This window comes from Bos taurus, chromosome 3, assembly GCF_002263795.3.
Source record: "Bos taurus isolate L1 Dominette 01449 registration number 42190680 breed Hereford chromosome 3, ARS-UCD2.0, whole genome shotgun sequence".
NCBI lineage: Eukaryota > Metazoa > Chordata > Mammalia > Artiodactyla > Bovidae > Bos > Bos taurus.
This window is the reverse complement of record NC_037330.1, coordinates 68,962,448-69,083,230: the sequence shown is the minus strand read 5'-3', so window position 1 is coordinate 69,083,230 and position 120,783 is coordinate 68,962,448. Positions and strand designations below refer to the sequence as shown.

The 120,783-nt window shown below is 37.4% G+C and overlaps 2 protein-coding genes and 3 non-coding genes across 5 annotated transcripts; all 5 read left to right on the top strand.

The window, feature by feature from the left end:
* Positions 1-18,301: 18,301 nt before the first annotated feature.
* Positions 18,302-18,380, top strand: LOC112446105 (small nucleolar RNA SNORD45). Its single transcript, XR_003034177.1, has one exon. It is a non-coding gene; the product is annotated as a small nucleolar RNA SNORD45 (small nucleolar RNA).
* Positions 18,381-18,550: 170 nt separating this feature from the next.
* RABGGTB (Rab geranylgeranyltransferase subunit beta) lies at positions 18,551-25,386 on the top strand (the record flags this gene model as incomplete). Its single annotated transcript, NM_001015646.1, is given in 8 exon segments — positions 18,551-18,659; positions 19,292-19,489; positions 20,641-20,746; positions 21,566-21,618; positions 21,697-21,807; positions 22,479-22,604; positions 24,378-24,527; positions 25,092-25,386. Coding segments are annotated over 8 exon segments (994 nt in total), but the record flags the coding sequence as incomplete, so codon positions are not given.
* LOC112446106 (small nucleolar RNA SNORD45) lies at positions 18,931-19,013 on the top strand. The gene has a single exon (XR_003034178.1). It is a non-coding gene; the product is annotated as a small nucleolar RNA SNORD45 (small nucleolar RNA).
* LOC112446107 (small nucleolar RNA SNORD45) lies at positions 19,621-19,692 on the top strand. The gene has a single exon (XR_003034179.1). It is a non-coding gene; the product is annotated as a small nucleolar RNA SNORD45 (small nucleolar RNA).
* A 2,346-nt stretch (positions 25,387-27,732) lies between the features above and the next one.
* Positions 27,733-120,512, top strand: MSH4 (mutS homolog 4). Its single transcript, NM_001206255.3, has 20 exons — positions 27,733-27,970; positions 38,906-39,088; positions 47,708-47,868; positions 49,126-49,236; positions 51,814-51,929; positions 52,855-53,028; positions 58,728-58,900; positions 63,224-63,291; positions 73,612-73,686; positions 78,777-78,841; positions 79,909-80,078; positions 88,028-88,164; positions 89,151-89,254; positions 90,485-90,609; positions 93,480-93,680; positions 99,326-99,444; positions 100,970-101,098; positions 109,992-110,166; positions 117,220-117,308; positions 120,321-120,512. The coding sequence occupies exons 1-20, from the start codon at positions 27,733-27,735 to the stop codon at positions 120,510-120,512; spliced, it is 2,805 nt and encodes a 934-aa protein (NP_001193184.1).
* The last annotated feature ends 271 nt before the right edge of the window (positions 120,513-120,783 follow it).

The following is a 120,783-nucleotide window of genomic DNA, read 5'->3' as shown; positions in this document are numbered from 1 at the left end:
CCTCACTAAATTATAAAGATCTAATATTTTACCCAAAAAGTTTAAATGGCTTTTTCATGCTTAACTGTGAAACTGTTTTTTAATGGCACAGCTCAAGATTGGTAACAGATTGGGTCTCTAAATAAGTTGGATATTGATGATGGAATTCCAGTTGAGCTATTTCAAATCCTGAAAGATGATGCTGTGAAAGTGCTGCACTCAATATGCCAACAAATTTGGAAAACTCAGCAGTGGCCAGAGGACTGGAAAAGGTCAGTTTTCATTCCAATCCCAAAGAAAGGCAATGCCAAAGAATGCTCAAACTACCGCACAATTGCACTCATCTCACATGCTAGTAAAGGGATGCTTAAAATTCTCCAAGCCAGGCTTCAGCAATACGTGAACTGTGAACTTCCAGATGTTCAAGCTGGTTTCAAAAAAGGCAGAGGAATCAGAGACCAAATTTCCAACATCCTCTGGATCATGGAAAAAGCAAGAAAGTTCCAGAAAAACATCTAATTCTGCTTTATTGACTATGCCAAAGCCTGTGACTGTGTGGATCACAATAACCTGTGGAAAATTCTGAAAGAGATGGGAATACCAGACCACCTGACCTGCCTCTTGAGAAACCTATATGCAGGTCAGGAAGCACCAGTTCGAACTGGACATGGAACAACAGACTGGTTCCAAATAGGAAAAGGAATACGTCAAGGCTGTATATTGTCACCCTGCTTATTTAACTTATATGCAGAGTACATCATGAGACATGCTGGGCTGGCTGAAGCACAAGCTGGAAACAAGATTGCAGGGAGAAAGATCAATCACCTCAGATACGCAGATGACACCACCCTTATGGCAGAAAGTAAAGAAGAACTAAAGAGCCTCTTGATGAAAGTAAAGAGGAGAGTGAAAAAATTGGCTTAAAGTTCAACATTCAGAAAACGAAGATCATGGCATCTGGTCCCATCACTTCATGGCAAATAGATGGGGAAACAGTGGCTGACTTTATCTTTGGGCTCCAAAATCCACTGCAGATGGTGATTGCAGCCAGGAAATTAAAAGACGCTTGTTCCTTGGAAGGAAACGTTATGACCAACCTAGACAGCATATTAAAAAGCAGAGACATTACTTTGTCCACAAAGGTCCATCTAGTCAAGGCTATGGTTTTTCCAGTGGTCATGTATGGATGTGAGAGTTGGGCTATAAAAAAGCTGAGTGCCGAAGAATTGATGCTTTTGAACTGTGGTGTTGGAGAAGACTCTTGAGAGTCCCTTGGACTGCAAGGAGATCCAACCAGTCCATCCTAAAGCAGATCAGTCCTGGGCGTTCATTGGAAGGACTGATGCTGAAGCTGAAACTCCAATACTTTGGCCACCTGATGTGAAGAGCTGACTCATTTGAAAAGACCCTGATACTGGGAAAGATTGAGGGCAGGAGGAGAAGGGGATGACAGAGGATGAGATGGTTGGATGGCATCACCCACTCAATGAACATGGGTTTGGTTGGACTCCAGGAGTTGGTGATGGACAGGGAGGCCTGGCGTGCTGCGGTTCATGGGGTCACAAAGTGTTGTACATGACTGAGCAAGTGAACTGAACTGAACACTGAAATTACAAGTTACGTGTAATATGTATGTTCCAAATATAAATTTGCATTTACCTAAGTTAAAAAACTCACCTACATAAACCTTCTAGACATCTAATTATATTCTAAAGCCATATAATAATAAAGTACCTTTGATAATAAGTATTAAGTAATTATATAATTATCAATTAAGAGACTTTAGTCACAAGTAACCAGAATGAACTTAAGCTACTTAAGCAAAATACGGACAAATGTAAGCATATTGAAGTGCCTCATGTATCTGAAGGCTGGAATGGAGTCAGTTTTAGGAAGGGACTAAAACCAAAATAGTCTTTAGGAACCCATGAAATAGTACTTTTCTGTCTCTCAGTTCTACCTTCTCTACCATGTTGCATTCTTTCTTGATCTATAGACTAGTTTCCTCTACTTTTTTGATCTCAAGATAGAATAAAATCTAGCACTTTATATATTAGATTTCCCACCACTTAGAAAAGTTGACTGGCTAGGGCCATTACAGCCTGGAGTATAGGTCAGATTACAAGAATGATTTTTGATTGCCTACATCTGTGACTTGATGGTTCCTGGAAAAGACAATTTTATAAAACATCTGGTATATTTTTTTAAGATCTGGTATTTTTATGACAAGTTTAATGAATGTTTAAGGAATCTACCAGAGTAATCAATTTGCATATAGGAAGAAGAGATTGTTCCAAGACCCCTCTGGATTAAAAAAAACACAACTGTTTATATGGCTTCTAGAATGAAATCCATTGATTTGAATATATCCCTGTAATCAAATAATAAAAAGTTCTTTGGGGATTAAAGGTTGAACCCTATAGGCAACAGTGGTTTTTTTTTTTTTTTTTTAAGGTTTCATGTAACTAATGAATGAGAAAACTAAAAAGATGTTAAATTGTATAAGGGAGAACTTAAGAACAGACATTTCTACAGTTAGAAATGCTTAAAAGAATTTGCTAATATGTGTAAAACTGGTTAATAACCTGTAGGGTGAAAAATAAAGAGAGGGTCATTTTTTCTTTACAGGAGAAACCAGTTGTAGTTCATGGTTCATTTCCATAACTCTCCATTTTCTACAATTTAACTTTTAACTTTACAGAGTTGTAAAAGAGTTAAACCAGGCAATAGAAAATCACAGATATATACCTGTTCAGAAAATACCCAGAGGATCCATGAGATAATACCTTGATGTTGTTCAATCACTCAGTCCTGTCCAACTCCTTGCAATCCCATGGACTGCAGCATGCCAGACTTCCCTGTCCTTCACTATCTCCCAAAGTTTCTTCAGACTCATGTCCATTGAGTCTATGATGTCATCCAACCATCTCATCCTCTGTTGACTCTGTCTCCTGCCTTCAATCTTTCCCTGCATCAGGGGAAAGAGTTGGCTCCAATGAGTTGGCTCTTCCCATCAAGTGGCCAAAGTATTGGAGCTTCAATTTCGGCATCAGTCCTCCCAATGAATACTCAGGGTTGATTTCCTTTAGGATTGACTGGTTTGATCTCTTTACTGTCCAAGGGATTCTCAAGTCTTCTCCAGCACCATAATTCCAAAGCATCAATTCTTCAGTGCTCAGCCTTCTTTATGGCCCACATCTCACATCCATACATGACTACTAGAAAAACTATAACTTTGACTATACAGACCTTTGTCAACAAAGTGGTGTCTTTGTTTTTTAATGCCCTATCTAGATTTGACATAGCTTTCCTTCCAAGGAACAAGCATCTTTTAATTTTGTGGCTGCAGGCACCATCCACGGTGATTTTGGAGCCCCCCAAAATAAAGTCTGTCACTTTTTCCACTTTTTCCCCATCTATTTGCCATGAAGTGATGGGACTGGATGCCATGATCTTTATTTTTTGAATGTTGACTTTTAACCCAACTTTTTCACTCTCCTTCAACTTCATCAAGAGGCTCTTTAGTTCCTCTTTGCTTTCTGCCATTAGGATGGTGTCATCTGCATAGCTGAGGTTATTGATATTTCTCCCTGCAATCTTTTTTTTTTTTATTTCTTATTTCTTTTATTCTGCATTGCATCCAAACAGTATGTTCTACTTTGATCATTACCTCCAGAAAATCCTAATTGCTAAGTAAAGCCTATTCATTAAATATCAATACCATACCTAATGAAAATGGCATTTTATAGAGCTCTTAGATACTATACCCCTGGAAGCATATGCTCTATAGAGATGGCCAATATTCAGAAGCTAGATTTTCTTGTACTTCCCAAGTGATCAGGAATAACCAAAATATTTTAAATGAATGAAAATTATTCATGGTCCAAAAAGCTAGCTTGTGCTTCATCCAGCCTGGCATTTCACATGATGTACTCGGCATATAAGTTAAATAAGCAGGGTGACAATATACAGCCTTGATGTACTCCTTTCCCAATTTTGAACTAGTCTGCTGTTGCTTCTTGACCCACATATAGGTTTCTCAGGAGATAGGTAAAGTAATCTGGTAGTCCCATCTCTAAGAATTTTCCACAGTTTGTTGTGATCCACACAGTCAAAGGCTTTAGCATAGTCAGTGAAGCAGATTTTTTTTGGAATTCCCTTGGTTTTTTTTTTATGATAAAGTGGATGTTGGCAATTTGATCTCTGGGCTGGGAAGTAGGAAATGGAGTAGGAAATTGCAACCCACTCTAGTATTCTTGGAGAATTCCATTAACAGAGGAGCCTGGTGGACTATAGTCCATGGTGTTGCAAAAGAGTCAGACACAACAGAGTTACTGACACAGACAGACAAGGCTTTAGTTATACAATCAATTTGTTTACTTATATCCTGGTAAACAGGAATAAATATTCCTTTTGAATACTGCCATGAAATGTAAGGAGATTTAGTAAATGTTTTTAAATCCTGGGAAACAGTGAGAAACAGATACCATTTTAAAATTCCAGTTTATAAAAGCAGAGTCTACTAAACTGAAGATGAGACAGCCTAAAAATTAAAAAGGGTTTTCTCATATATCCATAAAAATAGAATATAACTGCTGCATGCATAAATAATATTCCAAACAAGTAGCCATGATTAAATTTCTCTCATCAGTCCACTAAGTTCTCTATAAGTGCTCTGTTGGATCTTGGATGAGTAAACTACTTTCAAGAGGCTCTCTGCTTCAAGACAAAAGAGTTCTAGAAATCCTGATTGGATCCACTGGTATGGGGTGAAATCTGTCTAGCTATGACAACTTGAAAATGTGTGCCCGCAAAACTATTCTCTGATGTATATGCTGATAGTTCAAGGTACCTGATTCTTTCCATGACGCTCTGAGACTGTCCCCTCCTGAATGCACTAATTTTGACCTGTAGGACTATAGACAGAGCCTTCAAGCTAGCATCATAATAAAACAGAAACTATCTACAAATAACTGTTGTGATTCAGGCTACTGTAACAATACTGCTGCCAACTAAAGAAATGTCACTTGCCATCCAGTTCTGTTAAGAATGAAGCTATTTTGTAGGCAGCATAGAAACACAGGTATAGAGAATAGACCTGTGGACGCAGTGCGGGAAGGAGTGAAGTTGTGAAGTTGCTCAGTCGTGTCCGACTCTGCGACAGCATGGATTATAGCCGACTATGCTCCTCTGTCCATGGAATTTTCCAGGCAAGAGCACTGGAGTGGGTTGCCATTTCCTTTTCCAGGGGATCTTGCAGACCCAGGGATCAAACCCAGGTCTTCCGCATTGCAGGCAGATGCTTTAACGTCTGGGCCACCAGGGAAGCTGGTATGGTGTGAAATCTGTCTAGCGGAAAGGAGAGGGTGGGACAGATTGAATGAGTAGCATTGACATATATACATTACCATAATGTATAAAATAGATACCTAGTGGGAATTTGCTATATCATGCAGGGAGCTCAACCTGGTGCTCTGTGACAACCTAGCGGGGTGAATGCGGTGGGTGGTTGGAGGGAGGTTCAAGAGGGAGGGGACATATGTATACCTATGGCTGATTCATGTTGATATATGACAGAAACCAACAGAACATTGTAAAGCAATTATCCTCCAATTAAAAATTAATGTTGGTGAAAGTCATGTCCAACTGTGTGACCCCATGGATGGTAGCCTGCCAGGGTCCTCTGTCCATGGAATTTTCCAGGCAAGAATACTGGAGTGGGTTGCCATTTCCTTCTCTGAAAAGAATGTTTAAAAAAGATTTAAAAAAAGAATTAATCTATTAGCCACTGTAGTCACTGACCTTCAACACAACCTGAAAGGCATTAGGACAGAATGAAGCACTCTATGCTTTGGGAAAACTGCCAGAACAGACCTTCAGATAGATAGGTATTTTCAGGAAAAAATTTTTATGATCCTGGCTTCTTGTATCTTCTTGTATTTAGAAAAGCACTAAAGCCATTAACTAAGATATCTGTTCCTCATGACTAGCAGCAATTTTCTATGGAGATGTGTACTTGGTTGCACATACCCCTTTCACCAAAATAACATCTATACTGACCTTCCTCCTTACCTCTTCAGAACAGTTTCTCAGAGTTATTTGAGGCTGTCATCTGGGCTATAGTCCTCAGTAAGATACTGAGTGAATTCAACTCACTCAGCTTTTCAAAAAATTAAAATTCAGCTTTTAAAAATATTAATTTATTTTAATTGGAGGATAATTACTTTACAATATTGTGATGGTTTCTGCCATACACTGACATGAATCAGCCTTGGGTGCACATGTGTTCCCTCATCCTGAATCCCCCTCCTACCTCCATCCCCACCCCATCCCTCTGGGTTGTCCCAGAGCACCGGCTTTGAGTGCCCTGCTTCATGCATCAAGCTTGCACTGGTCATCTATTTTGCATATGGTAATATACATGTTTCAATGATATTCTCTCAAATCATCCCACCCTTGCCTTCTCCTACAGAGTCCAAAAGTCTATTCTTTACATCTGTGTCTCTTTTCCTGTCTTGCATATAGGATCATCATTACCATCTTTCTAAATTCTATAAATTCCATATAATATACTGTATTGGTGTTTTTCTTTCTGACTTACTTCACTCTCTATAATAGGCTCCAGTTTCATCTACCTCATTTGAACTGACTCAAATGCATTCTTTTTAAAGCCTAGTAATATTCCATTGTGTATATGTACCACAATTCCCTTATCCATTCGTCTGCTGATGGACATATAGGTTGCTTCCATGTCCTAGCTATTGTAAACAGTGCTGCAATGAATATTGGGGTACATGAGTCTCTTTCAGTTCTGGTTTCCTTGATGTGTATGCCTACCATACAACCCAGTGGGATTGCTGGGTTGCATGGTCGTTGTATTTCTAGTTTTTTAAGAAATCTCCCCACTGTTCTCCACAGTGGCAGTATCAGTTTGCATTTCCACCAACAGTGTAAGAGGGTTCCCTTTTCTCCACACCATCTCCAACATTTATTGTTTGACTTTTTGATGGTGGCCAATCTGATTAGTGCAACTCACAGCTTTTATGTTGTATGTTTTTTTCTGTTCACACCATGGACCAAGTGGTTTAAACAACAATTTATTTCTCACAGTCCTAGAGGCTAGGAAGTCTAAGATCAAGATTTTTACCTTCTCTGTGTTGCAGACTTCTAACTCCTTGTATCTTCACATGGCAAAATTAGGGTGAGAGAGCTCTCTGGGGTCCCTTTGATAAGTGCCCTAATCCCATTCCTGAAGACTCTATTCTTATGACCTAATTACCTCAAGGCCCCACTTCCTAATACCATTGTACTGGGGATTCAGATTTCAACATATGAATTTGTGTGGGGACAGAAGCATTCAATCAAATACCAAAAACCAAGACTGAGAGCTACAGTTAATTACTATACCCAATAATATAATCAGATATAATCAAATATATATATAATATAATCAGATAGTAAGACAATAATCAGAATAGAAACTAGTGAAAATCTTTACAGTGCTTAACTATTTCATAAGAATCTAACCATTACTTCCCCTGAGGGAAACAAGAGCATTGACAAAGCTCCAGGGCCTTCTCAATTTTGGACATATTTATATTAATATTTTTATTTAATTTTTAATATTAATAATATTTTACCTAGACAACTTTAAGCTATGGAAGGCTGAGTTGATCTGATATACTTACCAAATTTTTCTATAAAGCTCCTTGAGTATGGTGCTGGTAAAATATAAAATATGGAGCATATGAAATAAATTTAATTATTTCAAATATCTTTCTTTTTACAAGGTGAAAGAATAAATTTTTGTTTATTTTCCAGTCTCCCAACCCTTGTCCTCCAGGAAATTTCAAATATACATTGAGATGTAAAATATATCCTGAAAGTTTTTTATTTTTGTAGATTCAAGATTTAACCTTGAGAAGGCAAAATCAAGAGATGTCATAAATGACCTGATTACTTAAGATAGGCTTATAGGTACCTGAGAAAGAACACTTGTGTACCTATTTAGTCAAAGGGGCAATAAATAAAAACAAGTACAGAAAAATATAACATGATTATATGGAACTTTGTTTCTCAAATGAGGAAACTTTGTTTCCTTTTTTAAAAAAAAAATTAAGACATTAAAATTTCAACATATAGAACACAGAAAATGTATTCTGGTAAGACAAAAATCTCTGCTATCTAGGCAGAAGGTAAAGAGGAATATTTTACTTTTGTAAGCAAGTCCCATAGAACTGAGTGAACTTTGCCAAAATTTTAGCACCTTTCAGTGTTTTTCAGACTCAAGTATTACACACCAAGGCAAATAAAATTCACAGTCCTAAAGTTTGTCTTTAACTATGTATTTTCGTATTCGAGAACAAATTCTTACTGTGTGAACATGAATTTTAAAAAATGTTTCTAAGCTAGTGGTTTCTATCAGAATGATTGTTTTTCTCTGAAATCTATCTCACGCAAAGCATTAGAATTAAAATTTTTTTTCTGTTAATCTGGGGACTAATCCATTTATATAAGTGCCTATTTATCTCTATAAACCAATCAGGACAGAGTTCTTTAATCTGAGGAATAATCTGTTGCCGAGGTCCAGCTGATTCAAGGTATTCGAAGGAGAGACGGCTTTGGCGACTATTGATTTATTTATTTATCAAAGATATGAAGAGTAATAGAATGAGGATAGCTCAGTAGGAAAATTCAGTGGAGAAAAGAAGCTGAGTAGCTTGGTTTACGAGGAAAATCAATATAACCCATGACACCAGGTTAGCTCTGACCACGGAGGCTGCAGGCGCCCTCTCGAATAGCGGAAGGTGCCCCACCTTAGACACCTTCTCGAGTGGGTCTTAGAAGCCCAGGCAAATAAATGGTCGCAGAGGATATCCACGCTCCAGATGGAGACTCAGCTGGAAGTTAAGGGGAAGAATGACATGAGGAGACCAAGGGTTGGTGAGCAAGGCCAGTAGCTTTATTTTCAACAGGGGTTTTTATACCCTAAGTTACACACAGAGGATAATAGGGGATGCAAAGTCAGCAGTCTTTGATCCTTATCAAAAACCAGGGTTTCTTTCCTGCAAATTTATAGTATACAAATGGTTTAGGTGATTTACATCATCTTCTGACCAGAAGGCCTATTAACATTTTATGACTCTTGACAAAGACTTATCAACAAAGACTTATTTTCCCTAAGAGTAATTATTTTAAGATTTGGCACCATCTTCCTGGCATTCCTATAGGGCGGATGTATAATGGGTTTACAACAAAGGAAAGAATTTATTACCTTAAGGGTCTAAAGTTACTAACACCAAGGCCACTACTTATTTTTTCTACATACCAACTATTAATTAATACATATTCAAGGATACAATTCAGGGGATGTGGAAATTTGGCAACAAACATTGGCTCATTAATGAAATCTTTTACTAGTTTTATTCTGACAGTTTCTAACTCTCTGAGAGGCTCTAAAGCTATTTGAATATCTTAAGCTTCCCGTGCCTCGAGGCTGGGAGACTGTAAACAATCGTATGCATAGCTGTAGGAGTCCAGGTAAACTTGTCAGGTGAGTTAGAGAGCCATCTGAGGGGTTTGGATTTAAACACTCCTAGTTGCCCAGGAACTTTATTAATTGGAGCTGTAAGTTAACTCTTTGACAGAGAGAGTGAGATGGTGGTGGGGGACAGCCCCCAGTAAAGTCAGAGGTGAGAGCACAAAGCAATAAGGTAGGCAGACTCTGGTTTTTGGGGTGGGTAGATGCTCGAGAATATCCGGGGGGACTCCTGAGCCTCCTTCCTCATGACCTTTGTCACGAGTGGAATGTCTCTCGCCGGGTCCCGGCAATCTGATTTATTAGTTTACACTGTCCAAAAGTGGGAAGGTACTTCATAAATGTTCAGTAAGAAGTCAAAGCCTTCCTCGATTTAATACATATACATTGAGAACTTAAAAGTTTCAGATCTATAATAACTTCAGCCATAGGCAAGTGAACTTACCAGTCCAGATCTCAAAGTTGTTCACCTTTTCAGTGGGCTCTAAATTCTTAGCTGATTAGCTCTGCTTTCACACACAGACAAGAGTGGATAAACAAGATTCTCTATTGTCTCTCATCCATGAGAAAATAGTCTTCTATAGTAAATGAATGGGTCATAAAAACATTGTCTCAATCATTGCTACCAATGAGACTAAATTATGAACTATGCCTGAAACAGAAACAAAAATAAGACATAAAATCAGTAAGGCAGGCAAAACCTACATTAAGGTCCAAAACAGTTAAGGTCTTATTGCCACATGGAGTGGCTGTGAGAGCCATGCAAGTCACTGTGAGAGCCAAGAAAGAAAACTGCCCTGGCTTAAGTAGATATTGAGGTGCCATTCTCAAGCAATGCAGTTTCCTTGGCTCTATATGTTCTGCTTACATGGGTATAAAGGCAAATGTATAATTTTCAAAGTAGTAAAATCATGATGTATATAAATGTAAGATGAACACATGTCAAAATTTTTATTTAATTATTAATAAAGGAGGGAACCAATAATATATTAAAACGAATTTCCAGCAACCAATTTAAACCTTAAAACCTAGATGTCTCAATATTTCTTCTTTTATAATTAAGGACATGAATTTACACTTTTAAATGTTTTCATCTCCAACTTAAAAGGCTTCTCTTAAATTGCTCCAAAATTCTAGTCCTATACACTGCATCTTTCCTATCCAGAATCCTTTTATTATTGGAACTACTTAGTTAAGAAGGCTTGCAATTTTAAAACTTTAGACAAGATTTCATTTGCTTAAACTGAATCCAAAAAGGGGGGAATGAGAAAATCAGGGATGTCATAAAATGTATACAAGGTAATAAAATTTTGCAAGTGTAATATGGAGCATGGAGCATGTAATATTCTGCTTCTACATTTGCTATTTCAGAAATAAATGACTCATAGCCAAGACATAGAAGCAACCTAAATGTTCATTGACAGATGAATGGATCAAGATAATGTGCTATACACACACACACACACACACACACACACACAATGGAATGCTGTGGGCATGCTCAGTCAATCTCATGTTCAATTCTTTGTGATCCCATGGACTGTAGTCCTTCAGGATTCTCTGTCCATGGGATTTTCCAGGCAAGAATACTGGAGTGGGCTGCCATTTCCTACTCCTGAGGATCTTCTCAAGCCAGGGATCCAAACCCTGTCTCCTGTGTCTCCTGCATTGTCAGGCAGATTCTTTACCACTGTGGCACCTGGGAAATCCAATGGAAGAATGAAGTAATGCCACTTTCAGCAACATGGATGGACCGAGATTATTATATTAAGCGAAGTGAGTCAGACAAAGACAATTATATGATATCACTTATATGTGGAATCTAAAAAGATACAAATGAACTTATTTACAAAACAGAAATAGACTCAGACATAGAAAACAAATTATGGTTACTAAAGGGGTAATGAAAGAAGGGGGTGGTGGAGATAAATTAGGAGTTTGGGATTAATGCATACACTACTATAATACAAGGAACTATACTCAATATCTTGTAATAACCTATAATGGAAAACAATCTGAAAAAGGATATAAATATGCATTTATATATATATATACACACATATAAATGTATAACTGAATGACTATGCTGTAGACTGAAAACATTGTAAATAATTTATACTTCAATTTAAAAAATGAACAACTCAGTTACTATGTTTCATTGATTTCAAATGCATATTTTAAAATTTAATGTCTCAGAAATCTGGATAAATTTTGTTACTAGCCATTGACTACTTTTTTTCCCCCTACATTTGATGTCTTGGCAATTGGGATGTTTCTTACAGTCAGTGAAATCTTAGGTAAAATATGATACTGTTGTTTCCTGGAAACGCTATTCCATGACATTATAAACACTAGAAACAGTTTATATATTGAATGCTAACGAAACTATGTCCATAGATGCTCCTGCATCTCCTCTATTTCCTGCTTTGGCAGGAAGATTCTTTACCACTAGTGCATATATATATATATATATATATATATATATATATATATGGACTTCCCAGGTGGCTCAGATGGTAAAGAATCAGCCTAAAATGTGGGAGACCTGGGTTTGATACCTGGGTCGGGAGATTCTCTGGAGAAGGGAATGTCTACCCACTCCAGTATTCTTGCCTGGAGAATTCCATGGACAGAGAAGCCTGGCAGGCTACAGTCCATGGCGTCACAGAGTTGGACACCACACTTTTCTCTGCAGGGGAGATATTTTTACTTCTGAAGAGGTAAAACATACAAAGTCTCAAAAGTATCAGATTATTCAGTGAAAAATGAAAGTGAAAGTCGCTCAGCCATATCTGACTCTTTGCGACCCCATGGACTAAACAGTCTGTGGGAATTCTCCAGGCCAGAATACAGGAGTGGGTAGCCTTTCCCTTCTCCAGGGGATCTCCCCAACCCAGGGGTCCAACCCAGTTGAGTGAAAAGCTTTCAGTTCAATGAAAAGCTTTCCTTAAATCCTGTCTACAGCCACATATTTCTCCTCCAGTAGGCAACTCTTTGGTTTGTGCTTTCCCAAATATATCCACACATTTTTTTCCCCCTTGTTTCCCACACAGATAGTAGCAAATGGTACATTTTGTTTTTGTTTTCACTTAACATACTTTGTATATCTTTCCAGAACAGTGTTTGCAGAGCTTCTGTATCATTTTTAATGGCTGCATAATGAATACACCATAGTTTATTTAACATTTGATAGTTAAAATATTTGCAATTTTCTGCTATTACAATGACTGCTGCTATGAATATTTTTGTGCATAAGTCACTTCACACCCAAGGGAGTATATCTTTAGAATAAATAGCTAGCAATAGAATTGCTGAATGTAATTTCAAGAATTGCTAGAACATATGCTCCCTATATATATTTCCATTTTGCTGATCATTGTACTCCCAAGAGCCTAGAATAGTATTTGGCACATTCTAGGCATCCAATATGTATTTGATGAATGACTTTTTAAGTAGGAATAGAGGCTTACTTTTCATTATTTCAGCAGTTATTGACTCGATCTGAATGTTACTTTTTGGATTTGATGCTTGTGTTATTCTTATATTGAGCATTGCTTTTCCCAAGAGATTTGACCTCCTCCTCTCTCCCTTGGTTTCTCTCACTCTAGAACACTCCTCTCCGATCTAATTTAGAGGCAAAAGAAAGCTGGAGAAATTACATTACTATTGTGATATAAAATTCATATAATATGGCAAGACAAGAAAATTTTAAACATAAAAAAATTCTCTATGCTTTGGGCTCTTCTCTCCTTTCATTGTGTTGCGCCTGTGCATTATGCCTTGACCAAACCTCCCCACCTTAGCAGGAATACCTGCTCAGCCATAAAGAGCAACATTCTCCCAGAATCAACAAGATGACTTCTTAAAAATAACATTCCTTCTTGATCTTGTAAGGGGGTCACATAACGTACCACAATGACGGGTAGACTTGGGTTGAGGAAACTGTCAATAATGTCGTTTGGTGTACAGTCCTTTGTCTCAAAAAAAAACCTTATACAACTGTGTCTAGACTTCTAGCTGAGAAAGAGTTCTCAAAGTTTTCTGATATGCTCTTCCTCGCTTGTAATTTGTCTCGAATAAAAATTTCTATAATTAATTTTTTATCAGCATTATTTAACCAAGGCTTCCCAGGTGGCACTTATGGTTAAAGAACCCACCTGCCAATGCAGAAGATGCAGGTTCCATCCCTGGGTTGGGAAGATCCCCTGGAGGAGGGCATGGCAACTCACTTCAGTATTCTTGCCTGGGAAATCTCATGAGCAGAGGAGCCTGGCAGGTTACAGTCCACTGGGTCTCAAGAGTTGAAGCCATTTGGCAGGTATGCACACTATTTAACAAGGCAGACTTTTTAAAATAAAAAATATTAGGGCTAGAGACAGTCATCACTTAATGAAAAAAGTCTCAACTCACCAAACTAATACGCATTTAGTAAAGTACCCTCAAACTATAAATTGGAATATCAACAAAACTACAGGGAGAAATAATAAACTCTATTATCACAGTAGATTCAACACTCTCTTGGTTATTGATAACCCACATTTGTCATGGTGTCAGGAACCCTTCTCCAAATCATTACCGAATGAAAGAAATTTTAAGGCTGTGGGGGTGCCAGTATACTCTAACGGGTGCCAAAAGTGTGTAAGTATGACAGTCGTGAGAAACAAGAATTGATAACAGCTGTGTGATCACACCTAGCAAACCCAAATTCTGTGGAAAGCTCCTAAAAGGAACCTAGGTGTTTCTTTGTTGAAGGTAAGTACCAAATATTTCAGATACCACTGTCTTCCTAAAGAAGTGGGAGGAATAGGTGAGAGACTCAACTGTAATGGCCAAGGCAAACAGGAGGAGAATGTGAACATTTCCTGAACATTCACCCCAAAACATTTACTGAACACTTAACTACATGATGAAAGTGAAAGAGGAGAGTGAAAAAGTTGGCTTAAAGCTCAACATTCAGAAAACTAAGATCATGGCATCTGGTCCCATCACATCATGGCAAACTGATCGGGAAACAGTGGAAACAGTGGCTGACTTTTTTTTGGGGGGGGGTGGGGCTCCAAAATCACTGTAGATGGTGATTGCAGCATGAAACTAAGAGACGCTTACTCCTTGGAAGGAAAGTTATGACCAACCTAGACAGCATATTAAAAAGCAGGGACATTACTTTGTCCACAAAGGTCCATCTAGTCAAGGCTATGTTTTTCCAGTAGTCATGTATGGATGTGAGAGTTGGACTATAAAGAAAGTTGAGCGCCAAAGAATTGATGTTTTTGAACTGTGGTGTTGGAGAAGACTCTTGAGAGTCCCTTGGACTGCAAGGAGATCCAACCAGTCCATCCTAAAGCAGATCAATCCTGGGCGTTCATTGGAAAGACTGATGTTGAAGCTGAAACTCCAATACTTGGCCACCTGATGTTAAGAGCTGATTCATTTGAAAAGACCCTGATACTGGGAAAGATTGAGGGCAGGAGGAGAAGGGGACGACAGAGGAAGAGATGGTTGGATGGCATTACCAACTCAATGGACATGGGTTTGGGTAGACTCCGGCCATTGGTGATGGACAGGGAGGCCTGGTGTGCTGTGGTTCATGGGGTGGCAAAGAGTCGGACATGACTGAGTGACTGAACTGAACTGAACTGAGCTAACTACATGCAACTCTGTTAATTACTGTCCATTTCATATCTTAAAAGAGTCTCAAGAATAAACGAGTTCATAAAAGTTATTACACTGTTTAAATATTACTAGCTTAGTTGCTTCAGTCCTGTCAGATTGTTTTAGACCCTATGAACTGTATGGGATATCATAATGAGATATGAAGGAAATTAGCTACTTCATTCTCATTGGTAATGATCATGACCTACTTAAAATGTAGGTCATCTCTGTCCATGGGCTTGCTTCAGGCAAGAACACTGGAGTCAGTTGCCATGCCCTTTTCCAAGGGATCTATCTGACATAGGGATCAAACCCAGTCTCTTGTTTCCTACATCAGGCAGGTTCTTTACCACTAGTGCCACCTGGGAAGCCATGTGTGTATATGTGCTAAGCTGAGTCAGACTCTTTGCAAGCCTGTGGACTATAGCCAGAAAGGCTCCTCCCTCCATGGGATTCTCCAGGCAAGAATACTGGAGTGGGTTGCCATTTCCCTCTCTAGGGGATCTTCCAGACCCACTGATCGAACCCAGGTCTCCCACATTACAGGCAGATTGGGAAGGGCCTCAATTCCTGGGAAGTGTTACTTGCTCAGTCCCACTCAACTCTTTGCAACTCCATGGACTGCAGCCGGACAGGATCTTCTATCCATGGGATTCTCCAGGCAAGAATATGGGAGTGAGTTGCCATTCCCTTCTCCAGGGGATCTTCCCAACCCAGGGATGGAACCTGGGTCTCCTGTATTGCAGGTGGATTCTTTAAAGCAGTATTTCCAGTTCCAGTTCAGTCGCTCAGTCAAGTCCAACTCTTTGCGACCCCATGGAGCACGCCAGGCCTCCCTGTCCATTACCAATGGCTGGAGTCTACCCAAACCTATGTCCATTGAGTCAGTGATGCCATCCAACCATCTCATCCTGTCGTCCCCTTCTCCTCCTGCCCTCAATCTCTCCCAGCATCAGGGTCTTTTCAAATGAGTCAGCTCTTTACATCAGGTGGCCAAGTATTGGAGTTTCAGCTTCAACATCAGTTCTTCCAATGAAAACCCAGGACTGATCTGCTTTAGGATGGACTGGTTGGATCTCCTTGCAGTCCAAGGGACTCTCAAGAGTCTTCTCCAACACCACAGTTCAAAAACAACAATTCTTTGGCACTCAGCTTTCTTTATAGTCCAACTCTCATGTCCATTTATGATTACTGGAAAAACCATAGCCTTGACTAGACGGACCTTTGTTGGCAAAGTAATGTCTCTGCTTTTTAATATGCTGTCTAGGTTGGTCCTAACTTTCCTTCCAAGGAGCAAGTGTCTCTTAATTTCATGGCTGCGATCACCATCTGCAGTGATTTTCGAGCCCCCCAAATAAAGTCAGCCACTGTTTCCACTATTTCCTCATCTATTTGCCATTACGTGATGGGACCAGATGCCATGATCTTAGTTTTCTGAATGTTGAGCTTTAAGCCAACTTTTTCACTCTCCTCTTTCACTTTCACCCAGAGGCTTTTCAGTTCTTCTTCAATTTCTGCCATAAGGGTGGTGTCATCTGCATATGTGAGGTTATTGCTATTTCTCCTGGCAATCTTGATTCCAGCTTGTGCTTCCTCCAGCCCACCATTTCTCATGATGTACTCTGCATATAAGTTAAATAAGCACGGTGACAATATACAGCCTTGACATACTCCTTTTCCTATTTGGAACCAGTCTGTTGTTCCATGTCCAGTTCTAACTGTTGTTGCTTCCTGACCTGCATATAGGTTTCTCAAGAGGCAGGTCAGGGTGTCTGGTATTCCCATTTCCTTCAGAATTTTCCAGTTTATTGTGTAGTATTTAGAGAAGCCCTAAATATTCCTTAAAACTGTCTTAAAACTGCGGAGATAAGGAGAGGAGAAAATTGGCGCCAGAGACTTTCGGCGCAGATAGGGAAGACACCTATGAGCAGTCGGTGGGGGTCCTAGGGCAGCCGCGGAACTGCGGCTTCCTTCAGGCAAGAACGGTGGTCAGCTATGCCGGGGCGGAGAGGGGGCCTGAGGAGCGCTTCTGCGCAGGCGCTTACCTCCTAAATCCGCCCACTGACGAGTTAAGTTCTCTTTTTGCTCTCAGTCATGGTGAGTGTGGACGTGTTTTGTATTGCTGTCTAGATGTGTCCATAGGAGAATAGATAGGGTAATATTTAAGCTCTTTCGTCACTAGTGGGTTGTTTTCTTAGTGTTGGAGAATGATTGGGTTAAGACACAGGCCTTGGAAGGTATTTTGAGGGCTCATAGACAATGTGAAGTGTTACTCAGCGTTTTCTGCTGATCTCGCGGGTGCGGTTGCGGCCGGACTTCCTGCTATCGGTCGAGACTCAGGGTTCGACTACCTTCTTTCTTAATCCCCTCGCCCCCCACAAAAGCCGGTTGGTTCTTACCTTCCATGTGGCAGGGTATATATGGCTCGAAATCTTTGGAATTGTTAATGGTATGGTTTCGTTCTAGTAAGTTTTAATGGGATATGAAGGAAATTAACTGCTTCATTCTTATTGGTAATGATCTTGAACTACTTAAAATGTAGCCTCAGTCACAAAGATGTAGCTGAGAAATGTGCCGAATTAGAGCAACAACAGTCATCACCCGGGGGCTTCTTGCAAATGCAGAAACTTAAGACTAAAGCCGGAAAAGAATTGTTAGCCTGGTAAATAAGTGTTGGCGTGCATGAAAGGTGCTTTGCTGCTGCTGCTAAGTCGCTTCAGTCGTGTCCGACTCTGTGCGACCCCATAGACGGCAGCCCACCAGGCTCCCCGTCCCTGGGATTCTCCTAGGCAAGAACACTGGAGTGGGTTGCCATTTCCTTCTCCAGTGCATGAAAGTGAAAAGTGAAAGTGATGTCGCTCAGTCGTGTCCGACTGAGCGACCCCATGGACTGCAGCCTACCAGGCTCCTCCATCCATGGGATTTTCCAGGCAAGAGTACTGGAGTGGGGTGCCATTGCCTTCTCCGAAGGTGCTTTGAAATCGGAGTTTTTAAGATTAATGGAATCTCACTAAAGAACTCAATTGCAAATTATGGGACAGATAGGTTCTGCCACGTGTAAACCGTAAGTTGAAATTTTTGATAGTCTGTTTTACTTAACTGTTCAGCCGAGATGAGGACGGTAGTTTTTTGGGTCGATGATGAGCTGGCATGTATTCTGAATCTAAAGTTGATTATTACTACTTTAGCTCTAGAATTACTCTGAGACCTGAAGAACACCTGAAACTTTATGAAAGCTTTAGTTCTTTTTAGTCAGCTACTTTTAAACTAGAAAGTTTCTATATGGCAAGATGAAATAAGAGTTCGTATGTATATTGAAATGTATGTTCTGGGGTCAAACATTTAAAAGCTAAAAACTTATGAAATCTCTTGTATGTGAAAGGGTACACCGCAGAAAGATGTTATCATTAAGTCAGATGCACCTGACACCCTGTTACTGGAGAAGCATGCTGATTATATTGCATCCTATGGCTCAAAGAAAGATGACTACGTATGTATACTTTTGTGTTGAAAAGTGTTTATTCTGTAAATGTGTCAAATCATTTGGTTAGAATGGTTTGTCTTTCTTAAAAATGGTTTCCAACTCCTGCATACCAGGGACGGATGTCTGTGGTTGAGAAGCCATGGGAGTTAACCTTGATTCTTAGCAGTACTTATGTAGAGGCTTTGGCAGACAGAGTAGATTATCTTCTACCCAGATATGTATGAATTTTGAGACAGCGAATAGATTTCTATTTTTGTAGTTGAGCTAATACTTTCAAGGTCAGTGATGTGTTGGCATGTATTACCTGAGTTTATGGTGATGTGTAATAACACTTAAGCTCTAGAATTACGCTGAGACCTTGAAAAAGTTTTATCTTGAAGAATGTTCCCTGTTTTCATCTCTGGGAACCTTAGGAAAAACAATTAAACAGCTTAATTAGAAGTAAATATTTTCCACTATAGTATAGAAAGAGCTGAATTATTTACCACGTTGGGAAACATCTCTACTAATGAATTCCCATGAATATCTGCAGTTATGGAGTTGTTAGAGCCATATAACAGTATGGGTATTTAGCTTCTGTGTTGAGTATCTTTAAACTGACATCAGTTCAGACTGACCCATTAATTTCTGTGCTTTAGGAATATTGCATGTCTGAATATTTGAGAATGAGTGGCATCTATTGGGGTCTGACCGTAATGGATCTCATGGGACAACTACATCGTATGAATAGAGAAGAAATTCTGACGTTTATTAAGTCTTGTCAACACGAGTGTGGTGGAATAAGTGCTAGTATTGGACATGATCCTCATCTTTTGTATACTCTTAGTGCTGTTCAGGTAAATACTAATGAAAATTCTGCAGTCTTGGTAGTGTATTCTGTTACCTAAGTAAGAGAATTGAAAATAGGGATCAGTATCTATGTAAAAAGCTATCCATATCTTTTCAAATGAGATCTGTTTCAAAGCAAGGTCAATGATGTGATGGCATGTATTAGCTGAATCCAAAGTTGATGGAAATTTTAAAATGGCACTGAGACCTTGGACAGTAAAATGTTTATTTTACGTATATGTAATTATGTAAATGTCTGGAACTCACTAAGTGGAAGATTTTTTTTTTTTTTTTTTGAGCAAGAAAAATTCTTTTGGTGTTAAGGCACTGAAATCTGATTTATTTATTGTACAGCATGACCTACCCTATCCCAATAGATTTATACCCTATCCCGATAGAAAACATGTCTTACTGATGATACAAAACATTTTTTAAAGCAGGTAGTATATTCTAAAGATTTGTCACGTGAAACTTTATTCAGAGAACAGTACTTAGCATAATGAATTATATAAACTGCTCAAAGCCTGTGTACAATATGTGTAGAAGCCTCCTTCATTCAGCTTTTTTTGTATTGGTCAGACTTCCTGCATGGCATTTGCTTTCTTACATGGCCTCGCCATTTCCTCCCTTTAGTTTCATCTTCTCATCTAATTTCTGGAAATGCCAGGCTACCTGTGGTTCCCTGCTTTTACTCTGCCATTTCACAACTTTGCTCTTTACTGTGGAGTTGACTTTTTAAAAATTAAAAAAAAAAAATTTTTTTTTTCGGCCTTGCTCTGGCTTGTGGAATCTTAGTTCCCTGACCAGAGATTGAACTGGGGTCAAGGCAGTGAAAGCACTGAATCTTAACTGCTGAACCACCAGGGATGTCCGCCTGGAGTTAGCTTTGATTTTGATATTTGTAAAGATTCACAAATAAGGGTTTAAAGTCAGTATAAGTTTCATAAATGAGTCTAAGTGTTAACAGTGGTTAAAGACTTGTTGGTAATACCTATAATTTTACTCTGTAATAGAATTGCATATTTGAGAAAAGTTTTCAAGGTGCATAGACAAAAGGACATGCATGCTTGACAACTTAGAAGGTAGTTGAGAAGAACATCATTAGGACAAACTGACCAGTGGCGAGGTATCTACTTACCATGGTTTGTTTCTATTACAGATACTTACTCTCTATGATAGTATTAATGTTATTGACATAAATAAAGTTGTGGAATATGTTCAGAGTCTACAGAAAGAAGATGGTTCTTTTGCTGGAGATATCTGGGGTAATGTCACTTTAATCCTTGGCACCTAGAATACCAATATAAAAATGTTTTGCTTCGGTGTTTATTACAGTAATAAGCTTGGTTGCAGATTTTAAAGTATAATGAGTTGGGGGCTTTGCTAATAGTTTATAAGGAGATTATAAGTTTTTCATTTTTTCAGGTCCCACTAAGCAGCTGGTCTAACTGGAGTTAATGGTCTGCTGGAAGTTCCAGCATGCACTGTGCTAGTTATAGCAGCATACAGGAGTACTGGAACAGAGAGGGCAAATCTAAAAGATAAGGTAGGTGAAACTTTTTTCCCCAGTATTTGGTGGCTTTGTAAAGTTTTTTAAAAACTTAATTAGCAAGGGGAAAATAATTAAAAAAAAAAAAAAAGCTTTACAAAATTACTGAATATTTGAGTGGAGGGAGGGAGTAGTGTTTTACTTGATAAAACTAGATAATCTCTGCTTTAGGGCTGAATACAGTGCAGGCCGGAGAGACCAGCTGCTTCATGGGATGTGAAAATCTACTTATATAATAGGGTAAGTTTATTATCATTCTTAGAAATTAACTAGTTACCTTATCTTTCTGGGCGCTCTGTAAGCAATTAGTTCACTGTACTTTTGAGCCATTTTCTAGTACTTATTTTCCTTAGAAGTAAAGTAAGTGAATATACACTTCAGATGTAGTTTTCCTCCTGGACAGTCGAAGTACATGTTAAGCCTGAACTTTTGAAAATATAACTATGGTAGTTGTACAGAGATTTTTAATTAACTTTATCTAATATGATTAGAAGCCTCTGATAACACATAATGCTTTGGTTTGCTTTATTTTTAGGAGAAATTGATACAAGATTCTCTTTTTGTGCAGTGGCAACTTTGGCACTATTGGTAAGTTTCAAATGTATTGGAAATGATTAACTTTTGATGATTATTCTGGAACTTAATAGGCATGTTTTCTGATTATAGGGGAAGTTGGATGCTATTAATGTGGAAAAGGCAATCGAATTTGTTTTATCATGTATGAACTTTGATGGTGGATTTGGTTGCAGACCAGGTTCTGAATCCCATGCTGGGCAGGTAATTCATTAATCCAAATTAAAATGTAGTATCAGTTTTGAAGGGATAACCAGTATAACTGAAAAATAGCAAGTTAATTTGACTGAATGTAGAAAATAAGAATTGCTTAATTGCTGCGTGAGGAAGGCATTTTTACAGTTGCTGACTTTGAGTCCCCTGTTGGTGAAATCCTTTGGCCCAAATAAACATAAGTAGTTTTGTAATTACCAGAAATATATTTTGATTTTCCATTAGTTTTTATGTGTGGGTGTTAGTCACTCAGTTATGTCCAACTTTTTGCGACCTCATGGACTATAGCCCCCCAGGCTCCTCTGTCCATGGAATTCTCCAGGCAAGAAGACTGGAGTGGGTTGCCATTCTCTTCTCTAATTTTAAGTAAGCAGATAAAAAACATTCTGTATCCCCTATCCTGAACACCTGTTGTAAACTATTGTCAAACAGTTTGCTCTTAGCCATGAAAAAACTGATGGTAGTCTTTCATTGCAGAGTTGGATCCTAGTAGTATGCTTCAGATTTGTTCAAATAACTATGTGATGTTTATGTTTGCGATTTTTACTGTCAGCAAATTTTTAGATAGAAAATGGAGCTTTAATAATTAAAGTAGGTTTTTTTAAATCAGTGTTACTGTTGAAAAACTATTATACACATGTACTTTATGTCTGTAATTTTAGATCTATTGTTGCACAGGATTCTTGGCTATTACTAGTCAGTTGCACCAAGTAAATTCTGATTTACTCGGTTGGTGGCTTTGTGAACGACAGCTTCCATCAGGTGGACTCAATGGAAGGCCAGAGAAGGTATTGTTTTTTAAGATTAATCTTTAAATTTTATAAACTTGAGTGAGGACTGCTTTTTTTTGCCTTTTGTTTTGTAATATTGCTCTTACAAATTGATCGTGAGCTTTTTAATTTTACTATAATACTTTGCAAAATTTAGTTGTATCTTCTAAAAATGCTCTTGGCAAAAGTAAAACAAGAGTTGAAATGCCTATTAATCCTGATGTCCATTTAAAAGACAATCGTGACAAGATTGCCTGGTACTTTTTGATTTTCTTTGACCAATAACTCTGGGCTTTAAAATGTGTTTGTATTCATAGTATAAATTCTTAAAATTTATACTTATTTATAAAATTCTTTCTGAAGGAATCCTTCAGAATTTTATTTATAAAAATCCATCTGAAGGCCTTCTATTTTTCACCTACGTGAAACTTTCTTCTTTAAACTATACCGGGGACTCACAATCGTGCATTATACATATCTGGGAATCAAAGGCCACTATTAATACTTGGATCTTGTACAGAAATCTCCATGCTCACTTACAGATGGGAAAGGATAATGGATTTGCCAAAAGAAAGATTTCTTTTTAAAAACTGGGTTATAACATTTTCATTTAAAATCTTTATTTTTAAAGAAAAACTCAATTCTGTTTAGCTCTCAACATACTCTAAATTGGGTCTGTAAAGACCAGATAGTAAATATTTTTACCTTTGCCCGATGGGCTTGTTGCACCTACACTGCTGCCCTGAAGAACATTGTTGCCACAGACAATAAAAAATGAATGGGTATGGTTGTATTCCATTAATGGACAAGTATGAATTTCATACTGGTTTTCCTTTCAAAATACTGTTTTTAAAAATCATTTACAAATACTAAAAGCTGTTCTTCGGTTTGGGCCCTTGAGCTAAAATATGATAAAGCCTATTGATGCTTTTATTCTGGATCATTGTATTTTTGTGTAATTTTGCTTTCTTGTTACTTCTGAATAAGTTTAAAAACCACAATTGGTACCTAGTTAAGATCCATTGAAAAATCTGGGCAACTTTTCAATAATTAGGAAATGGGTGAGGGTGGGGATAGCACTTACAATCTAGGACAGCTTTTAATGTTCTTGTGGATCACCCTGGGATCTAGTTGAAATTCAGTGTAAGGTGTGGGGTCTTCTGCATTTAAGTTATGATTTGACGAGCAAGGGTGATTTTATTTTTTTAACCCAAGTTGTATACCTTCTTGGACAGCACTTATGGAAAATGCTGCCCATGGCAGTGAAACGTATATTGCCATAGTTCTTAGAAGCCTTACTACCAGTTTCTTGGAAAAGGAACTGATGTAGGCATTCATTTCATATAGAAATTAAGGTGGATAGATGGTTATCAGTGACTACTGAAACTGAAACATTTAGCATGGTTTTCTGTGGAATCAAGAATCTGCCTGCAATGTAGGCAGCACAGGAGATGTGGTTTCAATTCCTGGCTCAGGAAGATCCCCTAGAGAAGGAAATGGCAATCCACTCTAGTATTCTTTGCCTGAAAATTTCCATGGACAGAGGAGCCTGGTGGGCTACAGTTCATGGGGTTGCAAAGAGTCAGACATGACTGAGCATTTCTGTATACTCATATTCTAGTTCTGTGGAATGAAGCATTTGATCTCTTTCCAATGATTATCTTTTAATTCTAAGCAATTTTTGGATTTCAGTGTTTCAAACACTGCATTGTCAATATATCCCTTGATTCCCCTCTCACTCCAGGTATTTAGAAAATACATTTGTGGCAACTTGTGGCTTTTTCCTCCTAGTTACCAGATGTATGCTATTCATGGTGGGTGTTGGCTTCCCTAAAGATAATTGGAAGGCTTCATTGGATTGATAGAGAAAAACTCCGCAGTTTCATCCTAGCATGTCAAGATGAAGAAACAGGAGGATTTGCAGATAGGCCAGGAGATATGGCAAGTATATTTATGACTGTTAACAGTTAAAATTTTCAGTGTAGTTCTGTTTTACTCTTAAGATTCTAAGGGTTCTAAATTTTTAAAACTAGGAATTGGTGGGGAACAAATAGTATTTTTCAAGTGTTGCTTTGAAAGGATGCTTTTAAAATGTCATTTAAAAGTGTACTAAGGTTCTTTTCTGGTGGCTCAGATGGTAAAGAATCTGCCTGCAACGCCTGCAACTGTTCAATCACAGTATTCTTGCTTGGAGAATTCCATGGACAGGAGCCTGGCAGGCTATGGTCCATGGGGGTCTCAGAGATTTGAACATGACTGAGTGACTAACACACACAAAAGAGTGTATAAAAGATCTGAAACACATATACAGTACTTATTCCTAAGACATGACGGTGTGTGCCAAGTCCTCTGTTTAAAAAGTGCAGTTTGAAACCATTATTTCAGAAAATTTTAAGATAATATTTAAATACAGAGTGCAATGGGCTCCAGTATAATCCCTGTTCAAAAGCAGGGTTTTAGAAGTTTTCATTTTGTAATATTCTATAAATTCTTGTTTTTTAATAGGTAGATCCTTTTCATACTCTGTTTGGAATTGCTGGATTGTCACTTTTGGGAGAAGAACAGATTAAACCTGTTAGCCCTGTTTTTTGCATGCCTGAAGAAGTACTTCGGAGAGTGAATGTTCAGCCTGAACTAGTGAGCTAGATTAGATCCCTTGATGGAGAAGTTGGTTAATATAGTTTTTATTGTGTTTTAACATTTCAGTAGTTGAAGTGCTTAACAAACTTAATAACTACCGTGTTAATATTTGTACATGAATTGTGTTAATTTTAATAAATTATATAATTATACATATTGTAAATTAAGATCTTTATTGTATCTTTTCTTCTGGAATGCTGTTGTTACTCTGATTTTTTTTGTTTATCCTTCAGTGTATTTGTTTTCTTGTATGTCTTCATAACAGCAAACTTGAACTCTTTAGCTGATGAAGTCTTGTGTTTTGATTTTCCTGGGTACTCCCTTGATATGTTATATATAACTATAGTTAATGTAGATTGGTCTTTGTCAGTGAGAACGTTACTGATAAAGAGTTCATGAACCACATAGGAATTAAAAGATGAAATAAAAATAAATGGCTGAAATTTGGGAATATTTCATGCTTGTGGTTAATGAGTCGGGTACAGAGTGGGTTAGGTAAATGAAGAGAATTCACTAGGAAGAGGATTGCAATCTGGACTACACTTTACTCACTTTTTAATATTTTATGTCAGAATGTCAAGGGATTGTTGGCATTTTTTTTTCCTGCCCAGTAAGGAAATACAAGCTGATACTTGCCACAGTGTTCTTGTATAACCTGTGTTTTCACAAAGATTAGAGCACACTAATGTTTGTGTTCTTAGTGAAAAAGTATTTTAGTGAGCATTTTTCTTGATGGAAGTTGAGATTTGCTGAAGCAAGTTTGCAATAATAACCCTAAGAGTAAAGAATTTTAAATGTGAATAGTGATGATTTCTCTTAACACATTGAGCAATATCTGCTTCTATATGTTATTGAAATGTCTGGCATTGTTTTTTGACAGTTCACTAAGTTTGGATTGAATTACCAGTGTTTCTGAAAGTTTGGAAACCATTGGATGGAACACAATTTTATTTAAGTGGTATCACTGGAAGTTTTGAGTACTGCAGTCACTGCACGTGGGTGACTGCAGTGGTTTCATATTCTGTATCTGATTTCACAATTGAATGTGAATTCAGTAATGGGACATATAATGGTATCTAGAGTATTTTCTCAATCCCGGTTTCTCTACCATGTTGAATTACTGTGTTTGTATTCAAGAGAATCATGGCATCTGGTTCCATCACATCATGGCAAATAGAGAAACAGTGAGAGACTATTTTTGGGGGCTCCAAAAATCACTGCAGATGGTGACTGCAGCCATGAAATTAAAAGATGCTTACTCCTTGGAAGGAAAGTTATGATCAACCTAGACAGCATATTAAAAAGCAGAGACATTACTTTGCCAACAAAGGTCCGTCTAGCCAAAGCTATGGTTTTTCCAGTAGTCATGTATGGATGTGAGAATTGGATTATAAAGAAAGTTGAGCGCCAAAGAATTGATGTTTTTGAACTGTGATGTTGGAGCAGACTCTTAGAGTCCCTTGGACTGCAAGGAGATCCAACCAGTCCATCCTAAAGGAAATCAGTCCTGAATATTCAATGGAAGGACTGATGCTGAAGCTGAAGCTCCAATATTTTGGCCACTTGATGAGAAGAGCTGACTTATTTGAAAGACCCTGGTGCTGGGAAAGATTGAAGGCAGGAGAAGGGGATGACACAGGATGAGAAGGTTAGATGGCATCACCGACTGAATGGACATGAGTTTGAGTAAACCTAGGAGTTGGTGATGGACAGGGAGACCTGGCATGCGGCAGTCCATGGGGTCGCCAAAAATCGCACACGATTGAGAGTGAACTGAACTTGGAAATATTAGCACATAATGTCCTGTGATAACGGGGAATAAGGTGTAGTGGGAATAATGAGACTCCCAAGTTGTATTTGGAGGAAGAACTTGCAACATACTCTAGTATTGAAACTTCCATGGAGGGAGGACCCTGGCGGGCTACAGTCCATGGGGTCACAAATAGCATGGGGTCAAGACTGAGCACGGACACACAAGTTGGATTGATGATCCTGAATTCCCTTTAGTTGAGGGAGTCTACCTCGCATTATGAAAGTTAGTTGCTCAGTCGTGACCGACTCTTGGCTCCTCTGTCCTTGGGGTTTTCCAGGCAAGAATACTGGAATGGGTTGCCATTCCCTTCTTCAGGGGATCTGGACCCAGGGATTGAACCCAGGTCTCCTTCATTGCAGGAGATTCTTTAGCATTTGAGCCAGAGAAGAGATTAAGCTTGACCTCGCATTAAGCTTGACCAAATTCTGCAGCAATTGACGGGACCGGGACACCTGAGAGTACATTCTCCATTTCTGTCTTTAAATCATTTTAACAAAGGAAGCATTTAATCACCTGTGTGCTCCGTCGCTCACTCCTGCCCAACTTTTTGCGACTCCATGGACTGTGGTCTATCGGGGATAAACGTGGGTGGGCGTGGTAAACGGGCTCTGCGCCTGCGCACTGCGACTCTGCGCGCCGCGCTTTCGTATTTTCCCCGCGAGGCTTTGTTCCACAGCAGAGTTGCTCTGAAAGATGCTGCGGCCTGACATATCACCGACGTTTTCTTCTGTCCCTGCGGCTTCCCCCTGCTCACCAGAGGCTCGGTCCCAGGGTCCCCGCTACAATTTCGGACTCCAGGAGACTCCTCTGAGCCGCCCTTCAGCCCAAGCCGCCTCTGCGTCTTCCCCACCAGGCACGTCTGGAGCGGCGGGTGACCGGAGCGGCAGCAGCAGTCTACCTGGGCACCCGCCCAGCGCCCTGCCGCCTCAAGGCAAGGAGTTGTGTGAACTTCTGGAGGTTCAGGGAACCGTGGTCTCTGGTTACCACAGAAATTTCAGTTGGTGTCTGTTTGGAATTTGGGAATGGAGTGCTCTGCGAATTGAGTGGGTCTGAATTGATTTAAGGGCTGGACTCTCCCTCACGTTCGTTTTCTTACAAGGCCTTGATGGTGGATGGCTCAGTTCTGAGGCAGGCTATATTCATATCCGGGGTACTGTGCCTCCGCCCGCGCCCCATGACAGAGGAATGAATTTGTGCACGAGTTTAGTGATTGGAGTGGTAAACCTCTTGGCTCCTGAACTTAAGCCTCCAAGTCCTTCTAGGGTATCTTGAAAACAGATAAGCTTTGAGAACAGACCAGATTTAACATTTTCTCTAATGGAGGTGAATAATACATTTAGTGTGAAAAATGACCTTTAAGGAGTATTTAACTCGTTTACTTTATAGTCAGTGACTCTCCATGACAAAACCGTCACCTTTTGCCCACACAGCATTGCCACTCACTGGTAAGGTAACAAATGCCAAATCCAGTGTCACTTTTCAGTTCATCTTATGTAAACTTCCCACTGTGTTTAATGTTCTTCACCAGTCTTGTCTTGAACTCACTTAATTTGATTTCCTTGATTCCACTTTTCCGTTTTTCACCTACCTTCCATAGAACTAGGCTTACTTTTGTTAGTTTACAAATTATTGGCTTGTCCTTAGAGGTTTTTTACCTGGCTCCTTCTATCTGATTGTGATTATCACCACAGCCCAGATCTCATCTTTGCCCCTAGATTCTTGTTTCAGACTGTCTTCTGAAGTTTCTAGTAAGGAATCAGTGGACATCCTCAGACTCACTGTATGATTAATTGAATTCATCTCTCTGCAGCTCCTCAACCTGTTTCTCTTATCTCAATCATTGGGTTTTTAAAATCTTTAGGAGACTTCAATGATTCAAATATTCCCTCACTCATAACATCCAAAGTTAACAAGTTCTAGATTTATCTTTTAAATAATTCTGTCCTTTTCTCTGTGCCATTACAGGCCCTTTTAATTTTGTGTCTGAATTATTGCCTCAAACTAATGCTTCTTTCTTCTAAGCTTACTTACAGTGTCACTATAGAGTTATATGGAAAATGAAAATCTTATGTCCCGTGGCATTTCAACCAGTGACTCTATTTGCAGGTTAAAAAATGTACTCTTTAGTAGCATATCCAAGTCCACTTGGGATATGTTTTTAGTTTTTGCAGTCTTATATCTCATCATTTCTTGATAATTACCCTACTTTCTAACTTAACTGACCTACTTGCACTTCCTTCAAGGCAACATACATGTTTATCAGTATAATCCCCTTCTTCATGAAATGTTCTGTCACCTATTTATTTTCAACAATAATAACATCCAGTAATTAATGACTGCTCCTCTGTTCTAGCTTCTTACTTAGCATGTTGTATCTCTGATCCTTACAGTAAATCTGTAAGATAGATTTTTCTTTTGTCCCAATTTAAGAGGGAGCCAAGACCCAAATTGATGATATAGTTACCTTAGGTGCTCAGTGCGTGCTCAGTTGCGTCTGACTCTTTCCGACCCCATGGACTGTAGTCTGCCAGGCTTCTTTGTCCATGGATTTCTCAGGCAGGAATACTGGAGTGTATTGCCATTTCCTGCTCCAGGATATCTTCCTGACCCAGGGTTTGAACCTTTGTCTCCCATATCTGCATTTTAGATTCTTTACCACCTAGCCACCAGGGAGCTGAGTTATCTTAGGAGCTGAGGATAATAATATTCTGTGCTCTCAAAGAACTTATGGTTCAGTAGGGAAGATAGACTTAAAAATCTATAAAACTTTTAAAAGATAATTATTTTTGAGTTATTTACAGATATTGTGCTTAGTAGCTTCAGTCGTATCCAACCCTCTGCCATCCTATGAACCATACCCTGACAGGCTCCTCTGTCCACAGGATTCTCCAGGCAAGAATACTGGAGTGGGTTGTCATTTCCTTCTCCATACAGATATTGAGGTATTTAATAAGTAGGGGAACAAAGTAACTAAAGAAATTTTGCAGAGGAAATTCAACTTGAGGTAGTGTTGAAGAAGATTATGTCAACTGAAGGGAAAGAGGGGAAAAAAAAACTGGAGAAGAAACTTTTATTTCTCTCATAAGAAAGAAAAATATGTGCAAAGGCACAGAAGTATGATATAGCATGTTGTGTTTGTAGACTACAAATAATTTCATTTGGTAGAGCAGTAGGGTGATCTATTTTGTTCCTTCCCGATATAAACTTGGAGTACTTGCAGGTATTTAATCTGGGAGGCAGATAGGTTTTTTTGCCATGCCAAAAACATATCTGGCTTTTGTGATTGGAATAGATGATAGTACTTTTCCCTGATAAATGGAATTTTGTAGGAGAAGCAACTTTTAGAGGGAAAAATGGTGAGTTCTTCTGTGGACATGTTGAGTGTGAAGAACCTTTGGGGTATCCATACATTCATATTGAGGCAATTGAATATATGAATCTAGGGCTAAGAAAGAAGCCTGGGAGAGATATAAATTTGAGGCCAGAGGGGAGAAGGTAAAGAAAATATAGGAAAATAGAGGTGAAGGAAATTGGAGAAAAACTAGGAGAAGTAAGTTTAAGAAGGGGATTAGAGTCTGAAAGTAACCTGAGAACAAGAAGCAGCCCTGTTTGTCTCCAGTCTCTAGTAACTATCTCCTTCCTTAGCTCCTTTAAGCCTAGGGTTAGTAACAGAGCATACTTTGTCTTGATTCTACACATTTCTTTATGATGATATTCTGTCTACCCCTTTGTAAATATTCCCTTTATCAAACACTCTTCAAATTATCCTAGTTTGAATGTGTTATCTCTCTGGAAACTATACAAAAATGTTAGATTTTATCCTATGGTGGATATGAGAGACACTGAGAAATTGTTAGAAAGGGAGACATGGTGAAATTTCTTTTTCAGAAAGATCACTAGTGATGGATGTGAAGAATTGATTAGAGAGGCATCACGTTGAAGGCAAAGAGAATAATTCAAAGACTTTTGAAAAAGGCTGAAGAAGATATGTGCTTAAAATGGGCCAGATAGGAGTGAAGATGGAGAGAAATTTTAGTGAGATATCTATCTATATAATTAGATTTGGTTACTGATTGGGTGTTTGGATTCATGAAAGAGGAGTTAAGAGTGACTTCTAAGTTGATGACTTGTATGAGGTGCAAGATGCAAGATGCAAGGTGCAAGATGATGTAGTTGACCAACTGGTAGTAAAGAAAGGATAAATTCTGAGAAAAAGTTAATGAGGTAATTCACTTTTAGATATTTAGTAGTTCTGGGAAAATACCTAATGGTTTGTATCCAAAAAGTAGTTTTGGATATTTATATCCAAAAATATAAGGATCTAGAGCCACCCTATCTGTTAGAACTCTCTGTGGATAGATATATTCTATATCTGTGCTAATATAGTAGCCACTAGACAAGTGTGGTTTTTGTGCATTTTAAATGTGGCTAGTGTGACTGAAGAACTGAATTTTAATTTTTATTTAATTTAAATACCACATGTGGCAAGAAGCTCCTATACTGAGCAATGCAGCTATAGACCTAAGAATGGTTTTTGCATTTTTAAAGGGTTGGAAAAGTAAAAGAAGAAATTCATATTATAGTATCCAGAACTAAATATTGGAATATTCACTGGAAGGACTGATGCTGAAGCTCCAATACTTTGGCCACTTGATGCAAAGAACTGACTCACTGGAAAAGACCCAGATGCTGAGAAAGATTGAGGGCAGAAGAAGGGGGCAACAGAGCATGAGATGGTTGGATGGCATCATCGACTCAATGGACATGAGTTTGAGCAAATTCTGGGAGATATTGAAGGACAGGGAACCTTGGTGTGTTACAGTCCATGGGGTTGCAAAGACTTGGACATGACTGAGTGGCTGGACAACAACAAATCCAGAATTAAAGTTTCATTGGAATACACTTATTTATTGTCTTACTTTTTGTCTGTAGCTGTTTCCTGTGATAATGTAAGAACTGAGTAATGGTAATAGACAGTATGACCCACAAAGCCTAAAATATTTAACATCTGGCTCATTATTTAAAAGCTTGCCACCCTATACTTTACAGTGTTGAAGAGGAGTTAGGGCTGTATGTGAAGGTTTAAGAGTTGCCAGGAAATAGATATTAATAAAAGCCAAAATAATAGATGAGATGTTCAGAGGAAATGTATAATTTTGATTTGAGAGAGAAAGTAAAGTTGGGAACCATTGGAAGCCAATAGTTAAGAGGCAGATAGAGGAAAAACGACCTGGCAATGGAAACTAAAAAGAAGTAGTTTAAGGAGAATCAAGATAGAGAGTTGTTATGGAAATCAAGGAGGAGAGGCCAAAAGAGACCCAGGATTTTTTTTTTTTTAAAGAACTCCTAATTTAACTTAAAATCTTTTGCACGGCAAAGGAAAGTATAAAGAGATGAAAAGATAACCCTCAGAGTGGGAGAAAATAATTGCAAATGAAGCAACTGACAAAAGATTAATTTCCAAAATATATGAACAGCTCAATATCAGAAAAACAAAGAACCCAATCAAAAAATGGGCAGAAGACCTAAACAGACCTTTCTCTAAAGAAGAAGTACAGATGGCCAATAAACACATGAAAAGATGGTCAACGTCACATTATTAGAGAAAGGCAAATCAAAACTGCAATGAGGTATCACCTCATACCAATTTGAATGTCCATCATCAACAAATCTATAAACTAGGTATATAAATGCTGGACAGGATGTTCTTGAGAAAAAGGAATCTTTCTGCACTTTTGGTAGGAATGTAAATCGATACAGCCACTATAGAGAACAGTATGGAGATTCCTTAAAAAACTAGGAATAAAGCTACCATATGACCTAGCATTCCTATTACTAGGCACACACCCTGAGAAAACCACAATTCCAGTGTTCATTGTAGCACTGTTTACAGTGGCCTGCACATGGAAGCAACCTAGATGTCCATCAACAGATGAATGGATAGAGAAGATATGGTATTTGCTGGGCCGTGCTTAGTCACTCAGTTGTGTCTGACTTTGTGACCCCATGGACTGTAGCCCACCAGGCTCCTCTGTCCATGGGGTTTCTCCAGACAAGAATACTGGAGCGGGTAGCATATCCCTTCTCCAGGGACTCTTCCTGACCCAGGAATCGAACCAGGATCTCCTGCACTGCAGGTGGATTCTTTACCAGCTGAGCTATTAGAGAAGCCCATAGTACATATATACAATGAAATAACACTCAGCCATAAAAAAGAACAAATTTGAGTCAGTTCTAGTGAGGTGGGTGAACCTAGAGCCTGTTATAGAGTGAAGTAAGTCAGAAAGAGAAAAACAAATACTGTATATTAACGCATATATTTGGAATCTATTAATAGAAAAATAGTACTGATGAACCTGTCTGCAGGGAATGAATGGAGATGCAGATGTAGAGAACAAACTTGTGGACACAGAAGGGGAAGAATATGGAGGACAAATTGAGAAATTAGCATTTATGTATATACTTTTATCATGTGTAAAATAGATAGCTAGTGGGAAGCTGCTGTATAACACAGGGAGCCTGGCTTGGCCGTCTGTAACAGTGGCTGACTTTATTTTTGGGGGCTCCAAAATCACTACAGATGGTGACTGCAGCTATGAAATTAAAAGACGCTTATTCCTTGGAAGGAAAGTTATGACCAACCTAGACAGCATGTTAAAAAGCTGAGACACTACTTTGTCCACAAAGGTCCATCTAGTCAAAGCTATGGTTTTTCCAGTGGTCATGTATGGATGTGAGAGTTGGACTGTGAAGAAGGCTGAGTGCCGAAGAATTGATGCTTTTGAACTGTGGTGTTGGAGAAGACTCTTGAGAGTCCCTTGGACTGCAAGGAGATCCAACCAGTCCATCCTAAAGGAGATCAGTCCTGGGTGTTCATTGGAAGGACTGATGTTGAAGCTCCAAAATTTTGGCCACCTGATGTGAAGAGCTGACTCATTGAAAAGACCCTGATGCTGGGAAAGATTGAGGGCAGGAGGAGAAGGGGATGACAGAGGATGAGATGGTTAGATGGCATCACGACTCAATGGACATGAGTTGGGTGAACTTTGGGAGTTGGTGATCTACAGGGAGGCGTGGTGTGCTGTGGTTCATGGGGTCGCAAAGAGTCAGACACGACTGAGTGACTGAACTGAACAACCTAGAGGAGTGCGATGGGAAAGAAGAGGAAGGCTCTAGAAGGAGGGGATATATGGATATCATTATATATGTATAATGATGGCTGATTTGAATTGTAAGGTAAAAACCAACTCAACATTGTAAAGCAAGTATCCTCCAATTAAAAAACATACACTTATTGGAATCCCTGGTGGCCCACTATGCAGTGGATAGGAATCCGCCTGCAGCAATCCCTCCCTCTTCCTGGAAGATTCCACGTGCCAAGGGGCAGCTAAGCCCATATGTCAGTTACAGAGCCTGAGCTCTAGAGGCTGTGCACCCACAACTACTGAGCCTGTGTGCCTAGATCCAGTGCATCACAAAAAGAGAAGCCACTGCAGTGAGAAGCCCATGCATTGCCACAAAGAGTAGCCCCTGTTCTAGTAGCCCCTGATTGCTGCAATGGAAGAAAGCCTGCGCAAAGCAACAAAGACCTCACACAGCCAAAAATACATAAATAAATAAAAATGAACTTAAAAAAAATAATGTCTATGTGCCCACAACATTGTAAATCAACTGTACTTCAATGAAAAAAAAAAGAAAACAAATCTATGTGCCTAGACACTATGCTAGACTGTTTATGTACCTTCTGTCATATTTTATGACAACCCTATAAAAAAAGTACTATCTTCACCATATTAACAAATTGGTGAAAACCATATGATCTCAATAGATGCAGAAAAAGCCTTTGACAAAATTCAGCACCCATTTATGATTAAAACTCTTCAAAAAATGCACAGAGAAGGAACCTACCTCAACATAGTAAAGACCAAATATGATAAGCCTATGGCAAACATTCTCAGTGGTGAAAAGCTGAAAGCATTCTCCCTAAGGTCAGGAACAAGACAAGGGTGTCCACTTTCTCCACTACTATTCAACATAAGTTCTGGAAGTCCTAGCTACAGCAGTCAGAGAAGAAAAAAAATAAAAGGAATCCAGATTGGAAAAGAAGTAAAGCTCTCACTGTTTGCAGATGACATGATACTGTACATAGAAAACCCTAAAGATAGTATCAGAAAATTACTAGAGCTAATCAGTGAAATATAGCAAAGTTGCAGGATACAAAATCAATACACAGAAATCACTTGCATTTCTGTATACTATCAATGAAAAATCAGAAATAGAAATTAAGGAATCAATTCCCTTCACCTTTGCAACAAAAAAAATTAAATATGTAGGCATAAACTTACCTAAGGAGACAAAAGAACTGTACACAAAATTATAAGATACTAATGTAAGAAATCAAAGACAACATAAACAGAAGGAGAGATATTCTGTGTTCCTGGGTAAGAAGAATGGATATTGTGAAAATGTCTATACTACCAAATGCAATCTACAGATTCAATGCAATCCCTATCAAATTACCAATGGCATTTTTCACAGAACTAGAACAAAACATTTCACAATTCATATGGAAACACAAAAGACCCCGAATAACCAAAGCAGTCTTGAGAAAGAAGAGTGGAGCTAGAAGAATCAACCTTCCTGACTTCAGATTATACTACAAAGCCACAATCATCAAGACATTCTGGTACTGGCACAAAAGCAGAAATATAGACCAATAAAACAAGATAGAAAGCCCAGAAATAAACCCATGCACCTATGGGTACCTTATTTTTGACAAAGGAGGCAAGAATATACAATGGGGCAAAGACAGCCTTTTCAAAAAATGGTGCGGGAAAAACTGGACAGCTACATGTAAAAGAATGAAATTAGGACACTTCTTAACAGCAAAACACAAAGATAAAATCAAAATGAGTTAAACGCCTAAATGTAAGACCAGAAACAATAAAACTCTTAGAGGAAAACATAGGCAGAACACTTGATGACATAAATCAAAGCAAGATCCTCTGTGACCCACCTCCTAGAGTAATGGAAATAAAAACAAAAGTAAACAAGTGGAACCTGATTAAACTTAGAAGCTTTTGCACAGCAAAGTAAACTATAAGCAAGGTGAAAAGACAACCCTCAGAATGGGAATAGCAAGAGAAGATAATAGCAAATGAAACAACTGACAGAGGATTAATTTCCAAAATATACAAGTAGCTCATACAACTCAATACTAGAAAAACAAACAACCCAATCAAAAAGTGGGGAAAAGACCTAAACAGACATTTCTCCAAGAAGACATACAGATGGCTAACAAACACATGAAAAGATGTTCAACATTGATCATTATTAGAGAAATGCAAATCAAAACTAAAATGAGATATCATGTCACACTGGTCAGAATAGCCATCATCAAAAAGTCTACAAACAAATGCTGAGGGGGTGTGGAGAAAAGGGAACACTCTTGCACTGTTGGTGGGAATGTAAATTGATAAGCCACTATGGAAGACAGTATGGAGATTCCTTAAAAAACAAGGAATAAAACCACCATATGACCCAGCAATCCCACTCCTAGGCATATACCCTGTTCAGTTCAGTTCAGTCACTCAGTTGTGTCCGTCTCTTTGCGACCCCATGAACTGCAGCATGCCAGGCCTCCCTGTCCATCACCAACTCCTGGAGTTTACTCAAACTCATGTCCATTGAGTCGGTGACGCTATCCAACCATCTCATCCTCTGTCATCTCCTTCTCCTCCTGCCCTCAATCTTTCCCAGCATCAGAGTCTTTTCTAGTGAGTCAGTTCTTCACATTGGGTGGCCAAAGTATTAGAGTTTCAGCTTCAGCATCAGTCCTTCCAATGAATATTCAGGGCTGATTTCCTTTAGGATGGACTGGTTGGATCTCCTTGCAGTCCAAGGAACTCTCAAGAGCCTTCTCCAATGCCACAGTTCAATAGCATCAATTCTTCAGTGCTCAGCTTTCTTATATAGTCCAACTCTCACATCCATACATGACTACTGGAAAAATCATAGCCTTGACTAGACGGGCTTTTGTTGGCAAGGAAATGTCTGCTTTTTAATATGCTGTCTAGGTTGGTCATAACTTTCCTTCCAAGGAGTAAGTGTCTTTTAATTTCATGGCGGCAATCACCATTTGCAGTGATTTTGGAGCCCCCAAAAATGAGGTCTGCCACTGTTTTCACTGTTTCCCCATCTATTTGCCATGAAGTGATGGGACCGGATGCCATGATCTTCGTTTTCTGAATGTTGAGCTTTAAGCCAACTTTTCCACTCTCCTCTTTCACTCTCATCAAGAGGCTGTTTAGTTCTTCTTTGCTTTCTGCCATAAGGATGGTGTCATCTGCATATCTGAGGTTATTGATGTTTCTCCTGGCAATCTTGATTCCAGCTTGTGCTTCCTCCAGCCCAGCATGTCTCATGATGTACTCTGCATAGAAGTTAAATAAGCAGAGTGACAACATACACCCTTGATGTATTCCTTTTCCTATTTGGAACCAGTCTGTTGTTCCATGTCCAGTTTGAACTGTTGCTTCCTGACCTGCATACAGGTTTGTCAAAAGGCAGGTCAGGTGGTCTGGTATTCCCATCTCTTTCAGAATTTTCCACAGTTTATTGTGATCCACACAGTCAAAGGCTTTGGCATAGTCAATAAAGCAGAAATAGATGCTTTTCTGGAACTCTTTTGCTTTTTTGATGATCCAGTGGATATTGGCAATTTGATATCTGGTTCTTCTGCCTTTTCTAAAACCAGCTTGAATATCTGGAAGTTCACGGTTCATGTATTGTTGAAATCTGGCTTGGAGAATTTTGAGCATTACTTTACTAGCATATATCCTGAGGAAACCAAAATTGAAAAAGACATATGTATCCCATTGTTCATTTTCTGCACTATTTATAATAGCTAGAACATGGAAGCAACCTAGATATCCATCAACAGATAAATGGATAAAGAAGTTGTGGTACATATATACAATGGAATATTACTCAACCATAGAAAGGAATGCATTTGAGTCAGTTCTAATGAGGTAGATGAACCTAGAACCTATTATATAGAGTGAGGTAAGTCAGAAAAAGAAAGATAAATATCGTATTCTAACACATAGATATGGAATCTAGAAAAATGGTACTGAAGAATTTATTTACAGGGCAACAATGGAGAAACAGATACAGAGAATAGACTTAAGGACATGGGGAGAGGGGAAGAGAGGGTGAGATGTATGGAAAGAGTAACATGGAAACTTTACATTAGCATATGTAAAATAGCCAACGGCAATTTGCTGTATGTCTCAGGAAACTCAAACAGAGGCTCTGTATCAACTTAGAGGGGTGGGGTGGGGAGGGAGATGGGAGGGAGGTTCAAAAGGGCGGGGATATATGTATTCCTATGGCTGATTCATGTTGAGGTTTGACAGAAAACAACAAAATTCTGTAAAGCAATTAGCCTTCAATAAAAAATAAATAAAAAAAGAAGGTAGTATCTTATACCAATAGGTAAGTAACTAAACAAGGAACTGAACCCAGGTAAGCCTAAACTCTCTTTATACCAGTTGCCTGGGAGGAGAGAGTTTCTATGAAGAAGTCAACAGAGGAAAAGAAGTATAATTACTATACAAAGGTGTATTTGAAGCTTAGAAGGTAGTTTGTAATTATCAAGAGTAATCTCAGTGAGCTTGCATAAGAAAAAGCTATATTAGTGAACACTTTTCATTATATTTTAGTACGATGTTATTTATGTTAACTTTGTCATAATTTGTTATATTAAAAATCATTATCAGGTGAAGTTTTTTAATGATTATAGAGATTTTATACCACATTGCATAATTCTGAACTTTAAACTGATATTAAATTTTTTTGAATTTAGGTTCATACTTTAGAAACAAAAGATCTTTTGCAGAAAACACACATGCATCAAATGTTACGCTTGGTACAAGCTCATCCTCTGCACGAGATAGTAATTATCCTCAAATACTAAAATCTCCATTATGTGCTGGAAATCCCCAGAGATCAGGTTATAAAAGTTGGACACCACAAATGGGATATTCAGGTAAAGTAAGTGGAATATTGACTTAATTGATCTTTGAAACTTTTAAAGTTTTATAAATTATATATTAGGGTAATTAAGGTAATATGAAATTATTTGAAGCTAATATGGAAGACAATAATAACTATGTCAATTTAGCCATATCTACAATTTGATGCTAGATTAATAACACTACATAGTTTGTGATATTGTTTGCTTAAAAATGCAGGTCTAAGTTTTCATCATTCTGACAAAAAAAGATACTAGAAAGAGAAAGCCCTTCCTTTTATACATATTTGCTTAAATCTAAAGTTGGTCCTGTAATACTATTGAGTGTTTTTTAATATTTAAATTTTAGTATTTATCTAGATTTAGATTTTCTTGAGGGGAAAATGGGTGAAGTAGGTCTATATGTGTAAGCATCATTTAGTTAAAGGTATATGGCTATATAATACAGGGAGCCCAACCCTGAGCTCTGTGACAACCTAAAGGGGTGGGATAGGGGGTTGGATGGGAGGGAGACTCAAGAGAAAGGGATATACGTATACTTATGGCCAATTTTAGTTGTTGTATGGCAGAAAGCAACACAACATTGATTAAAATTAAAAAATAAAAATTAAAAACAAAATTTAAAAAGGTATATGAATGTATAGATTTACAAAATAATGACAAATTATTTTTCTAAGTGATTTTACTAATGTGTACTCTTACTGGCAATGTATGAGAGTTCTTGTTGATCTATATCCTACCCAGCATGTGGTACTGTCAGACTCCTTAACATTTAACAGTCAAGCAGTTGTAAAATTCCCTGATAGCTCAGTTGGTAAAGAATCCACCTGTAATGCAGGAGACCCTGGTTCGATTCCTGAGTCGGGAAGATCCCCTGGAAAAGGGATAGGCTACCCACTCCAGTATTCTTGGGCTTTCCTGGTGGCTCAGCTGGTAAAGAATCTGCCTGCAATGTGGGAGACCTGGGTTTGATCCCCTAGGTTGAGAAGACCCTCTGGAGAAGGGAAAGGCTACCCACTCCAGTATTCTGGCCTGGAGAATTCCATGAACTGTATGTTCAGTGGGGGTCACAAAGAGTCAGATATGACTGAGCAGCTTTCACTTTCACCTAAGTGTAGTCTGAATTAGCATTTTCCTGGTTATAAATGAGGTTGATTATTTTTCTTAAAATGTGTATCTTCTTTGCTGGACTATAAACTCTATGAAGACAGAGACTGTAGCAGTTAAAATCCAATCTGAAGTAAAACTATACAATGATTTAAACAGGAAAGATTTAATATAAAGAATTATTAAACTGTGATGGAAAAATAACTATAGGATATAAGAAAACTCTGTGAGGTATCCTAGGGCTGAGGGGGCTCCTAAGAGATCACACTTGGAAGTGGCCCTCGTCTAGGTCCCATTTCCAAGGTTGGAGTGCAGGTCTCTTTGCAGAATGTGAATACTGAATGGCAGTTTCAGTAGTGCCTGCAGATTTGCCAGGTCAGAGCTGGTCTGCTGTCCAGGGCGAACAGGAGGCAGTTGGGGTGGGTGAACTATAGCTGGTGGCTAGCTGTGTAATGAGAGTGGGCTCTGGTGTGGGTTGGAGGCTTGGAGTACACAGTCTCCCCGTTGGGAGGGTTGACATCAAGAGGACTGTGGGAGGCAGACTTGAGGAAAGAATGAAAGAGCCAAGGGAATTAGTATGGGCAGGAGGCCTGGAATGCAGGATGTGTATTCAGAGGGCTGAGGGAAGGTTGTCACTATGCCATGCTGTAGCTGTGTGATCACCAGACTACAGCACATTCTGGATGTGTAACTGGGCGCATCACCACCAGATGTCCTCATATCTACACTGCTGACCCACCATACTGTAGTGGAAACTGCAGGAGAGCCCATCATCCTGCAAGGTCCCTCCAGTGCCCTCAATTGAGAAAACTTAACATTATGCACACTTTAAGGAGAAATACTTATAGCGGTTCTGTCCATTATTGCTGAACTTATATTGAAGTGTGAATTTGAAGCTGAGCGATAATAAATTGATAGCTGCCATAACTCCTTTGGCTGTAGAGCTTCTGTATATGTCATTCTACACACATCTGGATTTTTTTGACAACAACAAAATGACTTTATGTTTCTACTTAACAGGATGTATACATCTATACTTACAAGTGAGGGGGTTCTCACTCTTTTCCGAAATGAGAAAATTCATAGTCCCAACAGTCATTGTATATTAATTATCTTAAATTCAGTCATGGTCCCACAGAATATTCTGTTACTTGAAGACTAAACCTCCATTAAGTTGTGAATAAACTTTTTAAAATTGAAAAGAGAGAAAAAAATGGTTAGTTTGTACCAATAAACATGCATATAACAAAGCATAGAGATAACATCCAAAGCTACTGCTGTTTTTATTTCTGTAATTGGTCATGATGTTATAGTTGAGATATTTGGTTTTCTTCTTTCACTACCCATTTTGAATTTCCCTAACTTGGAGCAGTAAGGCTGGAATTACCCCGACCTTCATTCCTGAAGGGTCTGAGTCCTTAGTCATTCTGCCATTTTTGCTTGCCATAGTTTTCCATTCACCTTTACTATTGGAAATACGAAGATTTCCCTGGTGGCTCAGATGGTAGAGTGTCTGCCTACAATGTGGGAGACCCAGGTTTGATCCCTGGGTTGAGAAGATCCCCTGGAGAAGGAAATAGCAACCCACTGCAGTACTCTTGCCTGGAAAATCCCATGGATGGAGGAGCCTGGTAGGCTACAGTCTGGGGTCACAAAGAATCGGACATGACTGAGCGACTTCACTTTCACTTTCAAGGGGTGCCTTAGCAAATCCCTGGGGTTCCATTCATAGTCTACTTTGCCTCCTTTGTGTATAGCAGCATAATATCCCCTTGGCAATTAGGATTGACCACACCATTCATAGATAACTCCCCTTTTTTCTTATTGTTTCAGTAGCATAAATAAGGAGCCTAAAATGGACATGTGGTGATTTCATCTTCCAATTCAGTAGAATCATTGTTAGGTTACCTGGTGGAGCCAGTAACCATATGGAGATTAAGATCTCAAAACCAACAGAGCTCAACATTACCAGAATGGGATACAAAAATTCTTTTGGTGGGTTGGAAGGCATAATAGAGAGAGTAGCCACCCCTACATTCTCACATTGATTCTTGGACCTGTGTATTCTAGTTATGAGGAATACAGCATCTATGATTCCAAATATAAACTGCATCCTGTAAGAGAGAATCCAATTTTTCAGGGTGTTGCCTCCCAATTGGCATTGAGTCTTTAGTAAGTTTTTCTGCCTTTAGATTAATCAACTGTAAACACAGTTGATTCAATGGGCTGTAGCCCATTGATACATTTTTTTCTTTTGCTGTGAAGTGAGTTCCTTGATCAGATGCAATACTGTACGAAATGCCTTGATGGTGGATAAGGCATTCTGTGAGTTCATAGATGATGACACTGGCAGAGGCATTGTGGACCATTTCAAAATACAGAAAACAAATGGATTTTTAAGTGATGTTCAATTTTGATAGTAATTTAAAAAAATAAATATTTAAGCCTCAGTTCATTAAAGCAGATGATAATAATAATACCAAAAATAACAATACATTGCAGGAACTAGTAATGGTAAGGATTCAGTAAGATTGGTTTTTCTCATATACTGGTGATAGAATTAAAAGTCGGTACAATTATGAAAAGAAATTTGGCAATATACGTGACATCCTTTAAAAGTTTTCTTTTGTTCCATCCAGAAGTAATTTGACTTCTAAGGAGCCAATTTGGAAGTAATATGAGACCCAGAAAAAAGCTTTATGTACTATGATGTTCATTTTAGTATTACTTATATCAGAGAGGTAACAGTGCAAATTTTTTTTTAAGTTTAAGGGAGATGTCTTCTGAGTGAACTGAATTTCCAAGTACTGAAACTTTATATATAGTTTCCAATTAAAAAATGAAAAGATTGTATTTGATTGCAGAACTTAAACTGACTTCTGTAGATCTAATATAAACTCAATCACCAAGAATAACAAAGCCTTCATGGCAAAAAAGGTTCTGAGATTTAGACACATAGATTTTTAAATGAACTCTTAAGTCTACTACTGACTAAGATAGCATAAATGTGTAAATAATTTTGTAAGTGTTATAATAGAAGAATAGAAAAGAAAAAAGGATTGTAGATTAGAGAGGGAAAGGAGGGAAAAAAAGGTATATTGAAAGGTTTAAAGGGAATAAAATATGATTTTGCTTCTTTGAAAAAAAATCTTAGATATATGTAGTTCAGTTCAGTTCAGTTCAGTCGCTCAGTCGTGTCCGACTCTTTGTGACCCCATGAATCGCAGCACACCAGGCCTCCCTGTCCATCACCAACTCCCGGAGTTCACTCAAACTCATGTCCATCGAGTCAGTGATGCCATCCAGCCATCTCATCCTCTGTCATCCCCTTCTCCTCCTGCCCCCAATCCCTCCCAGCATCAGGGTCTTTTCCAATGAGTCAGCTCTTCGCATGAGGTGGCCAAAGTACTGGAGTTTCAGCTTCAGCATCAGTCCTTCCAATGAACACCCAGGACCGATCTCCTTTAGGATGGACTGGTTGGATCTCCTTGCAGTCCAAGGGACTCTCAGGAGTCTTCTCCAACACCACAGTTCAAAAGCATCAATTCTTCGGTGCTCAGCTTTCTTCACAGTCCAACTCTCACATCGATACATGACCACAGGAAAAACCATAGCCTTGACTAGATGAACCTTTGTTGGCAAGGTAATATCTCTGCTTTTGAATGTGCTATCTAGGTTGGTTGTAACTTTCCTTCCAAGGAGTAAGCGTCTTTTAATTTCATGGCTGCAGTCACCGTCTGCAGTGATTTTGGAGCCCCCCCCAAAATAAAGTCTGACACTGTTTCCACTGGTTCCCCATCTATTTCCCATGAAGTGATGGGACCAGATGCCACGATCTTAGTTTTCTGAATGTTGAGCTTTAAGCCAACTTTTTCCCTCTCCTCTTTCACTTTCATCAAGGGGCTTTTTAGTTCCTCTTCACTTTCTGCCATAAGGGTGGTGTCATCTACATATCTGAGGTGATTGATATTTCTCCCAGCAATCTTGATTCCAGCTTGTGCTTCCTCCAGTCCAGCATGTCTGATGATGTACTCTGCATAGAAGTTAAATAAGCAGGTGAGAATGTACAGCCTTGACTAACTCCTTTTCCTATTTGGAACCATGTTGTTCCATGTCCAGTTCGAACTGTTGCTTCCTGGCCTGCATACAGGTTTCTCAAGAGGCAGGTCAGGTGGTCTGGTATTCCCATCTTTCAGAATTTTCCACAGTTTATTGTGATCCACACAGTCAAAGGCTTTGGCATAGTCAATAAAGCAGAAATAGATGTTTTTCTGAAACTCTCTTGCTTTTTCGATGATCCAGCAGATGTTGGCAATTTGATCTCTGGTTCCTCTGCCTTTTCTAAAACCAGCTTGAACATCTGGAAGTTCACAGTTCATATATTGTTGAAGCCTGGCTTGGAGAATTTTGAGCATTACTTTACTGGTGTGTGAGATGAGTACAATTGTGCGGTAGTTTGAGCATTCTTTGACATTGCCTTTCTTTGGAATTGGAATGAAAACTGACCTTTTCCAGTCCTCTGGCCACTGCTGAGTTTTCCAAATTTGCTGGCTTATTGAGTGCAGCACTTTCACAGCATCATCTTTCAGGATGCCTTATAATTTCATATGCTTTATAAAGCTGTTCTGTATTACATTGAATTCTTATAACAATTTTGTTTAAAATGTTTGGTATTTAAAAAGGTTAAACTGTTCTATACATCAGTGTCTCTTTTGCTGCCTCGTATACAGGGTTATCGTTACCATCTTTCTAAATTCCATATATATGCGTTAGTATACTGTATTGGTGTTTAGAACTGATGTATAGAACAGTCTTATGGACTCTGTGGGAGAGGGAGAGGGTGGGAAGATTTGGGAGAATGGCATTGAAACATGTGAAACGTCATGTATGAAACGAGATGCCAGTCCAGGTTCAATGCACGATGCTGGATGCTTGGGGCTGGTGCACTGGGACGACCCAGAGGGATGGTGTGGGGAGGGAGGAGGGAGGAGGGTTCAGGATGGGGAACACATGTATACTGATTAAATAATTTTCTATTAAAGAAAAAAAAAAAAAAGAGTAAATAGCTTCCAAAGGAGATTTGAGGGTCTTGCTTTCTGAGCAAAGTTTGAGTTTTACTGCACGGATATATTGGCAAATCTCTGTCTTTCTCACTAGCTGGTTTTTTTTTGTTCTTGGTGAGGTTCTATAGAAAGGAAGCTTCCGGGTCTCTGAATAAAAAAAAAATAAATAAATAAATAAAAAGGTTAAACTACTTACCTGAATATTTACGGTCTGTGAGGCATAAATTTCAAAATCAGTAATACATGTAGTGGTTAAGAGTGCCAGGTCTGGATTCAGACCACCTGTGTACACATTCTACCAGTTCCATTAGAGCTTCAGTCTCCTTAGAAGTAAATGGAGAAATTAATGATGTCTATTGATAGAGTCAAATACAAAAAAGGCCTTAGTCACCTGTATAACCTCGATGATGTGGTCACTCACCTGGAGCCAGACAGCCTGGAATGGGAAGCCAAATGGGTCATAGGAGGCACTACATAAACAAAGCTAGTGGAGGTGATGGAATTCCAGCTGAGCTATTTCAAATCCTAAAAGATGATTCTGTGAAAGTACTGCACTCAGTATGTCAATAAATTTAGCAAACTCAGCAGTAGCCACAGGACTGGAAGATGTCAGTTTTCATTCCAGTGCCAAAGAAGGGCAATGCCAGACAATGTTCAAAGTATCATACAGTTGTGCTCATTTCACATGCTAGCAAGATAATCCTCAAAATCCTTCAAGCTAGGCTTCAGCAGTGAACCAAGAACTTCCAGATGTATATGCTGGATTTAGAAAAGGCAGAGGAGCCAGAGATCAAATTGCCAATATCTGTTGGATCATAGAAAAAGGAAGGGAATTCCAGAAAAATCTACTTCTGCTTTATTGACTACACGAAAGCCTGTGACTGTGTAGATCACAACAAATTGTGGAAAATTCTTAAAGAGATGGGAATAACAGACCACATGACTTGCCTCCTGAGAAATCTGTATGTAGGTCAAGAACCAACAGTTAGAACTGGACACTGGTTCAAAATTGGGAAAGGAGTATGTCAAGGCTGAATATTGTCACCCTGTTTACTTAACTTCTATCTGAGTACATCATGTGAAATGCCAGGCTGGATGCATCACAAGCTAGAATCAAGACTGCCAGGAGAAATATCAACAGCCTTAGATATGCAGATGATACCACTCTAATGGTCGAAAGTGAAGAGGAACTAAAGAGCCTCTAGATGAGTGTGAAAGAGGAGAGTGATAAAAGCTGGCTTAAGATGCAACATTTAAAAAACTAAGATCATAGCATTCAGTCCCATCACTTCATGGCAAATAGATGGGGAAAAAGTGGAAACAGTGACAAACTTTATTTTCTTGAGCTCCAAAATTGCTGTGGATGGTGACTGCAGCCACAAAATTAAAAGACCTTTGCTCCTTGGAAGAAAAGCTATGACAAACGTAGACAACAAATTAGAAAGCAGAGACATTACTTTGCCAACAAAGGTCCATACAGTCAGAGCTGTGGTTTCTCCAGTAGTCATATACAGATTTGAGAATTAGACCATAAGGAAGGGTGAGTGCCAAAGAACTGATGCTTTGAAATTGTGCTGGAGAAGACTCTTGAGAGTCCCTTGGACTGCAAGGAGATCCAGTCCAACCTAAAGGAAATCAACCCTGAGTATTAACTGGAAGTACTGATAATGAAGCTGAAGCTCTAGTACTTTGGCCTCCTGATGTGAAGAACCCAACTCACTGGAAAAGATTGATGCTGGGAAAGATTGAGGGCAAGAGGAGAAGGACGCAACAGAGCATGAGATGGTTGAATGGCATCACTGACTCAATGGACATGAGTTTGAGGAAACTCCAGGAGTTAGTGAAGGATAGGGAAGTCTGGTGTGCTATAGTTCATGGGGTTGCAAGGAGTTGGAGATGACTTAGTGAATGAACAGCAACAATTGATAGAATCATGGTGACAAAGTTAATTCAAGTAAAGAACTTTGAACATTCTTGGCACATTAATAAAATATCCAACCTTATACAGATATCTAGTTTCTACAGTTTGTAGCTATATGATTTATACTATATAAAATGCATTTGTGTATATTATGCCATTTGATCCTTTCAGCTACCGTATTTTGTGATTTTTGATTACTTATTATGAAATAATTTGCTCAAATTCAGATAGCTTTTAAATGACAAAATAAGATAAATAATGTTTTCTTATCCCAAATTTAGTGTTTCTTTATGATTTCATTCCAGTAAAATGCAAAATAAGACAATATGTGATTTATTATTTCTAAATGTGAAGTTAAGTTTTGGCAAAATAGAGAATTAACATTTTTATTTGGTCTGGATATGGAAAGATTTTATTTTGATGAGGAAAATAATATTTTTTCTTGGATATTAAAACTCTGCCATTGATTTGGTGCTTTGAGATCTTATGAGAAAGAACTACAAATTATTATGTTTATATGTTTTCTTTCAACAGTTTTGACAGCTACATCCTCATCTGCAGTTTCTGCACACTCTCCTTCAGTTATTGTAGCTGTTGTAGAAGGGAGAGGACTTGCCAGAGGTGAAATAGGAATGGCAAGTATTGATTTAAAAAGCCCACAAATTGTATTATCTCAATTTGCGGACAATACAACATATGCAAAGGTAAGTATTTATACTCCTAGAAAATGGTTCATCTAGAGGGTACTTTGAAGATTTTCAAGTCAGTGCGTCCCTAATTAGTTTACTTTTTGTTAGAATAATGGTTATTCATTATTGCACCAATCTAGGTTACTATGAATTAAAAGAAACATTTTTTACATCTGATTTTAATTTTTAAATATTATTTTGTTCTGAAATAACATGTTTTGCTGTTATTTGAATATTCCAAATTACTATTAATGTTTCTAAAATTAATATCTTCTAATAATTCCTGGACTTAGTCCAAAAATAACATGTGTCATAATGCTATCTCCAAAGGGTTGTTTCCACAGAAATGTATTTTAATTTTATTTTCTAGAAATAAGGGAGACTAGTGTTTTAGATCAGTAATAATTTAGTCCCTCAACTCCTTGCCTTCACTTCCTATCATTCATCATTAATTTGAGCCACTGGTCTGTTGTAATCTCTATATTCTAAAAAGTTATTTGACTCAAATTCTGTTATGAAAAAATATTAAATACTATGTTATTTTTAATGTTTTATTATTCCTTATTTCTTTCTCGCATTCCCTTTTTTGGTTCCCTAATATGTAGATTTCCTCTCTCTACCTAATAATTAACTTTTTAGTATGCTTAACAACCTAAATGATATTAGTACTATGTATCTGGGTATTTCACATTTCTTTGCAATTTAAAAATGATAGGATAAAAGTTTTTTTTTTTTTTAACTGGAATGTTTGACATATTAAGAATTTTTGTGTCTAGGATAGTTCTAATTTACCTGACACTGTGAAAAACATCAGTCATAAAACAGATGTTTCTCATCTGTGTTTCCGTACTTTTCAGCTTCTAAGCTGTACCAATGTGGCCATACTGATCGAGTCACCATAGTTAGCTATTGAATGTTTATGTTTTTTATGGAGATGAATAAAATACCGAGTAGATGATTTTACTAAAAACATTGTTTTTAAGGAATGCCTACTCGATAAGTTCAAATTATTTGGGGGCTTACAGCTGATACAAACTATTGTAAGTAAAATACAGCCTATGTTTATGATAATATATTTATAATTTTATAGAATGTATGTTTAACATAGCACCATTAGAAATATGTTTAACTGAAATATAATTAGGACAGTTGTGATTTTGTATATCTCTGAATTAATTATAAGCATTTATCTCTCAGAAAAATATGAAACATTTTTGGTTTTAGAGACTCCTAAGCCTACATTTAAGAGATTATTTATTCAAACAATTTTAGGTGATCACTAAACTTAAAATTTTATCACCTTTGGAAATAATAATGTCAAATACTGCTTGTGTTGTGGGAAATTCAACCAAGTTGTTTACTCTTATCACAGAAAATTTCAAGGTAAGTGATTTTTAAATTCTCAATAGTAACATTCAAGATCTTCATATTTTTAAAAGTCCATTTTAAAATATATTAAAGAACAATAATTTGACTAACTTTATATTTACCATAATGTACTCACTAAGTACAAGTCCTAAGCTAAGGGACTACTAATACATACAATTAGTAGTGGGAAAGATTGAAGGCAGAAGAAGGGGACAACAGAGGATAAGATGGTTGGATGGCATCACTGACTCGATGGACATGAGTTTGAGCAAGCTCCGGGAGTTGGTGATGGACAGGGAAGCCTGGCATGCTGCAGTCAATGGGGTCATAAGGAATCAGACACAACTGTGCAACTGAACTGAATACATATAATAAAGATGATGAATTCACTTATTTAATTTGGTACTCTTGATATACTTTGAAAAAAGAAAAATGTTTTAGGTAATAAGGGGTTTTTCCAGAGTATACAGGAGGCAAAAAAGTAACTTCTTCCTTCCAGTGTCCATATATGAATTCAAGAGAAGGACCCTGAACTGTTCCTGTTTTGTTCATGCTCCCACATGTTATATTAATTTCTGTTTCTGGGGGTAGAAGCACTATGATTGATTAATCCCTGGTCATTGACTTTTTGCTGTGGGGCACAGAGTACTGTAATTGACAGTCCTAAATGGACAGAGCAACATAGAATGTGGGATAGATAAATCCTCTGAAGGTGAAAACAACATATATCTATGACCCTTGAGATGTAAGGCGATATAGCCTAGTGCTTAAGGACAGATGAGCCAGACTGCTGTGGTTTCAAATCCTGATTCTAAATGACTGTGTGCAAGTTAAGTTACTCAACCTTTTTCAGTTCAGTTCAGTTCAGTCCCTCAGTCGTGTCCAACTCTTTGTGACTCCATGAACCGCAGCATGCCAGGCCTCCCTCTCCATCACCAACTCCCAGAGTTCACCCAAACCCATGTCCATTGAGTTGGTGATGCCATCCAACCTCTTTAAACTTCAGTTTTTATTTGTCAGTAAAATAGGGACAATAATAGTATCTACCTCCTAGAGAGCTGGTATTTTATATCGGGTAATCAGAAATGGTCTCATTGGTGAGGTTTCATTTGGGCAAAGTCTTGAAAGGAGTGAGAGTGAGAGAGCCATAAAAGTACTGCATGCATGCTTAGTCACTAAGTCTTGTCCAACTCTTTGAGATCCTGTTGACTGTTTGCCTGCCAGGCCCCTCTGTCTATGGGATTTCCCAGGCAAGAATACTGGTGTGTGTTGCCAATTTCTTCTCCAGGGTATCTTCCTGAACCAGGGGTTGAACAGGTGTCTCCTGCATGTCCTGCATTGGCAGGCAGATTCTTTACCACTGAACCACCTGGGAAGTCCTATAGAAATACTGAGTTGGCCAAAATGTTTGGTCAGGTTTTTCCATAACATGAAAAATCCCAACGAACTTTTTGGCCACCTCAATATTTTGTATGAAAGAATCATAAGCAGAGGGGAAAAAAAAAACAATGTTATTATTGTTGTTAACATTATTATCACACTTACCATAAAAAGACCTCAATTAAATAAGCAGTATGAAATGGAAGAAACATGGACTTCGTAGTCAAAGAAATCTAAATTCAAGTCTGAGCTCTGGCATATGTCAATTCTTTGATATTAAAAAAGTTACTTGGCTTCTCAGAATTTGACTTAGAGGAAAATTGTAGATAAGTATGACTTATGTCATAGAGTTATACTGGGAAGATTAAATGAGATAACTGTTCAGTCTTGAGACCTATCAAATTTCATACCTGCTTGTGACTTTATTTTTTCAGTCTTACAACTCTTTCAGAGTCCATTGCTAATATATTGCCTTTTTTACCTAATACTTTTATTAAAAATAAGCAGACCTTCTATTTTGCGATTGCATGCTTTTTAAAATTTTGCTCTTTTTAAAAAAGTTCCATTATCTCCTTTTCTTTATTCTGTAAATTAAATTCACCTCATGTAGATAATATTTCATAGATTTGATATCTGGAATTGGTATTTTTTGCTTTCCCAACTAGTATATTATAATATTTACCCTCTCTCAATTATGATAATATATTGAAAGTGAAAGTCACTCAGTCGTGTCTGACTTTTTGTGACCCAATGGATTATACAGTCCATGGAATTCTCCAGGCCAGGATACTGGAATGGGTAGCCTTTCCCTTCTCCAGGGGATTTTCCCAGCCCAGGGATCGAACTCAGGTCTCCTGCATTGCGGGCGGATTCTTTACCAGCTGAGCCACCAGGGAAGCCCAATATGATGCTGAATGCAAAACCTTTGTTGTTGCTGTAGAATAAAGTTAGTAGGAGTCAGAGACTCATTTTTTTTATTATTGTACTTAAATTTCATGCGAATATAGATTAATAAGAGCTACAGACTACTCAAATTCACTTAGCAAATAACTAGAAAAACTTATTTAACTCTAGAAAATAATAAATAATGAAAAATAAGCTTTGCACAATATTTTAAGCCACCTACCCATGTATGAGCATGTGTTTAAGAAAGCAGTTTTTGGCAAGTGCATGAAACTTAAAATTTATCTTGAAATTAAAAATTCTTTTCAGAATGTTAATTTCACTACTATCCAAAGGAAATACTTCAATGAAACAAAAGGACTAGAATACATTGAACAGTTATGCATAGCAGAATTCAACACTGTCCTAATGGAGGTTCAGTCCAAGTAAGTTAAGATTTGGGGCAAGTAGTAAGTCCCTAGTGTGTATTCCAGGAGGGAAAGGTCTTTTGTCTGTTTTGTTCTTTGCTATATCCCTACCACCGAGAAAAATGCTGAGAAAGTTTCATAAAACACATTCAGTAATTACTGAGTAGTAAAGTAATTAACTGAAATTTATACACAGGGCATATCTTGCTGACTTAATTTATATAGAATTTCTCCAAATTAGTCATAATCTATTGCCCTAATCATTGCTGCTCACTTTAACTTTGAAATGAAAAGCTTAAGTGGCCAGAGCTACTAGAAGTGTGAGGGCACAGAAGTGAAACACAGGTAAAGCTGTGTTCCTGTTACCTCACTCCTTTACCCCTTCGAAATGAGACAGGAAATGATACTTTTGGAATGGATATTTTTTAGAATTTGCTGAACAGATACTTTCTTTGAGCCAGGGAGGACTATTTGTTCACTAAGTTAATCATGACGATCTTTTCTCACCAAGATCCTATACATTATAGGATGTATATAGGAATGAGGTATGTTCCTATACATTATGATCTCCTGACTATACCTTTTAAACCCTCAGACTGTCTCAATATTATTTGAATACGTACTTAGAATGGTACCATTGAGTGTTGAATTCTAACGTGACTTACTGGGAATCCATTTTTTATTCTTTTAACTTTATTCTTTAAACTTATTCTTTAAGTCTCAGACTTCAGAGAATTGTCTGTTTTTATCAACTTTTATGCTTTAGAGGTAATTTAACTAGTCATCCAAAATGAGGAACACTTGGAGTGCTTTTTCCCTTTGAATTTAAGCAATGTTATGCAAATATTTATAATTTTGTTATAAAAGTAAAATAAATGTTTTCCTTTATAGCAATACTTTTATTACAGAGATTTATAGTGGTGTATCATTGGTTACCTTACAGATATTACTGCCTTGCAGCTGTTGCAGCTTTATTAAAATATGTTGAATTTATTCAAAATTCAGTTTACGCACCAAAATCGCTAAAGATTTGTTTCCAGGGTAGTGAACAGACAGCCATGATAGATTCATCATCAGCCCAAAACCTTGAATTACTAATTAATAATCAAGACTCTAGGTAAGATTATCCATTTTTTATTAGGAAATATATCAGTATATTTTATTATCATATTTTTCTATGAATAGTTACTTTATATTTTTTAAAGTTGTTCAGTGGAGAAATATTGAAAATAAACATTTTTAATATTTATACCATTGTTGCTGAACTGCTCAAATGTTTTCACCAAAATCAAGTTTTAAAAAGATATTTTTACTAAATAAGAAAAAAAAAATCTGACAGCCATTTCAAAATTAAGCAGAAGACTTGAACAGACGTTTCTCCAAAGAAGATATACAGAGGTACAATAAGCAAGAGCTCAACATCACTATTTGTTAGGGAAATACATATCAAAAACAGTTATCACTTCCCACTGTTAGTATAGTTATTATTAAATAAATAGGAAAGATAAGAATTGGTAAGGATGAAGAAATTAGAATCCTAATCCATTTATGGTAGGGATATAAAATGGTGGAGGCACTTTGAGAAACCATGTGGTGGTTCCTCAAAAAGCTAAATTTGGCATTACCATACAATCCAGAAATTCTGCTTCTTGGTATATACCCAGAAGAACTGAGAGTGGAGATTCAAACAGATACTTGCACACAAGTATTCATAGCAGCATGATTCACAGTAGCCAAAATGTGGAAACAAACCAAATGTCCATCAACCAGTGACTAATAAAGTGTATACAAATAAGATGTATACATATAATGGAATATCATTCAGCTTTAAAAAGGAATGAAATTCTGCCACAAGATGTATGAACCTTGAAGACATTGTGTTAAGTGAAATACGCTGGACACAAAAGGCGAAGTACCTAGAATAGGCAAATTTATGGCAACAGAAAGTAGACAGGTTATCAGGGGCTGGGGGAACTGGGGAATGGGAGAGTTATTGTTTAATGGATTCAGAGTTTATGTTTGGGATGATGAGAAAGCTCTGGAAACGAATGGTAGTAATGGTTGCACATTATTGCAAGTATACCTAATGGCACTGAATAGTGAGCGTAATATGGTTAAAATGGTAAAATTTGTGTTTTGTATGTTTTACCATAATAAAAAAGAAGTTATTGTGTGCAGAATACTACAATGCTGAAATAACCAGTTTTAAAAGCATTAAATACAGGAAATTCAAGGGACTACATAATCATTTGAGAAGATGAAGTAGTTGAAAATGATAAAAATGGTCTTTGTGTATGACTAGATTGCTGGTTTTATTGGTTTATTATTAGCTTCAGTTAGATGAATATTGATGGTAAACATGAATGAAAGGGAGAATGGGAGATTGCTCATGTGTTTGTGCATATGTGTGTGTTGTCCATGTACATACACACTGTAAACATGAGGTTTTATAAGATTTCATAATGGTTGAATAAACTAGAATCAAAATGTCATTAGAAGATAATGTAATCAACCTGTGGTGGTGTTTATAGTAGGGATAAACTATATGGTTTAATATGGGTTCAATTTGGTACAAAGAATTAGTGAGTCATGGTTTATCTCCTTAAGGAATTATAGTCCGGAGGAGGAGACTATAGTATCATAGATCATTAACATGTACTAAGTACATCAGGCCCTCTGTAACCGAGGGACCCACTGTTGGTTGAATTCACAGATATGGAACTTGTGAATATGGAGGGCCCACTGTAGTAGGCCATTTTATATAAAGGACTTAAGTATCCATGGATTCTGGTATCCGTTAGAGGTCTTAGAGTCAATTACCTATAGAAAGGGTCGACTGTATGGTGATGAAAATTTGCATAAAAAATGATGGGCTCGTAGCAGAGAGAGAAAGTTAATTTGGCTTAGTTAAGGAGTAAAAGAATTATTATAGAAATGGTTTTCTAGAGGGGATAATACCTTGACTTTTTTTTTTTTAGCCCAGACATGAGTTTTGAAATATAAATAGAAGTTTTCCAGATTAAAGAGTAAAACAAGTAGTAAGACAGTGAATAAAAAGGTTTTGAAAGCATGATTTTCAATATAGTAATATGTGCAAGGAAACTTAAGCTATTTAGTTTGGTAAAATGCAGGTTGGGAGTAAGTAAGCTTGGAGTAAAATCTCAGCTTTTAGTAATTAATATATCGATAACCTCAGATATCAATAAATACAAATTTTAGTATTAAGAGTATTGAATAGAATAAAGAATGCTTTAGACAATTGAAGCCTTAAGGTGCTTGTGCCAGTTTCAGAGCTTCAGTGTAAATATTTCTGTCGCTTTGTGCGTTCTTATCTTGGCTTTACTTTCCACTATATGAAATCTCCAGACATATCTAATTTTGTTTATTATTTACTTCAGTCATCAAGAACAGTTTAGATCTATCTAGGTACTGTTGGTACTACTTTTAGTAAAGTAGGAATACTACTGTATATACTACTTTTTGTCATCCATCAGTGTAGTGACCTCTGCACCTTTGCAGTTCCACTGGATAATGGTGATCTAAAATTATAACCTTTTAAAGGAGAATGTAATTAATAGTAGTTATTCCTTTCTAGCTTAGTGAATAAGTAATATTTTTTCTGTTGCCTGGGAAAAGATAAAATAATATCTGGATAAACTACTCTGTTGTTGACTTTCTAAGTTAAAATAACATAGGGTAATATAGACAGTCAATAACTAAGGCTGGTAATTATTACAAAGGGTTTTATACTCAGTTTTACTTTGTCACATTTCATAGTTAATCATTGTTTGACCATTGTCATCATCAAACATTGCTTGAGTTTCTGCCATATATTAAATGATAAGATATTTGACCTTTAAGAGTTCATATTGTAGTTGAGAGGAGAAATTGAGGTCTTTTCCCTGACTTAAACCAAAGAAAATTAGGTTGAAAGATGAGCATGCTACCTACTAAACTATCTGGATAGCTCTAATGCTTCTATGGACTTGTCACTTGTTCAGTATAGTTTCCATCATTGATTTCTATAGCAAATGGCAGGTTTAGGTGTGCTCCCTACTTTTGTTCCTGCAAAAGACAAGTTCTCAAAATTGTACCTGTGACTTACCTATGATAACCTCCTGATTCCCAGCCAGGGCTTGATTTGAGTAATTTCTTAAAAATATGTTTAAATTGATATACTAAAAATTTGATAGTCTGATAACTTAAATCATTTTTATTTCCTTTCTTCTCTTAACCCAAATTCAGTATGTCAGTAAATCCTCTTGATTCAGCCTTTAGAGTACGTTCATATTCTGGGTCTTATCATTTCCAAGTCTACAAACTTAACACCATACTTTTACTGCTCAGTTGCTGAGTTGTGTCTGACTCTTTGTCACCCTTTGGACTGCAGCCTGCCAGGCTCCTCTGTTCACGGGATTTTTCAGACAAGAATACTGGAGTGGATTGCCCTTTCCTCCTCCAAGTTATCTTCACAACCTAGGGATTGAAGCTGCATCTCCCGTGTCTCCTGCATTGTAGTTAGATTGTTTACCTGCTGAGCCACCAGTGAAGCCCCCACAACTCTAATCCATACCTCCATCATTTTAGCCTGGACCCATCACTTCATGGGAAATAGATGGGGAAACAGTGGAAACAGTGTCAGACTATTTTTGTGGGCTCCAAAATCACTGCAGATGGTGAATGCAGCCATGAAATTAAAAGATGCTTACTCCTTGGAAGAAAAGTTATGATCAACCGAGATAGCATATTGAAAAGCAGAGACATTACTTTGCCAACAAAGGTCCATCTCGTCAAGGCTATGGCTTTTCCAGTGGTCATGTATGGATGTGAGAGTTGGACTGTGAAGAAAGCTGAGTGCCAAAGAATGGATGCTTTTGAACTGTGGTGTTGGAGAAGACTCTTGAGAGTCCCTTGGACTGCAAGGAGATCAAACCAGTCCATTCTAAAGGAGATCAGCCCTGGAATTTCTTTGGAAGGAATGATGCTAAAGCTGAAACTCCAGTACTTTGGCCACCTCATGTGAAGAGTTGACTCATTGGAAAAGCCTCTGATGCTGGGAGGGATTGGGGGCAGGAGGAAAAGAGGACAGAGGATGAGATGGCTGGATGGCATCACCGACTCGATGGATGTGAGTTTGAGTGAACTCCGGGAGTTGGTGATGGACAGGGAGGCCTGGCGTGCTGTGATTCATGGAGTCACAAAGAGTCGGACATGACTGAGCGACTGAATTGAACTGAACTATATAGTATAATAGCCCCTAACTTGTCTCTCTGTCTTCTTCCTCTCCCTACAATTAGTCTGTTCTCAACCTAGTGGCCAGAAAGTGATCCTTTTAAACCAGAAATTACATCTTGAAACTTTAATGCTTAAAAGTCTTCCAGTGCTCCTGTTACCTTTAGAGTGTAATTCAGACTCTTTACCATGGCCTACAAGGACTTCTGTGTTCTGATTTCTTTCAACTTCTTTATTCATTTCCCTTAATTCTTACTTTGCAGTGCTCCACCAACCTTGATCTTTCTGGTTCTAGAGCCAGAAAGACTGGTGGTGGTTTAGTTGTTAAATCTTGTCCGACTCTTGTGGCCACATGGACTGTGGCCTGCCAGGCTCTTCTGTTCATGGGATTCTCCTGGCAAGAATATTGGAGTGGGTTGCCATTTCCTTCCCCACCAGGAAGACTGGGCCTAAATTGCTGTTCTGTTTTGCCCCTTTAAACTGGTAACTCTTTTATTATTGTTGTTCACTTATTTGGAAACCTCAGGCAGATTACTTAATTTCTTTGTGTTTCAGTTTCTTCCCTTATAAAATGTGGCTAATAATAGCATCTAGCCCATACCATTGTTATTAGAATTAAATAATATATGTACATTTCTTAGAATAAGGCCTGGCGTATACTGTGTTCAGTATGTTAGCTATTCTCACCATCATTGTCATAATTATTCCCGTTTCATCATCATCTTGGTATGGATGTCTTAATTCAACTGTCAGATATAAATACAGGTCTTTCTCAACCTAACTAAAGCAATCCTTCTTGTCATTCTCTGTACAGTCCTATTTGTTTGTAATAGTTTCTGTACCTGATATTATTTTCTTTCTTTCTCTTTTATAATTCTCTAACTTCATAAATTAGAACAGAGTGATTATGTTAAATACATGTTTTATCAGTGTAAAGTTCTCTTCCCCCTTACGTATGTATTATTGATATCTTGTTATTATTGATAGAATGCCACGGACTAGAACATTTTATATTAGTCTGAGTATTGTAACTGGTCTATGAAAAAAAGTCATTCACTGATGCAAGAGGATGCTGTAGATCCTTGTTAATCAAAGTGTGCTTCACTGACTGACAGCATACCTGAGAGTTTATTTAAAAGGTAGATTATCAGGCCTCATCCCAGACTGAATCAGAATCCTCATTTGATTTGTATTAATATGAAAGTTTGAGAATCACTATTGTAGATTATAGGATTATTTTAAAACTACGTGGGAGAAGGCAAGGGTGGGACAATATGAGAGCATAGCATTAAAACATGTATATTACCATATGTAAAATAGATGACCAGTGAAAATTCAATGCATGAAGCAGGGTACCCAAAGCTGGTGCTCTGGGACAACCCAGAGAGGTGGTGTGGGGAGGGAGGTGGCAATGGGGTTCAGGATGGTGGGACACATGTACACCCATGACTGATTCATGTTGATGTATGGCAAAAACCACAATATTGTAAAGTAATTTAAATAAATTTTAAAAAGTTAAATTACAGTTTTATTGGTTTCTCCTTTGTATACTTAATGAAATTTTCCTAACTTATGCTTTTAAAGGAATAATCACACGCTCTTTGGTGTTCTAAATTATACTAAGACTCCTGGAGGAAGTAGAAGACTTCGTTCTAATATATTGGAACCTCTAGTTGATGTTGAAACCATTAACATGAGATTAGATTGTGTTCAGGAACTGCTTCAAGATGAGGAACTTTTTTTTGGACTTCAGTCAGGTAAACATCATCTATTTTTACAAATGCAAATTATTAAAAATATGTGTCTTCCTAAAATGATACCAGTCCTGTTGGATTAAGGCTCATCCTAATGATGTTATCTTAATTTGATGACATCTGCAAAGATCTAGTTTCCAAGTAATGTCACATTCAGATACCAGGATTTGGGATTACCAAATTTCTTTTGCGAGGATGCAGTCCAACTCATGAGGTAAGAGAACTGCCCTTGGCACCTGTTCACTGGCATGGCAGTGCAATATTTTTCTTAAATCTGTAAGTGGAAGGGCAGTTAATCTGCACTGATCCTAGTCTAGTTCCTGGATTTTAGCCACTTGATCTGTCTTCTATATCCCCACTGTTGTTCTGGTGGTCTAAACTGAAGTAGTACATGAAAATCTAGAAGGCACTTACAGTCTTTAGGTTTCTTCAGTTCAATTCTAAATATCTTTTAATTAGTATAATTTCTTCAAAATTCTGACATTATACTGACTGTGACTGCATTTCCAATGTTGCTGAGTATATTCATTTTTTCTATGTATTCCTGTGTATTTTGTGAGGCTTTGGAAAAAGTGTGAAAAGGCTTATTTTTAACTGGTCACCGTTGTGGTTTACAGCAACATCTTATCTCTATTCTACCATTCATCACCTGTTGAAAAACAAATTTTATGCACATACTGTCTTCTCTTCATCACCCCATTTCAATCAGTCTTTTTTCTGTGCCTACTGCTGTGCTGAGACTGCTCTTGTCAAGGTCAGTATAGCAGACATTGTTGGTTTTCTGTCCGTATCCTCTCAGGTCTCTTTTAATTTTCTCTGTGCCCCTTTTCCCTGTTCTGTGTGGTTTTGCTTCTAATGGCCTGCACCTGGACTCACTTTAGAGGTCTACCCTCAGGCTATTAGAGGGCTGTGCTGTAAGCAGAGAGGGTCAAATATGCCTTGTGGGCCCTTAAGTGACTGAATAGTGTGGGAGTATGAAAGCCTAACTGCCTCACACTGTTTTGGCAATAACCATGAATGTAATGTCCAGAAGGTCTTCTACAGCATGAACTGAAGTTACCCTCCATAGAATTTTGCCTGAAATTATGTTTTTGCTTGGCTTTTTTCCCTTTCCTGTCCTTCTCTTCTCTATTGGTTTCTCATGGAAGCAAATTCTTAATCTAATACTTGCATATAAATCCTCATTTCAGAGTCTCTTTCTGGAGAATCAAGCCTAAGACATTTACTCATAGTCTCATTGTTGTTAAATTTAATGGGCACATATTAGTTCTATTTGGGGCTTCCCAGGTAGCTCAGGTGGTAAAGAATCTGCCTGGAATGCGGGAGACCCAAGGGTTCTATCCTTGGGTCAGGAAGATCCCCTGGAGAAGGGCATGGCAACTCACTGCAGTATTCTTGCCTGGAGAATCCTGTGGACAGGGGAACCTGGCAGGCTACAATCTGTGCAGTTGCAAAGAGTCAGATATGACTGAGCGACTAACATACACACAGCTCTATTTGAAATCCAACTTCTCTGGTACTGCCAAAATCTCTCCTTATTGAATTACTACCTTTCTTTGCTTCTGTGATTATACAATTTGATTTTCCTCCTACTTTTTTGGAGTTTCCTTTTTTTAAAGCTCTGTTGCTCACTTCTTTAAAAAGTTTCTGACTGTCCATCTCCTTTGTAGTGTTATCTTTATAATTTACAAATAGACTGCAGGACTGTAGACTGTCTTGGAATATCTGTAGGAAGTTCTGTCATTGGTCAGGTAGCAGAGTGAAAACCCCAGATTCCTTCCTTTCAAATAGAAGAGAGAAAGACTCCTGAGTTTTCTTTTTAGGCTTGTTTTCCTTTGCTCATTCCCTGAATGCTGTGGTGCTTCAAAACTATGTCTTAGGTTGCCTTTTTACTCTGTATTTTCTTGGTCTTATAATTATCATTCACATACCTGTAACTTCCAAATTTACATTTCATGCCCAGATATCTTTATAGACCTTCAGCCCCATGTATCTTATTGCCTACTGAGCACTTATTAGATTTTGCCTAATCACCTCAGATTTAATGTATCCAGACTGTGGATTTCCTTCTAAATCAATCCCTTCTGATTTCAAAGAATAGCTCTACATCCAAGCTCTTAACCAAACCAGATGACCAACTGGAAGTCATTCTTGACACTTACCTTCTCTGAAATTAATCATCAAATTCTGTTAAGTCTCTTTTCTATATATATCTTATAGGTATTAGCTTCTATTCCCAGTGCTGCTGCTCCAGCCCAGGGTACCATTTATCTATAATCTGATTTATTTCTGCAGCCTTCTATTTGGCCTTGTCCTCCAGCCTTGTTCTTTGTAGTCCCTTCTCTATATTGGAGCTTGAGTAATCTTTTGAAAATATAAATGTGAACATATTACTCTTTATTAGTTTCTTCCTGTTGATGTAACAAATTACCACACATTTTGAGGCTTAAAACAGCATGAATTAATTATCTTACAATTCTGAAAGTCATAAATCCGTTTTACTGGACGAAAGTCACTGTGTTAGTGGGTCCATTTTTCTTCTGAAGGTTCTGGGACAAAATTGTTCCCTTGCCTTTTCCAGTTGCTAGAGGCCTTCTACATTCCTTGACTCATGGCCCTTCCTCCATCTTCAAAGCCAGGAGAATAGTTTCTTCTCTATTTTGCTTTTGTCCTTAAATCTTCTCTCTTTGACCGATCCTCCTGCCTCTCTCTTAGAAGGACTCTTGTGATTGATTACTTTGGGACTAACAAATAATCCAGAATAATCTCTCCATTTCAAGAAGCTTAAACTTCATCTCATCTTCAAAGTCCCTGTTACCAGATAACATATACAAACGTTCCAGGGATTAGAATGTGGAAATCTTTGCAGGGCTACCACATACCCGCTTTCGTAAAATCTTTCAATCTCTTCTAATGCTTTTAGGATAAAACCCAAACTCTTCTGGACGGCTTTCTTTCTCGTTTACCACAGCACGTCTTGTTACTTGTCACTTTTCATTCTGCCTTCTTCTAGTATAATTGAACTTCTTTTAGTTACTTGAACATAGCATGTCTCATGTTCTGCTTTAAAAACTTTTTAAAATTTAAGTAGTTAATTAAATTTTGTGGCATGCAGGATTTTAGTTCCCCAACCAGGGATTGAACCTCTACTCCCTGCATTGGAAGTATGGAGTCTTAACCACTGGACTGCCAGGGAAGTCCCTAAATTTAATTTATTTTCACAGGGATATGGTTGATTTACAATATTAGTGTCAGGTGTGCAACATAATGATTCAAAGTTTTCATAGATTATACTCTGTTTAAAGTTATTACAAATTTATGGCTGTATTCACTATGCTGTATAACATATGCTTTATAGCTTACTTATTTTATATGTAGTAGTTTGTACCTCTTAATCCCCCATCCATCTCTTTTCCCCCCTCCCTACTTTCTCCGCATTGGTAACCACTAGTTAGTTCTCTGTATCTGTGAGTCTGTTTCTGTTTTGTTATATTTGCTCATTTGTTTTAGTTTTTAGATTCCACATATACTTATTTGTCTTTCTCTGCCTGATTTATTTCACTAAGTGTAATATCCTCTAGGTCCATTCATGTTTTCACAAATGACAAAATTTTACTGTTTTTTTATGGCTGAGTAGTATTCCATTGTGTGTATATACATGTATACATATATATGTGTGTGTGTGTGTATCACAACTTCTTTATTCACTGTCTCTTGATGGACATTTAGGTACGGTATCTTGGCAATTATGAATAATGCTGCTGTGAACATAGGGGTACTTGTATCTTTTTGAATTAGAATTTTTGTTTTCTCTGGATATATACCCTGGAGTGGAATTGCTAGATCATATGGTAGTTCTATTTTTAGTTTTTTGATGAACCATCTCATCTTTTAAAAGATGAGAACAGCTAAAGTTCAGAGAAGTTAGGTAACTCCTGGAAAGTTACGTGGTTAGTGGTTGACTGATGCTTTTAGACTTTTAATCTTATCCTTTAAGTATCATGAAAAAAAGTTAGAGATCAAAAAAGTGGGAAGGAAATTATGATAAGCAACATATTTAAGTCAGAGAAGTAGAGTTTCAAGAAGGAAGGGGTGATCAACAGTGTCAAAATTTGAAGACAAATTCTGAGTAATCAAAGTTAGTAAAAGAACACTATAATTTATTATTTTATCCCTGGTAAATGTAAAATAGATGAAGACAATTAAAACAAGTGGTATTTGCAGATAAAACTGTGCTATATTATTATTTGGGGATAATACTTTATATACTCTATATTTTAAACTGTAACATAAAGTTTAACTGCTCATATTTTCTGTTTGTTTCAGTTATAGCAAGGTTTCTTGATACAGAGCAACTTCTTTCTGTTTTAGTTCAAATTCCAAAGCAAGACACGGTATGTTAATGTATACATGTTATTTTATTATATATTATGTGATATAACTTGTCTTAATATGATGTAACAATTGGAAAATATGAAGTTTTTTGGGAAAGTACTTTGTCATTACTATCTGAAATATTTTTATGCCTTTTTAAAGGAAGCTTTTCTCCTCAATGTGTTATCATATATGATATACTTAAAATTAAAAGTTTATTAATTGAGGAATTGACATATTTCATTTATCAAATATTTACTTAAAGAGTTTGGACATAGTTTTCAAAAACCTTAGATTACAAAACATTTGCTTAATAAACTAGATAAAAATTATGTTAGTTCCAAGGTCCTTTAAAAGATGATCATTATGTGAAGTTTGATTAGTTAGTTTTCAAGTATGCTTAACCTTTAAATATGAAACAAGGCTTTGGATTTTTACAAATTTAAATACTTAGTGCCTGTAGGCACATTCTATAAAGAAAATAATAGATGGTTTTCATTTCTCTTTAAAGTGAATTGAGAAATATTTGCTTTTATCAAATACATTTACAAGTTAACCCTTGAACAGTATGGGGGTTAGGGCACCCTCTTCCCCGTCACCAATGCAATTGAAAACCAGCATGTAACTTTACAGCCAGCCTTCTGCATCCAAGGGTCTCCATCTGCAGATTCAGCCAATTGGATTGTGTTGTACTCTATTTATTGAATAAAACCCACTATGAGTGGACCTGCAGTGTTCAGTCCTGTGTTGTTCAAGGATCACTTGCATATTTTTGCTCATGTGCTTAAAAAGGAAAGAAGTCCTGTATCAGTGGAATTTTATTTGAAATTTTATTACTTTGCAAATCCATTGAAGGCTTATCTATATTTAGGAAGCCTTTTCATATGGTAGAGGAAATACTCTTAAGGTTCATTTATAATAAAAACATCATCATATGGAAAAGTTTTGGCTGTTGGACAGGAGGAGAATTGGGAGTTTCCTTAAATAATTGAAACACTTTAAAATTCAATATATACAAATGAGAGGTAACCTAGAACAACTGAAATCTGAAACAAAATTAATCGATACCATACAATGAGGTTAGAGGCATTCCTTCCACTTCAGTTTCTCATAGTGTTTGTGTATAACTGGTGTTAATATTGTTTCTTCCTTAAATGTTTGGTGGAATTCACAAATAAAGCTGTTAAAACTTGGAATTATTCTTTGTAGGGAGATTCTTGAGTATAAATTCAATTTCTTAAATAGATATGATGCTATTCAGGTTACCTGTTTCTTCTGGAATGAACTTTTAATTAGGGTATTTATTTCATTTGTACTTAATGAGATTATTGGTATGTTACAATTTAAATCTTCTGTTATGGTACTTTTTTACATTTATCTCACCTATATTTTCTTTTCCTTTTCTTCTGCCTTCTTTTGGTTTAAATGGATACTTTTATGATCCCATTTTACTCCTCTGTTGATTTATTGGATAAGTTCATTGTTTTTTTTATTTTAATGGTTGCTTTCAGGTTTATAGAATACATCTTTAGCTGAATTCAGTCTACCTTCAAATAATATTACATCACTTCCCATGTGGTGTAAGAAGCATAGAGTAGTGGCAACAAAAGCAAAAATAACACAAGCTGGGAATATATCCAATTAAAAAACTTCTGCTCAACAGAATATATATAAAGGGTTTTTCACTTTACTTCCAGATATGTTCTTGTTAACATGTGTCATTAACCTTTATTTTTTAACCTCTGTACTGGTTTAGCAGTGTTTTTGGAGCCATCAAATATTTACAGACTTTCAGAGACTTAAAAATGAGTTATCAATTATGAATATAAACCCAAAGGACCAGTTAGCCCTTATGATCTTTTGCCAGATGTCCTGCTTTGAATGGTATTTTCAAATGAAAAGTATCTTAAGTAACAGTTTTACTTATGAATGACATGTTTTAACACAGAAAAAATGCAACTCAGTGTAGGAATAGGAAATGGCTACTCTGTACTTACAATTAATATTAGTTTCCTGGGCCTGCTGAAACAAATACTATACACTGCATGGCTTAAAACACTATAATTTTATTGTCGCAGGTCTGGAGGGTAGAAGTCTGAAATCAAGATGTTGGGAGGGCTATGTTTTCTCTGAAACCTGTAGGAGAATCCTTTCTTACCTGTTTTGGTGGTTTGTTGGTAATCTTTGGTGTTCCTTGACTTGCTATATACATTTAATCTCTCTTTTCCTTGTCACATGGTGGTTTCCTTGTGTCTGTGTCTTCACGTGGCTGTCTTTTTCTTATTTGTTTATTTATGTTTTTGGCTGTGCTGGGTCTTTGTTGATACACGCAGAGCTTCTCTAATTGTGGTTAACAGGGGCTACTCTTTATTGTGGTGCATAGGCTTCTCATTGCAGTGGCTTCTCTTGTTGCAGAGCATGGACTCTAGGGTGTATAGGCTTTAGTAGTTGTGGCTCATGGGCTTAGTTGCTCCATGGCATGTGGGATCTTCCTGGACCAGGGATCAAACCCACATCTTTGTATTGGCAGGTGGATTCTTAACCACTGGGCCACCAGGGAAGTCCTTCACATGACTGTGTTTTATTTGAAACCAGTCATATTGAATTAGGAGTCTACCTACTACAATATGATGTCATCTTAACTCGTTATTTCTGTGACCCTAGTTCCAAATAAGACTGTGTTTTGAGGTACTGAGTGTTTAGACTTCAAAATATCTTTTTTTAGAGGGGGACACAATTCAACTCTCAGCTGTGTGTAAGCAAAGACTTTGTTTCAATTTTATTATAGGAAAGAATTAATTATCAGGTTATGCCTGAGAGCAGTCTCATTGTTGTCACATTGTGTAATGTGTAATATGTAGTATTACATAGTCATACATATCCATGCTTTAGTGTCACTAGCTATAAGAATTAGTAATATACAGTTGACCTTTGGACAACATCAGGCTTAGGGGTGCTAACCCCTCTGCACAATTGAAATTCCTCATATAATTTTTGACTTCCTCCAAACTTAACTATCCCTGATAGCTCAGTTGGTAAAGAATTGGCCTGCAATGTGGGAGACCTGAGTTTGATCCCTGGGTTGGGCAGATCCCCTGGAGAAGGGAAAGGCTACTCACTGCAATATTCTGGCCTGGAGAATTCCATGGACTGTAATAGTCCATGGGGTCACAAAGAGTTGGATATAACTGAGCAACTTTCATTTTCACTTAAATTTAACTATTGATAACCTACTGTTGATTGGAATCCTTACTGATAAACCTAGTGAAGTGAAGTTGCTCAGTCGTGTCCAACTCTTTGCTACCCCATGGACTGTAGCCTACCAGGCTCCTTGGTCCATGGGATTTTCCAGGCAAGAATACTGGAGTGGGTTGCCATTTCCTTCTCCAGGGATAAACCTGATAAACCTAAGTAGCTACTTAATACATGTTTTGTGTGCAGTATGTTTTTATACTGTATTCTTAAATAAAGTAGGCTGGAGAAAAGAAAATATTAAGAAAATCATAAGGAAGAGAAAATACATCTCCAGTACACATATGTGTTTATTTTAAAAGATCCAAATTTAAGTGGATCCATGCAGTTCTAACCTGTGTTGTTCAAGGGTCAGCTGTACATATTTTTGCATTAGATCATTTCTGGTTTTATTAAGAAAGGAATATCATTTTAGCCAACTACCTCTCTGAGAAATATCTGTGATTAACTAACCAGCTTCTGTAATCAATTTGACTATCAGATTTTAGAAAAGCCAGAAATTTTGGTATAAGGTAATTCTGCACACTGAGAATCTGGAATCTTTCTTCTTGTCCAAAAAAGGCAAACTGTAACTAGCTCCATAAGGTTATTAAGGGCCAGTGTTACTTGTCATCCTTTTTAGTTTTGGGGGGGCCAGTCATAGTTGTAAATTTTTTCCTAACCAGCACATATGTCCTTTGTGGAGGTTTTTTAAAAAAAATACTTTTCAGATGAGATTTACTAACTTTTAAGGAAACTTAAGCAATATATTGACTTCATACATAATTCATAAATTTCAGTCTTCCTTTATTGTTTCTCAGTTAATGTTTTCCTAACCATCTGGAGATATATTTAAATGATACTTTAAAGTAATTTAATATAAGCATCTATATCTTACTTAAACACAATATTTACTAAATCAGTTCAGACTTGTGCTGGTTAAATGGCTGGATTTGCTTAAACTTGTGGATGAACTAAATGTTCTATTGGCTGAATTTTATGATTGGCTTAAACTGCTGAATGAACGAAATGTTCTCTGAAAATTTCCGGTGTGAAATTGTTTACCCAAGATGAATTCTTATATTTTCTGTTAAGAACATTGATTTTTAGAAAATGCATATTTTCCAATCATAAGCATTCATTGAAAATCAAACTTAAATTTCTTTTTTAAATTAATCCAGATGTATTTTCTTTTTATGTAGTCTTTATAACCTTACTATTTAATGTTTTTCATTAAGAATGTTTGTATTTTCCATTATAAAACATCTAAAGTACTTACTCCCACATTTGAAAACTTTGATATTAAATAATTTTTTCAAGTTTTACCTAAGTTTTAAATTTTTCCCATTGATTTCAGACTGCCGTAAAGAGTATCTGGGTCATAGCTCTTTCTTTTATTAATTCAACAAGTTATTTTACCAAGCACTGTGGTGAGTGCTAGGGATATAGTAGGAAGTAAGCCTCTAATCCAAAGGAATTTAAAATTCATTTTGAGATTTTGTTTTCTTATTTTTTTAAAAAAGCAATTACAGCATAGTGTTATCAGTAACTGTAAGGGATACGATATTCTACCCTACTTCCAAAGTGACAAGGTAGCCTGCCACAGTTTGATAAATGCTAACAGAAGACACAGACTCCTAGATCAGAGAGAAAAGACTTTATACTCATAACAATAGCCACAGCCAGAATATCAACATTTTCTTCACTGCTTCCCCAAGCTCCCTTTCCAACAGGATGATGTGAAGAGGGCTATATGACACCTGCACATACAGTGTTTCACGGGAGAGAACTGCTTATGTAGGGAACCTGAATCTTATGGGCAGTAAGCGTATGTGCTCAGTTGCTCAGTTGAGTCTGACTTTTTGCAACCCCATGGACTATAGCCCGCGAGGCTCCTCTGTCCATGGAATTTTCCAGGCAAGAATACTGGAGTAGCTTGCCATTTCCTACTCTAGGGGATCTTCTTAACCCAGGGGTTGAACCATATTTGCCTGCTATTCTGCAGGGAGGCCCCATCTTTATTTTCAAGGACTGTGAGCAAACCTACCCTTTGCCCTAGAAGTAGACAATATATCTTTCAAGTGTGTTCACTATACAAACATCCTTGAAAAGTCTGTGTAGAACAAAGGCAGTCAGTGCCTTTGCTCATTAGATGTGCAAAAATGCAAAAGGCTAATAGAGAGTTGTCTCCCAATTCTCCTTGGTGAGACTCTCTTCTTCACTTTGAAAAAGCAAACTGTAAAGAGACTTTATGTGTGTGTGTGTAAGTTGCTCAGTCAGGTCTGACTCTTTGCAACCCCACTGACTTAGCCCACCAGGCTGCTTTGTCCATGGGATTCTCCAGGCAAGAATACTGGAATGGGTTGCCATTCTCTTCTCCAGGGATCTTCCTGACCCATGGATCAAAATTAGTGTTCTATTGTAGCATAACAAATGACCTCAACTATAGCAGTTTAAAACTATACATATTTATTACCTCTCAGTTTCTGTGGGTCAAGAGTTTAAGGTCTTACAAACTGCAATTAAGGTGTCTTTTGGGGCTAGATACTTATCTGGAGTACTCACCTAGGGAAGGGTCTGGTCTGCCTCCCTGCTCATGTGGTATGGACAACAGTTAGTACTTTGAAACTGTAAAGTTTATAGCAGTTTAATTTTTTCAATGCTATCAAGGTTAGGAGAAATTGAAAAGAGACAGAGAAAGAAGAAGCAGGAAGGAAATCACCAGTGATGTAAGAGATTAAGAGAGTATTTGTGTAATACAACTCCTCTACAGCAGATTTTCTCAACTTTGTATTATTTATGTGTTGAGATGGTAATTCTTTTACTGTTCTGTGCATTGTAAAATGTTTAGTGGTATCCACAGCTTCTACCTACTAGATGCTTCCCTGCTAGCTCAGACAGTAAAGAATCCTCCTGCAATATAGGAGACCTGGGTTTGATCCCTGGTTCGGGAACATCCCCTGAAGAAGGAAATGGCAACCCACTCCAGTATTCTTGTCTGGAGAATCCCATGGACAGAGGAACCTGGTGGGCTACAGTCCATGGGGTTGCAAAGAGTTGGACATGGCTGAGTTTCTAAGCATGGACCATATCTTCTACCCACTAGATGCCAGTAGAATCCAATTGTTACCTGTTGTGGTCTTTTACAGACCGGGACCTGCGGACTGGAGTTGACAGAAAGAGAGAAAGCAATATCCCTCGGGTTACGTGGAAAACCAATAAAGCCCTTGCACTGGACTTGTAACGCTCACGAAGGCATAGGGCGTCCTCTCAAGAAGGTCTTGAAAGCCCGGGTGAGAAAGTGAGCTCAGTAGGTTTCCACTCTCTAAAGAATTGGTGGGAGACAGAAAGAAGGACGTGGGGGACCCAAGTCTGTAGTGGAACAAGAGTACTGTATTAGCAGAAATGCATATTGCCTGGAATGCGGGAGACCAGGGTTCGATCCCTGGATTGGGAAGATCCCCTGAAGAAGGAAAATGGCAACCCATTCCAGTACTCTTGCCTGGAGAATCCCATGGAGGAAGGAGCCTGGTAGGCTACAGTCCATGGGGTTGCAAAGAGTCGGACACGACTGAGTGATTTCACTTCACTTCACATGCTCATATATCTTCAGTAAAATGATTACTCAGCAATTAAAAAGAATGAAATTCTACCAGTTACAACAAAATGGATAGTCTATTAAGTACAAGGTCGCTGAAGAGAGTCACTGAAGGGAGTCACTTGAAGGGAATCCAAGCAGGTGCTCTTTCCCATGATCTCAGTCCTGAGAACTGCATACAGCTCTACTTGTTTCTGTATTCCAGGAACTGATAAGGAACAGAGAGTCCTTGAGAAATGGCACACAAAGGAAGAAAGTGCAACATATTGGATCCCTTAAAGTTGAATGTCCCCTGACAGTTACCCCAAATGTTACAGCCAAAAGTGTCTTCAGGCATTATGAAAGTGAACATTCACATGATGACCAGTCCATATTCTGGTACTTCTGAAACTCCCCTCCTGGGCTTTCCTGGTGGTCCAGTGGTTAAGAATCCACCTGCCATGCAGCGGACGTGGATTTGATCCCTGATCTGGGAAGATCCTACAGTCCATAAGGCAACTGAGCCCATGCACCACAACTACTGAGCCTGAGTGCCACAACTGCTGAAGCCTATGCAGCCTAGAGCCCGTGCCCTGCAACAAGAGAAGCCACTACAGTGAGAGGCCTGGGCACTGCAACTAGAGTACAACCGTGTGCAGCAACAAAGACCCAGCGCAGCCAAAAATAGCAAAATAAAAACAAAACATGAAACTCTCTTTCCGCTTCTTCCTGTTCATTATTTTCTACCTCCTTCTGAAAAGAAACCACTTTTTATTACTTTTTAATTTTTCTTTATAACTTAGTTTTACCAGTTTTTTAAAAAACTTTACATATAAGGAATTATTCAGTGTATATTTTTTTAATCTCTGGCTTCTTCTATCCAACATTATGTTTGTAAGATTTAATCATGTTGTCACATGTAGCTATAGCTCATTTATTTCCATTGCTATATAATATTCCACTGTATGGATATGCCATTATTTGTTTCACTGTTGTTGAACTTTTGAGTTGTTGGCAGGTTATAGCGATTAGAGATAATATTGCTTAACAATTTTATATCTGTTTCTTAATAGAATTTTGGACATATTTTTATTGGGTACATACGAATGGAATTTGAGTCATTAAGTATACCTTCAACTTTAGTAGATAATGACAAAATATTTGCCAAAATGTTTTTTAAAATGATTGTATCTACTAATTTACACTTCCATCAGGAGTATATGAGAAGTCTTATTGCTCTTTTCCCAAACCTGATCTTGTCAGTTTAAAATTTTAGCTATAGTGGTTGGTAGATAGTAGTACTTCATTGTGGTTTTAATTGGCCTTTTTTGTTAATGAGGTTGAATGTGCTTTCATATGTATATTTACATTTTGAATATCTGCTTTTGTGAAAGTCTTGCCCATTTTTCTATTGAGTTATCATTGTTTTAGATTTGTAGAGCTTCTCTTTATATAAACCCCTTGTTGATTCTGTGTGTTGCAAATATCATTTCCCATTTTGTAATTGGTTTTTTTTACTCATTATTGTGGAGTAGACCTTGTTGGTGTGCCACCTACATCCTCTTGGTATTCACTTTTGTGTAAGATATGCTTCTTTTTGCAAGCAGCTAAAACTTTCTACCTGAGGACTTTTCTCTGGTCCCAGGGAAACTAGTGAGTTGCCTCACTAGTTGTTGCCTCAGTGCCCCAGTGATAGGTCTTAACCAGTACCGAATAGGAGTTGATGAATAAATTCCCTATATTCCTTACCTCTGGAAGTAGTTTCTTTAAAAAAAAAATGTTTGTTTTCTTACTTGGTTGCACCAGTCTTAGTTATGGTCTCAGGATCTTCGATTTTTGTCACAGCATGCACAATCTTTAGATGCTGTCAGTGAAGACACATTTGAGAAAGTGGTGGCCTTCAATAATTGCTTCTGTTCTTTGTGTTCACTTTTTTCTTTTGAAAAACTCCAAAGGCTTGTCTTTTAATGCAGGGTGCTAGGTCTTCATGGTGTGAAGCAGTTTTGAAGGTTTCATGGTTTCGTTGAATAGCCTGTTGCCACATATTATATAAAGCAGACTTGGAGAATGTGAATCACCTGTTGCAGTGAACCCGTAATTTAAGAAGGGCTCTTGGTATTTTGGAGAAGGCAATGGCACCCCACTCCAGCACTCTTGCCTGGAAAATCCCATGGATGGAGGAGCCTGGTAGGCTGTAGTCCATTGGGTCACGAAGAGTTGGACACGACTGAGCAACTTCCCTTTCACTTTTCACTTTCATGCATTGGAGAAGGAAATGGCAACCCACTCCACTGTTCTTGCCTGGAGAATCCCAGGGACGGGGGAGCCTGGTGGGCTGCCGTCTATAGGGTCGCACAGAGTTGGACACGACTGAAGCGACGTAGCAGCAGCTTGGTATTTTAAATGCAGCTTTTTTTTTGTTGGCAGTCTTATTAGAGTCTTCTGCTATCTCATCATTGGATCTTTCCTGTTTTTCAAAGAAGCTCTTCAGCGGGGTTTGCTTTTTCACTCACCTTGGCTAGGGTTAGCTTGTGGGCTTACCAAAACTGTGACAAGACAAGTGCACAGTGTGGCAAATAGGTGTCGATGGAAGTGGTAAATAAAATAATGTGTGCCCATGCTCGGACTGAAATAAGTGTTGGATTCTGACTTAGAGCCTGCTACCAGATACAGCTGTGCAATTGAAGTACATCAACTCATTTGCCTCTCTAAAGCCTGACACCAGATGCAACTTGTTGCTTGCTACTCAATGATAGGGTTTTGATGAGTCTGCAAGCAATTAATTTTTTATGGTGATTTCCCTGGTGGCTCAGATGGTAAAGAATCTGCCTGCAATGAGGGAGACCTGGGCTTGATCCCTGGGTTGGGAAAATCCCCTGGAGAAGGGATAGGCTTCCCAGTCCAGTATTCTTGCCTGGAGAATGCCATGGACAGAGGAGCCTGGTGGGCTACAGTCCTTGGGGCCTCAAAGAGTCGGACATGACTGAGAGACTTAAGCACAGCACATCATGCTTGCTTCGTATCACGTATCTATCTTCTGTGCAGTCAAACCTATCTGCCAATGATAATCTATATTTGTTGCCATTCCTCACCACTAACATCACCATGTCAGCTCTTCTTCAGATCATCAGGCATTGAGATTCTTATAAAGAGTGCACAACCTAGATCCCTTATACTTGTAGTTCACAGTGGGTAGGGTTCACACTCCTATGAGAATCTTAATGCCACCGCTCATCTGACAGGATTTAAAGCTCAGAAAGTAATGCAAGCAGTGGAGAGTGTCTGTAAATACAGATGAAACTGCTTGCTTACCCACCAGTCACTTCCTGCTGTGTGGCCTGGTTCCTAATAGGCCGTGAACCATTAGTGGTATGGGGCCCTGGGACTGATGACTCCGGACCTAGGTGGTTTACCTGCCTAGGTTAATAAATAAAAATATTTGGAAAATGTAAGTGTAGAATGTTCAAAAGGAAAATTCATTCATGTATTAAGTATTTATGGTGTCCACATTTGGATTTTTTTGTCTGAATAGGTTAATGTAGCTGAGTCAAAGATAACAAATTTAATATGCCTAAAACACACCTTGGAACTTGTGGATCCTTTAAAGGTAATTTATGTGTGTGTCTTATGTAAAACATGTCTAGCATCAGTTTTTTAAAAGTTTTTGTTTTGAAAAAATTTCACATTTAGAATGTTTTAAGAGTAGAATAATGAATTCCCATCTTCTCTCTCTTTCCACACACAGCACACACACATGTTATTACCTTTGTTATTACTCTTAATGAACAATTTGAGAATGAATTGCATTCTAAAGTGCATACATCCTATGAGCAAAGATGTTCTCTAGCATCACTGCAATATAATTTAAAAATTCAGGATATTTAACACTGATACAATACTATTGCAGTTGACTGTTGCACAACATGAGGGTCAGGGCACCAACCTTCCCTACAGTTGAAATTCCACCTATAACTTATTATTGCTGTTTGTATACTCAGTTCCTCAGTGTCCACAGTTCCTCCATATCTGCAGTTCTACATCTATAAATTCAGTCAACTGCAGATCATGTGGTACTGTAGTATTTACTATTGAAAAAAATCCACCCATGAGTGGACCTGCACAGACAGTTCAAGCACGTATTGTTCAAGGATCAACTGTAAACTATGTATAGCCTATACTGTATTCATATTTTTCCAATAGTTCTAATATTGTTCTTTATGGTAATTTTTTTTCCAGTCCAGGACCAGGCATTGTATTTAATGTCATGGTTCTTTATACTTCTGAAAAGTTTTTCAGCCTTTTTTTGTCTTTCGTGATACTGACATCTTGAAGAGTAAGGGTCAGTTGTTTAATAGGATATTCTTGTTTGTGTGATTGTTTCTTCATGATTAAATTTGGGTTATACATGTTTGACAGTAGTACTCTGTGAGCAATGTTGTATCTTTCTCAGTATCAAGAGGCACATGGCACTTTTTCCTTCTTGGTGACAATAACTTTGATCAATTACTTCACTATAAAGTTATAAGTAATCTGTGGAGAGATACCTTGAGACTGGGTAAATTCACTGGTCCTTGTCAAACTTTCACCCCTTGATTTTGGTATTTATTAATAACTTTTATCTGACATAACTGTGATGGTTATAAAATGGTGATTTTTCTCATCTATTTTTAATTCTATATGGTGTACAATATTTGAAAAACTTTAAATTAAAAGACAAAGAAGAATCACTTTATAAAAATAAAAAATAATGAAAAGTGTAGAAAAATTTTGTTATAAACTTTATTCTACTACAGACACATACAACAATTAGGCAAAATATTTCAAAAGTGTTGTCATCTTTCTTAGAATGAAATAAGTATAATAAATCATCCCCCCAAACTGATAGTTGATGAAACACAAAGTTTCAAACTTTGGTATGTCTAAGGCAAAGTCAAAATGACAAAGTTAGGAAAATTTTATCACAAATGACAGAAAATCTTTCTATTATCATAAAACTTGTGTAATTTTATGAGAAAATACTGGTGTGCCAATGGAAATGTGGAAAATGACAAAAAATGGAACCAAGTAGTTAATCAGTTCAGTTCAGTTCAGTCGCTCAGCTGTGTCCGACTCTTTGCGACCCCATGAATTGCAGCACTCCAGGCCTCCCTGTCCATCACCAACTCCTGGAGTTCACTCAGACTCACATCCATCGAGTCAGTGACGCCATCCAGCCATCTCATCCTCTCTCGTCCCCTTCTCCTCCTGCCCTCAATCCCTCCCAGCATCAGAGTCTTTTCCAATGAGTCAACTCTTTGCATGAGGTGGCCAAAGTATTGGAGTTTCAGCTTTAGCATCATTCCTTCCAAAGAAATCCCAGGGCTCATCTCCTTCAGAATGGACTGGTTGGATCTCCTTGCAGTCCAAGGGACTCTCAAGAGTCTTCTCCAACACCACAGTTCAAAAGCATCAATTCTTCGGTGCTCAGCCTTCTTCACAGTCCAACTCTCACATCCATACATGACCACAGGAAAAACCATAGCCTTGACTAAATGGACCTTTGTTGGCAAAGTAATGTCTCTGCTTTTGAATATGCTATCTAGGTTGGTCATAACTTTCCTTCCAAGGAGTAAGCGTCTTTTAATTTCATGGCTGCAGTCACCATATGCAGTGATTTTGGAGCCCAAAAAAATAAAGTCTGACACTGTTTCCACTGTTTCCCCATCTATTTCCCATGAAGTGATGGGACTGGATGCCATGATCTTCGTTTTCTGAATGTTGAGCTTTAAGCCAACTTTTTCACTCTCCTCTTTCACTTTCATCAAGAGGCTTTTTAGTTCCTCTTCACTTTCTGCCATAAGGGTGGTGTCATCTGCATATCTGAGATTATTGATATTTCTCTGAGCAATCTTGATTCCAGCTTGTGTTTCTTCCAGTCCAGCGTTTCTCATGATGTACTCTGCATATAAGTTAAATAAGCAGGGTGACAATATACAGCCTTGACTAACTCCTTTTCCTATTTGGAACCAGTCTGTTGTTCCATGTCCAGTTCTAACTGTTGCTTCCTGACCTGCATACAAATTTCTCAAGAGGCAGGTCAGGTGGTCTGGTATTCCCATCTCTTTCAGAATTTTCCACAGTTTATTGTGATCCACACAGTCAAATGCTTTGGCATAGTCAATAAAGCAGAAATACATGCTTTTCTGGAACTCTCTTGCTTTTTCCATGATCCAGCGGATGTTGGCAATTTGATCTCTGGTTCCTCTGCCTTTTCTAAAACCAGCTTGAACATCAGGAAGTTCACGGTTCACATATTGCTGAAGCCTGGCTTGGAGAATTTTGAGCATTACTTTACTAGCCTGTGAGATGCGTGCAATTGTGCGGTAGTTTGAGCATTCTTTGGCATTGCCTTTCTTTGGGATTGGAATGAAAACTGACCTTTTCCAGTCCTGTGGCCACTGCTGAGTTTTCCAGATTTGCTGGCGTATTGAGTGCAGCACTTTCACAGCATCATCTTTCAGGATTTGGAATAGCTCAAGTGGAATTCCATCACCTTCATTAGCTTTGTTCGTAGTGATGCTTTCTAAGGCCCACTTGACTTCACATTCCGGGACGTCTTGCTCTAGGTTAGTGATCACACCATCGTGATTATCTGGGTCATGAAGATCTTTTTTGTACAGTTCTTCTGTGTATTCTTGCCATCTCTTCTTAATATCTTCTGCTTCTGTTAGGTCCATACCATCTGTCCTTCATCGAGCCCATCTTTGCATGAAATGTTCCTTTGGTATCTCTGATTTTCTTGAAGAGATCCCTCGTCTTTCCCATTCTGTTGTTTTCCTCTATTTCTTTGCATTGATCGCTGAAGAAGGCTTTCTTATCTCTTCTTGCTATTCTTTGGAACTCTGCATTCAGATGTTTGTACCTTTCCTTTTCTCCTTTGCTTTTCACTTCTCTTCTTTTCACAGCTATTTGTAAGTCCTCCCCAGATAGCCATTTTGCTTCTTTGCATTTCTTTTCCATGGGGATGGTCTTGATCCCTGTCTCCTGTACAATGTCACGAACCTCCGTCCGTAGTTCCTCAGGCACTCTATCTATCAGATCTAGGCCCTTAAATCTATTTCTTACGTCCACTGTATAATCATAAGGGATTTGATTTAGGTCATACCTGAATGGTCTAGTGGTTTTCCCTACTTTCTTCAATTTCAGTCTGAATTTGGCAATAAGGAGTTCATGGTCTGAGTCACAGTCAGCTCCTGGTCTTGTTTTTGCTGACTGTATAGAGCTTTTCCATCTTTGGCTGCAAAGAATATAATCAGTCTGATTTCGATGTTGACCATCTGGTGATGTCCATGTATAGAGTCTTCTCCTGTGTTGTTGGAAGAGGGTGTTTGTTATGACCAGTGCATTTTCTTGGGAAAACTCTATTAGTCTTTGCCCTGCTTCATTCCGTATTCCAAGGCCAAATTTGCCTGTTACTCCAGGTGTTTCTTGACTTCCTACTTTTGCATTGCAGTCCCCTATAATGAAAAGGACATCTTTTTTGGGTGTTAGTTCTAAAAGGTCTTGTAGGTCTTCATAGAACCATTCGATTTAAGCTTCTTCAGCGTTACTGGTTGGGGTATAGACTTGGATTACTGTGATATTGAATGGTTTGCCTTGGAAACGAACAGAGATCACTCTGTCGTTTTTGAGATTGCATCCAAGTACTGCATTTCAGACTCTTTTGTTGACCATGATGGCCACTCCATTTCTTCTGAGGGATTCCTGCCAGCAGTAGTAGATATAATGGTCATCTGAGTTAAATTCACCCATTCCAGTCCATTTTAGTTCTCTGATTCCTAGAATGTTGTCATTCACTCTTATCATCTCTCGTTTGACCACTTCCAATTTGCCTTGATTCATGGACCTGACATTCCAGGTTCCTATGCAATATTGCTCTTTACAGCATCGGACCTTGCTTCTATCACCAGTCACATCCACAGCTGGGTATTCTTTTTGCTTTGGCTCCATCCTTAAATTTTTGATATGAAAAAGTGACAGGATGTATACCATAATACTTGTCTTTGGAGGTATGATAGAATAATAAATGTGTTTCTTTATGCTTTTATGAATTACTTGTTTTTGTTGGTATGTAAATATTATTTTTCTATTCTTCAAAAAAGCTATTATTGCCATTGTCTCATAGAAAACTAAAATAAGGTTAAAATCAGATTACCTATATTTTCTACTGTTTTCTGTTTATTCAAATAGTGACCACACATAGTTTCCAGTAAGCAAAATAAGGATCCATACTTTTGTCATATAAGAATGGAGAACTTGCTCTATTTACCAACATAAAAACACTTTTTTAGTTTAATGTACATTTAACCCACATTTTGGAAGTATACATAGAATACTCAGAATATATAATGATAACTTTAAGTTACTATTGACAATAAGTAGTTTAAAGTTAATGATTAGTTAGGAGACAAGAAAAGTAAGTCATAATAGTAAACCAGTGGATGGTACTGTTTAGCCATGTGCTCTTTATCTGGAAAATGGGCCAGATACAATCTGTTTTCACCTGCATACATAAAATATCCTTTATGAGTATGTAAATGAGAAAATGAAGAAAGAAAGTACTTGGTAAAATGTAAAGTACTAAACAAGTCTAAATGTTTTGTTTCAATAATGTTGTAATTTATTATCCTTAACTATGTTTATCTTATTCTTTAATAGATTACTCTGAAGAACTGTAACACACCTTTATTAAGAGCTTATTATGGTTCCTTGGAAGATAAGAGGTCTTTGTCATTCAACTGTTAATAAAATAGCAGATTATTCCTTTCTTCCTGATCTTTACTGATTTTAAGAACTCTATTTGTATTTTGTAGGACAATTACTTAAGTGTTGGTTAAAAAAACTTTATTTATTAAAAATTTATTTATATATTGCATTTTATAAATAACAATAGATAGGGTAACAGCATAATTTTTGTTAGTGGACAATTAGAATAGCATTAAAAACTGGAATCATGCAAAATTTTGATGTTTCTTTTTTAAGCTATTCTCCCTGGAAAAACTTGCAAATCTAAAAATATATTAGTCTCTTATGTTAAATCATAAGGACCTAATGTAACAAAAATAGTCTATATGAATACTGAATAATATCTAGTTATAGTTTAATTTTAGTATTGCATTTAGCAGTAGCACCTTATTTCTTGACCAAAAAGACTCATGATACTTAAAAACTGTTATTTTATTGATTCAAGATTCTCACCTTGTGTGAGGTCACAAAATGAGGTTAATAGTATAACTGAATTATTACAGACAGATATATAATAGAATAAAATAAAAGGTTAGGAAAATAGGTATTACCAGACTTATAGTTTGCATGATCACTATAGTAAGTTATTAAACTGTCTCACAATATGTTTGGTATCTCTTGCCCCAGCTGAGGGCAAAGACCATATATTAATTCTTCTTTGACTCCCTGCACCTAACACAATGCTCATGGTATAAGTAAATGTTAAATGAGCCCACGAGCATGAAACCAGAATTTTATAATAGTGATTCAGGGATATATTTTTATATTCACACACAATTAGTATGTATAGTTTGGGAGACTACTAGCCATTGTAGGATTAACCTTGGTGATGTCACTTTTTTTTTTTAGGAACATACTTAGGACTGACAAAATAGTTTAAAATTGATGTAGTCGGAGTCCTAACTTATATAGTTTCATATATATATTGACTATTTACAAAAAAATTTTCAACAATAATTTTAAGAAGATATGATATTTGCTACCATTAACATATTCAAATTGCAAATTAAAATAACTGACTTATTACCTATAATTTCATTTTCAGGTTTGGAATCATACTTGACAAGATTAAAACAGTAATTAATGATGATGCAAGATACATGAAGGGATGCCTGAACATGAGGACTCAGAAGTGCTATGCAGTGAGGTCTAACATAAATGAATTTCTTGACATAGCCAGAAGAACATATACAGAGATTGTAGATGACATAGCAGGTAGTTTTGAGCATATGTTTTCTGATTTTTCGAAATAAAGCAAACTGTTTTAGGACATGCTTTTTGTTTTTGCTGATGATATTAACCAGGCATATTTTAATTTTATTTTTTGTTACCAAAACGACAGATAAGATTAAAATGTATTATCGTCTAGGAAAGTTACTCAGTCCTGTCCTACTCTTTGTGAGTATGGACTGTAGCCTACCAGGCTCTTCCCTCCATGGGATTCTCCAGGCAAGAGTACTGGAGTGGATTGCCATTTCCTTCTCCAGGGGATCTTCCATTTGCCATTTCCTTCTCCAGGGGATCTTCCCGACCCAGGGATTGAACCCAGGTCTCCCTCATTCCAGGCAGACGCTTTAATCTCTGAGCTACCAGGGAAGCCCAAATTATCCTCTGCTGCTGCTGCTGCTGCTAAGTCACGTCAGTCGTGTCTGACTCTGTGCGACCCCATAGACGGCAGCCCACCAGGCTCCCTCCAGGCAAGAACAGTGGAGTGGGTTGCCATTTCCTTCTCCAATGCATGAAAGTGAAAAGTGAAAGTGAAGTCGCTCAGTTGCGTGCAACTTTTCGCAACCCCATGGACTGCAGCCTACCAGGCTCCTCCGTCCATGGTATTTTCCAGGCAAGAGTACAGGAGTGGGGTGCCATTGCTCATATTATCGTCTAAGGAAGCTTTTTTTTATTTTAAAGGCTCCATTATCGTCTAAGGAGCCTTTAAAAAAAAAAAAAAAGGTCTCAAAGTGTTAAAATGTATCACTTCTTTTCTCCAAAGTTAAATATAGAGTGTCTTCAAATTTAAATATAGGGTTACATGAAGGCTTGGAAAGTAGTTTTTACCTTAGTACAGTGTTGCATATAAATTATGTGAAAAATACTGTCTATCAGTGCTAATGGGTTTCAGTGGAGGAAGAGATATTTTTGTCTGGGAAAGGTAGCATTTGCAAGTCAGTACAGTAATTCATTTAATGAGTTTATTAATCTCCTAAATATAGTAAAAAATCCTAGTAAAATCTAGTAAAGTCTCTTAGTAAAAAATCTCCTAGGTACTGGGAATACATAGTGAACAGAACAAATTCCCTGTCCTCATAAAGCTATAATAATAGCAGAGACAGGTAATAAACAAACATATGTATGTATATATATGTGTGTGTCCATATTGCTACATAAAGTATATTAATTATATATAGTGCATAATTTCACATAGATGTAAGGTAAATGAAGAAAAAATAGATTAGAGGGGTCAGAGAATGACTGGGTGTAGAGGCATAGAAGATGGGAATGTTTTTAGTACATAAAATAGCCTAAAAAGGAATTCTACCACCACCCCCACTTTTTTTTTGTACTTTAGTTTAGTACAAACTAAAGCACAATGGCCTGAAGAAACTTTAGGGGATGAGTGAGGAAATTTGTTAGGATGGAATAAGGCATTTTCTTACAGAACTAGTAAGAGATAATATGGTCAGAAATGTAGACTGGGGATCTGAATTTAGTTTTTGAAGGTCAGTTTGGAGGTTTTTCCCAAGGAGAATGTAGAGGCAGTGAGATATTTTTGCTCTGTGGAGTGAAATTGATCAGGAAGATGTGTTGAATGAGTTTGAGTGGAGCAACGGAAAGAGGAACTATTTTAAGCTACTACAAGTTAACACAGCAGGTGTATATGAGAAAAGAGAAATATGAAGGTTAAAGGAAGAATTGATAAGAGTTAATCATTGAGTAGATATGGCCATGGTAAAGTAAAAAGAAATGTAGCCACTGGTGCTAATTGAAATGATTAGCCTGAGAATGGTGGTACTACTGAGAAAAACAGGGAAATTCTTGGAGGAACAATTTGAGGAATAAAGATGTTAGTATTTTCAAGTAATATTCAAATAGTTAATGGTCATCATGTTAAAAATATAAATTTAGAAATTTAGAACTCTGTAGTGAGTGTGCAATTGATAGGAAGATTTGGACATTTTAGGAATTTTAAATGATGAAACACCTATTTCCTTTTTGGAATATTTTGCCTTGTAAAGTATGCTTTTTAGAGGGAATTTCTTATTGTGAATTAATTATTGCAATAACATATAACTTTTTTCCTTTTATTTTCTTTCTAGCTTTATTGAGATAATTCATATACAGCACTGTATAAGTTTACAGTATACATAATAATTTGATTTATATACCTCATGAAATGATTATCACAATACATTTAATGAATATCCATCCTAATATGTATATAAAATTAAATAATAAAATAATATTTTTTCCTGTGATAAGAACTCTTAGGAATTACTCTGTTAACAACTTTCATATATAATGTGTGTGCATGGATGTGTGCATCCATGTACTCAATTGCTTAGTGGTGTCCTCTTAGTGGACTGTAGCCAGCTGTATACAGCAGTGTTAATTATGCTTATCATGTTGTTCATTGCATCTTTAGTACTTACTTATAACTAGAATTCGTGCATTTTGATTGCCTTTGTCTAATCCCCTCTCCCCTTACCCCTGCCTCTGGTAACCTCAAATCTGATCTCTTTTTTTCTGAGTTTTTTTTTTTTTTCGAAGAATAATTGACTTACAACATTATGTTAGTTCCTATTACACAAAATAGTGATTCAGTATTTCTATACATTTCAAAATGATCACCATGTCTAGTTATGATCTGTCACCGTACAAATATATTACATAGTTATTGACTGTATTTACATACCCACAGTGTACACATTTCATACTTGTATTGCACCTGGACATTTATACCTTTTAATTTCCCTCATTATTTCTTTCCTCTCCTTCCCTCTGACAACTGCCTGATTGTTCTCTGTAGCTATAACTGTGTTTTTGTTCAGTTATGTTTATTCGTTTGTTTTGTTTTCTAGATTCCACATATAAGTGAAATCATACAGTATTTGTCTTTCTTTGTGTGACTTATTTCACTTAGCTTAATACCCTCTAGGTCCATCCATGTTATCACCAATGACAAGATTTCATTTTTTTAATGGCTGGTGTTAGCCAGATGATAGCATAATACACACACACACACACACACACACACACACACACACGGGCTTCCTTGGGTGGTTCAGTGGTAAAGAACCTGCCTGCCAATGCAGGAGATGAGTGTTTAATCCCTGGGAAGATCCCCTGGAGAAGGAAATGGCAACCTACTCCAGTATTGATTACCTGTGAAATCCCTTGAACAGAGGAGGCTGGTGTGCTATAGTCTGTGGGGTCACAAAAAAGTTGGACATAACTTATCTATTGAACAACAACAAATACACATACCCACACACCACTTCTTTATTCATCTATCGATGGGCAGTAAGTTTGCTTTCATATTTTGGCTATTGTAAATAATGCTGCAACAAACAAAGGGATGTGTATTTTTTTTTAATACCTAGGATTGGAATTGCTGGATCATATGGTTAGTTCTATCTTAGATTTTTAAAAATATTTATTTTTATTGAAGTATAGTTGATTTACCTATTTTTAATTTTTTGAGAACTCTCCACACTTTTCCGTGGCAGCTGCACCGATTTACATTCCCACCAACAGTGTACCAGAGTTTTGTTTTCTCCACATCTTCACCAACACTTGTTCTTTGTTGTCTTTTTTGGTAATAGTCATTCTATAGGTGTAAGGTGATATCTTATTGTGATTTTAATTTGCATTTTGGTGATGATTACTGATGTCTAGCATCTTTTCATGTGGCTGTTGACCATCTGTATGTCTTCTCTGGAAAAATGTCTATTGAGATCTTCAGCACGATTTTAAATGAGTTTTTTTTTATTATTATTAAGTTGTATGAGTTCATTGTATATTTTGGATATTAACCCCTTATCAGATATATCCTTACAAATGTCTTCTCCCATTCAATAGGCAGCCTTTTTGTTTTGTTAATGGTTTTCTTCATTGTACAAAATTTATTAGTTTGGTATAGTCCCATTTGTTTATTTCTGCTTTTATTTCCCTTGCATGAAGAGATACATCCAAAAACGTATTACTAAGACTGATGTCAGCTTACTGCCGGTTTTCTTCTAGAAATTTTATAGTTTCCAGTTTTATATTTAAGTCTTTAAACCATTTTGAATTTATTTTTGTGCATGGTAGTCCAGTTTGATTCTTGTAGCTGTCTAGTTTTCCCACCACCATTTATTGAAGAGGCTGTTTTTTCACTATTGTATATTTTTGCCTCCTTTGTCATAGGTTAATTGCCCGTATTAATGTGCATTCATTTCTGGGTTCTCTGTTCTTTTGATCTATGTGTCTGTTTTTGTGCCGGTACCATACTGTTTTGATTACTGGAGCTTTGCAGTATAGTTTGAAATCAAGAAACATGATACTTCCAGCTTTGTTCTTTTTTCTAGATTGTTTTGGCTATTCAATGTCTTTGTGTTTCCATACAAATTTTAGACTTATTCTGTGAAAAAGGCCAGTGATATTTTGATACGGATTGCAGTGAATCTATACATTTTTTTCAGTAGTATAGTAATTTTAACAATATTAATTCTTCCAGTCAGTGAACATGATATATCTTTCTATCCATGTTGTCTTCAGTTTCTTTCATCAGTGTCTTATAGCTTTCTAAGTACAAATTAACAGATTTATGTATATTAATTTTGTATCCTGCAACTTTATTGAATTCATTGGTGAGTTCTAATTTAACTCACCAGAGTTTTTGATAGAGTCTTTAGGGTTTTCTATGTATAATATCACACAAGTGAAACAAATATTAAGTAAACTCCAATATTCCTAATATAGAGGTTATACTGGGGGAAATCCACTAGACTATTCAGGTATGACTTAAATCAAATCCCTTATGATTATACAGTGGAAGTGAGAAATAGATTGAAGGGACTAGATCTGATAGATAGAGTGCCTGATGAACTATGGATGGAGGTTCGTGGCATTGTACAGGAGACAGGGATCAAGACCATCCCCATGGAAAAGAAATGCAAAAAAAACAAAATGGCTGTCTGGGGAGGCCTTACAAATAGCTGTGAAAAGAAGAGAAGCGAAAAGCAAAGGAAAAAAAGGAAAGATATAAGCATCTGAATGCAGAGTTCCAAAGAATAGCAAGAAGAGATAAGAAAGCCTTCCTCAGCGGTCAATGCAAAGAAATAGAGGAAAACAACAGAATGGGAAAGACCAGAGATCTCTTCAAGAAAATTAGAGATACCAAGGGAACATTTCATGCAAAGATGGGCTCAATAAAGGACAGAAATGGTATGGACCTAACAGAAGCAGAAGATATTAAGAAGAGATGGCAAGAATACACAGAAGAACCGTACAAAAAAGATCTTCATGACCCAGATAATCACGATGGTTTGATCACTCACCTAGAACCAGACATCCTGGAATGTGAAGTCAAGTGGGCCTTAGAAAGCATCACTATGAACAAAGCTAGTGGAGGTGATGGAATTCCAGTTGAGCTATTTCAAATCCTGAAAGATGATGCTGTGAAAGTGCTGCACTCAATATGCCAGCAAATTTGGAAAACTCATCAGTGGCCACAGGACTGGAAAAGGTCAGTTTTCATTCCAATCCCAAAGAAAGGCAATGCCAAAGAATGCTCAAACTACTGCACAATTGCACTCATCTCACAAGGCTCAAAGTTCTCCAAGCCAGGCTTCAACAATATGTGAACCATGAACTTCCAGATGTTCAGGCTGGTTTTAGAAAAGGCAGAGGAACCAGAGATCAAATTGCCAACATCTGCTGGATCATCGAAAAAACAAGAGAGTTCCAGAAAAACATCTATTTCTGCTTTATTGACTATGCCAAAACCTTTGATTGTGTGGATCACAATAAACTGTGGAAAATTCTGAAAGAGATGGGAATACCAGACCACCTGACCTGCCTCTTGAGAAACCTATATGCAGGTCAGGAAGCAACGGGAGAACTGGACATGGAACAACAGACTGGTTCCAAATAGGAAAAGGAGTTAGTCAAGGCTGTATATTGTCACCCTGCTTATTTAACTTATATGCAGAGTACATCATGAGAAACGCTGGGCTGGAAGAAACACAAGCTGGAATCAAGATTGCTGGGAGAAATATCAATAACCTCAGATATGCAGATGACACCACCCTTATGGCAGAAAGTGAAGAGGAACTAAAAGGTCTCTTGATGAAAGTGAAAGAATGAAAGAGTTGGTTTAAAGCTCAACATTCAGAAAACTAAGATCATGGCATCTGGTCCCATCACTTCATGGGAAATAGATGGGGAAACAGTGGAAACAGTGTCAGACTTTAGTTTTCTGGGCTCCAAAATCACTGCAGGTGGTGACTGCAGCCATGAAATTAAAAGACGCTTACTCCTTGGAAGGAAAGTTATGACCAACCTAGAGAGCATATTGAAAAGCAGAGATATTACTTTGCCAACGAAGGTCCGTTTAGTCAAGGCTATGATTTTTCCAGTGGTCATGTATGGATGTGAGAGTTGGACTATGAAGAAAGCTGAGCACCGAAGAATTGATGCTTTTGAACTGTGGTGTTGGAGAAGACTCTTGAGAGTCCCTTGGACTGCAAGGAGATCCAACTAGTCCATTCTAAAGGAGATCAGTCATGGGTGTTCATTGGAAGGAATGATGCTAAAGCTGAAACTCCAGTACTTTGGCCACCTCATGCGAAGAGTTGACTCATTGGAAAAGAGTCTGATGCTGGGAGGGATTGGGGGCAGGAGGAGAAGGGGACGACAGAGGATGAGATGGCTGGATGGCATCACTGACTCGATGGACGTGAGTTTGAGTCAACTCCGGGAGTTGGTGATGGACAGGGAGGTATGGCGTGCTGCAATTCATGGGGTCACAAAGAATTGGACACGACTGAGCGACTGAACTGAACTGAACTCTAGTTTTGGTTTTATTATTTTGGTTTTTGCAATTTCTTTTACTTTCAAAATATTTATCTCAATGACCACCTTTTTACTATAGTGTTTTTTTCTTAAAAGAATACTTAACCACATATTTTAGATGTTAAAAATTGTTAGAGTTTAAAAGTGTAACAAAGGAAACCTCATACCCTGTTGGTGGGATTGTAAATTGGTACAGCCATTATGAAAAACAGTATAGAGCTTCCCTGAAAAAACTGAAAATGGAGCTACCATATGATCCAGCAATCATACTTCTGGGTATATATCCTGGAAAAATGAGAACTCTAATTTGGAAAGATACACACACTCCAGTGTTCCTAACAGCATGTTCCTAACAGATAGGGAACAAACACAAGTGCCCATGTAGCTTAAGAAGATGTGGTATATATACAATAGAATATAATTAAACCATAAAAAAGAACAATATTGGCAGTTGCAGCAACATGGATGGACCTAGAGAATATTAGCCTTAGTGAAATAAGTCAGACAAAGGCAAATACTATATATCACATTTATGTGACATCTAAAAACCAATACAAATTTATTTATATGCAAAATGGGAGCAGACTCTCAGACAGAAAACGAATTCATAGTTACCAAAGGGGAGAGAGAAGGAGAGAGGGACAAATTAGGACTGTGGGATTAACAGATTCAAAGTACTATACAAAAAATAGATAATTGGTAAGAATTTACTATATAACAGAGAATTATATTTAATCTGTAATAGCCTATAATGGAGTATAATCTGCGAAAAACCCTACTGAATCACCGTGTTGTACATATGAAACTAATGCAGTATTTAAACCAAGTATGTGTGTGTGTGTGCATGTGTGCTCCCTCTCTGTTGCCCAGTTGTGTCTGACTGCATCCCCATGGACTGTAGCCTGCTAAGCTCCTCTGTCCATGGGATTTCCCAGGCAAGAATATTGGACTGGGTTGTCAATTTCATATTTCAGTTAAAAGAAAAGAGTAATAAGAGCTTCCTACTTGTATATAAATAACAAAGAAATGTTAGTGATTTTTTTAAACATGAAGAGTAATTTACTCACAAATTTTTTTTTTGTTTGTTTGTTTTTCTTGTTTCTGGCCACTAGGAATGATAACACAACTTGCAGAAAAATATAGTCTTCCTTTAAGGACAAGTTTTAGCTCTGCTCGAGGATTTTTCATTCAGATGACTACAGATTGTACAGTCCTACCCAATGATCAACTTCCTTCAGAGTTTATTAAGGTTCATTTTAGGATTCTGGTTAGGAAATTATTGTTTCTGATTTTACAGAATTGCACTTACATATTTTCAGGCACTTATTGAATATTACATGATAGGTTTCTGAATGTTCTGTATATTACTTCTCTTACTTCTACCCACCCACCTAACAACTTTACTAATCTAAGAGTGATTGAGAAGAGTTTTTAAGAGAAATACCAAACACAGTGTTTCCCATAATTCTGGGAGCTTGATAAGGGTAGTAAAGGAAAATGAAGTAAGAAAATCGAAAAGGAATTTTTGATCAAAGAAGTTTGAAAAGTAGTGTACCATTTCCTGTTTTAGGTTATTCTCAGTGCACATCTACCTATTAAAGCTTTAAAAGTCCTAAAATAAAGAAATCTGCTTATTTTTTAAATACCCAGTATTGCCAAATCTTTGGACCAGGGGAGTATTTTTTTATATATACGTTAATTCCTCCACAGGATACTGATTTGGGAAAGTCTAACCCACTTTAATCTTTCTCTACCTGCAGGGAGTACCTTATGACAAAAACAAACCTTTCAGGTCTTTAAATATTATCCAGTAATAAGGGATGGATGAAGTAAAAAAAAAAATGGGTCAAGAATTAGTAATGGGGTTAGAGACTGAGTGAAGTTTGGTTATGAGGCAAGGGCTAAGACAGGGGTCACAGATGGAGTGAAGGTTCCTGTCTACCATACCTATTATTACTTGGTTATGAGGTGTAATATTTTTGTTAACATTTCTACATGGCTACTTTAAGAGCTGTAAAAATAGTCATGTCAGACAGACTAGGTTAAAATATTCTGCTTTAACTTGAGAAGTGATCTTTTCTTTTCTACAAACATTATTTGAGACTTTTTTGATGATACAATTATCTCAAGAATTAAAGTGATTAACCTAAGTACCTATAATTGTGTTGTTTAAAATCTGTATGTTTTATTTCATAAGAGTATGTATCTTGACTTTTTTTTTTAATCTCCTAGCAGATTTCTAAAGTGAAAAATTCTTACAGCTTTACATCAGCAGATTTAATTAAAATGAATGAAAGATGCCAAGAGTCTTTGAGAGAAATCTATCACATGACTTATATGTAAGAGCATTTGAAATGTTTGAATACTGATTTAAATTGAGTTGATTTGAGATACTATGATACATTTCATTAACTGACTTTTTTTCTGGTTGCAGAAAATTGTAGTTATGAATGTTAACAAGGAAAGACCATTTCCTAGAAAAACAGTTAAAACTTTAAAGTCTGTCATTGTGATTGAGATCACTGAGCCTCACAGAATATTCAGGGCAAATCTAATTGCAACCGCCCCTCCCCCAAAATAAATCCATTATATTGAGGTATAGATAAAGCTTGATACCCAGCCAAATATCCACATTTCATCAGTACTTCACTCATCCTTTTAATACAGTTTTAAGAAATGTCATAATTGACTTGAGCTTGAAATATCTCTGGTACCACTGATACTTCTGTAGTGGATACTTCATCATGATATAGAAGTTGGCACATCTGGGCTTATTTGGGACTTCATTCAGTTTATTCTTTTTCTTTAGCATGTAAGCTCTCAAATTCTCATGACTTAGTACATTTATAACAACCTTATGATATTGCCAGTATTTTATTGTTCATAAAACAGTAGCAATGTGTCTAGAAATAAGAACTAGGAAATTCAGACTTGCTGAGCTGAGATGATGAAGATAAATGTTGGATTTTCAGAACAATTTCAGAGCATAAACCAAAAAGCTTATAAGATATACTAAGTTGCAGAACATATTTTACCATGTAAGAGAAAAATTTTTATATTATGTCACAATATGGTAACTACCACATGGAAGCATAAATAATTATGTAGTTAGGGTTGTGTATGAGAGAGAGAAAGAGGGAGAGAGAGAGGATGGGTGAGAGAGAAAATACATAATAGCTTTTGTGTTAAATTTAACATTGCAAAAGCAAAATTATTAGTAGATGGGATCTACTGATTGAAGTATAGTGAGGGCTTCATTTGACCTATAGAAAATATTTCTAATACTAAAAATTTATTCTATTAATGTTTAAGAAAAGCAGTCTTTAAAAAAACTTGGTCTTAACACACCAGAAGATGGATTCTCTGCTACTAAATAACTGTGACCTTGATTATGAGCTTCAGTTTCCTCATCTCTGAAATAAGACAATAGAACAACAGATTTTATCTAGTGTACAACCCAACTGTCAATGTTATTTTACCTTAGGCAATGAATTTTATATTGTTTTATAATTATGTTGTATGCCCCTCTTTTAAAAGCACTATTTCTCTTATCAAACATGTACTTTCAGGATCGTGTGCAAACTGCTTAGTGAGATTTATGAGCATATTCATTGCTTATATAAACTGTCTGACACTGTGTCAATGCTGGATATGCTACTGTCATTTGCTCATGCCTGTACTCTTTCTGACTATGGTAAGTTATTTTCTTTGGAATAAATAGGTTGCATACTGAAATTTGTATTCCATTCAAGCAATTTTATGTAGCAATTATGAATGTTTTATATTTTTTCCCCTGATATATAGTCTCTTACCTATGGTCCTAGACTAAGACTTAAAATATAGAAAGTGAAATTACCCTTAAAACTTCTTTTAGAAGTCAAAAGATTATTTACTGAGAAATTGAAAAATTAGAAAAAAATACCGCAAGAAACTTTAAATACAGAATGAAGTAAGCCAGAAAGAAAAACACCAATACAGTATACTAACACATATATATGGAATTTAGAAAAATGGTAACAATAACCCTGTGTACAAGACAGCAAAAGAGACACTGATGTATAGAACAGTCTTATGGACTCTGTGGGAGGGGGAGAGGGTGGGAAGATTTGGGAGAATGGCATGGAAACATGTATAATACCATGTATGAAACGAGTCTCCAGTCCAGGTTCGATGCACGATACTGGATGCTTTGGGCTGGTGCACTGGGACGACCCAGAGGGATCGTATGGGGAGGGAGGAGGGAGGAGGGTTCAGGATGGAGAACACATGTATACCTGTGGCAGATTCATTTCGATATTTGGCAAAACTAATACAATATTGTAAAGTTTAAAAATAAAATAAAATTAAAAAAAAAAGAAAGACTGTAGAGCTGTCTCTGGTGAAAATAATGATGATCCAAATTCATAAATTTCAAGTCTGAATAAGCAGTGTGATGCTAATACTAACAGACATGACAGAAATAAACTCTTAAAAGTGAGCAGATGTGAGCATCCCAAGATCAATTATATCACTTATTTTTGTGTCCCAAGTCTATACTACAGGTCTTGAATATAAATATTGAGCAATTTTCTAATGTTAAATGAATACTTCAAGTTAGCCCCCACCCCTTGAAATTTCTTATCCAAATTATCAGTATGCAAATTTGCATAACTTGTATATGATAATTCGGTTGAGTAATTGTGGGCTTAATAACATTAAATTTCTAGTTAAAATTAATAGTAGTATTTCCGAAACATTCTGTTAATTAATCTTTATGATGGAAAAGGTATTTTACATAGGTTTTTTCATTTTTGATATTTCTGTATTTCTTATGGAAGTATTAAATTTTTTAGCTGGTATTATATAGGCCAAAACTTAATAGTTTTCTCAACTATTAAGATATTTGATCTTGTTCCATTTTGAGAAGGACTACCCTAAAACTCCAAACTTATAAGTAGTGAATTTTTGGTATTAAAAATGATTTAAATATAGTAAAAGTTTTCTTTTTTACTAATCAACCTCACTTTTATAATGAATACTTTCAAGTTTATCCATGTGGTTCCTCGAGAGACATGTAGCATTTTAAGTTTTACTTGTCTCTCACTTTCTTTCTCCTCTCTTCATCTTCAGTTCAATTCAGTTGTCGCTCAGTTGTGTTTGACTCTTTGCGACCCTATGAATCACAGCATGCCAGGCCTCCCTGTCCATCACCAACTCCCAGAGTTCACCCAAACTCATGTGCATTGAGTCGGTGATGCCATCTCATCCTCTGTCGTCCCCTTCTCCTCCTGCCCCCAATCCCTCCCAGCATCAGGGTCTTTTCCAATGGGTCAACTCTTCGCATGAGGTGGCCAAAGTACTGGAGTTTCAGCCTCAGCATCAGTCCTTCCAATGAACACCCAGGACTGGTCTCATTTAGGATGGACTGGTTGGATCTCCTTGCAGTCCAAGGGACTCTCAAGAGTCTTCTCCAACACCACAGTTCAAAAGCATCAATTCTTTGGCGCTCAGTTTTCTTCAGAGTCCAACTCTCACATCCATACATGACCACTGGAAAAACCATAGCCTTGACTAGATGGACCTTTGTTGTCAAAGTAATATCTCTGCTTTTCAATATGCTCTCTAGGTTGGTCATAACTTTTCTTCCAAGGAGTAAATGTCTTTTAATTTTATGGCTGCAATCATCATCTGCAGTGATTTTGGATCCCCCAAAAATAAAGTCTGACACTGCTTCCACTGTTTCCCCATCTATTTCCCATGAAGTGATGGGACCAGATGCCGTGATCTTAGATTTCTGAATGTTGAGCTTTAAGCCAACTTTTTCACTCTTCTCTTTCACTTTCATCAAGAGCTTTTTAGTTCCTCTTCACTTTCTTTTTAGTTCCTCTTCACCTCTTTCTGCCATAAGGGTGGTGTCATCTGCATATCTGAGGTTATTGATATTTCTCCCGGCAATCTTGATTCCAGCTTGTGCTTCTTCCAGCCCAGCGTTTCTCATGATGTACTCTGCATATAAGTTAAATAAACAGGGTGACTTAGAAAGCATCTATAGAAACCTGATCATTACTTCTTTCTACAAAATTAACACTATCTTTTGTGTCTGTTTTTTCTGTCCTCTTTTTAGACAAAATTTCTATAAGTTTGGACGTAAAATTGTGTTTTTATTTGGTTTTGCTCTATTTTCAGACCTCATTTGAAAAGCTAAGTATGCCAAATTTGAAATAATGCTTTAGGCAAGGATTAAGTAAATGTGCAATTTTAGAGTCCTTGAAATTAATTGTTATTTTTAAATGGCTAGTTGATTCCTTTTAATTTTTGCAAATCTGAAAATGTTATGAACTATTTTGGAGCCCTGCACAATGACAGGACCAAAATCATATTTTTTCTGGAAAAGAATATAAGTTCTGATGTGATTAGACTATGCCAGTTATCATTTAGAGGGACTGAAGATCAAATAATAACTTAATGATATTGTTCCAGATTGACTGTAGTAAAGTCACTAAAGTATAAACAGTATTTACACACCACAAAATCTTTAAGTATAAATATATTAATCTTTCAAAACCATTTTATTTTTCTCTTTAGTTCGGCCAGAGTTTACTGATACTTTAGCAATCAAGCAGGGGTGGCATCCCATTCTTGAAAGAATATCTGTGGAAAAACCTGTTGCTAACAATACCTACATTACAGAAGGGAGTAATTTTTTTATCATAACTGGACCAAATATGAGTGGCAAATCCACATATTTGAAACAGATTGCTCTTTGTCAGATTATGGCCCAAATTGGTAAGTTACATGTTTACTTTATGGTTATCAGTTCTGCTCCCCATTTAAAATACTTCATGCCCAGTATTTTAGATTATATATATATATATATATATATATATGGACCATAACTTTTACAATTTGGTATTTATTAAGCTCCATCCAGATTGGATTACATTGTACTGAAAATCTTGTGGGATATAATAGAAGCTTCTTTATTATAGTTATTAATGTTGTATCAACTATTACTAAATTGAATTGTATAATTATCTGAAATTCAAAAACTTTGTTGAGAGAGAAAGTGGTACAAGTAGCAGAAACTACTGCCTTTAATAACTCATATAAGATTTTTCCCAAAATTGTAACATTGGGCACAGAAACATTTCCCTTACTTAATTTAAGGTTTACCAATAACTTAGTTTTAACAACTGCTGTGTTACACTTATGTGCGCATACAGTTCAGTTTGGACGCTCAGTTGTGTCCAACTCTTTGTGACCATGTAAATGACTGTCACTGTCCCAACATTGTTATGGATTTCTTTGTATCGAGACACAACTCACCTCTTATCTCTGAAAATTGGGTTCCTTGAAACCGATGTTAATCAGAGACCAGATGACTGGTCAGTCTGGGATGATTTTGGTTTACCTCACCTTCTGGAATTGGCAATGTCTGGAGACATTTTTGGTTGTCACAACTGAGGGGATTATAAAATCCAGTTCAGTTCAGTTGTTCAGTTGTGTCCGACTCTTTGTGACCCCATGGACTACAGCACTCCAGGCTTGCCTGTCCATCACCAAATCCTGGAGCTTGTTCAAACTCATGTCCATCGAGTCAGTGATTCCATCTAACCATCTCATTCTCTGTCGTCCCCTTCTCCTCCTGCCCTCAATCTTTCCCAGCATCAGGGTCTTTGCTAATAAGTCAGTTCTTTGCATCAGGTGGCCAAAGTATTGTACCTTCAGCTTCAGCATCAGTCCTTCCAATGAATACTCAGCACTGATTTCCTTTAGGATTGACTGGTTTGATCTCCTTGCAGTCTGAGGGATTCTCAAAAGTATTCTCCAACACCACAGTTCAAAAGCATCAATTCTTTGGTGTTCAGTTTTCTTTATGGTCTAACTCTCACATCCATATATGACTACTGGAAAAACCACAGCTTTGACTATATGGACATTTGTCAGCACAGTAATGTCTCTGCTTCAATATGTTTTCTAGGTTTGTCATAGCTTTTCTTCCGAAGAGCAAGCTTGTCTTTTCATTCATGGCTGTAGTCACCATCTGCAGTGATTTTAGAGCCCCCCAAAATAGTATCTCACCCATCTATGTGCCATGAAGTAATGGGACCAGATGCTATAATTTTAGTTTTCCGAATGTTGAGTTTTAAGCCAGCTTTTTCCCTTTCGTCTTTCACCTTCATCATGAGGGTCTTTAGTTGCTCTTTGCCTTCTGCCATAAGGGTGGTGTCATCTGCATATATGAGGTTGTTGATATTTCTCCCAGCAATCTTGATTCCAGCTTGTGCTTCAGCCTGGCATTTCACATGATGTACTCTGCATAGAAGTTAAATAAGAAGGGTGACAATATACGGCCTTGACATACTCCTTTCCCGATTTGGAATCAGTCTGTTGTTCCATGTCCGGTTCTAACTTTCTTCTTGACCTGCATACAGGTTTCTCAGGAGGCAGGTAAGGTGGTCTGGTATTCCTATCTCTTTAAGAATTTTCCATTTTGTTGTGATGGCTCAAAGGTTAAAGCGTCTGCCTCCAATGCGGGAGACCTGGGTTCGATCCCTGGGTTGGGAAGATCCCGTGGAGAAGGAAATGGTAACCCACTCCAGTATTCTTGCTTGGAGAATCCCATGGACAGAGAAGCCTGGTAGGCTACAGTCCACGGGGTCGCAGAGAGTCGGACACGACTCAGCGACTTCACTTTCACTTTCATGCAGTCAAAGGCTTTAGCATAGTTAGTGAAACAGAAGTAGATGTTAATGGAATTCTCTTGCTTTTTCTATGATCCATTGAATGTTGACAATTTGATCTCTGGTTACTCTGCCTTTTCTAAATCCAGCTTGAACATCTGAAAGTTCTCGGTTCACTATTGTTGAAGCCTGGCTTGGAGAATTTTGAGCATTACTTTAGTAGCATGTGAGAAGAGTGCAATTGTGTGGTAGTTTGAGCATATTCTTTGACATTGCCTTTCTTAGGGACTGGAATGAAAACTGATCTTTTCCAGTCCTGTGGCCACTCCTGAGTTTTCCACATGTGCTGGCATATTGGGTGTAGCACTTTTCATGGCATCATCTTTTAGGATTTGAAATAGCTCAACTGGAATTCCATCACCTCCACTAGGTTTGTCTGTAGTGATGCTTCCTAAGGGCCACTTGACTTCACATTCCAGGATGTCTGGCTCTAGGTGAGTTAGTGAACATACCATTGTGGTTATCTGGGTCATTAAGATCTTTTTTGTATAATATCCAGGGTTGCTGCTAAAGATTCTACAATTCACAGGACAGCCATCTTCTTTTACCCTCCTCCCCTGCCTCAGCCCACATTCATGCGCAAGAAAGAATTATGCAGCCCTTGATGTGATTGAAAAAGCTTGGTTTAATGTAATGGATTTTAAGAGAAATGCAGAATAGTAATATCGATCATAGTGCAAATTTCCCTTACTACTGGGAAAGAAAATCAGAAGTGAGTGAATGAATGAATAAAGAGTATATATTTTATTAAATTTAAAAGGCTATCTTAGATAACTTCCATTCCCTTATAAGAATACTGATTCATATCTGAGACAATAATCTTACTTCTGTTTGAATAGTTATGAATTCTGGCCTTTAAAAAAAAAGGCTGTCTAATTTCTGTGTAGTTATAATTGTTAAAACATTCATTATACTGAATTAAAATTTGACTGTATAGAACTTCTACTTATTAGTCCTAATTCTTAACTTCTATGCATTTCAGAACAATCTATTATATCCTCAGAACAGGCCTTCCGATATTTGAAGAAAATTACTATTACTCTACTTCTCTTGCCACGGTCTTTGAATTCCTAAAAGTATATGTAGTATCTTATAAAATCTTATTATAAAGGAAATAGTAGGACTTGAAAAGCATGGAAGTTGAGAATATAGGCTTTGGAGCTAGACCTAGCTTTTGTAGTTATTGGCTGTGTGATCTTAGGCAAATACTTAACCTCCTTAGTTTTTCTATCTGTAAATGAAGAATATAATAGTACCTATGTCTAAGAACTGTTGTAAACATTAAACTACTCTTTGTTCTACAAAGCAAAAAAAACCCCTAAGCCTCTGGACTCCTTGTAGCTCCTTAGGAATATCATGCTGCTTACACACACATACACACACACACACACACACACACACACACAGGAATATAGGAATATCATGCTGTTCACACACACACACACACACACACACACACACACACACACACAGGGCTTCCCTGGTGGCTCAGATGGTAAAGAGTATGCCTTCAGTGCAGGAAGGAAATCCATCTGGGTTCAATCCCTGGGTCTTGGAAGATCTGCTGGAGAAGGAAATGGTAACCCACTCCAGTATTTTTGCTTGAAGAATCCCATGGACAGGGGAGCCTGGTGGGCTACAGTCAATGGGGTCGCAAACAGTTGGACATGACTGAGCGAGTCGCATTCATACACACACACACACACACACACACACACACACACAATGCTATGGTTTTAAGGGAAAGTGGAGAGTGAAAAAGTTGGCTTAAAGCTCAACATTCAGAAAACGAAGATCATGGCATCGGTCCCACCACTTCATGGGAAATAGATGGGGAAACAGTGGAAACAGTGGCTGACTTTATTTTTCTGGGCTCCAAAATCACTACAGATGGTGACTGCAACCATGAAATTAAAAGACACTTACTCCTTGGAAGAAAAGTTATGACCAACCTAGACAGCATATTCAAAAGCAGAGACATTACTTTGCCAACAAAGGTCCATCTAGTCAAGGCTATGGTTTTTTCCAGTGGTCATGTATGGATGTGAGAGTTGGACTGTAAAGAAAGCTGAGTGCCAAAGAATTGATGCTTTTGAACTGTGGTGTTAGAGAAGGCTCTTGAGAGTCCCTTGAACTGCAAGGAGATCCAACCAGTCCATTCTGAAGATCAGCCCTGGGATTTCTTTGGAAGGAATGATGCTAAAGCTGAAACTCCGTTACTTTGGCCACCTCATGGGAAGAGTTGACTCATTGGAAAAGAGTCTGATGCTGGGAGGGATTAGGGGCAGGAGGAGAAGGGGACGACAGAGGACGAGATGGCTGGATGGCATCACTGACTCAATGGACGTGAGTCTGAGTGAACTCCGGGAGTTGGTGATGGGCAGGGAGGCCTGGTGTGCTGCGATTCATGGGGTTGCAAAGAGTTGGACACGACTGAGCGACTGAACTGACTGACTGACTGAGTGAGAGCCTTACCCAGATATCTATAGGGAGCTATAGATATTTTAGCAAGAGAATGGCATAATTGGATTTGAGTTTTAGATAGATTACTCTCGCTATTGTAAGGTTAGAGAAGAGCCAGATTAGAAGCAAAATATCAGCCAGCAGGCTTCTGTGATATGATGATAAGATATGTTAGGAACCTCTTTGGTGGAGGTAAGAGAGAAGGGAAAATATGAACAATATGCACCATATACGCTATATTCTATACTTGGTACTTTCACATTTATTTTTCCTACGTAATCATTTTGGCAGTCCTGTGAGAATGTTGTATTTATTTGCTCTCTGAGATGTCATCATAATTGCTATTGTTATTATTATTATCTGCATTGATTAATATTTTCTGAACTTTTGCTTTCTCTTCCTGCTATTCCTTATTATGCAAAAGTAGATCCTATTCTTCACCCTTGTCTTTGTTTTAAATCCTGGAATAATCTGGCTTTGTTTCTTCACTTCCATTATTTCACATTTTGTCTATACAGAGTTCTGTATATTTGACACTTTTTTCATTTAACTATTTGTATATTTTTATCTTCTTATGGTTTTAGAATGCTTTTTGTATCCCATTTTGTTTGGCGATAGATATAAATAATAAGATTAATCTGTTTTCAAGAGATAAATATTTTAGGTTAGTTAGCCTGATATTTCTCACACAGAAACCATCTTGTGAATAAAAATTCACCTTCATAAAAAATTTAATGTTTTGCATTCATTCTAATTGTGGATGGTTCTGTACTTTTCTAATAGCAACTATTTCTTAATATGCCTTTCTATAATGATTTTTATCAACTTGAGCTTCATAAGTATTTCCTTCAGATTTTCATACTTTGAATATTCTCATCTGACTATACTATTTAACAATTTTTATCAAATTTATAACAAATCTTTCTTATGTACTCAAATATGTATTATCTTTTTTTCACTTGCAAATAACTTTGTACAATAGGTAGGGTAAGCATTTCCATTTTATATGTGAAGAAGATGAAGCTGGGAGAATTTAAGTGCCGTCCAAGGTTGTAAAGTAAATGACAGAGCCGGGGCCATGCCTTCTAATTCCATATCTTGTGATATTTCCACCACATTAATCCTTAGATAGGCTACTAAATAATCTGAGTTGATAGAGCAAAGTGTTGGTAGTCCTTATATTTTATAAAAGCATCTCAGTTTACTTTGACTTATATTTTATAGGATCATATGTTCCAGCAGAGTATTCTTCCTTTAGAATTGCTGAACAAATTTTTACAAGAATAAGTACTGATGACGATATTGAAACAAATTCATCAACATTTATGAAGGAAATGAAAGAGGTACCTGATTTCAACTTTCCTTATGTTAAAAAAATATTGAATTATCCTAATGGTCAATACTTATAACATAAGAAAGTATTTTTATATTAAAGCTTGCAGATGTGTTTATACTCCTCTACAAGAGCCAGAGGGCAGTCAAAGACAGCTTCCTAATTTCTGTCTTGTGGAAATGGAAGTAAATGTTTTATTGAAAAATACAGCTTTAAAGAAAAAGCTAGTGTTAGTGAATGATAAAAACATGCTTTCGTGTTTTTATATGGAATATATAAAAGACTTCAGAAAGCAATGACCTGTTCAGAAACATTTTGCATAGTTAGGCTTGATTTTAAAATAAAAGATCACAAAAGGTGTTAAAAGGTTTTTTAAAAATCACCCTTTTTGTGCTCTTGTGGAATTTTCACTTCCTGTGCCAAAGTATGTATCAGCATCTATTTTTGATCTGAGCACATGTCAAATAAACATGAAGGGTTAAAGGAATTCAGTATAGCTTTTGGCCTATCTTTAGTAGGTATAGGTTATTGGATCACTGTACAGTTTACTAATTTTCTTTAGATAGACAGGGAATAAAATTATCATTTGCTTACCGTATGTGATATTTATATAATTATTTAGTATGTATTGAATAACTATGGGGGAATATAGCAATAGACTAGGTGCTTGAGACATATTTTTAAATGGTCCTAGCTCTCAAGAAGCTTAGTCCCATGGAAAGGTAAAATGGCCATGATGGTTAACAGTTGTGTCATAACATAAGTCTGTATCAGGCATGATTTAAATTTATTTTACTCAGAAATCAATGGGCTTGGATGCTTTTTTCCTAAATATTTCTTTTCATTTTTACTGGCTACAGAGATGTTAACTGAGAGATAGTTCAGAGTGTTTATGACAGCAATTGATTCACCATGGAACAGTTGATAAAGAATCCGCCTGCAAAGTAGGAAACCCTGGTTGGATTCCTGGGTCGGAAAGATCTGCTGGAGAAGGGATAGGCTACCCATTCCAGCACTCTTCGACTTACCTTGTGGCTCAGCTGGTAGAGAATCTGCCTGCAATGCGGGAAACCTGGGTTCAATCCCTGGGTTGGGACGATTCTCTGGAGAAGAGAAAGGCTGCTCACTCCAGTATTCTGGCCTGGAGAATTCCATGGGCTATATAGTCCATGGGGTCACAGTGTCAGACATGACTGAGCAATTCTCTCTTAAACAAGAAAATGACCATCTTTGTGTTTATTTAAACATTTAATTCATTGCTTTATTTCACTGTATCTGATTCATCAATATTTTAGATAATGGTTATTTACTCTATGCATATGTCTATTTATGTACACATCAGCTATTCTATTAGAATTATCAGTAATGAGATTTTTAGAAAGAAAAGCAATGTGTTAGTTTCTGCTCAGCGGGTTTTCTCTGTCAAAATATATTTCAAATGAACTAATAAAAGGACCTGGATTTTTCTTCATTTTTTTGCTATAATAGTGACAGCTATTTGGTTGCAATAAATAATTTTGGAATTATATTTTCAGGTAGCATATATTCTACATAATGCTAATGACAAGTCACTCATATTAATTGATGAACTTGGCAGAGGTACTAATACAGAAGAAGGTATTGGCATTTGTTATGCTGTTTGTGAACATCTGCTGAGCTTAAAGGTATTCCTCTCTATTTTATTTTATTTTTTTGCTACATCAGTGTTTTTATTTTATTTATTTATTTTTCTTTTTTTAATTTAATTTTATTTTTAAACTTTACAATATTGTATTAGTTTTGCCAAACATCAAAATGAATCCGCCACAGGTATACCCGTGCTCCCCATCCTGAACCGTCTTCCCTCCTCCCTCCCCATACCCTCCCTCTGGGTGGTCCCAGTGCACCAGCCCCAAGCATCCACTAATTTCGAGTCCTTTAAAAAAATTTTTTTTATTGAAAGAAAAAATTTTTTAATTGTATAGTCTTTAAAATTGTATCGGTTCAGTTCAGTTCAGTCACTAAGTCGTGTCCGACTCTTTGTGACCCCATGAATCGCAGCATGCCAGGCCTCCCTGTCCATCACCAACTCCCGGAGTTCACTCAGACTCATGTCCGAGTCAGTGATGCCATCCAGTCATCTCATCCTTTGTCATCCCCTTCTCCTCCTGCCCCCAGTCCCTCCCAGCATCAGGGTCTTTTCCAATAAGTCAACTCTTCGCACGAGGTGGCCAAAGTATTGAAGTTTCAGCTTCAGCATCAGTCCCTCCAATGAACACCCAGGACTTATCTCCTTTAGGATGGACTTGTTGGATCTCCTTGCAGTCCAAGGGACTCTCAAGAGTCTTCTCCAACACCACAGTTCAAAAGCATCAATTCTTCGGTGCTCACTTTTCTTCACAGTCTAACTCTCACATCCATACATGACCACAGGAAAAACCATAGCCTTGACTAAACAGGCCTTTGTTGGCAAAGTAATTATCTCTGCTTTTGAATGTGCTGTCTAGGTTGGTCGTAACTTTCCTTCCAAGGAGTAAACGTCTTTTAATTTCATGGCTGCAGTCACCATCTGCAGTGATTTTGGAGCCCAAAAAAAGTCTGACACGGTTTTCACTGTTTCCCCATGGGACTAGATACCATGATCTTGGTTTTCTGAATGTTGAGCTTTAAGCCAACTTTTTCACTCTCCACTTTCACGTTCATCAACAGGCTTTTTAATTCCTCTTCATTTTCCGCCATAAGGATGGTGTCATCTGCATATCTGAGGTTATTGATATTTCTTCCGGCAATCTTGATTCCAGCTTGTGCTTCTTCCAGCCCAGCATTTCTCATGATGTACTCTGCATAGAAGTTAAATAAGCAGGGAGACAATATACAGCCTTGACATACTCCTTTTCCTATTTGGAACCAGTCTGTTGTTCCATGTCCAGTTTGAACTGTTGCTTCCTGACCTGCATATAGGTTTCTCAAGAGGCAGGTCAGGTGGTCTGGTATTCCCATCTCTTTCAGAATTTTCTACAGTTTATTGTGATCCACACAGTCAAAGGCATTGGCATAGTCAATAAAGCAGAAATAGATGTTTTTCTGGAACTCTCTTGCATTTCGATGATCCAGCGGATGTTGGCAATTTGATCTCTGGTTCCTCTGCCTTTTCTAAAACCAGCTTGAACATCTGGAAGTTCACAGTTCATGTATTGCTTGTGAGATGAGTGCAATTGTGCGGTAGTTTGAGCATTCTTTGGCATTGCCTTTCTTTGGGATTGGAATGAAAACTGACCTTTTCCAGTCCTGTGGCCACTGCTGACTTTTCCAAATTTACTGGCATATTGAGTGCAGCACTTTCACAGCATCATCTTTCAGGATTTGGAATAGCTCCACTGGAATTCCATCACCTCCACTAGCTTTGTTCATAGTGATGCTTTCTAAGGCCCACTTGACTTCACGTTCCAGGATGTCTGGCTCTTGATGAGTGAGCACACCATCGTGATTATTTGTGTCGTGAAGGTCTTTTTTGTACAGTTTTTCTGTGTATTCTTGCCACCTCTTCTTAATATCTTCTGCCTTTGTTACATCCATACCATTTCTATGCTTTATCGAGTGCCTTACAATTTTCAAAAGTTTCACACAGATGATTTCATACAATCCTATAATATCTGCTTTTGTATTCCCTCTGCCTGTATTTTGCCTCTGCCTCCTTCCCTCTTCCCACTAGTAAATACTAGTTTGTTTTCTGTATCTCTAAGTCTGTTCTTTTTATTTACTAGTCTGTTGTATTTTTTAGATTTCATATATAAGTTATATCATACAGTAATGTCTTTCTCTCTGATTTTATTTCACTTGGCATAATGCCTTCTAAGTCCATCTGTATTGTTGCAAATGGCAAAATTTCATTCTTTTTTCAGACACAGAAAACAAATTTAAACTTACCAAAAGGGAAAGTGGGGAAGGGTAAACTAGGAATTTGGGATGAACAGATTAACACTACAGATACAGGATAGATAAAAATAAGGACCTATTGTATAGCGTAGGGAACTGTATTTAATGTCTTGTAATAACCTATAATGGAAAAGAATATGAAAAAAGAGTGTATATGTTCTCTTGCTATACATCTGAAATATTATAAGTCATCTGTACTTCAATTTAAAATCTTTGATTTTTTTATGACTGTGAAGTATTCATTTATATATTTGTACACATAGCACACACGCACACACACATATATAAATATCTCTCATATTCTTTATCCATTCATCTATTGATGGATACGCGTTGTTTCCATACCTTGGCAATGGTAAATAATTGTGTTGAGTCTTTGTTTAATGTATCCATTATAGATTTATCACAAGTGAATTTTATAGGCACCTGTGGATAGCTCTTTAAACCATGTAGGTAAAAAAAAACATACCATAGCATTTGTATTTTTGTTACTTTATTTCTGATGGAAGCAGAAACAGTTACTATAATAGTCATGATATAGAAAGGAAAGAAATCAAGAATTAACAATAATATCAGAAATAGTCACTTGGCTTTAATCAAATTAAATAGCAAAACATGAAGACATTTCAGTTGACTCATGTGTAATAACATTGACTGCAATATCACAATATGAAGTAAATGAGGCATCGGAGAAGGCAGTGGCACCCTACTCCAGTACTCTTGCCTGGAAAATCCCATGGACGGAAGAGCCTGGTAGGCTGCAGTCCATGGGGTCGCTAAGAGTCGGACACAACTGAGCGACTTCCCTTTCACTTTCATGCATTGCAGAAGGAAATGGCAATCCACTCCAGTATTCTTGCCTGGAGAATCCTAGGGACAGGGAACCCTGGTGGGCTGCCGTCTATGGGGTCACACAGAGTCAGACATGACTGAAGTGACTTAGCAACAGCAGCAGGCATCTGAAGTCACTTTATGGAAAATCTTTACTTAAGATTTCATTCCTTTAGAAAAAATGTTTTTTTCATAAATCAGCTGTGTAAAACAGACTATGAATTTTGCTCTGTTATTAAGGTAATTTGTAAAACAGTGTTTTAGATAATCAAAATATATATTGGTATGAAAAAGCTTAAAAATATTTTTATATAATTAAAGTAGCTTAGAATATTCCTAAGATGAGTTTCTGTACCTTAAGTAAGAGCCCACAGTGATTTAGTATATATAGAATGAGAAAAATCTTTTTTGCCTTTGTTTTCTTTTTTTAAACATTTATTATTATTTTTATTTTTAAAACTTTGGGCAGCCAGTGTAGTAGGTGGAATCAGTTCCCTGACCAGGGATGGAACCCATGGCCCCTGCAGTGGACTAGTGGTATGGGCCTAACCACTGGATCACCAGGGAATCCTCCCCTTTCAAACTTTTTTTTTTCTTTTAAAAGATTTTTCTTTGGGGACTTATGTGGTGGGTTAGTGGTTAAGAATCCACCTGCCAATGCAGGGGACAAAGGTTTAACACCTGGCCTGGGAAGATCCTACAAGCCATGGAGCAGCTAAACCTGGGCACCACAACTACTGAGCCTGTTGTGCTCCAGGGTCCATACTCTGTAAAAAGAGAAGCCACCGCAATGAGAAGCCCATGCACTGCAACTAAAGAGTAGCTCCTGCTTACCACAATTAGAGAAAGCCCTCGTATAGCAAAAATAAATAAATTTTTAAAAGTCTCTTTTCATTCTTCTTTGAAAAACAATCTTGTTTCATACTTGAACAAAGTTATGTGATAAGTTAAAACTAATATTCATAGATAACATTAGCCTTTGTAATTCTGAATCTATTTCAGTTAATAAGAATTTCAGATATAAATAAGATATATATATTACTTACTGAGAGTAAAAGCTAATTAGTAATAATGATGCTTAATTTTATATGTCAGCTTGACAGGACTATGGAGTACCCAGACATTTGGTCAAACATTTTTTTTTTCTGGGTGTATCTGTGAGGGTGTTGCTGGATGACATTAGTATTTGAATTAATAGTAGAATGAGTAAATCAGATTGCCCTTTCTAATGTGAGTGGGTCCTAACCAGTCACTTTTGAGTGGGGCCTAGTTGAAGGCCTGAATACAAGAAAAAAATTGACCCTCTAGAGTATGAGGAAAACTCCTGCCTGACTGCTTCTGATCTGGGACATCAGTTCTTTCCTGCCTTTGGTCTTGAACTGAAACATCAGCTCTTTATGGGTTTTGAGTTTACTAACATTTAGACTAGAACTACACATTTGGCTCTCCTGGTTTTCAGGCCTTTAGACATGGAGCAGAATGACATCATTAGCTTTCCTGAATCTCCAGTTTGATGATTGCAGATGTGGGGACTTGTCAGTCTCCATAATCATGTGAGCCCATTCCTTATAGTGAATCTTTTTTCTTTCTCTCTACAGACAGATACACACACACACACACACACATCCTGTTAATTCTGTTTCTCTGGAGAACCCTTATACAGATTGTTATCAAGAGTGGTTCTAGGGGAACAAATATTTAAGAATGAATGTTTTGAGTCTGTTCTAGACTTTCAGGAATTGACTTTCTAATCTTATTAGATTGTAATACTAATGACTCCATTTCCAGTAGTGGAGAAGGTACTGATAGTTCATAGTGTAATCTACCAGTACAAATGTGCAAAATATCATCATGGATACTCTTAATCAATCACTTACAAGAAACAAGGAGAATGACTTTGTGAAATGAGGACTATTATGGTAGGAGAGAACAAATGAAAGCCACCAGTACTGCTCCTGGATCATAGAAAAAGCAAGGGAATTAAAAAAAAAAAAAATCTGCTTCTGCTTCATTGACTATGCTACGTCTTTGACTCTGGATCATAACAAACAGTGAAAAATTCTTAAGATATAGGAATACCAGATCACCTTACCTGTCTCCTGAGAAACCTGTATACAGTATAAAAAGCAACAGTTAGAACCAGGCATGGAACAACAGACTAGTCCAAAATTGGGAAAGTAGTATGTCAAGGTTGTATATTATCACCCTGATTATTTAACTTATATGCAGAGCACATCATGTAAAAGGCCAGGCTGGAGGAAGCACAAGCTGCAATCAAGATTGCTGGGAGAAATATCAGTGACCTCAGATATGCAGATGATACCACTCTAATGGCAAAAAGCAAAGAGGAACTCAGGAGTCTTTGATGAGGGTAAAAGAGCAGAGTGAAAAAGCTGGCTTAAGACTCACCATTTAAAAAACTAAGATTATGGCATCTGGTTCCATCACTTCTTGGCAAATAGATGGGGAAAAACTGGAACCGGTGACAGACTTTATTTTCTTGGGCTCCAAAATCACTGAAGACAGTGACTGCAGCCATGAAATTAAGACACTTGCTCCTTGGAAGAAAAGCTATGACAAACCTAGACAGTCTTAAAAAGCAGAGACATCACTCTGTTGACAAAAGTCCGTATAGTCAAAGCTATGGTTTTTCCAGTAGTCATGTATGAATATGAGAGTTGGACCATAAAGAAGGCTGAGTGCTGAAGAATTGATGTATTCGAATTGTGGTTCTGGAGAAGATTCTTGAGAGTCCCTTGGACAGCTTGGAGATCAAGCTCAGTTCAGTTCAGTTCAGTTCAGTCGCTCAGTTGTGTCCAACTCTTTGTGACCCCATGAATCGCAGCATACCAGGCCTCCCTGTCCATCACCAACTCCCAGAGTTCACTTAGACTCACATCCATCGAGTCAGTGATGCCATCCAGCCATCTCATCCTCTGTCATCCCCTTCTCCTTCTGCCCTCAATCCCTCCCAGCATCAGAGTCTTTTCCAATGAGTCAACTCTTCCCACGAGGTGGCCAAAGTACTGGAGTTTCAGCTTCAGCATCATTCCCTCCAAAGAAATCCCAGGGCTGATCTCCTTCAGAATGGACTGGTTGGATCTCCTTGCAGTCCAAGGGACTCTCAAGAGCCTTCTCCAACAACAGTTCAAAAGCATCAATTCTTCGGTGTACAGCTTTCTTCACAGTCCAACTTTCACATCCATACATGACCACTGGAAAAAACCATAGCCTTGACTAGATGGACCTTTTTTGGCAAAGTAATGTCTCTGCTTTTGAATATGCTATCTAGTTTGGTCATAACTTTCCTTCCAAGGAGTAAGCGTCTTTTAATTTCATGGCTGCAGTCACCATCTGCAGTGATTTTGGAGCCCCCAAAAATAAAGTCTGACACAGTTTCCATTGTTTCCCCATCTATTTCCCATGAAGTAATGGGACCAGATGCCATGATCTTTGTTTTCTGAATGTTGAGCTTTAAGCCAACTTTTTCACTCTCCTCTTTCACTTTCATCAAGAGGCTTTTTAGTTCCTCTTCACTTTCTGCCATAAGGGTGGTATCATCTGCATATCTGAGGTGATTGATATTTCTCCTGGCAATCTTGATTCCAGCTTGTGCTTCTTCCAGCCCAGCGTTTCTCATGATGTACTCTGCCTAGAAGTTAAATAAGCAGGGAGACAATATACAGCCTTGACGTACTCCTTTTCCTATTTGGAACCAGTCTGTTGTTCCATGTCCAGTTCGAACTGTTGTTTTCCTGACCTGCATATAGGTTTCTCAAGAGGCAGGTCAGGTGGTCTGGTATATTCCCATCTCTTTCAGAATTTCCCACAGTTTATTGTGATCCAGCTAATCAATCCTAAAAATCAATTCTGAATATTCATTCGAAGGACTTATGCTGAACCTGAAGCTCCAATAATTTGGCCACATGATGTGAAGAGCTAACTCAATTGAGGAAGAGACTCTGATGCTGGGAAAGATTGAGGGCAAGAGGAGAGGTGGATGGCAGAGGATGAGATGATTGTATGGCATCACCAACTCAATAGACATGAGTGTAAGCAAACTCCAGGGGATAGTGAAGGACAGGGAAGCCTGGCTTGTTGCAGTCCATGGGGTCACAAAGAGTCAGACACGACTCAGTGACTGAACATCAAGACTATTGTTCTTATATAGGAAAATAGTAATCCAAGGCAGGACCCTATTCCTAGAGAGATTGGAGAGATTATTGCCACCATCAAGGACTTGAAAGTTGCAGGGGTGGTAATTTCCAGCACATTCCCATTTAATGCACTGATTTGGCCTGTGCAGAGGACAGATGGACCTTGGAGAATGACATCGAATAATTGTAACCTTAACCAGGTGGTGATTGTAAATCATGAGAAACGCTGGGCTGGAAGAAGCACAAGCTGGAATCAAGATTGCCGGGAGAAATATCAGTAACCTCAGATATGCAGATGACACCACCGTTATGGCATGATTTACTCTGAATTTAAGTTAAATAAGCAGGGTGACAATGTGCAACCTTGATATACTCCTTTTCCTATTTGGAACCAGTCTGTTGTTCCATGTCCAGTTCGAACTGCTGCTTCCTGACCTGCATATAGGTTTCTCAAGAGGCAGGTCAGGTGGTCTGGTATTCCCATCTCTTTCAGAATTTTCCACAGTTTATTGTGATCCACACAGTCAAAGACTTTGGCATAGTCAATACAGCAGAAATGGATGTTTTTCTGGAACTCTCTTGCCTTTTTGATGATCCAGTGGATGTTGGCAATTTGATCTGTTTCCTCTGCCTTTCCTAAAATAAATTTCTAAGAAATAATTTTCCTGTTGCTTTATAAACTTTGTTTGTTTTATACCCCCTTTTGATTTGCTTAATAGTTGAGATTTATTACATATTTTTCTGTCATATACAAAACCTTGCTAACTGCTTTCCATAACTGATAGTCATTTGCCAGTCAAATATTTTCTTTTTAATGTTTTACTGTTTAAATTTTCCACTAATCTTATATTTTATTTCTCACTGGTGTCTTAAAACATAATTAGTCATATCTGCCTCAGTAACTCTGAACACAGGGTGGGAAGCCACTGTGCTGGTCTTAAGTCACTTGAACCATCTCCATCAAAATCACCTAAAGTGCTTAGAGAAAATGCAATTTCCTGGGGCCCTAAATTACAGTTGCTGATTGAGAATGTGAGGGGGATAAGCATCAATAATTTGCATCTTTAACAAGCTCCCCAGGGGATTACTAAACTTGAAGAATCATTGTACTAAGCAGTATTCTCAACCTTTTTTTCCCCCTGTATAAGTACCTAACCCTAACATAATGCAAATATAAAAGCAAAAACCTATGCAGTTTCAAATACCTAAGATAATACACTGATTTCACTTTCCCTAAACTGCTTATATATGGGAGGAATCTACTTTTAAGGTAAAGTTTTTTTAAAGTGAGGGAAATGTTATGATTTTGTTTGTGGGTAACTTCTCTAATAAATGATTACCTCAGTTAATAGCTATATTTCTGGTAAACATCCTTTAAATATCTTCAGATTCTTTCTTTTAGGATTTTTGCATTTGTCCTCTTTTCCATAATGTAACATACATGTGTTTCTATAAACATAATAAATATTTCCCTCATTGAATATAAAATTTCAAAATATTTTAAGATGAGTTGACCATGTTAGCCTCAAAGTTCACCAGTTTCATTACATTTCTGTGAAGCTACTTAATAAGTTAAAATAAATTTTATGTTTAAATAGTTAAAATAAAATTTTCTAGTGCATTTAAAAATGCTGATATTCATTATATATTTTAGGCATTTACACTGTTTGCTACACATTTCCTGGAACTGTGCCAGATAGATGTTCTGTATCCTAATGTAGAAAACATGCATTTTGAAGTTCAACATGTAAAGAACACTTCAAGAAATAAAGAAGCAATCTTGTATACCTACAAACTTTCTAAGGGACTCACAGAAGAAAAAAATTATGGTATGCTTATAAAAATTTTATATTTGTATACTATATATATATATCTGTGTATATAAATGTGTGTATATGCTGAAATACTATTTATTCTCATAAGATAAACTTTCTTTCCTGTTTATTTGACTATCAGTCTAAGCAATTTTATCTTTCATTCTTTTGAATGCTTATATGCTCTAAGACTGTATTTTCTATGTCAAATTCACATTTTTATGTATTAAGCTTGTTTCAAAAACATATTAACAGTAACTATGTAGAATTATAATACATGGGAGCCCCAGAAGTATAGTTTCTATACTTAGGAAAATGTAATTTAGTTGTACTTGAATGTTATATACTGAATTGGAAATTATATATTTCTTAGACACTCTTTTAGTAACAAGGTCCTTCCTCTTCAAATTTGGAGAACTTGATAATTAAATCTTAAGTCTTAAAATGGAATGTGTTACCAAATTATGTGTGTTCATAAAATTGGTTAGATATTTTCTATCTAAATCATTATGATACATGTAAAGTTGACAGATTCAGGGAATTTTCAATTGACTTTTATATTTGTTGTTCAGTCACTCAGTCATGTTGACTCTTCATGAACTATGGACTGCAGCACACCAGGCTTCCCTGTCCTTCACCATCTCCTGGAGCTTGCTCAAACTCATGTCCACTGAGTCGGTGATGCCATCCAACCATCTCGTGCACTATCATCCCCTTCTCCTCCTGCCTTCAGTCTTTCCTAGCATCAGGGTCTTTTCTAGTGAGTTGGCTCTTCTCTTCTCATCAGGTGGCCAAAGTATTGGAGCTTCAGCTTCAGCATTAGTCCTTCCAATGAATATTTGGGATTGATTTCCTTTAGGATTGACCGGTTTGATATCCTTGCAGTCCAGGGAACTATCAGTCTTTTCCAACACCACAGTTCAAAAATATTAATTCTTCGGTGCTCAGCCTTTATGGTCCAACTCTCACATTCATATATGACTACTGAAAAACCATAGCTTTGACTATACAGACCTTTGTTGGCAAAATAATGTTTCTGCTTTTTAACATGCTGTCTAGGTTTGTCATAGCTTTTCTTCCAAGGAGCAAATGTATTTTAATTTCATGGCTTCTGTCCCCATCTGCAGTGATTTTGGAGCCCAAGAAAATAAAGTCTCTCACTGTTCCCATTGTTTCCCCATCTATTTGCCAAGAAGTGATGTGACCAGATGCCATGATTTTCGTTTTCTGAATGTTGAATTTTAAGCCAGCTTTTTCACTCTCGTCTTTCTCTGTCATCAAGACGGTCTTTAGTTCCTCTCAACTTTCTTCCACTAGGGTGTGTCATCTGCATATCTGAGGTTATTGCTGTTTCTTCTGGCAATCTTGATTCCAGCTTGTGCTTTATCCAGCCCAGCATTTCACGTGATTTACTCTGCATAAAAGTTAAATAAGCAGGGAGACAATATACAGCTTCTATGTACTCCTTTCCCAATTTGGAACCAGTCCGTTGTTCCATGTCTGGTTCTAGCTGCTGCTTCTTGACCTGCATACAGATTTCTCAGGAGGCATGTAAGGTGGTCTGGTATTCCCATATCTTTCAGAATTTTCCACAGTTTGTTGTGATCCACACAAAGATTTTAGCCTGGTCAATGAAGCAGAAGTCGATGTTTTTGTGGAATTCTCTTGCATTTTCTATCATCTAGTGGATGTTGGCAATGTGATCTCTGGTTCCTCTGCCTTTTCTAAATCCAACTTGAACATCTGGAAGTTCTTGGTTCACGTACTATTGAAACCTAGCTTGGAGAATTTTGAGCATTACTTTGCTAGCATGTGAGATGAGTGCAATTGTGTTGTAGTTTGAACATTCTTTGGCACTGCCCTTCTTTGGGATTGGAAGGAAAACTGACCTTTTCCAGTCTTATGGCCACTGCTGAGTTTTCCAAATTTGCTGGCGTATTGAGTACAGCACTCTCACAGCATCATCTTTCAGGATTTGAAATAGCTCAGCTGTAATTCCATCACCTCCACTAGCGTTGTTTGTAGTGATGCTTCCTAAGGCCCACTTGGCTTCGCACTCCAACATGCTTCCTCTAGGTGAGTGATGACACCATTGTGGTTATCTGGGTCATTAAGATCTTTTTTGTGTAGTTTTTTATGTATTTTTGCCACCTCTTCTTAATATCGTCTGCTTCTGTTAGGTCCATACCATTTCTGTCCTTTATTGTGCCTATCTTTGCACAAAATGCACCCTTGGTATCTCTCATTTTCTTAAAGAGATCTCTAGTCTTTCCCATTCTGTTGTTTTCCTCTATTTCTTTGCATTGATCACTGAGGAAGGCTTTCTAATCTCTCCTTGCTATTCTTCGGAACTCTGCATTCAGATGGGTATATCTTTCCTTTCTTCCTTTGCCTTTCAATTCTCTTCTTTTCTCAGCTATTTGTAAGACATCCTCAGACAACCATTTTGCCTTTTAGCATTTCTTTTTCTTGGGAATGGTTTTGATCACCACCTCCTATATAATGTTCTTCAGGCAATCTGTCTACCAGATCTAATCCTTTGAATCTGTTTGTCACTTCCACTGTATAATTGTAAGGGATTTCATTTAGGTCATACTCAAATGGTTAGTGATTTTTCCCTACTATCTTCAATTTAACTCTGAATTTTGGAATAAAGAATTCATGATCTGAGCCACAGTCAGCTCCTGGTCTTGTTTTTGCTAACTGTATGGAGCTTCTCCATCTTCAGCGACAAAGAATATAATCAGTCTGATTTTGGTATTAACCATCTGGTGATTTTCATGTGTAGAGTTGTCTCTTGTTTTGTTGGAAGAGGGTGTTTGCTATGACCAGTGCTTTCTTTTAGCAAAACTCTGTTAACCTTTGCCCTGCTTCATTTTGTACTCCAAGGCCAAACTTGTCTGTTACCCAGGTATCTCTTGACTTCCTACTTTTGCATTCTAGTCCCCTATAATGAAAAGGACATCTTTTTTGGGTGTTAGTTCTAGAAGGTCTTGTAGGTCTTCATAGAACTACTCAACTTCAGCTTCCTTGGCATTAGTGGTTGGGGCAAAGACTTGGATTACTGTGATATTGAATCATTTGCCTTGGAAATGAACAGAGATCATTCTGTCATTTTTAAGATTGCACCCTAGTACTGCATTTTGGACTCTTGTTGACTATGAGGGCTACTCTATTTCTTCTAAGGGATTCTTCACCACAGTACTAGATGTAATGTTCATCTGAATTAAATTCACCCTTTCCACTCCATTTTAGTTCACTGATTGCTAAAATGTCGATGTTCACTCTTGCCAGCTCCTGTTTGACCACTTCCAATTTACCTGGAAACACAGACCTAACATTCCAGATTCCTAAGCAATATTGTTCTTTACAGCATTAGACTTAGTTTCACCACTAGACACACCCACAACTGGGTGTTGTTTCTGTTTTGACTCAGCCTCTTTATTCCTTCTGGAGCTATTTCTCACTCTTCTCCAGTACCATATTGGGCCCTACTGACCTGGGGAGTTCATCTCTCAGTGTCATATATTTGCCTTTTCATACTGTTCATGGGATGTGAAGGCAAGAATGCTTAAATGGTTTGCTGTTCCCTTCTCCAGTGGACCACATTTTATCAGAACTCCCCAGCATGACCTGTCTGTCTTGAGTGGCTCTACACAGTATGGCTCATAGTTTCATTGAGTTAGACAAGTCTGTGATCCATGTGACCAGTTTGGTTAGTTTCCTGTGACTGTGGTTTTCATTCTATCTGCCCTCTGATGGATGAGGATAAGAGGTTTATGGAAACTTCCTGATGGGAGGGACCCCCTGTGTGGAAAACTGGGTCTTGCTCTGATGGGTGGGACCATCCTCAGTACATCTTTAATCCAATTTTCTGCTGATGTGGTGTGGTTGTGGTCCCTCCCTGTAGTTTGGCCTCAGGCCAAACTATTGCAGGAGTAATGGTGGTAATGGTGACCTCCTTCAAAGGACTTACCCCAGTACAATGCAGCTCCCAGGACTGTTGTGGTCAGTGCTCCTGACCCTTGGCAGGCCACTGTCAACCCACACCTCCATCAGAGACTTCTGGACACTCACAGGCAAGTCTGGTTCAGCCTCTTGTGGGGTCACTGCTCCTGTCTCCTGGGTCCTGGTGTACACAAGGTTTTGTTGTGCCCTTGAAGAGTCTGTTTCCCCAGTCCTTTGGAAGTTTTGTTATCAAATCCCTTCAAAGTCAAATTCCCTCAGGGTTCTCAGGCCCTTTGCCAGGTTCCCAGGTTGGGAAATCTGTTGTGAGCCCTAGAACTGTGCAACAGTACAAGAACTTCTTTGGTATAATCTAAATCTAAGATAGTGGCAGAGTATATCATGAGAAATGCTGGGCTGGATGAAGCACAAGCTGGAATCAAGATTGCTGGGAGAAATATCAGTAACCTCAAATATGCAGATGACACTACCCTTATGGTAGAAAGTGAAGAACTAAAGAGCGTCTTGATAAAAGTGAAAGAGGAGAGTGAAAAAGTTGGTTTAAAGCTCAACATTCAGAAAGCTAAGATCATGGCATTTGGTCCCATCACTTCATGGCATATAGATGGGGAAACAGTAGAAACAGTGGCTGACTTTATTTTTTTGGGCTCCAAAATCACTGCAGATGGTTATTTCAGCCATGAAATTGAAAGACACTTACTCCTTAGAAGGAATGTTATGGCCAACATAGACAGCATATTAAAAAGCAGAGACATTGAATGGATAAGAAAGCTGTGGTACATATACACAATGGAGTATTACTCAGCCATTGAAAAGAATACATTTGAATCAGTTCTAATGAGGTGGATGAAACTGGAGCCTATTATACAGAGTGAAGTAAGCCAGAAAGAAAACACCAATACAGTATACTAACGCATATATATGGAATTTAGAAAGATGGTAACAATAACCCTGTATGTAAGACAACAAAAGAGACACAGATGTATACAACAGTCTTTTGAACTCTGTGGGAGAGGGAGAGGGTGGGATGATTTGGGAGAATGGCATTGAAACATGTATAATATCATATATGAAACGAATTGCCAGTCCAGGTTCAATGCATGATACAGGATGCTTGGGGCTGGTGCACTGGGATGACCCAGAGGGATGGTATGGGGAGGGAGGTGGGAGGGGGGTTCAGGATGGGGAACATGTGTATACCTGTGGCAGATTCATGTTGATGTATGGCAAAACCCACACAATATTGTAAAGTAATTAGCCTCCAATTAAAATAAATAAATTAAAAAAAAAGAAAAGCAGAGACATTACTTTGTCAACAAAGGTCCATCTAGTCAAGGCTATGGTTTTTCCAGTAGTCATGTATGGATGTGAGAGTTGGACTGTGAAGAAAGCTGAGCACCGAAGAATTGATGCTTTTGAACTGTGGTGTTGGAGAAGACTCTTGAGAGTCCCTTGGACTGCAAGGAGATCCAACCAGTCCATCCTAAAGGAAATCAGTCCTGGGTGTTCACTGGAAGGACTGATGCTGAAGCTGAAGCACCAATACTTTGGCCACCTGATGCAAAGAGCTGACTTATTTGAAAAGACCCTGATGCTGGGAAAGATTGAGGGCAGGAGGAGAAGGGGATGACAGAGGATGAGATGGTCGGATGGCATCACCGACTCAGTGGACATGTGTTTGGGTAGGTTCCAGGAGTTCATGATGGACAGGGAGGCCTGGTGTGCTGCAGTTCATGGTGTTGCAAAGAGTCGGACATGACTGAGCGACTGAACTGTACTGTACTGAAGATAGTGGAGTGGAAAGAACTGCGCTCATCTTTTCCTCCGAGTACACCGAAAGTGCGACTAGTTGCTGAACAACCATCTGTAGGAGAATGTTGGATCCACCAAAAAAACATATCCTGTGTCCAAGGGCAAAGTAGAAGCTCCAACAAGACGATAGGAGGGATGCAATCATGTTTTAAAATCAAATCTCAGACTCGCCAGAGAGACTCAGAGGGAGCGAACAAACCTTGTATGCACCAGAACCCAGGGAAAGGAGCAGCAGCCTCACAAGAAACTGAGCCAGACCTGCTTTTTGAATGTTTGAGTGTCTGCTGTGGAAGAATAGGACAGCAGTGACCTGCCACAGGGACAAGGGCTCTGGCTACAGCAGACCTGGGAGGCGTGGCATATGGCATAAGTCCACTTTGAGAAAGTTGCCATTAGCCCCACTATAGAGCCGCTATGCAGACGACCCACAAAGTGGACTTTTACAGATAAATTTCCCAGAATTATTTTAGCTATGACTGTTCTTTGTGAGAGTAAAAAAAAAAGCATCTTTCCTTTGCTATTTGAAATGGGAAAATCAAAATCAAATGTATAACTTAATTTGTATTAGATGTTTAATCTTTATAAGCCTCAGCTTTATCTATTAAATGGTGATATGTGTGGATTTGTGAGGATTAGATGAATTATCAAATATGAACTGTCTAGCACAGTGCCTAGCAGTTAGTAACTTTTAAATAAATGTTGATGTTGCTTCTATTGCCTCTAAAGCAATAAATAAACTATTAGCATAAAGTAGAAAATCTGTGAGACACTGATACAATAAAAATATAAGAGCATGAGAATATTACTGGTATTTGAATTTCCATGGAGTAGTCACCTACTGTTATGACTTCTGAGAAATCCCTCTCTCATTAATCTACTAAATATATGAATACACAGGTTATCTGTGACTACACTTTCTTCTATTCTGCAAAACCCATTATGTCCATTGACTTATAAACCAACTGAATTTGTAGTTGGAATTTCAATGTTATTACTATTATCTGATTTTCTAATTACCTTTTTCCTTTCCCTTTCATATTTTCTGTCTCAGAGGTATCTTGAGAGGTAATTGATATTCTAATTTGTCTTACATGTCTTAGCAAGTAATTAAATCTAATAATTGGTAAGTTGTCACCCAGAACTTGGAAAAACATAATTTTAAGAAGTAAGTGGTTCTTAAATGCCTAAGAAAGGAAGTTTAAATCTGTGAAGAAACGATTAATACTGATTAAAACAAACATAGCAAAACTACAAGTAATAATACTGAAGTCCCATTGTTTATAATTTTAGGATTAAAAGCTGCAGAGGTGTCATCACTTCCACCATCAATTGTCTTGGATGCCAAAGACATCACAACTCAAATTACCAGACAGATTTTGGTAAGGAAATTTTAGCAATAAGAATTATTTTTCAAATTAAGAAAAGACTTGTAGTATACATGCTTATTATGGTCTTGGATCTAAATATATAATAAGTAATAATTAAAACATTTAAAACAAAACCTATTTCCTAAATAAAGGAAATCCTTTTTACTTCTCAAAACTTTTTTGGTTTGATGTATTATAACTGTCCCTAGAAAATCTACTAATAAGATAGGAAACAAAAGTTAAACAGTTCAGTTCATCTAGTACTTATTGCTACACTGACTTTATGATAAGAAAAGAAATCTCTTTAAATAAGCATTAAAAATAAAAATCAAAGTACTTCTCTGGTGGTCCAGTGGTTAAGGCTCCACGCTCCCAATGTAGGGGCCTGGGCTTGATCCCTAGTCAGGGAACTAGATCCCATCATGCCACACTGAAGATTCCACATGCTGCAATTAAGATTTGGCACAGCCAAAAGAAAAAAAAAAAAGAAACACTATGCACAACATTTCATATCTTTTAAAATAGTTTTCAAAGCTCTTGTATCCATTATCATATATAAGCCTCATAACTTTTCATGAAGTAGTTAGGTTTAATTAAAGATAAATAATAAAGTTATCATTTTTACTTACATTTTTACAGCTGAGGTTCACAGAGATTAAGTGATTTGCTAGGAAGAAGTAGATCCAACACTGAATTTATATCTGGTAACTGAAAATTTGGAAATCTTTTTTTTGTTGTTGTTGCATCAGGTTGCTTTATATTGTTTTAAGAATCCATCCTGTTCAGTAAACTAAAGTAGGTGCAGTATAAATTTTCTTCAGTATTAACCTTTCTTTTATCTTTTACCCTTTCTTAACCTGCCTTCAGTTTTTTTGGTTTGTTTGTTTTTTTACATTCATCAGTCTTTTGACCTCAACTGCTCTTATGACTTTACTTGCCTAGTTATTCCATTGGAATTTTTCACCAGTGATTTTGGTAGTGGTCCAGTTCTGAAGAGCCTCTTATTACCTAGTTCTTCACAGTTCTTCTTGCCAAATTCCAATTATGGGCAACCTCTCCAGTAGTCTTCCAGTTTTTAGATTTCCTGATGCTGCTCAACATACATTGAAGACAGGCTAATTTTATCCACTGAAAATTAATATAACCTCTCTTTAGCTGAATATTTTACTGAGTAATTCTCATTCTTCTACTTCTTTGGTGATTACTTCTTTCCCTTCTTCACTGGTGCTTTCTATTATTCCATCTACCAAATAGAAGTATTCCTAAGATTTTACCATTTCTTTGTTTAGAATTCTGTACTCTTGGTGATTCTCATCCTTTCCTCAGCCTCCATTTTCATTTCTTTTTGACTCAATCTGTATATTTTTCTCCATATTTCTTCTTAAAACCTTAACTTACATTTTCTCTTCAATAGGTCCAAAATTAAATTTCTCATCTTTTGAAAAACCTTTTCTTCTCTTCACTTTCACATCTCCCATGGATGCTTAAGAGTCTATGAATTCTTCTTCTTAATTATATCTCAGTAGGTTCCTTTCCTTTTCTACATTTCTGCCACATTGAGTTACTTGTCGTTTCATCATTTTGACCTGATTTGTGTACCACATTTTTTAACATGTTTGCTTTCTCTGTTTCCTCCATCTGGAATATCTTTCCTTTGAGGCTCTTCTGTCCATCAAGATTCATATTAAATGGGGCTTCCCTGGTGGCCCAGACAGTAAAAAACTGCCTGTAATGTAGGAGACCTGGGTTCGGTCTCTGGGTTGGAAAGATCACCTAGAGAAAGGAATGGCTACCCATACTCCATCCTTTTGAAGCCTTTCTTGACCCAAGCTGGAAGTGAACTTTCTTTCCTCTGAACAATTTTGTATCTCCCTTATGGAACTTTCCATGATTAATCAATTGCTTGTAAACATGTATATTTCACTGTAAGACTGAGCTTTTTGAGTTCCATTGTCATGTCAGGATGACATTTTGTATCCCCTGTAGTCGTAAATACAATTTATGGGATCTGGAATATAGATAATAATAGCTATAATTGTTGTTTAAATGATAAATGGATAGTTGATCAGTCAGTATATCAGATAGATGGATGGATCAATGTTCTATCTCATGGAGTTGTATGCAGTTTTTCTATAGTGACAGTAAGAGAGAGAAGGAGTTCCTGGCTACCTAAAATTCATGGCTATTTAGAAGGAGTTGAAAGGATTGTATTTCCCTTAGAGGATGGAAACTAAGTCTTTACATAAAAAGATTGAAAAAATGCTGATTCCTCTATCTAGCTCAGGCAAAAAAGGGAATGAAGAATTTTCTAGTTGTACTCCCAACCCTGAAGGGAGGTATTCAAGGACTGAATATCCAAAGGTCCTCCAAAGTATTAGAAGAGTCCCATTTTAAGCATTATTTCTTGGGTATCCTTAAGTATAATTTGTTAAGAATTAAGGCATAATTTTAACTAGCTATTTGTGTTGCTTATTTTAAAAAATGTAATTTATCCCTGAAGCAGTATTTTCTTTTAGACTCTAGCAATTTCTATATATGAACCCTATTGAGGGACAGTTTACTGATGACCCATTCTGTCCACCAGTTTATCTGCTGGGGAACTAAAGTAGGAGATAGCAGAGTAGTACTCTGAGTGACATTTAAAATTATGAACACTGCATAGTAATTAGCAGAATGTTGTTTTCCCATAACTTTTCAATGGTAAAGTGCTTGTAGGACATAATTCTAGTGGATTTTCTATTACATTTTGGTGTTGTATTGAGAAACTTGAACCATTTAGCAGATTTTTTTCATTGAAAAATGGTTTTCAAGGATTAGGATCTGTCATAAAGTCGTAAATACTCATGAGAAATTTTATTCTCCAAAACAATATTTATTTTTTCTGGTATATTATTTGCTAGTTGGATGGGACTGACTTATCCAAAAATATTGGTTAGCCATTGAATTATTTCTATGAAAGGAGATAGAATATTGCCAAAATAAGAATCATATTTTAATTTTTATCTATATTTTTTTCAATAACAGCAAAACCAAAGGAGTGCTCCTGAGATGGAAAGACAGAGAGCTGTGTACCATCTAGCTACTAGACTTGTTCAAACTGCTCGAAACTCTCAATTGGATCCAGACAGTTTACGAACATATTTAAGTAATCTCAAAAAGAAGTATGAAGTAGATTTTCCCAGGGCTGAACAAGATTCAGAAAAGACTGAAGAATAGTAATAATTCACATCTTATACTAATGAAATAATGTCTTAATATGAGAAACCTAGAATTCATTTTTCCTGTGAGCAAAAGAAAATATTTGCTAAATTTTATATTTTAATTGAAAATTACATTGTATTAACATCAGCATTATCGTCCATATATTCTGTATAAGAAAATGTTTGTTATATAACTTAAGAAAGAAATGAGAACTATTTAAAGAACTGATTTTTATGTTAGAAAAAATCTAATGTGACACTTTTCTCATTTATGAAACTTCATGTTA

Excerpts from the sequence above, each read along its gene's own strand:
- MSH4 (NM_001206255.3), top strand. The coding sequence starts at position 27,733 with ATGCTGCGGCCTGACATATCACCGACGTTTTCTTCTGTCCCTGCGGCT. Across the intron at positions 80,079-88,027 it reads GATTGTAGATGACATAGCAG|GAATGATAACACAACTTGCA; the intron begins GTAGTTTTGAGC and ends TCTGGCCACTAG. Across the intron at positions 110,167-117,219 it reads CACAGAAGAAAAAAATTATG|GATTAAAAGCTGCAGAGGTG; the intron begins GTATGCTTATAA and ends TTATAATTTTAG.